A 142,960-nucleotide genomic window follows, 5' to 3' on the forward strand; every position below is an offset into this window, starting at 1 on the left:
TAGCTTAGTGGACTTTCTAAACTCTAGAAACTGGTCTCCTTAATTCCCAAACAGTGATGGTATCTGACATGAAACATTTGCCACTTGAAACTTCTCACCTTATCTTGGTGTTTGGGAAGACATGGAGCTTGAAAAAGTCTTACGAGATAGGTCAGGTACCAGACCCCACTGACAAAACCTGGTCTGAGACTTCCTCACCAGTTTAGTTTATTCAGTTTTTATGCTTCGTACACACAGAGATGGAGGTTTCTCCTTTGAACTGATGTCACCTCACTCACAGGTCGATCTGTCACGATTGTTTTCTTAAATCTTGGCACAGGCTTCAAACGTCATGTGTCAGATTTGGCTCGAAGGGATCATTTCGCAACTGAAACAAGTGATTCCCAAAAACAGTTACTGTTATTACTGTCTGAACTGTTTTTTTTTTTTTTCTATCACTGAGAAATTTCCCTAACAGGGTCAAACATTGGAGGGAACCATCTCACACCAACATTTCTCGGTTAGAGACGTGTTATCAGTCAGTATTTCGGCCTCTAAAAACGCTCTGGGCTCATGTGAGCGACGGCTGACGCTGTTTTCAGGAATGCAGTGGTTAGCTGAAGGGAACAGTGTGTATCAGCAGTGTGTATGAGCAGTGTGAGCCGCTGGTTAATGACGGGACAGAAACCGTGAAGTCACTCAGGGTGAGACATGGCGCCTGTTGTTTGGTTGCTCTGGTTGTTGGGTGTTGACTCCTGGCTTCATTCATCTCTGTTTGTTTTTGTTTTTCTCACAGACTGTTTTTTTTTTTAACGTGTGATTTGATCTGGTCTGCCTCTGACGCAGGCCCAGCAGGCTCTGTAACGTCTGTCTGAAGACTTGGATCTCTTATCTGAATACTTCCTTTATCCCGTCTGACTCTCATTGCTTAGTGCTCGGATCAGGAACATTTGCCAGAGGCGTCTTTGTTGTTCTCCCTCCTTTCGTTTTCTTCTTCACTTTCTGTTCCTGTTTTAGTCCAGGCTGCTGGACTTCACTCAGAGGGAAAAGTCCCTGTCTCACATTTTAAGGTTTTTCTTCCAGTAAGCAAAAAGTTTTCACTTTCTGTTCCCAGTGAGTCCGTGCAGAAGATGTCTGGGACAAATATTCATCTTTTTTAGAAACACTTAATTAGGTACAGATCTTCAACTGCTCGTTAAGGCACATTTCTAATCAGCCAATCACAGTGCAGCAGCTCAAAGTATTTAGCCATGTAGACATAAAGAAGACGAGGTGCTGACGTTCAAACTGAGCATCAGGATGGACAAGAAAGAGACTTAAGGGAGTCTGAAGAGAAACGTGTCTCATTGATGCCCGAGGAAGAGCATCTCTTCCAACCTTGAGGCAGACTGAAGACCACACCAGGTGACCCTCCTGTCAGCGTACAACAGGAAACTGAGGCTACAACCAGAACCGACCCATAGAGGAGAAACCATCGCCTGGTCTGATGAGTCTGGATTTCTGCTCCACATTCAGATGGTCGGCTCAGGTGTGAAAGCGTGGATCTGTCCTTTTTTAACGCCTCAGCCTGTTCATACTTTGACCAAAACCAGAACAGGTCCTCGAATCCCCGACCCGTACTGTCCCACTTCCTGGTCCCCTTCTGTTGGGGTGTCAGACTACACTGATCCAACCCCAGAAGGTGGAGCTAGAAACACTGCAGTCTGCTGATTGGTGGAAAGAATGGTCACTTCCTGTGATAAAGAACAACTCATAACCCTGCTATGTTTAAATCTCCAGTCCACTTCCTGTAGAGAACTTCCTGTTTGTTTGGAAAATGAAGAATCACCCAGGCAGCCATCCGTCCCATCAGCATCCAGCTTACACACCGCCAACCAGGATCAGGCTTTACTGATCCAACCCAGACCAAACTAGACTGATCCAAACCGGACCACTTGGTGGAAACAGGAAATGAGACCAAGACTAAAGACAGTTCTGAAAGGGGTCCAACCTCAGACTAGGTGGACTTAACGAAGTGACAGGACTGACCTCTGAAAACCTCCAACCTGTGGCTCCACCCAGCTCTCTGTTCATTATCACTCAGTGATCAATCAATCTCAATCTCACTTCCTGTCCCACCTGATCCGTTCTGTGCTGATTGATCCATCGTACTTTGGCATCAGACAAAACTTCCAAGTCCAGATCTTTTGGACCTGAATTGAAAGGAGAGCCAGAGACGTACCCAACGCAGACCTGGTGGAAGTGAGCCGTCATGCTCAGCTGCTTTGAGACCCCAAGCTTTGTTTGACGGCGATTAGCATCTAAATCTAAAAAGTTAGTGGAAAAAGTTCAGACGTGTTTAAGAAAAAGTTTCTTTAACTTTGGCAGGAAGTCGCTTTCTGGTTCTTTTTCTGGTTCTGGTGCTTAAAGAAGTGACCGGACTGTGTGGCTCAATAAGAAAACTGAGTTTAAGACACTAAATGTTTCTGCTACATGATGAACCAGTTTTCTCCTCAGCTGCTTTGTTTGAAGTTGGTTTGGTTTCAAAGATCAGTTTGACCGTCGATCACTAAACGTGTTGAATGTGTGTCATCAGGGGAGCGGTTAAACCTGAACAGCCTTAAAGGAAACAGGAAGTCGATCAGCTGCTGTGAACCAGACGAGCATGAAACTGTCTGAAACTCACAGGGACATCGGGCTTCATACCTCAGGGTCAGTGAAGGAAATCAGCTTTCAGCCCACGCTGTCCTCACATGATGCACCGTGACCGTTGGCGACCATCACCTGGAGTCAGGTGCAGACGGTTAAACCGTGATGGGCACAGAAAGAGAAAGTTTGAACCTGATCTGGCTGCCTCGTTAAGACTACAAACTCATCAAACGTGACCCAACTAGATTGTTTTATTAAAGCAATCAGACCTTTTATATCAGGCTGGGAAACTCTCGATTTATCCAGAATGCACCGTGGTTTTTGATGCAAACCTCCAGGGGAGAGTGGAGGTGAATGATTGACCCAAAGTGCCCGTGCTGGGGAGGACTCGTGATCTTAAGGCTGTTTATATCGATTCTTCCTGTTTGATGCAAAAACCTAAGATGGATTTTCCAGGTCCAAAGTAAAACAGCATGACAACAGGCCTTACATGAAGTCATGTGACTTCTTTTTGTCCTGGAGCCCAGCCTGAGATTTATCATCGGATAAAGAAAAAACCCTTTCAGGTTAAACATTGATCAGGAACTTTCCAGGACGTGTGTGTGAGTGTTTTATTTCTGACGTTTAGATTCACAAAAACCAAACACCAGAACATTAGACTCTCAGAAAGCTGCTCCCAGGTTTTCTTAGAGTCCGTTTTCTCAGTCTGTTCCCCCTCCCCGCCCCCCCGCGCCCCTCGCCGTCCCGGGCCGTGTGTGTGTGGCATGTGGTTTGGATTCCTGCCCAGGGTCTATTCACTGTGGGAGAACAAGGCCCCCCAGTGTGCTCTGTTTTCCACATTCCTGGGCCCTGACATCAGCCCGGCTGCAGGAAGGGGCTGTGTGCGGGAAGAGGCCCCCCTGACCCCGCAGTCTGGCTGGCGGACCCTGGTGGAGTGCGGGCCCCCGCCATCTCTGACAGCACAAGCCCCCGAAACAAAGCAATCAAAGGGATGCTTTACATACCACATGTTGTTTTCAGGCATAAATTAGACGGAGATGCTGGGCTTCGTTAAGATGGATTATCCCCCCCATGGACCGCCGTAGACCGCCATGGACCGCCATATGGAAATTTAGGTCACTCTCTGAATGTAAATATTTTCCTGTGACGACAACACGCCACCCACGACACGCCAGTTTCTGGTCCAGTTTGGTCCTGGACACAGTCTGACGCTGAATAAGCAGAAATTTGTTTGTAAGCAAGTGTTTGTCTATTTGTATGTTAAACTGTCCCGTTAAACTAAAACTTGAGCCACATTCACCTGAAAAGTCTGCAAAAGTTGTCTTATTTTAAGACATCAGGAGACAAAAATGACGCCTGATTTTTGGTAAAGAGTTAAAAAATCATTCATAAAATACATTTCTGTCAGTTAGGGGCAGTAAAGCCTTTTGTTTTTAACTTACAGCTTTTAATTTAATGTTTTATATGATTTCCTGTCATTCATGAATCTGTCTGAGACATTAGACGGAGTGGTGATCCTGCCGACAACGCCACCATCATAAAATGTCATATGTGGAATGCTACCCCAAAGTCAAATCATCAAGTTTCTCAGAGTCTTTTGGTGAATCTGAAGGTTTTGCATGAAGGACTTATCCACTAGAGGTTTTCAAACGCACGTTTTCCAGGAGAAGTCTGAAAGAAGTCCCCCTGTCTTTTTTTATTTTTATTTTTTTATTATTATCATTTTGTTGTATTTATTATTATTTTTTATTATTTTATTTTTTATTAAAAAAATAAATAAAATAAATAAACAAGTCCCCCTGTCTTTTTAAATTTTTATTTATTTTTATTATTATTTTATTGTTTTTATTATTATTTTTTATTATCTTTTTCTATTTTTTTGATTAAAAAAATAAATTAAAAAAATGAAGAAGTCCCCACGTCTTTTTAATTTTTTTAAATTTTTATTCTTTTGAATTTTTTTATTTTATTTTATTATATTTTTTATTATATATTTTTTACATATATAAAATAAAATAAAGAAATAAAACAAACAAAAAAAAAAAGAAGTCCCTCTGTCACAGGGAAATGAAAGAATGAAGCATGGACGGTTGAACCAGTGTTTTCATTTAGAAATTGACTAGTTAATGACACGTCTCAGTCTGCATCTCTCATTGTTTTTCCATCACAGGAAGTTCGAACAGGAACTCAAACTGGAGACTCTGACGCAGCTTAAAGCAGTGAAACAGACGTAATGATGATTTGATGTTTGTGTATTATGGCGTTGTGGGTAGGTGTCACCGCTTCAGAAACCAGCGTGTGACGTCACTGAGATAACCTCCATGTTTTACTCAGCCTGATGTTTCAAACAGACACACACGAAACACATGAAATCACAAATGAAGACAACAAATTTAGAAGTAAAGGTCCAATTTCACCTTTAACTGAACCAATCAGGTGTTAATGTAAAAACTTACTGATCAAACTCAAATTAGTCACAGGAATAGAAAATATGAAATATATAATATTTATATTTCCAAACTCGTGAGTCTCTGACACATTTAGAGCAGTAAAACAATCCCATTGACTCCAACAACTGACGATTATTTCGAGAAATGATTGATAACAGCGAGCCCTGAATCAGGCCAGGCTTCTGATCACTGAGGAACTTTTTTTTTGTCAATTTAGTAGAGAAGTCTTTAAACTTTAGGACCTAAATCTTGTAAATTTACAGCTTTTTTTCTTAAATTTTAACTATGCCTTCACACACTGAGACCATTTTTTCCATCCAAAACTGATGGACGTTAAAGAAATTCAATCCTACTTCATGTCAGTCCTGTTTTCTCGCTAATACTGAAACTTTTCACCATTCTGCTTTTTGGGGGGAACATGTTTTATTATTTTTTGTGTTTTTCACATCCACCATGGTCGTTTCCAGGATTGTTTGTCTTTTCAGAGACGCCACAGGCTACTCGCAACATCGTCAGCATCATTTAATCCAGTGGGCAGATTATCATTTCAGGATTTAGTGTGCATTTAGTGTATTTGCATGACATTTTTTTATGTGTGTGTTTGTATGCGCGTGTGTGTGTGTGTGTGTGTGGGGAATTACAAATCCAAAGAACACATCCAAGAATAACAGACTTGTGTGTGAAGGTCTTAGATCATCTTCTTCTACAACTTAACAAGATAATTTTTTAATAAATGTACGATGATGATAACCACGTTACTTCATATCACACTTTTTTCACCACAAATCTAAAAACTTTATTCCTGCAAAATTGAACTCAACTCTCAAAGTCTCTTTCCTATTATTCTCTAATATGGCCCTTATCCTCTGCCGTAGTTTTCTGCCTCACATTAAGTTGTTTTAAAGTCATCCTCAGGTTTTAGAGGTTCGGTATCCTGCGGGGTGAAACAGACAGTTTTAAAAAAACATGGACATCTACGGTGGCCTGGAGAGCTCACTGCACTGCAACTTAAAAAAAACAAACAAAAACAAAAAACATGCAAATGTTGAAAACATCCTCATCAATTTGACAACAGGTGCACAGCTTTTAAAAATGCACAGCAAAGACCACAACATTAGAAAAATGTGATGAAAATACACCATGACCAAACAGAAATGTCAGACTTGTTGATTTTCAGTCACAGCTCCATGACACAAACTCTGACAGATCATCCAATAAATCAATAACACACTTTTTACCTCGTTTTCCAACACAACTGGTGCAAAGAAAACCATAACAGAGCCAAAACAAGTGTGTCTGGACATGTGCATCACTTTTCAGTGTCCTCTGGAAACACTTCCCTTGTGTTGTGGTCTTTGCAGCGCGTTTGTCAGATTGATGAAGATGTTTTCTTCATTTGCTTGTGTGTTTTCTTAAGCTGCAGCGCTGTGAGCTCTCAGGGCCACCGTAGACATCTTTATGAAGTGACGTCTGTGCAGAATGAGGACGAGCAGAAGTCTGAAACTTCCCTCAGCTGTGGAAACAGATAGTTTCAGATAAAGTCCACAGCCTGCCCTCCCTCACCGATCATCCTTTGTGTTCAGACTTTCCCTAATAAGGAAGTCTCTGCGTGAGTTTCCGTTCAGTTTTTCCTCCAGTTCCTCTCTGTTCTGCTTTCAGGACCCATGGTGTTTGTGCTGAGGACAGGTTATTTGATTATCTGGAGCACAGAGCTGCTCAAACTGTGGGTCCTGGTCTAAATGTGAACGTGAGGCCCTCTCTGCTCGTTCAGGAGCAGTTTGGAGAAGTTTAACGTGAGCTTTCTCCTCCTGACTGGCTCTGCTCAGACCTAAAGCTCACGGCGTCCTGCAGCCTGCACTTTTTTTATCCTGAATGTTTTCCTGCTGCAGTCATCGGTCCAAGCATTCGAGCACATGGCCCAGCATTCCCCCCCAGACGCAGCTCGACTCGGGTTTCCCGTAAGCAAGAAGCGAAGGCCAAGTGTGTGTGTGTGTGTGTGTGTGTGTGTGTGTGTGTGTGTGTGTGTGGGAGGCCGAGTGGGCTGGTTCGAGAGGCGGGGGGAGGAGAGGGGTGAAGGCGTGGAAGCGTGGGAGGAGGAGACATCAAAGACCGGGGGAAATGGGATCCCCTGGTCCAGACAAAGCCGGCTGTGGGGCTCAGAGACAAAGGAAACGCGATCCACCACGTGACCGTGAACGCCACGCATGCCTCCCCGTCTGGCTCCATTCAGCTTTTCACTCATTCAGCTTCATCAGGCCCCAGCGCCACCACGGGACCCTGGACCAGACCGATCCCAGAGTCCCTGAGGGGTCCATGCAGGAAGACCCGTCTCTGTTAGTCCTGCTCTAAAGTAATTTCACCTGTTCGTGTTTTAAACCCACAGCTGTGACACATCAAACACTTCCCTCTGAGTCTGTTTAAACTCTTTGTTTGGCTCAAAACATCTCAAACCTGCCCGGCTGGAAAACATGTTTTCCCTGATGCGTGTTATCAATGAAAGCTGCGTCACGTGATCTCTGAGGACGAAAACCTGCTCCCAACAATCTATGAAACAGACAGGAGAAATCAATCCAGCTGAACAGATCTGTGGATTTGTTTTGGAGAGACCCTCCTGACTCTTCAGTGACTCAATGAGTTTGTTGACCTTTGACACACTCACACGCTCCGCTGACCAACAACAAACAGCTCCGTCAGCGCCGACCTGTGACCGGAGGAAGCAGCTGATTGAGACGCAGGACGCCAACTCAGTCAGTAAGGAGCCTCTCCTCATCCAGGCTGTCTTCACTGACCTCTGAAAATCTTTTGGCAAAACGTCTAAGTCCAGATCTTTTGGATCTGAATCAGAGGAGAGCCGGAGACGTACCTGACACAGACCTGGTGGAAGTGAGCCGTCATGTTCAGCTGCTTTGAGACCCCTCTTTTTGTTTGATGGGGATTAGCATCTCAGTCTCAAAAGTTAGTGCAAAAAAGTTCAGACATAGTTAAGAAAAAGTTTCTTTAACTTTGGCAGGAAGAAGAATTTTAGTGTCTTGCACAAAACCAGGACAGGTCCCAAATTACCAACCCGTACCGCTCCACTTTCTGGGACCCTTCTGTCATGCTTTTCTTCTTCGTTGGATTTATTAGCGGGTAAACTGTGTCACGTTGCTATGGCGTCACGCTATCATGTAGCTGATGCAGCTATCAGCATCCAGCTTACACGCCGCCTACCAAGAAGGACACGGTTTGGAAACACAAACAGGATCAGGCTTTACTGATCCAACCCGTACCAAACTGGACTGATCCAAACCGAACCACTTGGTGGAAACAGGGCCTGAAGTTTCAGCTGTTTTCATGATTCATCATGACATAAAAACCTTGTGTTTGTTGTGTTGCCGTGCTGACAGTGCCGTGATGAAGGATTTTCCAATTCCTTAAAATCACCCGAAGGAAACAGGGACCAAGGAGAGAGGAAGCATTTTTAGGGAGTTGAAGTCGAGGACACACTGCTCAGTCCTTTGACCTTTATTCAAAAAGTGACATCTTTGTTTCTGTTTTTTTTTAGTATCTTGACTTAAAATTCAGAATGCTGACATAAACTGATGTCTCTCCCTTTTTTTCTCTGATTTCTAAATTCAAAGTCTAAACTTTGTGAATCCTGAGATCAGAGTCTAAACCTTCCTAAAATCATCTTCCAGACCCTCCTCCTCCTCCTCCTCCTCCTCCTCTGTAAGAACATCTCCGTTACTAACAGGCCTCTGAACCTTTCACCGTCTTTAATCATAAAATAAACTCATGGTGTGTGTTGTGTTGCCATGGTAACAGCAGCATCACGTTGGATGATGTCTTCACACATCACTCTGACTCCTGAGTGATGCGGTCAGGTGAAGGTGAGCGTGGCAGAGACACGTTGGGGACACGGTTTGTCTCGACATGTCCTTCTCTCCACGATGTGTTTGATCCTCAGTGATGACCTACTTCCCTTCTCTAGGATCACACCTTTACCTGAGGGCCAGCTGAGTGTGTGTGTGTGTGTGTGTGTGTGTGTGTGTGTGTGTGTGTACAGGTGTTTGACTTATGTAAGGTGTTTTTCCATGAACCAGAGTCTGAGAGCTGTGGATTTAACAGTTGAGACAAAGACTGGATCAGAGAGTCCAAGGTTCAGGTTTTTCCCTGACTTCTACGACTTTCCCTCAGATGTTTCAGGTGTGTGAAGTTTCTTTGTTGAGGAGAAACAGAAATGTAAGCAGCCCGTGTTCCTGTTTATCAAGCCTTCTGCTTTCAAAGAATGGTGTAATAGCCCTTTAATCATGTTTGAACAGTACCTGTCAATCAGCTGTTCTCTTCCAGGGCGGCTCAACCTTTAAATATTCTATTTAATGACTATGATTGGTTAAATGTTGGATCTGAGAGCTTCCTGTGTGAGTCAGCAGAAACCCATTGGTCCACTGAGCCTCACCCTTCACCTGACAGTGACGCGGCTGCTCACCATGTTCCCAGGTGTGCCACAGGAAGTCCTCGTCTCGCTCTGATGCTGGCTGAGATAAGAGCTGAGTGTAAACTTCAAACCAGTTCATGTCGCCGCAGAAATGCAGGAACAATGTGAGAAATGTTTGAAGCAAACATCGAGAAACGTGACTGAGCTGGAGTGTTCTCCTTCCTGGATTACAGCGCCATGACTCTGCAGGCCGAGGACCACACCAGGAGTTTCTACGAGAACATCAGAGAGTCTCACTTTTATTTTACTGTTTAACATCCACTGTTTAGAATGAAATTACCAACAAAAACTGTTATTTTTAAGTGTTATTTATCAGGATCTGTGTTCAAACGATTTCTGTGATTAATTTTGTAGTGATGGTGGACACTGGAGCCTAACTGTCAGACAGAAAAAGGACAGAAGAAGAAGAAAGAGAAACAGGAGAGAGAAAGAGCATAGGCAAAAGGCTAAAACATGAGCTAAAGGCTAAAACATTAGCAGAAGGCTTAAACATGGGCTAAAGGCTAAAACACGACCTAAAGGCTAACTCAAGAGCTAAAAACTAAAACACGAGCTAAAGGTTAACACACAGACTAAAGGCTAAAACATAACCTTTACTAAAACACACACTAAAGGCTAAAACATGAGCTAAATGCAAAAACACAAGCTGAAGGCTAAAATATCAGCTTAAGGCTAAAACAAGAGCTAAAGGCTAAAACACAAGCTAAAGGCTAAAACACAAGCTAAAGGCTAAAACATGAGCTAAAGGCTAAAACATGAGCTAAAGGCTTAAACAAGAGCTAAAAGTGTACACACGATCTAAAGGCGAAAACATGAGATTAAGGCTAACACTCGAGGTAAAGGCTAACATACAAGCTAAATGCTTGAACGTGAGCAAAAGGCTAAAAACGAGCTAAAGGCTTAAACGTGAGCTAAAGGCTAAAAACGAGCTAAAGGCTAACACACAGGTTAATCTGTGTTTCGGGTTAAAAAGAAGCTCTCACAGCCGTCACCTTCGCTTCACGTCATCTCCCTCCTCCCCTCACTTCCTGTCCCCTCCTGCTGAAGTAATGTTTGGACTTGTCTATAAAAAGCTTCCGGTTGTGTAAACCGTGGTATCAGTCTTTATTGGGGTCATAACTGCACAGAGCTGAGCTCTCAGAAAGTCTCTGTAGATCTGAGTGAACTAGAATGAGTCTACGTGTGGGGCACAGCCAGGCTTATCTCTCTGAACACAGATAGGAACAGCTGTAAACACCAGGGGGTACTTCAGTTAGCCCGCTGCTACGTTTGAAAAATGCAACAACTTCATCTGCTGCTATCAGAGGAGTTTAATGACATAACCAGCCACCAGGGGGCAGAACACACCTGGACGTCATGTTTAACGGACTAACAGCCTTTTGAAAAGTTGAATCATGCTCTTAAGTTTCATCCTGACAAAGTCTGACAAAGTCTCTGAGGTGAAGCCGTCCTGGAAACGCTGAATCAAGCTAATCCTTGGATTCATGTCGGCACAGATTGGTTTTTCCATGATTCACACTCTTTGTTGATGCTTTGTTGGGATGAATCTGTTGCTTTGTAGCTGGAAAGACAGTACCGACTCTGGCCACAGGTGTCAGTGCAGTCAACGCCAAATGCAGGTTTATAAGTGGAGAAAAGGCTGAAAATATCTGCAGACTTTTATTTTTTGATACTTTTTAAATATTTTTCACTGCAGCTTAGAGAAAAACACGGTCCTCCTCCCTTGCAGCTCCTTCTCCTGTTTGTGTCTGAGCTGAGCAGTCCAAAGGCCTCTGACCTTTAGCTGCAGGCACACCTAACCTAATCTTATCCTCATGTTTGGCAATCAGGCTCAACCTTTGGCACATTTCGGTTCCACCTTAAATGAACAGTCTGATCCGTGCTGCAGGAATGCATGACAGCAGCACCACGCCCGCGGGCTGATCGCTCCTTTAAATCAGAACATTTTAATTTGAGTGAGCTGCAGACTTCCTCGCTCATGACTGTGCTGCAGGGAAACTCTCTCTGTGCTGGCAGACAGAAAGTAAAGACAGTCAGGACTCAGGACTCAGGGCTCAGGGCTCAGGCTCTGACAGGTCTGGACCAGCTTCAGGGCTACAGAGGCTCACTCAGAGCCCGGCCCAGGAATGTGTCTCATGTGGTCTGTTTGATGTGAACTCTGAGTCTGGATCTGGGCCAGATGACGAACGGGAACATCACAAACACAACGTGGAGGCAGTGGAGGACGGGGGTTGTGTTTCCTGTCAACAGAGGCTGATGTTCCCTCGCTGTAATCACACTGAACACGTTGAGCACGTACTACACACACACACACACACACACACTCACACACACACACACACACACACACACACACACACACACACACACACACACACACACACACACACACACACACACACACACACTCACACACACACACACACACAAAGGAGAGGCAGGGGGAATGGACTGCACTCGTCATCACACAAAGCCCTTTTGTCTGCTCTGGAAACATCTCGTTAGCTCCCCCTAGTGGCCACACAAAGTTGGAAATAACCTGTTTTCTGAAGAATTCCATCTACGTATTTCCTCATTTCAGTGAATGAGGAAATGACCCGGGCTCTCTGAGAGGAAACAGCACCTCAGCGGTGGGAGCAGAGGAACCAGGAAGAAACTGGATCGTTGAGGTGAAAACGAGAGGAGAGCGCGTCGTGGTGTATGTGAAAACAAAGGGAGAGCCCCAAAGACTTCCTGTGAAACTGGGAGAAAAACCCTCCACCTCCCCCAAAACTGAGAAACACTTTACATATTCTGCTTGAGTGATCCTCCAACATGTGTTTCATTATTTCTGGGCAGAAATCTGCGTCACGACATGCTCAGAAACGTCTCAGTGTTGATGTTAAAGGGCATCTGGTGACAACAGGAGGTGGAGAAATACAGATTTTACACTTCAATGAAAGGAAACATATGACTGTAGAGGGTTAAAGATGAGTTTTTCAAGCTAGTTTGACTAATTTAAATGTTTTTTTAGGAATCACAATCAGAATCAGAATCAGCTTTATTTGCCAAGTATTTCCAGAAAACAAGGACTTTGACTCCGGTTTAAGCTGCACTCTCTCAGTACAAATGTTGTGGAAAGAAAAACACTGAGAAACACTAAATATTTAAAAAGTAGAAAATAGAACTGAAGTAGTCAGGGAAATAATAATTATAATATTAAATGTATCATGTATCAGTCAATCTTATTATGAAGTTTTTAAACCAGGCTTTAAATATTTGTTGTAAAAATCCTCAGTTTTCAATGGGTGTGTATGTGGTTCCAGGAGTTTCTGTGGCCAGCCTCAAGTGGACACTTGAGGAACTGCAGTTTTCAGCTTTCGTGTCAGATTTGTTTTTCTCACAGCCAAAGATCACTGCTTGGTCAGAAAAACAACAAACATCCAGAGTTTAAAAAATGAACTTAAGTAGAAGTGTGATAAGCTGCACTTCCTCAAGTGTCCACTAGGAGGCTGGCTGCAAAGCAAGAAGTGAGACACACAAACTGTTTATAGTCTCTAAAGACTGGTAAACTTGCGTTTGCGATGCATCACTTCCTGCATTTCGGAAACGGTCGCTATGGATGCACAAGTGTTGAAAAATATTAAATCCATGTGTTTTCTCTCGTGCTGATTCAGCGCGTTTCATTTCCACACATCACGCTCTCAGAAACCATAACCATAACCATAACGTGGCCTTTGGTCTTGGTAATTTTCCAACTCTTTAGGAAGTAGATTTCTCTATAGCTCGTCTGTTTGGATTATATTAGAGCTTCTGTTTGGCGTTGATTACAGTGACACCTGTGGCCAGAATCAGTAGTGTTTCTCCAGGGTGAAGACTCAGTTTCCCATGAGCACCATCACCCACTAAAGATGTGAATCTTAAGCTGCGTTTCCACCAAGCAGTCCAGGTCGGTTCAGTACGGTTTGAGCCTGATCCACAGCAAACTGTGCCCTCTCGTGGTAGGCGGCGTGTAAGCCTGATGCTGAGAGCTGCATCTGTTAAACAATAGCGTGACGCCGTAGCAGCGTGACACAGTTTACCCCACTAATTAAACCAACGAAGAAGAAAAACGCGACACAGGAAACAAAGAGCAACGATGGAAGACATGCAGCATTTCAAGAGAAATACAGCCGCTGTCGGGGTAAGTGACGATTCTTTTAGACCAATCAACGGTCTGCATTGTTGTAGCTCCACCTTCAGAGGGCAGATCAGTTCAGCCTGGCACCCATACGTAAGGGTCCCAGAAAGTAGGTCTTGGTTTTTAGGAACTGTCCCGGGATAAGTCAGTGGAAACGCAACAAAACGCGTGCCGTACCAAGACGAACCGAACCAGTCTGCTTGGTGAAAACGCAGCTTTACAGGCAGAACTGATCTCATTTTCAACACTACTTTCCTTCATTTAAGACATTTTTCCCAGAATGCAAAGCAACAAGGTGAAGTATTTATCTGTAGTGGATGTTTTTAGGTTGTTTTTATGCATCACTTCCTGTCCTGCTCAGTCTGCCTGATGGTAAACTGTCGTGTCACAGCTCAGGCATCCAGCAAAATGAGTTCGGGCGTGTTTCTGCTGCAACTCGCCGGAGCAGGGACGGAGCCGGACCAAAACGTTAACTTATTGACTTGAATATAAACCTTCAGCTTTCTTCTGCTCTGACATCCACCATCACCACCATATCTTTGACCCCTGGTTGCCTCAGTCAGCTGAGGTATGTAAACAGTTTCATTCATTCAAAAGAAGAAGAAGCACGAGGAGATGACATGAGACTATTTTTTAGATAAAATCTGTTGTTGTTTTATTTTCTAAGATCCAGAGAGATGACTCAGACCTCTCCAGGAGCTCACGTCTCTTTGGCTCTTTAACTTTTGGTATAGAGACGTGTTTCTCACAGCCTGCAGAGCAGCAGGAAGTGTGTGTGTGTGCGTCACCTAAACTGACACTGTGTGTTTTCTCTGGGTTGCCACATGTGTCTGCGTTGGTTGCCAGACTGTGGCAACTCAGTGTTAAACCCACCACTCATGGCTAACGGGCAGAAAGTTTCAATTTCATCTAAAGAGCTGAAAGTTTATAAACGTGTCCCTGAAACACGTCGTGATGACTCGAGCTCGGGGTTTATTTTAGTCTCAAACCACTAAACTGGATCACACTTCCCCCCAACAAGCACCACCACAGCGTGTGTGTGTGTGTGTGTGGGGAGTCATTAACTAGAAACACCTACACACAGAGCGTATAAAAACCACACACACACACGTATGAACCCGTGCTCTGTAAGGGAGAATTTCCAGTGGCTGAATCTTTTGGAAATTTGATGAAACTGTTTTGGCCCAGGTCTGATCTGATGACTCACAGCTCTGTCAACTCAAACAGTGACAGGAAGTCGACCTTCAGGGGGAACGACGTCTTTCCCCGCTAAATCAGTTTGATCACATGACTCCTCTGAATCTCTGTGTTGTCCTCTCAGACCTCAGACTCTGTGTTTCTGCAGCTGATGCTCGTGGATTCATGTGAAGTGACGAAGGGTCGAGTGTGTTTTCCTCGGCGTGCAGACGTAAAGAAGCTGCAGACATGAAGAAGCTGCAGACGTGATGAAGCTGCAGACGTGAAGAAGCTGCAGACGTGAAGAAGCTGCAGACGTGAAGAAGCTGCAGACGTGAAGAAGCTGCAGACGTGAAGAAGCTGCAGACGTGAAGAAGCTGCAGACGTGAAGAAGCTGCAGACGTGAAGAAGCTGCAGACGTGACGAAGCTGCAGACGTGAAGAAGCTGCAGACGTGAAGAAGCTGCAGACGTGAAGAAGCTGCAGAGCGGAGCCGGGACACGCAGACGTGCAGATACAGAGGATGTTGACACACAGTTGCATCGAGCTTTAGAGGAAATGTAAGAGGGAAATTAAGAGTTTAAGAGGTCATCACCTCAGGAAACACGTGCAGGACATGAAAACATGTTGACCACTGATCAGTCAGTCTCCTAACACACGTGTTAACGTTAATCTGTCTGATTGATGCAGATCTCCTCCGCTCCTGCTCCGAGTTTCTCTGTAGGGATCGATAAAGTTTCTTTGACCTCAGGTTAGAGGAAGTTAATTACCGTCCTTTAAAGGTTTCAACCAATCAGAATCAAGCATCTCACACAGTCTGGAGACCAGTAAGAAAGCAGAGTGATCATCCTAAATATTGAAAATTAGGAAAGTCGTCTTTTCTTCAGGGTCATCAGTCAAACACCCTCATGGTGACTCTTTAAGGTCGTCTCTGCGCACTCCTCGGTGTCTGTGCGTTGACATTTGTGCAAGTCTTTGAGTTTTTGTTTGTTGTTATCATGAGCTTACATGCTGAGGTGTTTTTGTCTCAATCTCAAACTACGCCCCCTGTTGGGAATCATCTGGAACTGACGTTTTTTACCCCTTTCTTCTCCCAATGTTGCTATTTCATATCTATTACAAAGGGGGCGCTGCAATCAATAAAGTATTCTGATTCTGATTCTGATTCTGGTTGAGTCTGACCCAGGTTTGGACCAGCTGAGCCCAGACTCTAACCATATTTACGTTCAGACTTAAAACAAACTTTCTCTGCTCTTCTAAAAGTGTTGTTGACATATGGAGAAAAAAAAAGGGAATTGCAAAACATCACCAGACCAGCAGAGGGCGGTAATGCAACAACAGAGGCTTTTTATACCTGTGCTCGAGGTTTGTTTCACTGCAGGTGGATTTATTCACACTTGAAAGGAAATATGTGTGAGTGAAAAAGCTGTCGACGGTCAAAGCTGTTTCTTAAAGTCCAGAAACCCAAACAGAAGGACTCTGAGCGGGATGCTTCCTCCTCTAACAGATTCAGACCCTCGTTAAATCCTGATCTGAGGAGCAGATTATGACACATACGTATATCAAACTAAACCAGGATGACTTCCCCAGGACTTCTTCTGAAAGTGAACAGCCTGCCCTCCATCCAGGACTTGATCCGGTCCAGGACCAGGGAGCGAGCTGGTAGCTTCTCTGTAGACCCCTCACACCCTGGACACAAACTGTTGAAACTCTAGTTTTTCTATTTTTGTAAAATTCAGTGTTAATTCACAAATAACTGTTCAGTGAGAGTGCAGCTTAAACTGAAGTCATATTCCTTTTTTTCCTGAAGATAAAAAGGATCCTGATCCTGGTTCTGATTCTGGTTCTGGTTCTGCTGTAACCTGGATCTCCTCTGACACGTTCAGCTGAAGGTCTCCAGTTTACAGGGTCACTCTTTAAACTGGAACACCAGGAGCTGACAGAGACACATTCACACCATCAGGATCAGAGGAGACCACTGGTTAGGGGGTACTAAACCAAGACCTTCACAGCTGGGGGGTCAGCTGACTGTGGGCAGATTGCAGGCTCCGCCCTCCAAAGTTCCTGGATCTCCTTTGTGGGGTTATTTTCAGGGTTATTTACTCCTATAAACTAAATTTCTACCCTACTTCCTACAGTCGAAATGCAGCTTCTGTCTCTCAGTGACACATGGACCCTCAGAGCATCTGGAGCCACTTTCTTTCTCTCCTGATCTTACCTTTATTAGTTTCTATAATGAAACAAATACGTCAGAGAGAAAACAGGAAGCTGAGAGAAGGATGGTTATGATGAGGCTAAGAGGAGACAGAAGGGGAAAGGTGAAGTTCAGGGTCAGAGGAAATAAAACCTTCGACCAGGATTTTAGAGACTCTGAAAACTGAGGAACTAAAGAGGAAAGCTCTGTTTGAAGACTAAAAAAATGTTTGTGCACATTTCAGAAGATCACTCAGTCTCTGGGCTTAGAGTCCAAACCTGGAGGAGCAGCGCTCAGTTTGATCCTCTACATCTGTGAGAAAATCAGCTCTAATGAAACTCTGAGATCCTCTAAATCCAGACAGAAAACTCATTTTTCTACAACTGCTTTCATTAAAATATCTGATTAAATTACAGACCCACATTATAAAATCTGTTTTATTATATTTTAACTTTCTTTTTCTGTTGTTTAATGTTTTTTTTTGCTTGAACTTCAGTCTGTTTTCTGCTCCTCCTCACTGAAATGTGCTTTATAAATAATCTACGACCTGACTGACCAATCACCACTACTCCACCTGTCTGTCTCATGCAAATGCAGCAGATGCAGCAGATGCAGCAGGGGTGCAGCAGGTGCAGCAGGTGCAGCAGGTGCAGCAGGTGCAGCGCCTCCTGTCTGACTGTTGCTCTGACAGACCCAGAGGTAGAAAGTGTGTGAGAACCGTCGTGTTTCCCTCTCCGCTGCGTCTGTGTCCGTCTGAGCGCTGCAGGTTAAATCCAAAAAGAAAACACAGGAACACACCTGTGTTTTTATTTACTGCTGTTGGAGTCATGGAGATGAGAGCACAGAATGCAGTCAGACATCACACCAACAGGTATGAGAGGAATCTGCTTTCTCAGAGAGAGGTCACCTGAGCTGAACCAAACACCTCAGACTCTGTTTCTGTTTCTGTAAAACTGGTGAAAAGTTGATCCACCAGCCCAGACTCTGACCCTGCCCTGTGGAGGTTATTTATAAAGCATGATTTGTTCAAATGTCAGATTTATCCTCTCATAATGAGCTCAGTGTTGCTCTCAGCGCGTCCTGTTTTTCTCATGCAGCCCTCGGCTCGTTCCCAGCTCGCTGCCAAACACTGGAGGGCATTGTGCTGTCAACACAGGGTTGCCTGTTCGAGGGCAACGATTTCATAAGACCTGCAGAGCTGCTGTTTACAGCCTGGGCGTCTGTCTGCTGCCCCCTGGTGGACGGACAGAGGAGGAAACTGGCTCACTATGGGGGTCAAACAGTGAAACTGAGGAAATGACTTTAATAAAGGAAAACCATCTCTAAAGCGCTGAAAAATTACTTTTTTTTATTCACAGGTCGATCAGCTGGAGTTTATGAGACGTCATGAAAACTCAGAGCTGGAGATAATTTTCATAAATATCTTCAAATTAACAAACAAACCTGTCAGTAAAAAGAAGTCTGATGTTTACAGCGGGTCCCTCTACATGGAGGCCTGAAATGTGTCTACGGTAACACAGCATGGACAAATCAGTGACGGCCATATGCATTTTTTTTGGGAGAAATCTCTGAAGGAGATGAGGACATTATTTTGTTTTGGTAGATATGATGTTAAAAACTTGACGAGCAGAGGATAATGTTTATTGAGCTATTTGTCCTCAGAGGCCTTTAGCTACCTGTAGTGGAATGATCATCCTCTAGGGGGCAGAATACAATTTTATTTTTTTATTTTAACAGGTTTTTAAAGAAAATATTTACAGTGTTTTTGAGAGAGAGGTCTTTAAAAATCATGGATCAGATATGATATTTTAACACTATCAATAGAAGTTTCCATACATTTTTCACAAACACCCGTTATTTGTTTTTCTGATTTTTTTTTTTTCCTGATGGCAGAATCGACAACATTTAAATTTAATCAGGTCTGTTGATGTCTCTCCAACTTTGTGCTTTTTCTCCAACATTTTTTTCTGCAGACATTGGTCAGAAAATCAACATTTATCTTTAGTTTGAAATGTATTCTTCAGGGTGTATTGCTAACACAAACAATTTGGAGTCTAGTGTGATCTGTTTGGAAATACTAAATATTTTATTTCATTCTAAACTGCTTTGCTTCAAACAGATTAAATGATAAATGAGGAAGAGGAAATTATTTTCTTATGAACCAGAAAAATCTGAATTCAGCTGCTGGATTAATCAGAGGATTATATTAAAAACTGAGAAGGTTTATGATGTTAGAAAAAGATCTGTCACGATGGGAAAAAAACAAAAGGTGAGAACCCACAGTCAGATGTTAAAGAATTTATCAAACATAAACATAAAAAAAGAGAAGTCAAACCAAGTTAAGCTGTTGATGAAACACTTGAAATCTTCCAGTTTGTTTTTATTTTCAGTGGGAAGTTTATGTCAGGTCGATGGTCCCACCCTGAGCTAACGCTAACACTGAAGCTCCTCTTCATTCATCACAGCATCATTCAGAAAGTCTGAGTTAAACTAATCAAACAAATTTAAAACAACGATTCATCAGATTGAGTTGAGCTTATGAATTTATTTGTGACGGTTTCTCGATGAAAACTTGAAAAAAATATCAAGTATTTCATAGTTTTATTCAAATGTTACACTCTGCATCTAAACCCACCTGCTACTGTCCCAACACTCAGTCTGTTAGCTCTGTTAGCTCTGTTAGCTCTGTTAGCTCAGTAATTAGCACAGTGCAGCTACTCGTGCTAATCACTGAGTAAATATTTAGAAACAAATCTCCTTTAGTCTCATCTCTCCGCTCTGTTTTCATGATGTAACCTGTTTTTATTCAGAGTAACTAAAGTCAGAACTGGGTCAAACCCAGAACTGGTCCAACCAGATTCAGGACTGAAGGTCTGTGTCAGAGAACATGACGAGTGTTTTTCAGGTCAGCACTCACCGTCCCTTCTTCCCAAACTGGAGCAGGGAATTCTGGGTAAATGAGGAGGTTTGAGGGATGAATAACAGGAGTAAGGGCCTTTTTCAAACCGCCCCCTACACACTCTCCCTACCCACTAACCCTCCGTTTGCGCGTTCTCGCGGAGGGTCCGCCACATTAAAGGCCATCCCAAACTGATCCGCGGGGAGGGGTAGTGGGCTCTAAAACCCTCCAAAAGCGAGTCTGGTCTGCACAGACGCCGACTCGCTGAACACGTGCAGCGCTAAATTGTGTCCGGTGTCAGCCATGGAGGAAGCAACATACGAATGTAAGTTCCACGCACATGTGCCTGCACAAATACCGTAAAACTAACAGAAATATTTAATGAGTGCAGATGTTCACAACTTTAGATGTTCATGCCATTGATTAAGGCCTGCCTTGCATTTGTTCAGACAGTTTGTGTGTATTTGAGTGTCTAATATTTACTGGGACTTTCACAAAAACAAAAGAATTTATTCAAGTGAGAGTGAAACATAAAAAATTCTTCAATAAAAACATAAATGCAGTCAAAGAAGCGTGGGAGTAAGTGTGTTTTGTATTTTCTACGTTATATTTTCTTTTTTTTTTCTTTGTCTGTTTCCGCCTGAGATCGAGTGAAGTTTCTGTCCCAAAGCTGTATTTATACCCTACATCCTGATGAGGTGAACTTCATTCAGCTGCGAGTGTGACTCCGTGACGGAGTGCACTCCGTCGTGGAGGAGGAGTGTGTAGGGGGCGGTTTGAAAAAGGCCCTAAGAGTCATGAAGACATGATTTGACCTCATGGGCCTGTCACTGGATTTCTGGACATCCCAGCCACCAGGAGGCGCTATATACAAAAACCCTCTGTCATGATGATGATGTGTTCAGAAACCTGAGATAGGATTGGATAAGAGGTTTCAAAACCATAACAGAGTTCACTTCAGAGATGGTGGAAGGGTTACAGCACTTTGATGGGATCAGGATCAGGATCAGGATCAGGATCAGGATCAGGATCAGGATCAGAGGCAGACATTTTCAGAGTTTCTTCAGCAGTTTGGACAATTAATAATCAACGATTTCAGACATAAGTCAAACTTTCCAGTGCAGTATGAGGTAAGTTTTATTGGGTTGGTATTATTTAGGATTTAAAGGTTTTGTGTTCACTTTGAACAGAAACATCTGCTGAATGAAATTATAGAATTGCAGATTTGTGAAGGGTAATAAAGAAGTGGATAATATGGTAGAAAGAGAAACACAGATGGAAAGTTTTGAAGCTTCTTTGCTACACAGTCAGCTGGGATACTCAGACACTGTAAAAAGGGCAAAAATAGGAGTCAAAATGTACAGGTAGAGGAAAGAAAAAAGCAATCAATAGCTCAGAGCAAAAGAGAAATGTTAGTTTATTTATTTATTTATTTATTTGTTCTCATTTTTTATTTATTTATTTGTTCTTATTTGTATATTCTAATTTATTTATTTGTTCTTATTAATCTATTTTTATTTATTTATTTATTTATTCTTATTTATTTATTCTAATTTTTTATCTATTTAGTTATTTATTTACTTTTTTTTTTTTTTTTAAAGGGCTTTTTTTATCACCATGCTGAAATGGGGTTCTCCCTATTTTTAGCAGGCTGTTAGTCAGAAAACCAGTGAATTAAGATGATGTAAAAACCATCCCTTGACACACAGTAGATACAGATTTTATTTTATTTTAATTTTTAATTGATTGCTCTTCTGTGTGACTTTAAAACTGTTTTTGAATTATATATTAAATGTTATTTTATCTCATGTTAGCTGCTGTGTACCTGACTGTATTTTATTTATTTATTTATTTATTTATTTATTTATAATTCTGTGGTTAACAGTGTCTGTTTTCAAAGTGCTGAACAAACAAAGTTGGATTGGATGTTTTTCTATGATTTTTTATGTTATCAGTGCCAGAGCCGTCTCAACAACATGACGGGCTACGGGCAAATCAGCATTTTAGGGCCCCTTGCATGCTACCCTTTGTCAACAACCAAAAACATTAAATTGTTAAAAAAAAAAAAAAAAAAAAAACTTTTTTGTTGATCTGTGAGGCTCCTGAGCTGGTGGGGGCAGGCAGGCCCGAATAAGAGTCTGCTGAAACCAAAGAAGAAGAAGAGGAGCTGCTAAACATGGAGCTGCAGTCTGGTTTCTTCTTCCTGAGGACTGAGACTTTTCCTCTGCCTCAAACTTTGATCCCTTCTCTCCTCACCTGTAAGGAAACTCCTCTCCTCGTCCGTTCAGCGAGCGTGAACTTCCTGTTGGTCAAAGAAGCGACTCCAACATCAGACGGTCTGAGAGTGAACCTCTCTGCTCTGACCACTAGATGTCCTCCTCCTCCTCCTCCTCCTCCTCTCCTCCTCCTCTCTGTTTGAGCTGAATGACTGATGAGCAGATGAGTTCATGCCCCACTTCTCTCTGACCGCCTCCCCCTGCCTCCCCCTCCTCCCCCCTCCTCCCCTCAGCCAAAATAATAAAATGCTGACTTCTCAAAGTCTCCACATCAGTATGCCTGTCTCAGCATAGCAGCCCCAGGCCTGACACACAGATAGAGAGAGGGGGAGAGGGGGAGACAGAGACAGAGAGGGGGAGGGAGAAGGGAGGGGTGAGGAAAAAGAGGAACAACTTTCTCTGGTTTCCATCTGCAGGCTGTGCCTCCCACGCCGAGGGTTCAGCACTGCGCTCCTGTGAAGGTAGGTGTGAGCTGCCCGCCGCCGTCTCTGCTGGTCCCAGCGTGTGGGGAGGTGTGTGGGGGAGTCTGTGGGGAGGTCTGTGTGTGGGGGAGTCTGTGGGGTGATCCACGCTGTGATCTGTGTCTCTGGGTCCCCCTGTTTTTGTCAAACTGTTGCTCTGAAGCTCGCTGACTCTAACTGTACGTCGACGATGCACAGACTTCGCTCTGTGAGGCTAAAGCGTGAAGCTAAAGCGTGAAGCTGTCACTCAGACGCAGCGCTCTCTGCGGCATGTGGAGGGTTAATCCGTCCAATAACTGAGCATTGCTGCGCTGTCGATTCATCACAGAGGATTTGGAGACGTGTCCTCAGGGGACTACAGGAGTCCAGTGAGGACTCCTCTGTCTGCTCCTGGGTTAAACTGATGCAGATTAATCTCAGACACAGAGCAGAAAAGTTTTCTGTTCTCTGTTTATCGCTGTGCACCACCTGGAAAAACCACCTCCATCTCTAAAAACAGCTCCACCTGTCGCCTCTCTGAGTATTTGTGCAGCAGGGGTCTCCACAAACCGCCTCACCTGTTAGCAAACGTCCAAATCCTTAAAAACCCGCACGTACCAGTCGTTCTGCTCCGGGTCAGGCTCCAGGAGCAACCCAAGCCGAGCTGGATTCACACGGAGGAAGGATCTGACTCCAGGAGCTAAAATTAATCCAGGGCAGATCCTGGAATGTTGCACTGAGGCGGTGAGACGCAGGGACGGAGACCCGGGGACGCGACAAGTCTCCTGAGCTGTTGGTAGCAACTTAGGGCCAAAAGGATCCTCAGCTCTTCAGCTACTGATTCACAAATGTTCAAGGCTACGGTGGCCCTGAGGTGACAGAACACAAAAACAAAAACAAAAACAAAAAACACTGAAAAAAAAAGAAAACGCAGCTTCTGTCAAGTCATGTTTTCTTTATTTTCTCTTTGTTTTTGTTTGTTTTGTTTTCATGTTGTCTTATTTTTTGACATTTAATGTTTTTTTTCTGTTTGTTGAATTTGTCTTTTTATTTCTCCTGTTGTCTTTGTTTTTCTCTTTTTTGTCACTTTTCGTTGCTTTATTTTAATTTTTTTTGTGTTAAACTTTTTGTTGTTGTGTCGTCTTGTTTGTTTTCATGTTTTTATTTTTGTCGTTTTCTTCTTTGTTGTTGTTTGTGACTTGTTGTGTTCTCTTTTTTTCTTCTGTTGTGTCGTTTAGTTTGTCGTCAAGGTGTCTTATCTTTGTTTTTGTCTTTCCTTTCTTGTCAAATTCTTTTATTTTTGGTTATTGTGTTTTCTTTTTGTTGTTGTTTTCCTTCTCGGTTGTCTGTTCTCGTTTGTTGTGCCGTTATTTTTTTTTATCTCTTATTGCCATTTTTTTCTTTTCTGTTGTCATATTGTTTGCTTTTCGTTGTTGCGTTGTTGTTTATTTGTTGTTTCACTGTCTGTTTTCTTGTTTGTTTTCTTGTTCTCTGTTTTGTCTTTTTGTTATCATGTTGCCTTTTTGTTGTTGTGGAGTTTTTTCTCGTTTTTTTTTCTGTTGTTACGTTGTTTTTTTTGTTTTTTTTTGTCCAGTTTTTTCTCTCCCCTTGCCCACTCTCTCTTTTTGTTTGTTTTGGACCTCAGGGCCACCGTACAGCCCTGTCTGAAACAGAGCGTAATCAAACAGAGAGAAATAGCTTCAGTTTATTTTCTGCGCTGATAAAAACCGACTCCTGGCCCAGGAGCAGGCTGTAAATCATGCTGGAGCGTTTATGGGTGAATAACCTTTGTCACCCTGAAACTGAAACCTGTGTAATGGTGTTTGACTTGTAAAACACACACTCTCTGCTCGCTGCGTCTGACTTTAAAAACTGAACTCTGTCTCATGCAGTGAATCAGGATTTTATTGGACGAGTCTCTGAAGTAAAAGCTCCTGAATCAGCTCCGCTCGTCACATGACGTCTGTAATGAATCAGAGCGAAGAGAAGGACTGACGGTCTCTGAATACTCCACTGCACACACACACACACACACACACACACACACACACACACACACACACACACACACACACACACACTCACACACACACACACACACACACACACACACACACACACACACACACACACACACACACACACACACACTCACACACACACACACACACACACACGCCTGCAGCAGATGGTGGTGATCAGGGCGGTTGCAGCAGCTGTTTGGAGAATTTGCTCGGTGCTGTTTCTGGTGTGTGAGCTGTTTACATGCTGCTTCCCATTAACACCTGACAGCTCAGATTCAGTCACATTAAGGTTTAAACACACACACACACACACACACATACACACACACTGTGTTTGGAGCATGAGGTCAGAGGTCAGAGGTCAGCTCTGGACAAACGTGTGTCAGTCAGCAGTCAGTGGAGGTCGTGTTCAGAGTTTTTAATGGTTGTTTCCTCTCGGTCAGTTTCATGTTTGTGTTTATTCTGATCAACTCTCAGTCTGAGCTCAGAGGAAACCTGGGGTCTGAAGGGGGAGGTCATGACCTGTGGTAGAAACTGGAGTCTGACGACGTTTGCAGCAAACGCTGCTCTGCTGAATGACCTGGTATAATTTGTTGAAGTTTGAGAAAAAACTTTCAAAGATTAGTTTGATCTGAGTTATTGAAGATCTTTGATCTGTTTCCTGCTGATGAAGCTGATCACACAGGGGGATTAATGTCAGTGCTGCTTTGAGTTTGACGGGTTTCATTAAAGTATCTCGTGTCTATTTGAGTAGTTTTCTACCAATTTGACTACTACTACCAGGAAATAAACCACAGTTTAACTCTTGGCTAACACACTGAGCTGCTCTCTTTGGTGGCAGAGACACGCTGTTTGTGTTGTTTATTTTATTTATGTCTCTGCCCTTCAAACAGTCTGTGCCACTGCTACTGATACACAAATGTAGCAGTCTACGGTGGCCTTGAAGTGCAAAACATGATAAAAATAAAAATAACAAAAATAACAAAACAACAACTAAAAACAATATGCAAAATTAAATAAACTAATAAATTAATAAAACAAAGAAAAACAGATTTTTTTGATTTATGTTTTTTTTGGGTGTCACATTCTGTGTTTTGTTGTTATGCTACTTTTTGTTTGTTTGATGTTTTCTTCTTTGGTGAAATGTTTGGTCCATTAACCTCCGTTTAGAGCAGAGCTAGTTCAGTGTTTGGTTTGAGAGGTGAGCTGGAGTCAAAGACCGCGATGCTGGTCCTCTCCTGGTCCATGTTGGGCTGTAAAACCTCAGACCTGTTAGCTCCCGGTCTGGCTCGACTCGTTACGTCTGTTTGTTGTTGTAGATAAATATGATCTGTTTTGGACACAGTTTGTTTGATTTTGGAAGTTAATGTTTTTATGTAGGCTCCGTGCTCGACTTCCTGTTTTGCTCGATCTGCTTTTTGTGAATCGACACAGAGTAGAAACCTGATCTGATGCCTTGGAGGAACAGAGGTGTTTGTAGCACGTTTGGGCTGGTGTTGGGCTGAAATCACAGCACGGAGATAAGAGTGTTTGAGATTGAAATAAGTTTAGACAACAAAGGGTAACGTTGGAAACACCCAGAGTTTGGATCACCCAGGTTTCCAGATCTGTCTCCACTCCCTGATGAAACAGATCTGATGTGTTTCAGTTCAAGTCAACATGCGTTTACTGCGACCCAGCTCCAGCAGGTCAGAGTCCTCCAGATCAGATACTCAGGACTGATGTTTCTGGACGCCAGTTTGTGAAAAGCCTGAACAGAGGACAGGAAGTCAGCTCTGAAATGAGTTTGAGCCTGGAGTGATTCATAGTGTAGACGTTTTCTTTGGCTGTGCAGACGTAACGAGGAGTTAGCGATTTGTATCAATCAGTATCGTTTGATCAATGATCTGATATTCCCTGAAACTCCCTAAACTTCCTTTTCTGCAAGTTTTTTTCTGTTTTCCCTGATAAAAGCGTCTCTGTCCCTCCTCGCTCCAGCTCTGAGGACATTTATCTCAGCAGATCTCTAAATCAAAACCCTGAAGATGACAAATTCTGCTCTGACTTGTCAAGAAGAGTCACGTGTTGGAGAGTGTCTCTGGTTCCAGGTCCCAGCTGAAGAAACGTGACCGCTGAGCTGGGACCAGATCAAACCAGTGTCAGGGATCTGGTCTGGATCTCCTTCAGGTCTGGTCTGGATAAATAAAGATGGTCTCCTGTCAGATTCGTCCATGGAGCTCTCATAAAGCTCAGACTTTCAGCTCCTCTCAGGCTCTATCTGCAGGTGGCGGCGGCGGCCGAGGTGGAAAAAGAAACGCCTGCAGCCAGCTGGCGTTGGCAGGTGACCGCCGCCCCCTCCCCCTCCCCTCCCCCCATGTTGAGGACTGCAGGGGACAGATGCACATTCACAAACCTCCACCCTCTTTCCAGTGTGGCCGCAGCGCTCTCTGGCATGTGAAATGAGCCAAATTAGACGTCAAAACAAATCAAAACAGCGCGAGTCAGAGGGTCATTGTCTCCGGTCTGCCAGAGTCCAACGCCCAGCGCCATCATGGCCGCTCTGAACCAGCGCTGACAGCGACAACGCCGTCCTCTGCTCTGACTGAGCCCCGCTCTGAGCTCAAGTGTCAGGAAAAAGCCGAGAGTTTAACTCCACAATAAGCACGGCTCAAAGGCTTCGTGCCGCAAATCACATGATCCTCGTTTGGACCAGGCTGCGCTCGCTTCTTCAGGCAGAGACGAGAAAACACGGGAACACACGACGAGGATCTGAGCTGAGGGGAAACAGGAAGGGTTCAAAGATCAAACTGAAAACATGACTTTTTAGAGATTTTACACCAAAACCAACTTTGATCCAGATCAAACCCTGAGCAGAGCCTGAAGGGAAGCGTCCTGGAGGTCAAAGGTCACGCAGACTCCCCTCACAGAGACTGTCAGACACAGACTGGAGCTTTCCTCTGCACAGTCTGTAAATCTGACTCTCAGACCCTGAAGCTGCGGCTCATCCAGCTTCCTGACGGAGTAACACTCAGAGATAAACCGTGATCCTGTGCAGATTGATCCTCCACCCGCTTCTCTGAGCCGCCGCCTCCTTCCTGTCATCCTTTAAACCTCCTCCGTCTCCTCCTCCCAGCTGAGAGAGCCGCTGTTTGTGTCTTTGGCTTTACGCATTAGAGCCACGCGGCGTGGACGACGGCGAGCGGCCTGACAGGCGTCTTAGAGCTGGACTTAGAGTCTTAGAGTTAAACTTTTCTTCTAAAACCACTGAAACTCTCAGATTTTCTTTCTGTTTTCTTGAATCTGGGGTCAGGAAAAACCTGGATCTGTCAGAGGGTCTGGATGTTGGGTTAGGGTTAAAGAGAGGAAGCACTTCCTGTGGTCTGACCTTGGTTTCTGTTTCATTAAAGGGTGAACAGGCAGTCACGAGACGTGTGTGTATTCTCAGTGTGTGTGTGTCCTCGCTAACAGAGTGTAATCTGATCAGGGGTCAGTCCAAAACACTCGTACACCTTGAGAGGCTGTGGTCACACAGTGTGTGTGTGTGTGTGTGTGTGTGTGTGTGTGTGTGTGTGTGTGTGTGTGACTGGAGTACCAACAGGATCCTGGAGTGGAGTTAACTCTATGAGACGCTCACTTTGACTGAACATATGACGTTTAAAAACATCTCCAGGCCCCAGCGGCAGAGTCTGAGGGAGTCCACCAACAGGCCGATCCAGATCCAGACCAAACAGTCAGATAAAGAGACCTGATGAGTTTAACTGTGCTCACATTGCTGCGCTGATGCTGTCGTTGTCCTGGTTTGATCACCTCAGAGGAAGTGAGGAGACCTTTGTTCAGCTTTGTTAGTTTACATTTCCCCACGGTGCAGAGTGAGACTTTATGTTTCACTGATACTTGTGTCTTAGAGTTTGTTTTTATGTTTTTATGTGACTCTACATCTGTAAACTTATTCAGTTTATCTCAGCCCAGCTTTTACAGGAGGCTTCGAGCTAAGTGTGGTGTTTAGAGTCTGATAGTCTGCTGTACTGTTTACCTTTTCCTCTAAATCAGGTTAACCTGTTATTGATTGTGTGTATAATTTATTTCATTATTTTATTTTACTTTTTTTTAATATAATTTAATCTAAAATATTTTTTATTTTTATTTTTTAATTTAATTTTAAATATTTTTAAAATATTTTATTTTACAATTTAATTTTAAATATTTTTTAAATGTTTTATTTAATAATTTAATTTTGAACATTTTTTAATTTTTATTTTATGATTTGATTTTAAATATTTTTTAAATATTTTACTATATAATTTAATTTAAAATATTTTTCAAATCTTTTATTTTATAAGTTAATTTTAAATAATTTTTAAATATTTTATTTTATAATTTAATTTTAAATATTTTTTAAATGTTTTATTTAATAATTTAATTTTGAACATTTTTTAATTTTTATTTTATGATTTGATTTTAAATATTTTTTAAATATTTTACTTTATAATTAATTTAAAATATTTTTCAAATCTTTTATTTTATAAGTTAATTTTAAATAATTTTTAAATATTTTATTTTATAATTTAATTTAAGTATCCTATTTTACCTATTTTTTTGGATGTTTTAATTATTTTTATTTTAAAATTTTTCAAAAGTTTACAAGTGCATTAATTGTTACTACTATGCAGCAAGCTTTAAAATCTCAATTAAAAAAAATAAAAAATAAAAAATAAAAAATAAAAAAAAAACACAAACAGGATCAGGTTTTACTGATCCAACCCGACCAAACTGCACTGATCCGTACCGGACCACTTGGTGGAAAGGAGTCTATAGATCCCAGGTCTTCAGAGGGTGGTGGTCTGTCTGATGGAAACATCTAGTCTGTGTGATTTAAGGATTGTCTTGTTGAAAACTGGTTCAAACTGACTTCCTGTGCGTGGTCTTAGACAGTTTTAAAATTGGTTGGGATTGGAGCATCAGGACCTGGAAGTTGCTAACACTGTGGCTCTGTTTTAAAGTGTTTTTGCTAAAATCTGTCTGAAACCGTGTTTGTTTAGCAGCTGGGTCTGTTGACACAGGTCAATTCACGTCTGTCTCTGTGCGCCTGACGACCAACCTGAGGATTTCTACCTTTCTACCTGAATTTCACCTTAAAAAGGAAACAGCATCAGATCATTGAAAACCTGCTGTAACGTGACCTAGTGCTCCTGCAGCGTTCAGCGGGCTGTGTGTCTAGTAGTGTTTTCAGCGGGCCGTGTGTGTCATAGTGTTTTCAGCGGGCCGTGTGTCTCGTAGTGTTTTCAGCGGGCCGTGTGTGTCGTAGTGTTTTCAGCGGGCCGTGTGTGTCGTAGTGTTTTCAGCGGGCCGTGTGTGGCGTAGTGTTTTCAGCGGGCTGTGTGTGTCGTAGTGTTTTCAGCGGGCCGTGTGTGGCGTAGTGTTTTCAGCGGGCTGTGTGTGTCGTAGTGTTTTCAGCGGGCCGTGTGTGTCGTAGTGTTTTCAGCGGGCCGTGTGTCTCGTAGTGTTTTCAGCGGGCCGTGTGTGTCGTAGTGTTTTCAGCGGGCCGTGTGTGGCGTAGTGTTTTCAGCGGGCTGTGTGTGTCGTAGTGTTTTCAGCGGGCCGTGTGTGTCGTAGTGTTTTCAGCGGACTGTGTGTTTCATGGTGTTTGGAGAGTTTTCTTGTTTCTACCTCTGGTTAAAGCTGCAGTTACTGAAACCTCTCTGTGTCCCTCTGGACCGGACGCGGCGTTTGAAAGCGATCCCACGCCTGCTCTGAATCCCTCCTGTTGCCATCACAGACGTTAATGATGGCTGACACGCTGGGCGGCTGAATGAGACCACAATCTGTGACCTGAGCTCTCAGGGATTCTCTTTTCTGGCCAAGTTGGGATGAAATCTGGCCTGGAAATGAAAAACATTTGACCTGACGAACCTGATAGCTGCGTGACTCACCGCCTGACCCTGACTCTCTGCGCTGGGGTTTCTGTGTGAGCGTTGGGTCTGAGCAGATCGTCTGATAGTCTGAGGGCGTGTCCTGGTCTGTGTGAACGGGTGTCCGTCAGTGATAAAGGAGGAAGCGTGTCCTCCACCGTCTCCCCCTGCTCCTCCCTGCTCCTCCCTGCTCCTCTATTCTTAGCTGCTGCGCGGTGAGCTCAGGGTTTAGGGTTACACACACTCCTCTCTAACTCCTCGTTCTGCGTCTCTCCTCGCCCCGTCAGTGGGCGTCTGTGGGCGTCTGTGGGCGTCTGTGGGCGTCAGTGGGCGGCGATCACCTCTGAGGTGAAAAGGCAGCCTGCGTTAGCGTGGTGTTGAGCGTGTGACCTGGAGGATTGAGCGGCGTATCGACACGGACTCTGCTCTCCTCAGAACTGAGCTGCTTTATTGGAAACACGTCTATTATTATCAGAGCAGGTTACTGAAGCGCTGAGGCTCAGGGAGCTGATTGGCTGGGTGATGTCATCAAAGGTTTGGCGAGGATGGTGGCTGTAAAGACGCCCAGCAGGGGGTCCCCCTGTTCAAACGAGGACAAAGTGATTTATTGTTTTTATGAATTGTTTGATCCCTGGGGCTCACCGCTGTCCTGAGGGGGGGTGAAACGTCTCCTCTTCCTCTTTCTGTCTCTCTAACGTGGACTGGCCACTAGGGGCGCCAAACGCCCTTCATGACTGGAGACATAAGATAAAAAGGAAACAATTTCATTAAGTTTGAGACACATCCTTCACAGAAAATCACCATAATCACACCATGTTTTCATCTTTAGTCTGTCAACACATCGTCACCTAACCAGGTCAGCAGACAGGCGTCAATCAGCTCCTCCAGGACGACTGTTTCCTCACACTCAGACCTCCCTGTTGGAAAAGTTCACCGACTCACATTAGATCACTGAAAAAAACAGAAGTCTTCTCAAGTGTTTTTGTCTTATTCTGAGTAAAAAGTGTCTAATGATTAATGATGGGTAACAAATCAGGGACTTTTATAGGTAAATTGGAACCATTGAGTACCGATACCAATTGCCAGGTACCAGGCATCGGTACTGTATCGTTTGTGAATCGTTTGTCAAATGTGAAAGGTATCCATTCATTCATATTATACTCGATATGAGCCACATTCAGCTAGTCAGCCAGAAAAATGTCCTGTTTCAAGCTATTCAAAGACAAAATGAGGTCTGAATTACTGTAACAAAGAAAAAAAATCTGCCGATGGATCAAAAGAAAATAACTGGAAAATTTGCTTGAAACTAGAATAATGTCTAAATACAATAAACTGTTCTCTTCTTACATTGGCAGGGTTTTTTTTGCTTGTTACAGCAATTCAGAATTAATTTTTGTCTTTAAATAACTTGAAACGAGTTTTTCTTCTGGACTCATCAAGCAAATGTGGCTCAGATTTAGTCTAAAAAGACATTTTCTTCTGAAAATGAGACAGAAACTGCTGCACAAAGTTCAGCTGCTTCAAGACGAGACTCTAAAATGAAATGCTAACATGAACCGTTTCAGGTTAGCTCGGGATCTGATTGGACTTTGAGGAGCCGTAAGAAGTCATGTGACTCCCTGGTGGTTAAAAAGTGACGTCTGTCTTCACAAACAGAGCTGAGTGTCATCAGCGTGGCTCCTAAGTAGACAGGTAGCTTCAGTAGCTCGTCCTGAAAAAGTAGTGGTCCTGTAGGTGAACCTTGTGGTACGCCAAAGTCAGATCCACCTGCTTTTTATTAGCGGAGTCTGGTAGGTTTTCGAGAGTAAAACCTTTTTCTGGGTTTACGTCTTTCTGAGAACACAGATGAAGTAAGAACTTTAAAGGGAAAAGTTCCCCAGAAGTACCGTGAATCTTCAAAAAGCCAAATGTCCATGAAGCCACTTCCTGTCCCAGCTGGGTCAAAAAGATGTAAACAGACTTGGTGGCATGGTGATGTTGCTCCTTTCTGGCCCTTGTCTGAGGAAAACCAGCTCTGCTCTGTCGAGGCACCAGGTCTGACCGGTTTTCATTCAGATCTGCTCCGTGTGGTTCCGGCTGCTTCCCTGCTCCGGCAGGTCTGAGCTGGGCCCAGCATATAGTAAAACCGGTGGAGCTGTGACGCCTCAACTTACAGGAAGCAGCTCAGGCAGGACAGGAAGTGCTGATCACTGACCTTCAAAATAAAAGACAAACCAGATGTTTTTATCCTGACTGTAAAACCAAAGGACGTACCAAGCAGAGCCAGACCAGGTCCACAGGTTTTGGGGTTTTACAGCCCAGCATGGATGAAGGGAGGCTGGTCAATGGGGTGGGAACGTGGGTAAAACTGAACCCTCGCTGTGGTCAGACATGTTTTCACCTCCTCCTCTCCCTCCTCTCCCCCCTCTCCCCCACAGAGCCTCTCACCCCGGGTGTGCCGCGGTGTGTGTGAGTGAGTGTGTGTGTGTGTGAGCCGGAGCTTCAGGAGCCATGTCTGACCCCAGGGACATCGACGAGGACGCCATCCTCAAGGGCCTCAGTCCAGAGGAGCTGGACCAGCTGGAGTATGAGCTGCAGGAGATGGACCCAGAGGTACCGGACTATCTGCACCTGATGTGTGCCCCCTTTCTGATCTGAAACCACAACTCAGGAAAAACTCTGAAATAACTGATTCATTAAACTCAAAACAAACAAAGAAAAAGGCTGATACTTCAAGAGAAATACAGATACACTAAACACAAGAAAGAAAATTACAAAATACAGTTTTTCTGCTTTATTAAGGTAGTTGTTTTAAAGATGAGTTTGTTGTTTTTATTGCTTATGTTCCATATTTCAACTCATGAATCTAAAATTAAAGCATACCGTGTGTTTGTTCAGATTTTCCTGTTTTAAACACACACATCGCTCTTAAGTTATAACATTTTTTTTCTTAATATAATCAAATGTTGGAGACAGGAACAGATATCAGAGTGAGATCTGGTAAATAATAGATTGGTGGATTCATTAAAAATTGTTTTTATTTATTATTCCAGTAGCTTTATTCTGCAGTTTGAAGATAGGATCTGTGTTTGTTTTCTGTATATTCTCCCTGACTCTAACATCTTTAGTTATTTAGGTCAAAATAAGTGAACAACACCATATATGGAGTCATTTCCTGTTCAGAACATGTTTATTCATCAGCAGATGCAGATAGAGTTAGATCAGGGGTCTTCAACCTGTGGCTCTTTGATTCCTTTGCAGTGGCTCCTTGTAGCTTAAGAAAAAAATTATTGAAATAAATATTTTTTAGTTTTCATACAGAAGGTATTGATGATTAAAGACACTGACACTGAATAAAACCATGTGTTAACATTATGTTGAACTATATGTGCATCCCCTCTTGCAATACAGCTATCAAAATTTTGGGACTTTTGTTAAGTAAAGATTTTTTTTTAATTTTGCAAATTTTGATTTTTTTTTTTTTGTATTTATTTTTTAATTATTTTAATTTCTGCAGATTTTTGCAAATTACTTGTTTTTTTAGGAAAATCTTTGCAATTTTTTTTTATGTTTTATAATTTTTTATTATAATGTTTGAAATTACTTTTTTTGATTTTGCACATTTAAGACATTTTGACAACTTTTTGCACTTTTTCTTTTTTAAAACTTTTGCTAAATATTGAAATTCAACATTTTTGAAAATTTTGCAACTTATTGAAATTTCATAAATTTAGCAAATTTATGAAAGTTGTTAAATTACATTTTTTTTTTAATTTTCTAAATTATATTTGCAAATTTCTTAAAAAATAAAAAACTAAGACATCACATGTACAATTTTATTAAAACAAAAAGTTTGTTTGCTAGATGTTTTCCTATGTGTACAATTATATACAAGTTAGGGGTCCCGCTGAGTTTACATCATGAATTTGGTTTTAATCATTGAGAAATAAAAATTTTTTTTCATAAAAACCTTTGTATCATGCCTCTTTCCCAGAATGCCATGCTGCCAGCGGGCTTCCGGCAGCGTGACCAGACGAAGAAGAGCCCAACAGGCCCGTTTGACCGCGACGCCCTGCAGCAGCACCTGGAGAAGACGGCCATGGAGGACCCAGAGAGGGAGGACCTGGTGCCGTTCACCGGGGAGAAGAAAGGTGAGGAGCACACACACACACACACACAAACACACACACACACACACACACACACACACACACACACACACACACACACACACACACACACACACACACACACACAGTCCCCTGCAGAGCTCCTCCATGTTTCTGTGTTTCTGAGCTGACACCGTGAGAAAGTCTGTGAGAGGAGCAAACAGGAGGCGCTGAGTTTATTAGAGCTGCTCCTCAGAGCCCAGATAAGCTCGGGATTACTGCTGTTTTCAGAAACATGATCCAAACACAGCTCTGACACAAACACACACGTTTACACTTTGAAACACTCGGGCTGAAGGATCTCTGTGAGACGATGGAGAGAAAGGAAACGTCGTCTGTCTCATCTGTGATCCTCTGCTCTTTCTCCTTCTCCTCCTTCTTCTTCTTCTTCTTCTTCTTCTTCTTCTTCTTCTTCTTCTTCTTCTTCTTCTTCTCCTTCTTCTTCTTCTTCTTCTTCTTCTTCTTCTTTTTCTTCTTCTTCTTCTTCTTCTTCTTCTTCTTCTCCAGGAAAAACCTTTGTGCCAAAGAAACCAGCGGAGATCCCCGCACACGAGCAGGTGATCCTGGAGCCAGAGCTGGAGGAGGCTCTGAAGAACGCCACCGACGCAGAGATGTGTGACATCGCAGGTGAGACAGACGCTGTAACCACATGAAGCACTGATGGTAACAAACAAACAGACAAACAAACAAACATGCACTTCCTTTCTTTCTCCCTTCATTTCCTCCCCCTTCCTTCCTCCATCCCTCCTTCCTTCCTTTTCATTTATCCCCCTTCCTTTCCTTCCTTCCCCCTCTGTCCTACCTTCTCCCCCGACTTCCTACCTTCCTTTTTCATTTCTTCCTTCCTTTCATTATTTTTCTTTCCTTTCCTTTCTCTCCCTTGCTTTCCTTCTCTGTAATCCTACCTCCTTTCCTTCCTTTCTACCTTCCTTTTTTCCAACCTTCTTCCCCCTTCGTATCCTTTCCCTTCCCTTCCTACCTTCTGTCTTACCTTCCTCCCTTATCTTTCTTTTATCCCCTTCTTCCTTCCTACCTTCCTCTTTTCCTTTTTCCTTCCTTTTCCTTCTTTCCTTATTTCCTCTTCTTCCCTCGTTTCCTCCCTTGCTCCCTCTCTTGCTCTTGCCTCTGTTCTTCTGCTCTGTGTTTAGGTCAGATTAGTCTGAATCTGAAAACCAGTCCTGATCAAATCCAGATCCTGATCCTGCCATAAAACCATCCTGACACATTTCCCCCACAGCGCCCCCTAATGGAGAACATTGGTCAGAAGCAGAGTTTGATGATGTTCACGTCATGGACTCCCCCCTACACGCCTCTCTTTAAACTGTTGCTCCTGAGCTCCTCCTGGTCCTGGTGAACCAAACTGTAGCTGGTCTATGTATGAACCAGGACCTGTAGCTGGTTTTTGTGTGAACCAGGACCTGTAGCTGGTCTATGTATGAACCAGGACCTGTAGCTGGTCTATGTGTGAACCAGGACCTGTAGCTGGTCTATTGTTGAACCAGGACCTTCCTCTGGCCTGTTGTAAACAGATTTGGTATCCCCCCCCCCGCTGGCCCAGGTCCAGGTCCGGTTATTTCTGTGTTGCTGAGCGCGGGGAATCAGAGCCGCCCCACCAGTCTGTGCTCCCGTCTGTGAGCCCGAGACCCCCGAGCCCAGGAACAATGTGGGGCTAAGAGCGGGACCCGGGTCTGGATAATGGATCCATGTAGGTCAGAGCTGTTATGAGGACACACTGAGGTCACTCTGTGTTTGTCTCAGTGGCTGATGGGAAACGGCGTGGGGACAAACAGATGATGTCTTGGGAAGAGCAGCGTTTGTTTCTCACGGGGCAGGAAACACGCTCACCTGAGGTCTGGATCAGGATCTGCAGGGGGGGGGGGTCCAGACTGTACTCAGAGACAGAGGGGTCTGCTGGGTCGAGTTAAACAGTTTTTTTTATTGTATTTATATTTTTTGAATTTTAAGGATGTGGTTTTGCAGTTTCAGTGTTTGCAAAGATATCTATAAAAAATACAAAAATAATTTTGTTTATTATCTTATATTCATTTTTTATTTTATTACCACTTTAAGCAATTACTGTTTATTTTATTTTTTAAGTCATTAGTCAATTTATATTTTTGAAACTGGAGATATAAGGGTTATGTTGATGTAAAGTAAATTAAGAAACTCCAAAAAAATGTGAAAGTTAATGTAAACAGGAAGTCACGTTTTGTTGGTGTTGAATTTTAAACTGACTCGTCTTCAGGACCCGGTTAAAGTGGATCTGAGAGTCTCAGCGTGACCCCCTGTAAACCCGTCTCACTCCACCAGTCCAAACAGACGGGCATGCATCCGGAAAGGCCGAGCGGGGAGCGAGTTTGTGCGGCTCCCTCGGCCTGTCAGGGAGACCACCGCCGCTTTAACCCTGGACGGCGTCCAGCGGGGATTAAAGCTCAGTTAGCCTCTGTCACTCCTTTGTGAGGGGTTCTGGCCCGCGGGCTCAGAGGGGATGAATGGCTGGGCCGTCCCGCTCCACGGGCCCACAGAGGTGACAGCTCAACCAGTTCCCCTGGTGACTCCGCCCCCTCCTCCTCCTCCTGCAGCGCCGCAGTCAGAGTTTGGTGATCTGAGGGTCACTCTGAGCTGCAGGGCCACCGTAGGTTATTCTGAGAGCTGAATCCACAGCGAGGAGGTGTTTATGGTCGTAACGCCCCCTGAGCAGCCAGCTGTCCCCCTTCCCATCATGCCCCACACACCGGGTCAGCAGGCTGGGAGGTGGAGGGGGGAGGGGGGGTTACAGCAGTTGGTGTGTGACACAGTTTGGCAGGTTACAGCAGGTCTGCCCCCTTCTGGTGGAGCAGTGTAACTGCAGGGAGTAAACCCATAGAGAGAGGCTTCCCCCTCTCAAACCGTGAGTCCCTCTGACCCGCTCTGAGTCATATCAGCCACAGAGCGCCATCACATCCTCCACGCCACGTCCTCCGCGCCTCTGAACACCGTCAGATTACAGCCGCAGACGGCGTTTCCTGCTGCGTTTGGAAAACGTTTTCCTTATCTCATCGAGCAGAAACACACAGCAGAGCCAAACACCAGGCTGGGGGGGCAGGATCAGGATCAGGGTCTGGTCCAAATGAGAGAGTGTCTCTAAAAACACCCACACAGGTCTTAGCGTGTGGTTTAATCCAGCGTCACGCGTGTTTATCAGGTTTTCACTCAGACTGTTTGTGTCCCTGCAGCCATCCTGGGAATGTACACGCTGATGAGCAACAAGCAGTACTACGACGCCCTGGGCACCACGGGCACCATCGCCAACACCGAGGGCATCAACAGTACGTCTGACTTCCCATGATGCACTGCTTCCCCTGCTTTATACATGAAGCAAAGATGTTTTAGAGCTAATGGTTCAGTTAAAGCATGGATCCTTTACCCAAAACTTTCCTTATTCAGCGTTCCTCAGAGAAAGACGCCACCAACAGCATCTCACATGTTTTATCATTTATACTGACACATGACACGAAATGACTGACTGAAAGAGTGAGTCAAAGTGTTACAGAGGTAAAAACATCAAAACTTCAATATGTTTGTTTGCTTTTTATTACCCAGAGGTCAGAGCTGTCACATGTGCCAAAAATCCAATCAATCCACTTTATTTATAAAGCACATTTTACAAACAGAGCGTTACCAAAGTGCTGCACATCAAAATACGGTGGCCCTGAAGTGCAAAACACAACGGCAAATAAATTTAACTCAACAGCAAATAAACTAAACACAACGGCACAACGTTGTGTTTAGTTTATTTGCTGTTGTGTTTTGCACTTCAGGGCCACCGTATCAAAACATAATAATAAAAACAGTAAAACAGCTCCACCAGCTCTCATTAAGGTAATAACAACAAGTAACAGTAAACAAGAATACACTAAAACAGTCGTAGTAGATAAAATAATAAATACAAATAAAAAAGATAAAATCAGGAGAGCAACAATAAACTTAACACTATAAAACAACTAAAAGAAATAAAAGACACAGAGGAGCACACAACTCACGCAGACAAGGCCCTGTCCCCCTTACTTTTAAGTCTGGTCTTGGGCACCACGAGCTGGGACCGGCCCTCGGACCTCAAAGCGCGCTGGAGTACAGATTTGGAGAAGGTCCATAATGTACTGAGGGCCCAGGCCATTCAAAGCTTTAAAAACAAACAATAACATTTTAAAATGGAGTAAACAGAGTAAAGGGTGTTGCAGTCGTCCAAGCCACTTGAGATAAAAACGTGCAAGACTTGTTCAAAAAGATTAAAAGATAAAAATGGCTTTCAGTAAAAGACGAAGATGATAAAAACCTGATGTTAAAACGGCGTTGACCTGTTTGTGGAGTTTGAAATCACGGTCTATGGTGACGCCAAGGCTGGTGACTGTAGGACGCACATGTGTTTAGGGGTCCTAAGTCTAAGGCAGTACTGCCAAATACAGTGACTTCAGTCTTTCCGTCATTGAGCTTTAAAAAATGTTGAGATAACCAAGCCTTGACGTCACCCAGACAGTCAAGCAGGGGGCAGTTTTTATGGGACATAAATATGGCAATCGTCCGCATAAAAATGATATGCAGCACCATGTTTGATGAAAGTCTCCCTGAGTGGGAGGAGGTAGAGGGCAAACAGAAATGGCCCAAGGATTGAACCCTGGGGGACTCCACAGTGAAGGGGGGCAGAAGATGAGGAGGAGTCCCCCAGCCTCACTGAGAAGGACCTCCCACTCAGGTAAGACTCAGACCACCTTAAAGCAGTCTCCCTGACACCCACACAGCTTTCCAGACCAGATAAAAGAGTTGCACGGTCCACTGTGTCAAAAGCAGCAGTCAGGTCTAAACGCAGTAAAATGGCAGAGCTACCAGAATCAGCAACTAGAAACAGGTCATTAAAAACCTTTAAAAGTGCAGACTCAGTGCTATGAAACGCCCTGTAACCTGACTGAAACTGGTCAAAAATGCTACTAGCATCCAAAAAAGGTTGCATCTGGGCCAAAACACATTTCTCCAGAATCTTGGAAAGATTTAATAATTAATAATTTAGAAAAAGGCCTGTAGTTAGAGAAGTTTGAAGAGTCAAGGCCAGACTTTTTGATCAATGGCTCAACCACGGCTTTCTTTCAAAAGGAGGGGACCAAACCAAGAGCTAGGCTGCTGTTAGTTATCTCCCCAAACAGGTTTTGTCTAAAGAAACGATTTACCTCCAAACGTCATTTATCAAAACAGGAAGGTCAAAAAAAAGCCCCTGATACCTTTTCTAGACAGGTGACATGGTGATAGCTGCTGTTTGCTGTTTGGATTTATTTTACGATAAATTTGTTAAAGTACCTTAAACAAAAAAAAGAGAAGTGAACCAGGTGTTAGGAAACTTGATGTCTGAGGTCTTTGTGGTGACGCTGCGTCTCCTCCAGGTGTTGTGAAAGGAGACCCGTTCAAGATCTTCCCCGAGGAGCCGCCAAACGCCACCAACGTGGAGGAGACCCTGGAGAGGATCCACAACAACGACAGCAGCCTGACCGAGGTCAACCTCAACAACATCAAGGTGAGCCGAGGAGCCGGGGATGGAGACGTTAACGAAACAAGAGCTGGTTTAACGAGGTGTTTCTCTTCTGTCCGTCTGTGTGCCCGCGCTGCAGGACATTCCCATCCCAACACTGAAAGAGATCTTCGAGGCCATGAAGGGAAACTCTCACGTTGAGTCTCTGAGCATCGCTGCGACCCGGAGCAACGACCCCGTGGCTTACGTGAGTCCAACAAGAAGCGACGCTTTGAAATGTGAATTTCTGCAGCACCGTTTTCCTAATCCAGCAGACGGCTGGTTTTATGGCTAAGGATCATAATTCCACTCAAGTCGGTGGATTTCAGGGTTTTTTGGGGTGAAACTAAAGATTAAGAAGCTTTTTAAGCAACTTATCCTCCTCAGCTTGGCAAACTGTTGGCAATGATTGAGAGATTTTAGGTTTTCTGTGAGGTTTGGGATTGTTTTCTCTAAAGTCTGAGAGCAGGAGTTTAAGAAGCTGCGGTAATCTGTGTTATAAACGCCATGCACGGTTCAGGGCGTCCTCATTCATGGTTTCCTGTTTGTGTTTGTGCGTCAGGCGTGTGCTGAGATGCTGCAGGAGAACACCAGCTTGCAGAGTCTTAATATCGAGTCAAACTTCATCACCTCAGACGGCATGAAGGCCATCATCAAAGCTGTGGCCAAAAACGTCTCGCTGGTGGAGCTCAAGATCGATAACCAGGTCAGAAACCAACAAATCTACGGCTGTAGTCTCTGACATGTGGGTTTAACATTCGTTAACTAACGAGCCTCTCCTGGTCATTGTCGTCTTCTTCTTCTGTGACACAGAGGCAGAAGCTGGGAGACTCTGTGGAGATGGAGATCGCCTCCATGTTAGAGAACAACTCCAGCATCCTCAAATTTGGATACCACTTCACGCAGCAGGGTCCCCGCGCCAGAGCCGCCATGGCCATCACACGAAACAACGACATGAGTGAGAAACTAAAGTTTTCTGCTTTCAGGTCAACTTTTTAAAAAAAGGAAGGCCATTCAAGGTGTTCCTAAAGGTGCTTTTCAACCACAGGAAGCAGGGTCTAGATTTAGTTCCTGGGGATTAATTTACCCTCCACGGTAAACTGACCCCCCAGCTGTGAAGGTCTTGGTTTAGTTCTTCCTAACCAGTGGTCTTCTCTGATCCTGATGGTGTGAATGTGTCTCTGTTAGCTCCTGGTGTTCCAGTTTAAAGAGTGACCCTGTAAACTGGAGACCTTCAGCTGAACGTGTCAGAGGAGATCCAGGTTACAGCAGTTGTTCAGACACAGAGGAAGACCTGGGGAAAGATCCTGGTTTAGTTAAATATAAATGTCATTTAATAATGATCTAAAGCTGTTTAAGGAGGAAGCATCCGGCTCAGAGTCCTCCATCTACAAACTTTTTTTTTAAGGTGAAACACCGGTCTGTCAGATTTCTGACATCTTCATCCTTTAGATGATTCTTTGCTCTGTCAATAGCTCTTCTCTCCTTTTCATGAAGGACCAAAAATGGCAGTTGAAAAAAAACAAAAACAAAAAACAAACACACACACACACACACACACACACACACACACACACACATATATATATAAATATAAATATATATATATATATATATATATATATATATATATATATATATATATATATATATATATATATATATATATATATATATATATATATATACATACATAATTGTTAATAAATAAATTAGTAAATAGATCAATAAATACAAGTAAAAAATAAATACATAAATAAATACAAATATTAATTTGAAAATAGAATTTAATGTCAATAAATAGGGATATGAAAGTGAAAGTGCTCTGCTCTCACATTTATTCGATTTAATACTTAAATATTTATTTTTATGCAAACACAGCCGGCAAGAAACACAGTAGAAGAAGTTCTTCAAATGAGGAGGCGGTCCTGAGTGTGTCATGGGTTGAACTGTTTCCCTATGGGTTAATCCATAATTTTTTTTATTAAAACTTTAGATACATTGCTTTGTTTTTGCAATAAGTTGTATCAGAGATGCAGGTACTGAGAGTCATGTGGTGATTTCTTTTTACTCTGGCTGTTAAAAGTCACATTTAGTCCATCTCTGCACTCAGCTGTGGATCAACCAATAGGGAAACAGTTCAACCCAAGACACACTTAGGACCGCCCCCTCATTTGAATAACTTTTCCTTCTGTATTTAATGCTGGCAGTGTCTGCCAAAAAATAAATATAAACACAAAAATAAATAAATATGAGGGCAGAGCACTTTTATTTCCTTATTTCTTGATATCGAATTCATTTCCACATTTATGTTGTATTTAATTTTAGTTTTATTTATTTATTTATTAACGTATATTTATATATCTACATTTTTTTTTTTTACTTTTATTCATTTATTAACTTATGTATATATTTACATATATATTTTTGTTTTTATTTTCACTTTTATTTATTTTTAATTTCAGCATTTTTGGTCCTCCATACCTTTCAAGTGAACCCATAAATAATATAGATAACACAGGTAAGGATGCTCGCCCTCTGCTGGCCTGCTGTTGTGTTGCATTTACTGTTACACCCCCCCACATGTCACTTACTGATTGGTATAATGATCCGATCTGGTCTCTGGTGCTGGAAACAGTTAAACCCAAAGTTCCTGGACCTTCAGGTTGAAAAGCTCCTTTTATAAAACAGAGATTTTCAGGGTCAGTGAGTGAATCTCTGACCCTCATGTTTCTCTTCCTGCAGTTCGTCAGCAGAGACTAAGATGAGGCGGACAGGAAGTGAACAGATCATCCTACAGACGACCCGCCGTGGCCTCAGCTTTCTGACGGCGCTGCAGCAGAGTCGATGAATCAAACCCAGATGAAGCTGGATCTCTGTGCATGGTGCAACCCCCATTAACACCCACCTGCCTTCATTTCATTTCATTTCCACCTCCAGCTTTGTGTAGACTGCTGAATTATCATAAAGGCATGTATAGGTCACAAGCAACAATGTGAAGTGTCTTTTTTTATGCTTTTTAGTTTGTGCGTCACCAACCTCATCCCAAACCCAAACGTTAACCTTCCATCCATGAGGAAACTTTCTAATGTGGTGCTATCTGTGGGAGGAGACGACTGTAAATACTTTAAATAAAAAGATATATTCAAGTATTTTTTGGAAATGTTTGGCCGGTTTAATTCTGTCTTCACCTGTTCAGGTCAGAGGATCAGTGTTATCAGTTATCAGCAGAGGTCTCAGAGTGAGACGTGTGTCAGCTGCTCTGCTGCAAACCGCTCGGCTCTGACGAGGATTTTATTACAGACTCCATGTTCAGCACGGCCGTAATGAGCCCGGGCATTTAACGCGTATAGTTTGATAAATAATGAGCGTGTGGAGTCAGAGTGACACCCACAGCAGCTCCTCCTGATCAAACTTCATGTCCACAATCAGCAGCTTTAATCCCTGTGAGTCTCTCAGGATCCTCCACTTCACTCAGGCACCTGAGCTATTTTTAAAGCTCTGACGGGAAACTCAACCTGCTCCTCCGGGCTTGGGTTACCTTGTTCCAAATATAAGAAGCAACTTGAAGAGGGTTGGCAGAGTGAGCACGCTCAGATTTATGAGCAGAAACAGCTGCTAACCTCCCAGGACTCTGACAGCATAGCTGGGCGCACCGCTCGGTGCACTGCTCGATCTCCTGCTCAGTCTCCTGCTCGGCCTCCTGCTTGGCCTCCCGCTCGGCCTCCTGCTCGGTGCACTGCTCGGCCTCCTGCTCTGCCTCCTGCTCGGTGCACTGCTCGAACTCCTGCTCGGCCTCCTGCTCGGTGCACTGCTTGGCCTCCTGCTCGGCCTCCTGCTCGGCCTCCTGCTCGGTGCACTGCTCGACCTCCTGCTCGACCTCCTGCTCGGCCTCCTGCTCGGTGCACTGCTCGACCTCCTGCTCGGCCTCCTGCTCGGTCTCTTGTGTCTTCAGACCCTCAAATCCTCGACCCTCTAAAGGCTCAGACCCAGCTCCTGAGAGGCTCGGAGGTTTCTGATAGGCAACTATAATTAATGGCTGTTAGGGTCTTAAAGGTCTTTGTTTGACAAAACCTACTCTGACAGTTTCCTCTGTTCACCCTTTCAAAATAAAACACTGAGGTATTTTTGGATTCCTCTGCTGGATGACACAAGCTTCAGGCTGACGGAGTGAAAAACAGAAACACAACTTTCTCTCCAACAAAATGTGGAGAATACAACAACAACAATATCTGACTGAACAAAGTTAAATGTAAAAAGTAGAATTTCATCAGTGAGTGTAAATGAATAAACATGTAAATTAAAGTCCGCAGAGGGATAACGAAAAAAATAATATATTTAAACATCTTAACTTTTAAAGCTTCATGCAGAGACGACAGGACAGAGGACTCTGCAGGTTTGGTTCAGACCTGGTGCGTCAGGCCCAGTTAACCCAGTCCAAACTACACCCAGGTATATTTTGCTCAGGCCATAATCTGGGACAGAAAGTGGCCTGGGCAAAATTATACCCAGTGTTTGATTCAAGGAAAAAAGAAGAATACGTTAAATTGTTCTATTTAATTACAAGAACAAAAAGTTAATTATTATTTGTCTGGATCTGAAGATGACAAAACATGTTGCACAAAAGAACTTTAAACTGAAGACTTTAAGAGTTTAAGCACAGCTCAAGTTTTTTTTTTTGAAGAATAAATGTTCTTCTGAACTGAAAACTGCTCCACATGCATCTGAGTTTAACTTTAATTATAATGATCAGAAATCTCATCATGATGACCGACTGTTTTACGAGCTACAGTTTGGTCCGAGTTGGATCAGTACAGTCTGGTACCATTAACTGTAAAAATAATGGACGTCATCTTGCTCGGCTCAAAGTGAGGTCTCCACAATAACTGCTCCCCCTGGTGGCTGGCTGCAGTAGGTTAAAAAATCAGACTCTCCAGTTTTCTGCTGGAAATCCAAACAGCAAACTGCTACAATGGCAGCTTGAAAACTGTCCAATGATAAATGGCCGAGCCACACTGTCCACTCTATGTACAGTCTGTGTCTGGTCCGGTTTGGATCAGTCCAGTTTGGTCCGGGTTGGATCAGTACGGTCTGATCCTGTTTGTGTTTCCACAGCCGACTGTGTCCTTCTTGGTAAGCTACGTGTAAGCTGGATGCTGATAGCTGCATCAGCTACATGTTAGCGTGACGCCATAGCAACATGACACAGTTTACCCCGCTAATAAATCCAACGAAGAAGAAAAACATGACTCAGTAAACAAAGATCAGCGATGAAGACATCCATCAGTTCGTCTTCTCTGTGATTGTCATGTGTCTCTTTGTTACAAAGAACAATCAAGCAGGAAGTGATCATTCTTTCCACCAATCAGCAGGCTGCAGTGTTTCTAGCTCCACCTTCTGGGGTTGGATCAGTTTAGTCTGACACCAACAGAAGGGAACCAGGAAGTGGGACGGTACGGGTCGGTGATTTGAGGACCTGTCCTGGTTTTAGTGCCGTACTGAGACGGACTGGACTGAACCACTTGGTGGAAACGGGGCTTTATCCTGGGGGGAGTGAAGTGACCCAGGCTAGATTATACCCAGGGGTGTAATCTATCCTGGGTCACTTTGACCCCAGGTGTAATCTGGACTGGGGGCTTCTTTGGGCCTGATCCATCAGACTCCTGAACTTTCAGCCCACATCCCTCCAGAAAAAGGAAAACAAACAAACAAAAAACAACCCCAGCTACTTTATTTATCCGCTCTTTATAAAATGAGTCTACCTGTGTGTACAGTCTGCTGTTTCCTACATTAATCTGCCTCCACTGGTACCGTCGTTATCCTAGATTAACCAGCTCAGGGGTCTTCAGCCAAGAAATGTAAAAAACAGGTCAAACATTTTCTGTTTGCATCATTTTTTTTTCTAAATAAAATGTAGCCTCTATTTCTGTTGATGTTTTGATGATTGAGGATGAAACATGAAAACACCCCAAGATAATTTAGCCTCGCAGGAAAATCTGACTCTTCAACATAAACCAGATAATAAACAAACAATAAAACAGAGGGGGTCACTTTAAGGAGGTAACATTTAGTTGTTATAGTTCAGATTATTTTATTTCAAGGTGTATTATTGATGTTATTTATCATTTTTGAGAACAAAAGCTTTGCAAACCAGAGGATAGTTCTTGTTTTTTTTTGGTGAAATTTGTGTTTGAATGGTGGGATATTTGTCCACATTTATTCTCTTTCTAGTTTTTCTTCATTTCATTCTTTCCACCTTTTATTTCTGCACACTTCTTTTTGATTTCTCTCTGTTTTTTTTTAGGTTTAAAATCATTTTATTTTAATTCTTCTGGAGCTCTTCTCTTGTTGTTGCTCCGTCCATGAACCTGGAGCTGTGCAGATGGTGTTTCCCATATTTCACTCGCTCCGTCTTTTTTCCCAGAACTTTCCCTCTGCAGTGATCTCTCCGTATCAAAGGTCATCAGAAAATATGTTGGATACTTTTACAAGTGTTGACGCGTCGACCTGCCAGGTCTCCACAACAACTGGCCCGGCTCGGCCATGCTAAGAGCCTCTCCGTGTGGCGCTGGCACTCCAGGCTCTGAAGTCATGAAGTGAGCGTGCGTTGGACTCATATTAGCGGTGTCATCAGAAACTAACCCATGATAATTCCCCGCGCCCCCACCCGCTGACCTGACGGTGTTATCCAATTTATACCAAGAGCAGCGCTGCATGAGCACGCAGAGAGGAATGCTAACCAGTGGCCTCGCTACCAAAATTAGCGCCCGGACGAGCTAACTGCTGCTGATCTGCAGGGACGCAGGCCGAGGATTAGTCCCCTCAGGGCGGCCAGGGAACTCATCTCCAGGGTTAAAATAGACGGAGGAAGGTGGAGACAGGCGCACTCTCCATCTGTAGATTAAAGATTTCTCAGCTGAGGGGTCAGAGGGTCAGACCTCTGTCAGACTTTTCTTTAACGCTGATGTTTGTGAGGACACGTGTCAGGAAGCTCAGAGAAGAGGAAACATTTTCACCACAGACTGAAAATAAAATGTTGATAAAATTTTCCAAACTAAGGCTCAAAGGCTTTATTTTCATATGTCTTCATTTATTTAGCTGCAAAGTCAGATAATCTTGGAGCATCATCCTGTTTTTGTTTCTGTTACAGACTTTTGAAGACCATCATCAGGAGGCGGAGCCATGCCCTTATATGGTTATCAGAAAGTGTTGTTACCTTCAAAAATCACCAGCTGTGAAAAACTCACCCTCTGTGTGATGATACAGAAACTCGAGGTGAAGGTTTTGTTTGTTTTTAACCAGGCTGTAAACATGTTTCACCTGTTTGAATCAGTGTGTGGTTTCTGCAGCCTGCCTCTAGTGGACACTCCAGGAACTGCAGTTTCTAACACTTCCAGATGTGCTCCGTATTCAGAGACTGGAGGTTACCACTGGATAACTACGTCTGCTGGTCTTTCTTTTAACAGCTGCTTCAACATGAACCAGCTTCAGTACGACATCATCGCTTAAAGCCAGCACAAAACGTGACAGGAGCAGAAAAAGGTGATCATGCAGACTGCACTGCCCCCATGGGTTATGGTGAAGAACTGCAGACACATCCACAGACAAGGTGTGTCACAGTGTTTGGGTCAGTGTGAGGAGCATAAACCAGACTTTATCTTATGAAATGTTATTATGGCTAATGTGATAGGTGAACAAAGACATTAACGACCAGAGAAGTAGAGAAATGGAAATTTATCTTTAAAAAAAATTACAAAACATCTTTTCAGCATCAGACGCTGAGTTTGCTGGGCTCTGGTGGTCAGTACGTCCCTTTCAGCTCTCTCCAGTGTCCTATCCCCTCTGAATGAAGCTATAAAAGCCCAAAAAGTGATAAAAAATGTGAGTTTATTGAATCGACAGAAGAATAAAAAGCTGTATCTGAAGCTGAGAGGTGAATAACTCTGAGAATCTCTCGTTTCAAAGCTTCAGAGGAGTCAGGAGCTCCAGGACGTTCAATCAGAGGTTCATGGATCCAGTATTTCAGCACCTGATTGTTCCACTTTGTAAAAGTCCTTTCAGTGATCTATAGGAGGAGGAGAGGGCAGCGAAGGAGGCTCCTCCTCATCCGAATCAAACTCCACGTTCTCATCTTTCACCCACCGGCCGCTGCGGTCCTGCAGCCACCCGTCACTGAGGAGATAAAGCAACATAAACGTGTTAAAGATCTACAGAAATCTGAGGAGAGAAATGTTCAGGCCCTGCTCCTTCAGCTCCGTACCTTTTCAGCCTGAGGTAGTGCTCCAGCTCCTTCCTCCTCTCCGCCGTCATTGGTTGGTCCTCCTGTTGCACCGCAGCCGGAGCAGATCTGGACTCTTTGTCCTGACTCGACTCTTCGTTGGCTGCAAAAGATGAAACATGCAAACGTTCAGACACAATCACACCTGATTCTCCTTCCAGCTAAAACTGAATCTAAAGATGTTAAATGGGAGATTTTACCTGTTGTGTTCTCACTAGAACTTTTAGATTTGCTGCAGTTTTGTTCTTCTTCTTCAAGCGCTGAAACGTTTCTTTTTTGTTCTGTGCCTGTCTGCGCTCCTTTTGTGCTAAAACAACAGACTGAAAATGTTAATCTCCTTTTTTTATGCATGAATAAAGTGATAATGTGTGTTGTGCATGTCACCTGGTTTTCCTGTGGCAGCTGTTGTACGGCGCAGTCTTCAGTAAGGCGTGATGCGTCAGCCTCCGTGTCTGTGCCAGTAAAGGGGCCGAGGAGGACGGTTCCTGTTCCCACACAAAGGACAGAAAGTTTGAACTGGTCAGAGTCACATGGTGGTCACAAGGAGGCAAAACAAGACTGTCAACAGATGACAACAACATGTACCAACAATAAAAACGACTGTTCTGCTCATGTTGTTTCTCCAATCGTGAGTCATGAATCAGGCTGACTGTGATCGCTTGTTCCAGGAATCCAGGACAAGATTTCTGTTTAGCTACGAGGGATGTGGAAAAATTTGCAAAGGTAGTCTAGTCTAGTTAAACATTTCAGCCCACCCACCTGTCCTTTGTCTTCACTCTGTACGTAGGTTTCATGTTGTCTTTTTGTTATTTCGTTCTTTAACCGTGCTTTCTTCCCATAGAATGATTTTAATCCTGCAAAAACACCAGAAAGAAAAACAGTTTTAAATCAAAATTCATTTGGGACATTCATGTGAAGTTGGAGTAAGAATGACAGTTTTAACCACAAGATCATTGTAATACACAGGTGATTACTGGAAAACATTATGATCTAACTGTATCCCTGCAGCAAGTCAGGATGACAGTATATATGTTGCATTTTAAAAAGCTTGTTAGCATTTTGACTTTACTTGATTTATAATGAATTTAGTCTGTATAACAATACTTTTAACTGCAGAAATTAAAATTATTTGGTGGACTTGCTTAAATAAACTCTTAAATAGGTATTTTAATAAAAATAATAATACACTGCTCAAAAAAATTAAGGGAACACTAAGATAGCACATCCTAGATCTGAATGAATGAAATATTCTTATTAAATACTTCGTTCTTTACACATTTGAATGTGCTGACAACAATCTCACACAAAAATTATCAAAGGAAATCAAACGTGTTAACCCATGGAGGTCTGGATTTGGAGTCACACTCAAAGTTAAAGTGGAAAAACACACTACAGGCTGATCCAGCTTTGATGTAATGTCAGAAGGCTCAGGAACTGAAGTGAGAACTGAGAAGATGTCTGTGGTCACCACCTGCAGAAACACTCCTTTATGGGAGGTGTCTTGCTAATTGCCTATAACTTCCACCTGTTGTCTAATAGTGTTGCTCTCTAAGTGGACAGTTTGATTTCACAGTGTGATTGACTTAGAGTTACACTGTGTTGTTTAAGTGTTCCCTTTATTGTTTTGAGCAGTGTGATAGTAATAATAATAATAGAAACAGGCTCCAAGCTGGTTTACTTTCCAACACAGACCAAATGATGACGTGACCTCACCTTCCAGGTGTCGCTTCCCCTTCCTGTGAACTGTCAGCATGTCAACGGTATCAAACACGGGACGATAGGAGCAGACGAGGCAAGTGTATCTACAATAACAGTCAACATGTTTGATTTAATTAAATCATGGTTTAAACCATGTGCTACACGTTGAATTACTCTGACAGACTCCAGTCACACAAAGTTTACTCCACCTTCCATGCTTCATCAGAGCTGCTTCATCCTCCGGTATAAAGTTTGACAATAGATCCGCCACACGCCGTTTCTGAAACACAAAACATTCACATTTTGTCCCATTTTTAACTTTTATTATGAATACCTATCACTGGAGGCAGTGTGTGGCTTACAGCTAACAGGATGCTAACCACAACAACACGTAAAACCTCAGATAAAGTCTCTTTTAGAGGAGTTAAAGAAGACAGTTTTACCTTCAGGATGTTTAACTGGCTCCTGTCGTCGCCTTCCCTTTTGAAAGACATTATTATTGCGCTTTAAAATCTCAAAACAGAGGTCAAATCAGTGGATTGCGTTAGCTTCCACACAGCACTGGTATCATACAGTTAGCTATGCTGCGTTCACAGCCATGTGAAGGACAGGAAGTATGAGATCTGAATGTTTTTTTATTACGGTTCAGATATGATTTTATTTCACTTATAGACTAATCACTGAAACAGTATCTTGTTTCTTTTATTTTAACTCCCCTCCTCTATTACCAAACACGCTAGGAAAATGTATTGCTTTTGTTTGCATTTTCTTAGTTTTCGCATGTTCAATTTAAAAATGAAACGTCTTTTTAAATAATAAATAAAATAGAAAAAACACTGAAAATGTCGGAGATCGGTCGCTGAATAAAATGTTACTAAACAGAAATAAACAAATTAGGATATGAGCCTTGGTTTCGGTACCCTTCACATCATAAACTATGGTCAGATTTTAAGAATCCGATTGTTTTGAACGCAGCGCGAGTGACGAATCACGAGACTGTGGCCCAATCCCAAACCGCCCCCTACACACTCTCCCTACACACTAACCCTCCGTTTGCGCGTTCTCGCGGAGGGTCCGCCACATTAAGGGCCGTCCCAAACCATGTAGTGCGGAGGGGGAGTGAACTGTTCAGCCCTTAAACAGCGAGCCTGCATCGATCCACACTTTGACAGGAAGTGCAACAGCGAAATTGTGGGGGGAACAACAAAAGTGCCACATGTGTAAAATATGTTCCCCACACCTCTATCACACTAGCAGAAACTCACAAGAAGCGTGGTTTAGAAAGATTAAACGAAACAAGCAAATCTTACTCTATGCTGACGTTTGATTTGATCATGAAGCCCTGGCACCTAAAATGTGAGCAGTTTGCAGTATTAATTCATTTGTTCAATTGGAAATGTCAGATGGTGATAGCATTGAAAGACGTGATCACTTCAAATTGTTAAAAGTAGGCTAAAGTATCGCTCCTCTGTCATTGTAACGGCTTCTGACTTTATGGTTGTAAAGAGGAAGAAAAAACGAGACGGATGGTGCGGCTCCAAACAGGGAATGGTTCTCATTTCACACACACAGTAGGCATGGGAGCAGGTATCTGCCCTATCCCAATGAAATCCACGTTTCACTGTTATCTCTGTGTCAATCTAAGCGTATTTTGGAAACATACAGCTCTTATCAACCCTAAACAGCAATATAGCGACTCGCAATCTGTGCCTCAGCGTAACATCCGTACACGGGGAGCGTCTTTCTATTTCCATGGCGACGAGGTTTTCCGTGTTCCGGTGAAGTGAAGAGGGCCTCCCATTCCTGCCGGTAATATGTATACCCTCCCCCTTCAATTAAAGTGCCCTCCACAGCCGGGAGTGTGACTTCATTTGAAGTGACACTCGGTAGCGAAGGGGTAGTGTGTAGGGGGTGGTTTGGGATTGAGCCTATCTCTGCTGCATTCAGTGTTCATCCGGTGCTCGAAATTCTGCATTAACGGAAGTTGTTCACAGGATTTTTTTTATTTAATAAAGAAATAAAGGGACAAACATAAGGTAATGCTCTTTTTCTATGCAAGTAATGAAGTAAATTTATAGGTAAAATAATAGGAATCACAAATTATCCAAAAGATGCGTGCAATTTGTGAGTCAACAAGCACATTTTGACTAAAAGTGTAAAATTCTTCCTTATTCTGACACGTGTTTGAAAAATACAAAGATGATTGCTTTAACGGTCAGAAACGCAATTTTTAAAAAACTTTTACGGGCGTTTTTCAGACTTAGGACAGCACTTCCCGGTTTGGGAACTTATTTTTCCGATTTTTGTGACCTCACCTGAACATGGAGCTCTTCCGCACGGCAGCCATGGCAACATATGGCAGCAGACCGTGGAGAAAGTAAGACATGACAACATTTCCTACTTTCTCAGCTACTTTTCAGGTGTTTGTAGAATATTTAAGGCAGGATAAACCTCTTAACATGTAGGTTTCTCTGTAAACTGTAGGTTTTGACGGGTTATATCGAGTGTACAGGGCCGTAGTGTCACACTCGTAGATAAGAATGAACGTCAACATTAATTAGCTAAGTTGCAGGCTAACTAAGCTGCTAGCTTGATGCTTTGAGGTAAATGTAGGTTGGGTGAGGTTTTTTAAATGATATAATCACAGTTAAAGTTTGACAGTGGCTGTAACTCAGTCACACTAACGACAACAGCTGCTCCGACCGGTCACAGCCATGTCCGGGGAACAGCCAGCTCTCCCGGCCGGGGGAGCCGGTGGCCTCCTCCGCGGTAGTCGGACGAGATCTTACGGTAGTCTGGTTCGCTCTCCGCTGTCTCCGGTCCGAGAGAGACGCATTGAACACAAGATCCAGCCCGGAGAAACCCTGCAAGGCTTGGCCCTGAAATATGGAGTGACTGTAAGTATTTCTTAATACTGAAACTTTTGAAGTCAGCTTTAATCTTTAACTGATCCTGAGGCCGTTCAGTTTAAGCCGATAATGGAAATAGGCTTACATCATGTTGTAATTGCACTCTCCACTAATTAATTCAAGGTTTTGCAACATAATTTAAACTTACCCCATTTTTTCTCTATCATTATTCTTACTTAATTCATAGTCTTTATTCCTGCACAGCTGTAAAACTATTCATCACACTTTTTTGTGCATAATTAGATAAGTACTGGTTCTATTTTCCTGTTTTTTTTTTCACTTCATCTAAGCCCCACATACTTTCAGTCAGAGTGCAGTATGGAGGAGGAAAGCTAAGATGATTTAAGGGCCCATAAGTGACTGGGGCCCTGAATGTTATTGGAGGATTTGCTGTAGCACTGGCCTTTTAACGTGCAGTCTGTCAGCTGATTTTGGTCATTCTACCTGAAACAGCAGAATGACCTCCACCTGTCTGACAGTTTTAAAATCAGCCATCGTCAGATTAGTGCCAAACTGAAATTTGAATAAATGAAGGAGATCTGGGAAGAGGCTGAGGTCATTCGCTCAGAGAGAAAAACTGGAGATCAGGAAGTGAGGCCAGTGGACGGTAAACCAGGACCAAGGTGCCTACATCCTTGAAACTGTCAGACAAAAGGAGACGTGGTCATGTTGCTTCAGGTAGGACGACCAAACATCTATAAACCAGCTAATAGAGAAGTCACAACAATCTCTGACAACTGCATGTCAAGGTAAAAAACAAACCTCACTGGTTTAGTTATGAGAGGTATTTTAACAAATGACCAAATGAACCTTTTTGGGATGTCGAGGTGTTGCTCAGTAGCTCAGTCATGTTAGTGTCTGTAGTTCAGGCTGTCACTGATCTTAAAGTAACCCTGCCCTGACTTTAGCTTCATGTGATGAAGCACTGACGTGTTGGCCTCTCTTCCAGATGGAGCAAATCAAAAGAGCAAACAGACTCTACACCAACGACTCCATCTTCCTGAAGAAGTCTCTGTCCATCCCCGTGCTGTCCGACCTGCAGCACTGCAGCAACGGGGAGGACGCCGTTTCTAACGGACACTCAGGGAGCTCCAGTGGAGAGAAGCCGGACGACGGCAGAGAAACCAGGTCTGACCTCACTCCTGTGGATTTTCTGAAACGGCTGGACGGCTTGATAAATCAATCCAAGCAGGCTGCTGTGAAAGGATGTGAGGAAGCAGAGAAAAGGTATGTGTGTGTGGGTTTCTGTCTCCCTTCAGCGTAAATTGATTTTATTCCATCGTTCATGTGAGACGATCAGTGAAATCTCAGTGTGATAAACAGATATTTCTAGCCTCAGCAGCAGCAGCTGTAGCTGTTTGTGCTCTGATGAATGCAGGCTGATTGTTACGCTCCGTTCCACTCCTCAGACCCAACACGTCATCTCGTCTGTTCACTCCTCACAGGGTCTCTGCGTTAGAGGCAGCCTGCAGCAGCAGCAGGACATCAGACAGGCGAGCGCTGACCAGATCCCAGAGCGCCGCTTCCTCCTTCACCACGCAGCAACAGCAGCAGCAGCAGGCGGCCGCAGCACACGCAGCTCTACCTGCAACCATCACCAGACTCACCCAGAAACTCAGAGACAGAGAAGACGAGATCTTCCAGCTGTGATCGTTGGCGTGTGGTCTCTGCAGGCCCAGGCGTGAATAATGGAGCGACACGCTTCCTCCTGCTGCTGCACGGACTCAGACGCCTTTCCCACTGCCATTTGATGAAGACTGAAAACTGAAGTCTGAAAGTTACCATGAATTTTGCACATGTGAAGCCTTTTTATTTATTATCTGAGACACACGGTGGAAGGTGAAACTCGTAGGAGTGTTTCACGTCTCCTCACACGCAGGAACTAGGAGTGAAATGTTAGAAATGTGCCGTCACATGTGGGGTTTGTCATATGACTCCATAAACAGTCAACTTAACACGTGGTCTGTGTGTAGTGCTACCTCACAGCCAAGGTTTTAGCTTTAGCCACGACGCGCGGCGTTGACGAGCGCTGAGCTCGTTTCTGATAGGTTCAAACTGTGATGTAGCCAAAGATCTAAAACAGAGACTCTGAGTTTCTTTTAGGATTTATTTTGATGGAAATCTTTTTATTTGTAGCCATAGACATATTTTATTATTCCTTTAAAGCTTTTATAAATTTAAAGTTAATATAAAGAAGTGTTTGCTGCCATGTTGAGTCGTCTGAGCCCTCGTAAAGGGAACTCAGTCACACTGGAAACGATGAGCTGCCTCTAACTTATTGGTATTTATAGTCTGACTGCTGTAACAGTCTCACATGTTAGCAGAGCTCATGGCTGTAGATGCTGAATTACAGAATCTGATCTGCACAGATGTGTCTGTTTGAGTTTGTTTATTGATTGTTTTATGATTTTTGAAGTTGCTGAAAACAACACACCAAAGAAAAAAACCTGTAACAGATTTTATCCACTGACGGAAAAGTTAATCTCTTCAGCCTGACTTTATTCAGTGATCGGTGAGTCATTTAAAGCTCAATGACTGGTTAGGAGTTCTGGGATTTCAATCCCCAAAGTTACGTGAAATGGTTTGTTTCACATGTCTGACTCATAAACTGAGTAATCGTCCTGCGTTGGTTCCCACAGTGGAGGTCAGGACCTCCTTGGTTTATATTATTGTATAGCTACAAACTAAATGAGGTGTTAAATCTTATCTTAAAACATGCTAAGCTAAGAATTGTATCAGTAGCAGCAGATTAACTTTTTGATACGTACACACAGAGAGTCTGAATGTCTTCTGATCAGAGAGAAAAAGCCTCTCTTAAGTCGTTCATACCTGTCTGTTTTTGGTCTGTTTTGGGGTTTGCTGACTGAAAAGTTGGGGAGCTGCTGCAATGACTGAATACTTTTGAACATTAAAACTGGGGATGCCAGATATATCGGTATCAGCTGATATTTACCCATTAGCTGCCGGCATTTTCAAAAACAGACAAAACAAACTTTTTTGATCACGTTCATCCTGGGCGCTCCATCCTTTGATCCTCTCCATGGTCGTCTTTTCTCATGATCACTCCGCTCTTTCTCTCTGAACTACCTCGACACATCATCAAAGGTTTTTTTTTTTTTTTAGCCAATATCAGATATCGATAAGTATCGGCTATCAGCCATAACAACAATATTGATATTGACATTGGTCAAAATGTTCATATCGGTGCATCCCTAATTAAAACAGTTCAGCTAAATGTGAATCATAGTGTGAAAGGTTCATCGGTGCGTCATCTGGGTACAGGGAAATCCTGAATTCAGTTTCTTTCAGCCAACATCTTTCAAGGGACACAGAGTCAGTTCAACTTCCTTTTTGTTTTCATTCTGTCTGTGGGGGATTGATAATGGTCTAAAAATGCAAAAACACTGCAGCATCAAACATAAAAATTCCCAGTTGTCAGAATCAAACACTCGTTCATCAAGTCTCACATCTATAGATTTGTATTTAGCATGAGCTCTTCTGGAGTTATGGTGTGACTGTTTATAAGAAACCCTCTTTGGCTATTACCCATTCAATCTGGAAGTGCGTTTTTCTAATCATTTTGCAATGACCATTTTAAAGTCTATAATCTGATCTCAGGATTGATATTCATCAGTATGAACAGCACTCGGATTTATCTTTGTTTCAGGTTTTACAGAGATTATGGCTTGTCTCCAAGTTACAGGTATTTCTCCTCCTTTAAAACATTTTGAGAACAGCGGTATCTCTCAGAAGGTTTATACCATACCACCATGTTTCTCTTTCTTTCTTTCTTTCTTTCTTTCTTTCTTTCTTTCTTTCTTTCTTTCTTTCTTTCTTTCTTTCTTTCTTTCTTTCTTTCTTTTTTCTTCCTTCCTATCTTTCCTTCCTTCTTCCTCTTTCCTTTTCTTTCTTTCTTTCTTTTCCACTTCCGTCTCCAAAACTCACTAAACTTTTCCCTAAATTCAGTCATGGCAAATTATTTATGAATCCATTGAGTCATTGTGCACACCTGCCCCATAGCGCCCCCTAATGACTGAAAACTCAGCCCCTTCACCTACATGCAAGGATTGTTTTGTGTATAACTATCAAACCAAGACCTGAAAAACATCTATTGCGACCATGTTTAAAACCAAACAGGAAGTTTGGAAATTTGGGCTAAACGTCAGATTTTGAGGATCAGTGAGGTTCGTGTTTTGACGAATTCGTCCATCAGTTTGTTCTGATCATCGTACTGGAGTGTTGTAGTTATTTTAGGTTACAACACACATTTCAGGAGTGTGTGTTCATTTTTTAAAACTAGACCTTTGGACGTGTTTTATCCTTGAAGGAAAAAGGTTTTTAGCTCTGTGGCGCCCTCTGCCACACTAACTTTGTTCCTCCTCCTTTGGGTTCGTTTCTTTCTTTGCTGTATTTAATCTGTAAAGACATGTTGGTCTAAAAACTCAGAGTCACTGCTCACTCCTCTTTATTTTTATCTTCCTCTTCACTCCTCAGTACATACATCACATTGAGCTGCTCATACACGTCCCTGACCACAGGGGGGCAGTGCTGCACCGCAGTAGTTCACGTCTGTTTGTTCTCTGCAGTCGGCCTCTCCTCCCAACATCAGTAGTTGTGAATGAAACATTTCATGGTCTCAGATATTAAACACCAGGGGACATGTCTTACTCTTTACACCAGCTGATAGAAGATTAATCTGCTCAAGTTCAAGTTCAGTTTCTGTGAAATGTAAAAATCTCAACGACACAGTAGATATTTATATGTTTCACCTTTAGACAAACAAACTCCAGGAATGACTCAGCCACTGGTTCCCTGAGAGCGTGGGGTTAATACTGCTCTCAGAGCCGGTCCCAGGCTGCCGGGCCGCAGCAGGAAGGACCAAACTGTCCAAAGGTTCTGGGTCTGAAGTGGGTCTGCCCGCGGGTCTCCCAGTGTCTGACCGACGCCTCAGCCTGCGTCATATTGTCCCGTCCTCCACCAGTTTGTTGAGTCCTTTGCAGATCTTGGTGAGGTGGGGTCTGAAGGAGCTGCTGGGCTCGTACAGCTTGGTCAGGAGCTCGGGGTCGGAGTAATGGTTGAAGACGTGGTTGATGCGGCCGTGGGATTTGGGGGTGAGGTGGGTGGAGACCAGCTTCAGGAGGAGGTCTCTGCACTCGGTGAGGAGGTCTGACATGACCGCTTTGTCAAAGGTGAAGTCCACCTGGAGGAGACACAGGAGCAGAGCGTTAATCCTGAGACTGGATGCACCCAGAGGGATTAGATTAAGATCCTTTACCAGATGAAATTATGACTCTTTACCAGATTAGATTATGACTCTTTACCAGATTAGATTATGACTCTTTACCAGATTATCTGCACAGCCTGATGTTTCCACCTGACTTCAGCTCTTCTCTGGTACTTTTCTCAGAAATGCCCATTTTAAAATAAAATAAAACCAAGTTTAGGATGAAAAAACTCAAGTTATTAATACGACAGAGTTTCTGTTCAGTGTTTGAGAAGGGTCCAAAGTCCAGGAACAAGTTTTTGTAAAGAGATCTACTGGTTTAGACTTGTGGCCTTCATCAGGGTCATGTGTCCCTTTTTGACCCTTTGCAGACGTCTTTTTGCTCTGGATGGGCGCCTTTCACATCTGAAACCATACGGTATCGATGCCTGGTTCCTGGCAGTTGGTACCGGTACTCAATGGAACCAGCTCTTGGTACTTTTATTTTTTTATGTGGTGATAAAAAAATATTTTGTTTAATAATAAAATCTTTTTTTTTTTAATTCATCATATCTTCATTAAATAGTCTTGTAATGCTGTGTTCATGTCCAGCATGTAAACTATCCTTTTCCTTCTTCTGTTTTCACCGTTTCAAAACCTTCTGCTTGTGGAGAAAGAGGAGAGTGAAGTCATCTGAAGGGATGTCTGAGCTGATGATATGATGTAACTTCCTGTGGTTACCTTACCCCACTTTAAACCAACTCCACCGTCCTCTCTACACAAACGTCAGCTCGTCTGAGGTTTTCTTTTTGTCTTGCCTGATTTCAGAGTGTCTCCCTCTCATGGATCATTCTGGAAGTTGTAAAATGATGATTTGTGCTTTTGCAGCGTTCACGCTAGGGATGGGAATTGATTAGATTTCGTTAATACCAATGCCCTTATTGATCTGATTGTTTATGGATTCCCTCATCAGTTCCTGTTGTGAATTTTCTTGGTACAAAAAGTATCTTTACAGGTTTTCTGTGTCAACAACATTTAATTGAGTTTATCCTGTAAGTGAATAAAATGTAACTGGTCCCTGAGTCTGGATATTTCTGGGCTTAATTAAACAGAAACAGGTCAAAATTTCACACCATGTGACGTTGATGAACTGTGTTGTAATACTTTAATAATTCAAGTAGGCCATCTAGTGTCTCAAAGTGGTTATAGCAATGGTTTAAGTTGTTTGGAACCTTTCCGTCAGCCATTAGCCTTCCATTAGCCTGTTAGCTTTTAGCATTTGAAATTCTCAGTATTTTTTACAAAGAGTTGATGTGATGTGTTTCTGTGATTAAAGTTGAAATTCTATTCTGAAGCTGAAGTTATACTGATGTATGCTAACTGCTAGCGTATCTATACAGTTTCCCATATACGTTAGCATCAATCTTTGTTATTTAGTTATTTAGGTAAATAAGGTGATTTATACCATGTTGAATGTACTGAATATGAATCTCCTGAGAGAGAGTGATGAACATTTCTTTATGAAGTCAGTTCTTCAGGAAAACTTCAAGCTGAAAATCCTGAACCAGAGTTTTCTTGGGAAACGTTAGCTAACTGCTAAGCTAAGCTAGCTGCAGCAGACTAGTCGACGTAAGGCCCGGTGGCTCCGGCACAATGTAAAGAATTAATAAGGGAATTGTTAAGCACAAAGGCTAACGATATCCATGGATTGAAACATTTCTTATTGATTCTCAACAGGAAGTGGTTTTTGATTCCCAGCCCTAGTTCACGCTGGAGCAGGAAACTCGAAAAACACAGATGAATTTAACAGCTCTAGAGATTATTTCTTATAAAATTATAGAATAATCCTGAAAGTGTTGAGTCTCTCAGTTTGAGACGAGCAGGTTGTAAAGCGCACTCTTGTCCGAACACGCTGACCGTACCTCGTAGAAGCTGATGGCCGTCATGGCCCCAAAGTGCAGCTTCTTCTTGAAGTCGGTGGCCACGCCCAGCTCCTCCGTGTTGAAACGGTTGTTCTTGAACAGCAGTCCGATCTTGACGGCGATCTTGATGAGGTTTTTGATGACCTTCTGGGCCTCGCTCTTGTTGCCCGTGAACTCTTTGGAGACGCGGTACAGCTCGTCCAGGATCTCGCTGGTGGTGTCGTCGATGAACATCTGGACGGAGCCTTTGCTGGCCATGCTGCTGAGGATCTTCTTCTGCGCCCTCATGGCCATGTCCTTGGAGCTGAACTCCATGGTCGCCTGAGGACAGGAAACACAAAGATTAAAACTCAGTGTTTGGGTTTTAACACTTCAGGAGTTGAACATAAAGCAGATCATTTTAATTAGTTTAGTTTTTCCTGATTCGTCTGAGCAGCACTTTGATTTCCCATAAAATGTTTCTCCTCCGTTGGGAACCCTTCCACGTCTCTGGACATGTTTCAGCTGCTTTTTTTTCTGATTACAAATTAAATCCAAAAACCCAAACCATAAAAAGATAACCAGTTTTAACACCTCCATGAAAATAAAGCAGCCTACGCAGATTCAGATTTTGATTGGTTTTACAGCGACTCAGCGGCTCAGCCTGTTCGCTCCCCGGCTGTGTCCCTGATTAAAATAAAAAAAGCTGAAAGTGAGACGACTTCTCCTGCTCCGAAAGTTACAGATCCATCAGCACAAAGTGACAGAGAAAGGATCATTTCACAGCCAGCTTCATATCTGCAGATCTTTTGCAGATCTTTTGCAGCTCTGGTTGTGTATGTGGAGGGTAAACACCGTGTCAAAGAGCCAGATCTGTGTTTTCATGTTCACGTCTCCTCTCCAGATTCCCCACGTCCTCTGGGGGATTTCCTCCATGCTCCAGTCGTGACTTTGACTTTCTAACCTCAGAAATCCCGACTCATATTCCCACACGTCTTAAACCCTCTGCAGTCACTTCATCCTCGAGGATTCAGCTCCAGCGTTTCCTGCTCTACGTTCATGTTCCTGCATAAATCCTGAAAACTGAAAATCTGCGTTTGTCAAACATGAGCTCCTGTGTTTGTTTTTGTGTCTGACAAACATGTTCGGTGACAAAAGGGAAAAGTACCATGGAGGAAACCCCGCAGAGGCTTTTAACTCTTCCTCTGAGAGCTGGACCACACCTAGCATCCATCACAAAGACCCCGTGGGAGGTTATCAGCCGGCGTACAGAGCACCGTGACATAATCCAGCCTTTATCCTCAGCACGCTCTGAGATAATTCCTCCTCTGATTCAGAGCTCCTCCAACGTACACAGACGGATCTGGATCCAGTTTATCAGAGGACGACTAAATTTAGATTTAATTTCACTGATGTTCTTGGAGTAATGCTTTAAACAGAGCAAACAAGATGAGATTAAAACAACAAAGATGTGAAGGATCAGATTAAGACGTCAGCTTCTTATTTACATCTCCCTCCAAACAAAGAGGACGCCACGTCTCTATCAGGGATTTAACTCTGATCCACAGCGTTAGAGGGAGTTAGAGAGCGTCGTTAGCTCTCAGACGGCTGTTTAATCACCTTTTACTTTCTGTCTCAGTTTAACTAACCACTCAGTGATCAGCTCATCTACAGCTGAAAGTTCATTTAGCAGGAAACCTCGGCTGACCAGATCCTCTATTAATATACCTGAGACGCCATCACTCACTTCAGCAGCTGATGTCTGATGCAACAGTCTTAGTGATGTTTGGATGTGAAAACATGAATTTAATCATATTTCTGACTGTGAAACTGATTATTTCTAAATATTACTACATTTTGTTTTAGGTTTAAAAATCAAATTAAAAGCATCAACTTCTCCAAGTTTCTGTTACTGGGTTGTCGTAACCATAGACTGTTTATAGAGTGGACAGCGTGGCTCCACCGTTCATCATTGTACGGTTTTGAAGCCAAGTCTAATCACTTCCTGACTCTACCTCCTGACATATTTTACAATCCCTGAAAAAAATACACGAGAACGTCAGCTGTCACTCATCGTTAGTTACGTAAAACCTCTTTTTTAACCTCGTATAACTAGTGAAAACAAAACTTTTCAGAACAAAGAGGACTTGGATACAAGACAGCCAAATGATATCTTCAAATCACCACAACAATCAGACGTGAGAAACATTTCTACCAGGTGGATTAATTTTTAAAGTTTGACCACAGCCCATCTGGAATGACTGGGGAGGCAGATTTTTAACCTATACTGCAGCCAGCCACCAGGGGGAGCAGTTTTTGTGGAGACCTCACTTCAAGCCGAGCAAAATGACGTCCATTTTTTCTGTGTCAGAGAGCAGAGACCTCCTGCTGTGATAAGACACCAATAAATGATCCAAACACAGACAGAAACACCCAAAACTAGTCGACTTAAGTCCACATGCTGCTGTGTTTCCTGAGTTAATCTGATACTGTCGGGATCCTGGTTTAGTCTCCTCCGTGAAAAACAGATCAAACATCTTCTGTTTGCATGATTTCATATTTAATCTAACCCCTGGTTTTCTGTATTTCCTGCAGTAATGGAGGAAATGAGTAGTTGTAAATAGTTTTTAATTTTAAGTCGTTTTTAAAGTCAGGTCACTTCAGGATCCACTGGATGAAACATTGACCCCAGACCAGGGCTGTGTCCTCATCCAGCCGTTAGCGATGGAAACAGACTGTTTGTACTGATGATAAGGAAAAAAAAGGATTAGCATGAGACCGGGTAACGCCCTAACAGACCCCACCTTTACCACACCTGTTATCCTGTTTTAAAGATGGTGGACGACACGCTCATTCATTACTGTTTAAGACGAAATATGTGAAAAAAACCCCAGACATTTAGTGATCGAATAAATCCTTTGGAAATTTATGACGATGTGTAGTTAAACGGCGAATTCAGATTCAGGAGACATTTCTCATGTGTATTGCTGTTGAAGTGTGGTAGGCACGCCCGGTTTGAACTTGTCTGACTCGGGTTTTCCAGGAAGTTCCCTGAACAGACGATGGTTTGCACTGACCACGCGCCCATGATGCTTATAGTTAACTGGACATTTTTGCTAGTTTTGCATGCCGCTAACGCTACAATCAATCAATCTTTATTTGTATAGCGCCAAATCATAACAAACGCTATCTCAAGACACTTTACAGAAACAATTACAGGTCTAGATCTGTAAATGTTAAAACGTTATTATCAGAAACCCAACATCAAGACAAGATAAGGAGTCTGATCTTATCTTAATCCACCATGAGTACAGGACTTTGCAGCATTTAGCAAGTTACAATGGAGAGGAACAACTTCCCTTTAACAGGCAGAAACCTCGGACAGAACCAGACTCATGTTAGACAGACATCTGAGGAGACTGTGTTGGGGTTAGTAACAGGACGTCCATACAGGCCCTGTGTTCACCCCTTTACTGCAATTCCTGTCTTGAATATGAAGCCTGTGCAGCACTGTTTTAAACTGCAGTTCTTTGAGTGTCCACTAGAGGCTGGCTGCAAAAACACCAGAAACCACATACACACCCATTCAAAAAGGTAGATCTTTACAGCAGAAATAAACACGTCTACAGCCTGGTTCAGAAAACACCTGAGGTCTGATTGGCTCATCTTACCGTCATCATCCTCTGAGCTTTTGTCCAGTAAGACCTAATGAGTACAATAACTAAAATTGGTCATGTACAGGAAGTTTGACTATCTGTGAGTTCTCTATTAGTTATTTGTAGTTAAAAACATTGTTTATGTTTCTCTAAAACAGGTGAAATGTTGTGATATTACCAAAAGATGATGTGGGCAGTGTCTCCACATGTGGCCAACAGGGTAAAGATTTTAAATATGAAGCATCATGGATCTGAGGGGCAGAAAAATAATGTCCACATATGTAAACACAGGGTCTGAAAAGGTTGTGCAGTCTTTGTGATGTCACCCATTTGTTTCTGATACAGAGTTTTGAAGCCTATTGTTGGCTGTGGTCATGTTGGAAATGCTGAGGTCAACCCAGCTTAGGATGAGGTGAAGAGGCGGGTCTTTAGCGTCTCTGCAGACAGCTGCAGGGTGTCCACCTGTAAGTCAAATCAGCTGTTTTCTGAACCAGGGTGTAAACTTCTTTATATCTGCTGTAAAGGTCATCTTTTAAATTGATAAACATGTGGTTTCTTTAGTTTCTGCAGACAGCCTCAAGTGGACGCTGAAGGAACTGCAGTTTGTAACACTTCAGTATGAGCGTCATATCTTCAGACTGAGGGCTGCTGCTTGATTGGCAAACGAACAAACTCAAACCAACAAAAACAGATTTCTCTGAATGATAAAAGTGGAGTAACCCAGGAACAGAGAAGTTTGGTTTTAGCTGAACCACACGTCAGGGAGTCAGAAAGCTTCTTACTCCTGTAATAAAACGCACATCTGGCCTGTGTGGACAAGCATGTGCAGGGAGCAGGACGGCTGCATAGCTGAGACAGGTCCGTGCCTGCTGTCTGCAGATCCTATCAGCGGGGGGAGCAGGCAGCGAGCTCCCTGGAGTCCTGGAGTCCTGGAGTCCTGGAGTCCTGGAGTCCTCCTTCAGGGAGAGCTCCTCATGAAACACGGCGCACACGGTGTGAGCTGTCAGATAACACGCGGCCTGGTGTCTGGTTAACGCTCTCTGGTCTGGAGCTGTCGGTGCAGCTGTATGACTGATGACACTCCACGTTCGCTCATAAATAACAAAGACATTCAGCTGCGTTAACGTCCAAACTATGCAAATATGCAACGCTCACTGCGTCTCTTCCTCTCCCTGGTGTGCAGCGCCGACCCTGCTGCAACATCAGCGCCGAGCAAACCGTCACTTTTATTGGATATCTCCCTGGGATCCGCTTTCACATGCACGACCATTCGTTTTGAGCAAGTGTCAGATTTCTAATAGCTTGCTTTGTTAGGAAAGCTTTGAGCTCCCTGTGGGGAATTAAAGAACATTCATTAGATTAATTTCCCTTAACGGTGATAATGGAAGTGGAGCAGCATGATAGCTATTTCAGATTCATGCTTCAATCTCATTTATTTGCTAAAAAGACCACGGGGATTTGAGGGACATGCATCGTGTGCTGTCGTCAGCCAGAGCTCCACGGTGGGAGATGTAACTCAGCTGGAGCCTGCTCCCTGCTTGGCTCCTCTTTGCATCTAAATGGTTGATTTTCTGCTCATCCATCAGGAGGTTAGTGCTGCTGGGAGAGCGCTGAAACATACCAGAGTTTTACAGCACGCTGACACTGAAACTCTCTGCTCTAATGGATGTTTTTCAGTTGGTCACCTTGAGGATGCTCTCAGTGTTTACATCAGTTTTCTGGGTTGAAGAGGGTTTGGAGAGTCAGCTGGTTGTTTACACGCAGCAGGGAGTGACTTCCTAACATGTTTAAGTGTTTACTCCCTGGAGGAGAAGCACCTGTTTACAGTTAGCATGAAGGCTAACGGAGCAGAGGGGGCGCTGACACTTTGAGAGTTTGCCTTCAGAGGAGCTGTACCTGAGAGGCCTGAGGAATCTGCCGCTGGGATGGACAGAGCTCTGATTGGTGGAGCCATGCGTGCAGGCTGCAGAGGTAAATATTTAGCATTCCTCAGACGGCTCCAGCAGTGTCTGCGTGCATGTAGGGACCTGAATACGTGGATGAGCATTTTTGTGAGTGAAAGCAGCTTCCGGTTGTTTTCCTGAGCTCAGACCTGGACCCTGAGCAGGTCTGGTGTCTCCTGAGGTCTAGATCTCATCATTTAGAGGAGCCAGTAGCTTCTACTGACATATTCAGTGATTTCTCAGACCTCCCTGTCCCATCGTCACAGACTGATGACATCACAGCTCACCTGTCCCTCAGGTGTCTCTGATCCAGATGATCAGTGGTCAGTTTTCTGTAGTGTGACGTGCTGCGTGAACATCATCAAACTCTGCTTCAGACCAAAGAACATGTTCTCCATCAGGGGGCGCTGTGGGGGAAACATGTCAGGATGGTTTTATGGCAGCATCAGGATCTGGATTTGATCAGGATTGATATTTATCTACCCCTTCCCCTTGGTCCTCTGTTTTGACGACGGGGTGAAAACACGCCGCTAAGAAACGAGACGCCAATCGTCCCGCTACATCATCCCCCCTGGTCTTTCTGTGTCTGTCGTGGTCAGAGCGACTGTTTCTTCTTCCAAAGCGAACACATTTTTACAAAGTGATGATAAACTGACGTCAGATCAGGGCGACACACTCACAGCAAACAGACTTCACTACCAGGGACTGCGCTACATGAGAGATGAGACAGCTAAGCTATGAGAAGCTAACGTTAAGCTAACCTTACAGTATCCAGAAGCTTTAATTTGTAGCTTGTCATGTGACAGACTCCCCATGATCTGGATATTTTTTTCAGATATTCAATCCTTTGTTCCTCCACGCTAATATCAGCCATGTTTTGAACTGTTGTATTTTGAAATTGCTCGTTATAACGATCTAGCTAACGCTGCTACAGAGGGATTATTTGTTTATCAACAATGGCGTTTGCGCACGCAACTTGGGTGCAGAAGCACGGCAGAGTATGATGGTTTGTCAACTGATGTGGAGGAGTTAACCACCAAAAAACACATTTTTAACTTTATGTCATCAGTTTGACGGACGGTAAACAGCTCCCAGGTTTGTGAAACAGCAGTGAGTGGACAGAAGAGATCAGCAAGTGGACAGATATTAGATATTGACCAGTAGATGCTCATGACTGCTTTATCAGACTGTGACAGACCAGGACGTAAACATCGTTTCATGATATTCTCTAATTTTATTTGGTCATAAAATCTGTTTCTGTTAATCCTAATTTATAGGTTGACTCATTATTTACTGTCTATACTGAGTCCAACCTCAGCCCCAAACCAACTTTTTCACTAAATAGGCAAAGTCAGATCTGTATTTTCAGTATCAGCAGTTATTGTTGCCTGTTTTCAGTCAAACCTGTTAACTGAGGTTGGATAAAGACGGCACATTTAATTACACACACGCAGATGTTGCTGGTGTTTCGGTGTAAAGTGTGACCCTGTTAACTGGTGCGTGATGTTTATGTTTATTCTCAAAGAAATGTGTGTATTTATTTATATAAATATGTAAGAATTGAACTATGAACACTATATGTGTTGTAGTAATTTTGCTTAGCTCATATTAAGCATATATATCTATTTATTTCTAATATCTAAGTGTCTTCCAATAATCATATTTACCTCATACTGATTGTCTGATATAGAGAGTATATATCTGGGAATACGAAACTGTATATTTCGAGCTTCATATATATATATTTGTTTATATGCTTGTGTAGATGTATATATGTGTACATAGATGTAACTGAAAATTATATATTTAGGTATATATAAAGTATGTCCAGCTCACACTGAATGTATGACATTGTCGTTGTGTACATATATATGCATAAGTCTAGTTTCATATATTTATATATAAATATTTATATATGCTTATATAGATGTATGTATGTGTATATAGATGGAAACTGAACAAATCTATTTAGTTACTCATATTGAAGGTAATATATTGTTTCTGTGTACATTCAAACGAGATATATATATATATATATATATATATATATATATATATATATATATATATATATATATATATATATATATATATATATTTATATATGTTTTTTTTACTTTTAAGAGATAAGGGTAGGTGATATAAGCTCTGCTTCAGCCGACACCTTTTAGGTCAGTCCCTGTTTTGATGGTACCTTGTTTTCTGTTTGCTTTGCTTTTGTATTTGTTTTTCCTTCTGTATTTATTTTTCTATTGTCAAATTGACCGAAATAAAAATCAATCAATCAATCAATCAAAACTCTTGGCCGTTAATCACGTCGGCTGAAAGTCACCAGTTAGCATGGTCGCTATTAACGCTGAAACACCGGTTGCGCTGTAGCGATCAAAACTTGACAGAAGTTGCCTCTTTTGTGTAGTATTGTTTTTGACAGCTGTCCACAGAACAACTGAACATTTTGATGCTGCTAACAGGTTGAATTTAGGGTTTAAAAAACACTAACGCTAAGTGCATCTTCTGCGGTCAGAGCGTGAACATCTTTATGATAACGTAGACTGATGATCCCTCTATAGCGACAGCTAACGTCAGAGCGGCGACACATTCACAGACTTCACTACAACAAACTGCATTTCATAAAGGGTTAGACAGATATGCTCCATTCAGGAGCTACATGAGCTAACATTGCTGAAGCTACATAGATTAGCTTCTGGATACTGTAACGTTAGCTTAACACGTCAGCTGGAAGAGTTGTTGAGTTTCTGCAGAAAGTTCAGAGTTTTGTATTTATAAAAGTAGCTAACGCTCAGTCCAGCTGGAGTTTGATGTCTCTGGTTACACTTTGGTTTGTTGGCAGAAAACAGGGGGCAGGACTTTTATTTATTATCTGCCTGCAGCTTTTGATGAGACTGAACAATGAGAACACACGAGAGGAGAGGGCAGAAAGCTTTCCTTTGTTCACAGCTCGTTCTGAGCTGAAGGGCAGTGAAACTGACCTGTCGGACTCTCGGACTAAAGAGGACTGCATGCTAAAAGTGAAGCTGCAGGTTGTTTTTTAATGACCCTCAGAAGGAGCTGTACGAGCAGCGAGTGCCAGGATGGAGCGTCACTTCCGCTGCCTGCTTCACACCACGGGCATCAAGGCCTGAGACGAGCAGATCTTGGTGTAAACGTCTTCATCGGTGTGTGATGCTGTCTGAAAGTCCTCCAGTTCACACACCAGGTGTGCTAAGTGCCGTGTAACATTTCTTTTAAAGTCACAGACAGAAGCGTGTTTTGCAATCCTCTAAAAGCCCGTATTGCAGTTTCTCTTTCAACATTTCACAACTCATCTGAATGTCGTTGCTCAACTCCTCCAGCCCCGCTTCGCTGCCTCAAAAGGGAAGCGAAACACGCAGCAGTTGGCCGAGCGGCAGGGAGTCAGCAGCAGGGCCTGCAGCTCGCAGCGTCTGTCCCCCTGTGAGTGACACGGCGCTCCTGCAGTCTGCCTCGTCCTGACTGAACAGGCTTCAAATCAAAGTAGGCCAGTGGAGGAGGGAAAGTCCACTGCCTCCAGATTGAGTTGAGCAACTCCCAGCGTGTGCAAACAGAGGAGTGAGCTCCACATCTGTGCATGTCACCGTACGTGTTCCAGCATGACCCAGAGCACACGCGTGTGTGAGGGGGGGAAGTGAGGAGCAGTCACCACCCTCAGTGTTTCTCTATTAATACTCTTAAATATTCCAGGAAGGAGAAAAGCAGAAACCAGCCACAGATACACACAGAGGAGTGTTTTTATCTGATCACAGCAGAAAGTCTTACCTGTGTGTGTGTGTCCCCTCCCTCCTGGTCTCTGTCAGATCAGTGTGTGTGTGTCTCTGTCTCAGGTTGACAGCTCGGCCGCTGGATTCACTGAGGTCCCTTCATGTCCCGCAGAGAGAAAACAGCCCTCCTGCTGCGCCGCTGTCACTGCTACCACCCTGTCTTAAGATAATGTTGAGTTGTACTTCCTTGAGGAACTGAATTGTTATGACACACCCCTCAGCTGTGTGTGTGTGTGAGTGTGTGTGTGTGTGTGTGCTCTGTCTTGTGTTTCCCTCTGAAACTCAAACCCTCTGCTCTGTGCTCTGTGCTGATCACACCTCGCCGCCCTGCCTCAGTCTGTGCGTCTCACTCTGTGCGTCTCAGTCTGTGCGTCTCTTCCTGCTGCGGCTGCTGACGTTGTGCCTCTGCTTGTCCTGACAAGTGAAAAGCCCAGAAAGAATTCAGCGGTGATCCAGTGATGCAGCTGGGTGAAAGGGAGTGGCTTAACCCCTCTTTTTGTCTTCACCTTGGCTGGAATGTGGCTCCTGTCAGAGCCGCAGAGCGCCGTGTCCCTCCCCGTGTGTGTCCCTCCCCGTGTGTGTGTGTCTCTTGTTCGAGGTAAAACCACAACAATGAGTAGAAAACAGAGAGTCACAGCTCAACACGTGCTCTGACACCAAACACCAGCTCATGCACCGAGCAGGGAGACCCACTGTCAGCGTCAGTGCTTCAGAGTTTTTACCTCCAGTCTGAGGTTTCAGGTCAGCTTCTCAGCGGGGATGGGGTCTGAGGTCCACGTGTGCCCAGGATTTTACTGGAGCAGCTGTGAGACATGTGCAGGAGTGATAAATACAGCAGCTACCTCTCTGGCATCAGCCCATTCAGGAGGACTCCTCTGGCATGTTTGATCAGCCCCTGGGTAACAGCAGTCTCTTTGTTTGGCTCATCTTCTGCTCTTGAGAAACACTTTACACTGACGTACCTTCTCCAAACACGGCACCCCAGATCAGAGCTTCTTTAAAGACTTTTAAAGTTAAACGGAAGAGGTTCTGTCAAAGTAAAGGCCTAAAAAGAATGAAGAAGTATTGTCGAGATGAGGGGTCTTTAACCTGCTGCTCTTTGACTGCTCTGCAGTGGCTCCTTGTAGCTTTAAAAATATAATTGAAAAAAAAAAAAGGTTTTCTTACAGGGGGTATTCATGATAAAAGACACTGACACTGAATAAAATCACGTTAAGATTTTGTTAACTTTGTATGCATCACATCTGTCCATAAAACATTAAAATTTTGGGGTGCTTTTTGTACAAATAATTTTTGAACTTGTTGCAATTATTTGGAATTTAAATTTTTGACTTTATTTCCAAAACCAAAATTATTTTTTATTTCATTGTATTATTATAACACTTTTTTTTTTTTTTTTGGAATTTTTAGAAATTTCAAAATCTTTTGAATTAATGCAATTTTTCAAATTATTTTAATTCCATTTAAAAAAATCTTTTAATTTTATTTTTTTTTACATTTTTAAAAACTTTAGCAAATTTGTGAAATAACATTTTTTGAAATTTTATTTTGTAGATTTATGATTTTTTTTTGCCAGTTTTTTAGAATTTCAACTTTTGACTTTATTTCCAAACAAAACTTCTTCTTCTTTTTTTTTTTTTTTGCAATTTTTAGAAATTTCAAAATCTTTGAATTTATGCAATTTTTTTTCAAATAATTTAATTCCATTTTTTAAAATCTTTAAAAAAAAAACATTTTCAAAAACTTTAGCTAATTTGTAAAATAACAATTTTTGAATTTTTTTTTTGTAAATTTATGATTTTTTTTGCCAATTTTTGAAATTTCATTTTTTTTTTACTTTTACACAATTTATTTATTTTTTCTTAAAAAATGCATTAAAAAAACTTTTTAAGGTTTTGCAACTTAAAGAATTTTTCTTAAATTTTTACAAATTAAATATGTTACATTTTCTTTCAGTTGAATATTTGCAGTTTTATTAAAAATTTAAAAACTTGGACATCACATGAACCGTTTTATAAACACACACATAAAACTTCTGGCTTAGATTATAATACACTAGATTCTTACTTTGTAAAGGATTTTATAAACTTTTTTAGTCTTCGTCGTGAAGATAAAGTATATTTTGTGTCTCCTGAGGAAGTAAAGGTTGCAGACCTCCGGTCTGGGTCGTTGCTGTAGACGGTCTAACAGGAGTCTGGTTCTGCTGGAGGTTTCTGCCTGATAAAGGACGTTTGTTCTTAATGCAGTAACCGTCTTATCCAGTGTGTGATCTTACTTTAATCCTCCACACATACAGAGATGTGACTGATCATGGTTAGTGTGACATGAATTAGCGCTGAGCCTCTGTAATAATTAACTGTGCTACAGCAGAGACTTAGAGAGTGGCAGCTCTCTGTAATCACAGCAGCGGCTCATAAAGCTGAAGGTCAGTGTCTCTGATGAAAGGAGCTTTGTTTGAGCTGCTGGCTGTAAAAGTCTTTAGAGACCAGTTTTTAAATCAGTGAGGAGTAAATACAGAGGAGATGATGAGCGTGATGCAGCCTGCTGCTGTTTGGTGGGAACATGGAGAGGTCTGTGCGTCTGCGGCGTCTGAATCCAGCGATTCATCAGGAACCAGGAAGTGTCTCTGCCTCTCAGGACGTTTGTTTATCTGTAGCTTTATCTGAATGGTAACCAGCTGTGCTGACAGGCTGCTGGCCCACGCTCAGGCCGCTCAGCAGAGAGAGAAAAGACCCGTCCAATGAGCTCGCTCAGACCGTGATTGCTGTCAGATGTCGGGGTCAAAGGTGGCGCTGAGCCCAGCTGGACTGAGAGGAGCGCCCGATGGGACCCCCGACCACCAGAGCGCGGTCCACGCAGAAACACACCTGCCTCTTTGTTGTGCCACCTACTCCGGCCCTTCTGCAAGAAATTAAGTGGAGTAAAGTCACGGTAAACTTTGCAACACAGAACGAGGTCTGTTACCATAGCAACAGACAGGAAGTAGTGCTTAAGCGGTTTCCTGATGGCTTCCTCTTTATCGTGTAATGACATCTCACAAAGAAACATCGGCAGGGAGCTCTCAGCTGAATATCTGCCTCTGTGTGTGTGTGTGTGTGTGTGTGTGTGTGTGTGTGTGTGTGTGTGTGTGTGTGTGTGTGTGTGTGTGTGTGTGTGTGCAGCCACTCGTCCTGGAATGATCTGACCTGCTGCTGTACACAGCTGACACACACTCCTCGTTTTGGTGATGAGACAATACGATCAGGTTAATTACTGCTCTTATCTTTCATTATGAGATCACACACACACTCACACACACTCACACACACTCACATGAGAGCAGTGTGTTATCAGCAGATGACTCAGACAGGAATAACTGACCTCATAACCGCTGAGGTTGGAAAATTGCTCCTGAAGATTTGGGGCTGAAATGGACGGAGGTTTAGGAGCTGAGGCGCCTTCGCCGGATGATGATGATGATGATGATGATGATGATGATGATGATAGACGGCGAGCTCGGATGGAGGTGAACAGATGCTGGTCGGGGGGAGGCCTCAGATTTAATCTGATGGGTCTGCAGCGAACAGGGATTCACTCTCCCCTCTCGGCGTGATCGAATATAAAAGCTGTGTGTCGTTTGTTTTCTGGACGTGAAGAGCTGCAGGGAGACGCTTCGTTACCAGGAAACTTTGTTTGGGTTCAGAAACGGCCTCAGATTGACTCAGAGACCCAGGACGGCTGACTCCATTCACTCCAATGGGGATATTAACTTAAAAAACAGTGACTCACCTCTTGTGTTTCTGATGTAGTTTTTATTCTTATAACCTTTTCCTCAATCTCCACTTGTCTTGTGATTTCTTCAACTTTTAGTCTCAAGTGATGTTGATGCATATTCTGCCGTCAAGCAGACCTCGTCTATTTTCTGCATCTATTTTTTTGGATCAGACCAAATTTTGTGCTGCGTGAAAAGAAAAGGTTAACGGCTGAAATACACTGAATGCCTCTGCACTGTAACTGTGATATTATATTATATATATATATATTTTTTTTTTCTTTAGAGAGTCTAATCACTTCCTGACTCTACCTCCAGACATATTTTACAATCCCTGAAAAAAATACACGAGAACGTCATCGTTAAACGTGACGTAAAACCTCGTTTTTAACCTCGTATAACTAATAAAAACAAAACTATTCAGAAAAAAGAGGACTTGGATACAAGGCAGCCAAATGATATCTTCAAATCAACACAACAATCAGACGTGAGAAACATTTCTACCAGGTGTATTAATTTTTTAAAGTTTGACCACAGCCCATCTGGAATGACTGGGGAGATGGATTTTTTAACCTATACTGCAGCCAGCCACCAGGGGGAGCAGTTTTTGTGGAGACCTCACTTCGAGCCGAGCAAGATAACGTCCAATTAGTATTTTTTTACAGTCTATGGTCTGAACCTACCCCTGTGACCGGCTTGAAGAAGTGTCAGGAGTTTGTGTAGGTCGTGTTGGTCTAAAGTCTGATTTAGCCGTCGCTGCTTAGCTTCACTTCCCCTGAAGAATGAAGACACAGTAGTAGTAGTAGTACCCACGTCTGCCCAGACAATTCCTCGTCCAGACATGTCTTCTTTGTTGTTGTTGTTGTTGTCTCTCCACACAGAACGGCACAAATTGCCGAGGTGGCGCGTTGGTTTTTGGTGATGGTAACAGGTGATATTAACCAGCCTGGTGTTTCTGAGGCAGGTCGCTTTTTAACTGATCTAAATATTATTCAAAGTGGATGGAGTGCGCCAGACAAATTTGACAACTTGCAACTCGACTTAACTTCAGGGTAAAAAAGTTGAGACTAGACTTGGAAATCAGTTTTTCCTCCAGCTGTAGCTTCTTTTAGTCCACTCTGTTATTCTGTATGAAGGAGGAGAAAGGACCCTATGCCAGAAAAACTAATGCACATGGTCAGGCTCTATAGGCAGCTAAATTAGTGCCTGATGATAAATGACATATTAAATATAATTAAACCTCTCCATTATAACATTAAATATCTGGTTTAATCCACGCAGAGCTGCAGACTGATCTGATGGGATTTCTGACTTTTACTTTAAGAAGATAAAGTTTCTCTCTGCAAGATCTAAACCTGAGATAAAACCACTGACTACACTCTACTTGACTTGACTTCCCCACAACAAAAAAATTTGAGTCTTGGACCAAATGACTTGATACTCGCTCAGAACAAACTTTGTTAACCTTATTTCTCTGGACTGACGGTTGATTTGATTTCATCCTGTTTTTATCAACCTATGATCGATCGTATTTCTGTCGTATCCTGTTTTTATCCTTGATTCCTTGTTTTCATGTTGCTTTCCTTCTAAGTACTGAGATCTGTGACACAATGATTTGATATTTGATATTGAAGTAGGACCCCTAAAACTGTTGTTACCCCTGAAAAGCTTCTGACTCACAGTGTCCGACGTCTCAGACGATCCTCTCACCTTTCCATGGAGGTAAAAAACCGTCTCATTTCTTCATGAACTTTTGCTTCAGCAGAGCTTTTCTTTCAAGGTCAGCCACGAGGCTCATAATGAAGCTAAATAACGTCTTCCTGGGGAATTATAGAGAAACCAGCACCCCATGAAATGAACATTTTTAATAGTAAGCGATCAGAGAGGAAGTGGCCCGGGCCACGGGGAAACTGAGAAGAGGGAAACTGAGGCCAGAGACGTTTGAAACCACCAACCACTTTGACAAGGTCAGGAGTCAGAAACTGAGCGGAGGAGCGTTGGAGTGTCTGTACATGAAGTTTTATATAAATACACACCATCGTACAGTGGACAGAGACAGAGAAACAGACTCTGTGAAAACTACTCTAAAGTTACAGCTCAACATCATCAGACACAAACTGATCACAGAGACAAAGCGTCCACAAACAGCTGCTCCTGCTGGGACGTGTTGTTGGATCAGTGAAATAAAACATCAGGGGCTGAAATCAGGCGACTCATGGTGTGTGTGTGTGTGTGTGTGTGTGTGTGTGTGTGTGTCTGTGTGTGTGTGTGTGTGTGTGTGTGTGTGTGTGTGTGTGTGTGTGTGTGTGTGTGTGTCTGTGTGTGTGTGTGTGTGTGTGTGTGTGTGTGTGTCTGTGTGTGTGTGTGTGTCTGTGTGTGTGTGTGTGTGTGTGTGTGTGTGTGTGTGTGTGTGTGTGTGTGTGTGTGTGTGTCTGTGTGTGTGTGTGTGTGTGTGTGTGTGTGTGTGTGTGTGTGTGTGTGTGTGTGTGTGTGTGTGCTACAGGAGTTAAACTTTGAAGTTGTGTCTTTCTCTGAGCGTTTGTCAGAGGATGTACTACTTCCTCTTTTCAAACGCTGACATCAGGAAGGCGTGTTGTGAAACCTGACGCCTGCTCGCTGATCTACCGGGGAAGAGACTCAGAGATAAGTGACGGCGCTGTGTGTGAATCTTCTGATGTGTGGAAACATGAAGCGATGAGGAGCTGCTGCTTTAAACTCACAGAAACTCTGTTAGAAATGTTAGAAATGTTGGATCAGCCCCTGTCTCCCCTGATTTCCCCTCAGTGACTGTGTTTCAGAGTCGCCCTGTACCCTCACACGCCGACCATCTGCTCACAGGATGGCGCAGGCGGCGCTGCGCATGGGCAGGTTGGCGGGCAGCTTGACGTACTGCTGCCTGAAGCTGTTCCTCTTGCTGCTGAGGAAAGGACCCGGGTTCTCCAGCCCGTCGTCGGGGTTGGGGGACTCTGACAGGAAGTTCCCCTGGGGCACCTCCAGCCGCGCCCCCTTGTTGTTCTTAGTCTTTTTGGCCTTCTCCTTCTCCGGGGGCTCGGCTGAGGCGGAGAGGAGCTCGCTGGCGGCCTCTGGTGGGGGAAGGGCGTCCAGAGGGAGCTCGTTGGGGCTGGGTTTCCCTTCGGCTTGCTCGTCGTTGCCGGGGATGTGGAGGTTGGAGGCCATGCGCTTGGCGTTGGGGCTTGTGGAGCTGGCAGGTGGATATTAGCAGAGGTTATAAACAGTTATTAATGAAACAGAATCAGCATTTACAACCTTCATCATTACAAACACAGCGTTTAGCTCCATCTGTTCAGACGGGTTAGCCTTCTTTAAACGCTGAATTTTCTCAGAGACAGAGCCAGCGGTGTTTTGGAGCAAAGTGTGACCGTGCTAACTGGAGACTTTCAGCTGAAGGTGTCAATAATTGACAGGTTACAGCCTCCATTTAAAAGGGTCACACTTTACGCCGAAACACCACGGCGTCTGTGTCTGAGGGTTATTAAATGGTCGAATGGGAGGAAAAAAAAAATCAATGTGTTGAATTATCAGGATTTTTTCTTTAAACATTTTTGTGATTTTTTTTTTTTTTGTGATTTTTTTTTTAAATTTGAATCCTTTATTTTAATCTTTTTTTATATGCTGGGTTGAAAAAAAGAGTTTTCAGATCCCTGAAAAAATCCACAAAACTGACTCAAATGTGTTTTTTTTTCTTTTTTTGGGGAGAATATGGCTCCTGGTATAGTCTGTAGACATCATCATTATCATCATCATCATCATCATCATTCATCTTTTTCACTTGGTGTGGTGTTAAAAAGCGAACTGAAACTCAAAAAATCAGAAATACTGAATAATTGCGATTTCAATTGAACCGAACCCCAAAAAATAAACGTAAAAGAATCGAATCAGGAGAAACGCGTAGTCAGATTAACTGATCAAACTCTGAATCCAGTTTAGTTTGGAGCTGAGGTTTGGACCAAAAATGACACTGAGGACTTAGCATGGAGAGAAATGATCAGAGGAAAATTAAAGAAACAGATTTTCACAGTAGGGCTGGGAATGGAAACCCGCTTCCTGTTGAGAATCAATAAGAAATGTTTCAATCCATTGATATCGTTAGCCTTTGAGCTTAACGATTCCCTTATCAATTCTTTACATTGTGTCAGAGCTGCTGGGCCTTACATCGACTAGTCTGCTGCAGCTAGCTTAGCTTAGCAGTTAGCTAACGTTTCCCAAGAAAACTCTGATTCAGGATTTTCAGCTTGAAGTTTTCCTGAAGAACTGACTTCATAAAGAAATGTTCATCACTCTCTCTCAGGAGATTCATATTCAGTACATTCAACATGGTATAAATCACCTTATTTACCAAAATAACAAAAAGCACAAGCTTGATGCTAACGTACATAGGAAACTGCATTGATATGCTAGCAGTTAAATCATATCACATCAACTCTTAATATAAAAGATTAAAATACTGAGAATTTCAAATGCTAAAAGCTAACAGGCTAATGAAAGGCTAATGGCTGACTTCATAACTACGGAAAGGTTCCAAACAACTTAAACCGTTGCTATAACCACTTTGAGACACTAGATGGCCTACTTGAATTATTAATATATAACAACACAGAACACCAACGTCACATTGTGTGAAATTTTGACCTGTTTCTGTTTAATTATGCCCAGAAATATCCAGACTCAGGGACCAGTTACATTTTATTCACTTACAGGATAAACTCAATTAAATGTTGTTGACACAGAAAACCTGTAAAGATACTTTTTGTACCAAGAAAATTCACAACAGGAATTGATAAGGGAATCGATAAAGAATCAGATTGATAAGGGCATCAGTATTGACAAAATCTGATCAATTCCCATCCCTCATTAACAGTCAAACTACGGTTTATTGTCAAAGTATTAACTCTGATGATGATCAGTCCTTAAACACTGGATCCTTATCATCCTGACAGATCTGGAGCAGGTCTCTGTCTGGACGTGGTTTTCTGGATCCTTCATCATGACCCAGGTCTCAGACTGGGCGGTCTGTGTGCTGGTCTTTACTTTGCCTGTTGCAAAATGTTAATAACACAAATAACTCCCTGCGGTCTTATAAGTGTGTTGTGTCATTTCCTGTTTCCTTCTCCCTGTCTACGGCACGGTTTGGTCGTTAGCTCTCAGCCATCTTTGTAGTTTTCTCTTTAACGGACTTTCCCTCTTTTCTAACTCACCATCCGATAAATGACAGGAGTCAAACATCCTCAGGCCTCAGACCTTAAACTAGAGGTTATGAAGCTTGAGACACAGAGATAAACTGAGTCTGGATGATAAGCAGCTGCTCCTGTCCTCCTCTTTAACACTTCAATAATCCGACCAGCGCTCAGTCTACGCTCACATCGCCTCCTCTAAAGTTTGCTCTCTGTGTAAACTCTCCTTTTGTTCAGCCGATCATGCAAACTGCTGGTTTTTTGCACGTTGTGCTCAGAGTAAGAGTTTGTCTCAGCTTTTATCCGTGATCACGCAGCAGAAAATAAAACATTTCACATTTGGCCCGAGGAGTGATGGCTGTGAAAACACTGGTCTCAGATATGATTGGGTTTATCCTGCCTGAAGCTGTCCCAGCGCCGCAGATAAATCCTCAACATCCAAGTCGTGTATTTCACAATCATATTTTCCCCAAACGAGTAAATAGATCAGAGGATCATCTCGCTGAATGAACTCTGAGTCTCAGGGCTTTATGTTCTGTATCACTGTAAAAAGATTTTACTCCTCGTCTAACTTCACGACGCTCCAGGGTTTCTCTCCGTATCTGAGCCAAAGTTTTGTTTTGGTGGTCAGCGTGAGTCTCCCAGACAAACTAAAGTCTGCAGCTGCAGGGGGCAGTGAGCGCAGCAGTGAGCGCAGCAGTGAGCGCAGCGGCGACCGGCTCAGCGGGGGGCACACAGAGTCCACGCCGAGTACAGAAGAAAAGCCGTCTCTGCTTTCTGGCTGCTCGCCTTTTGTCGACTCACCCATTAGAGCTCTTGTCCTCCGAGTCTTTCTGCTCGCTGCTGTAGCGCAGCTCTGCCGGGGTCTTGAACGATAGATCTTTCTTCCCTTTCAGCCAGTATGTTTTCATGTAGCCTTTGCCCTGAGAGATGGAGGAGGAAGAGGAGTTGGTCATGAAGACGCATTAAGAAAAGAGCGTTTTAATGAAATCTGTTTGTACAGAGAGATGTTGGTTAGTAGGAGATGACAGGGTGAGACTGCTCACTCTGTGAAGGGTTAGAAATAAAAGAAAGAAAAACTGCTGATGACAGCGCGCTCTGTTTATCCAGACGCTCCTCAACCACCGAGGAGGCATGTCAAGAGTTAATGAGGCGTGTCGCTCAAATAATCCAGCAGGTGTCTCCTCTGATGCTCCCTACAGGAAGGAAACTTCACCGAGGAGTCAGGCGCAGAGAGGGGAGAAGTAAACCCTGCCCACAGGACACGCCAATCCACGCCACGCCGCTCCACGCCAGGTTCAACTCATGCAGTGTGCTGGTAGGTTCCTTTTTTTTGGTTTGTTAGTTATTGCAAGATAGAGAATAATAATATCTGGAAATTCAGATTCAGTTGATTTCCTTCATAGAGGAACCTGTGCCCAGGTGTCAGATGTTGTTGTTCAGTGTAGCAGCAGATGCTCCTCTTTTTAGACCATGTCAGTAAACCCTACCAATTGTTGCACCCAATGCAACACCACAGTATTGGGTTTATTTCCAGCACCTCATTGGTAGGAACCTTCTGTATGACGATGTCTGACCACCACAGTAGGCCACGCCATGCCGCATGACCCAGCCTCATGCAGCTGAGTTTAAGTAATGCTCTTTATGAATGGTAACCTTCACTGAGGTGGCAGTGCTGCCAAACAGAGGAACATGTTGAGAAGTTTGACCTCGCCATGCCATGAAATGCCATGAAATGCCATGAAATGCCATGAAACGTCGTGCATGTTTAGGCTAAAATGGTCTGTACCTATTTGTTATGATGGCTATAATGTGGTCTGAATGCTTTGGTCCTTTTCCCCCAGTATGGTGGAAACCACAAAGCTGCATATGGTATGCTGTCAATTCCTCAGCAACACCTACCGTTTCTCAGTGGCACATGCCAATCTCTAAATGATAGCTGCCGGTTGCAATAACAGTTGCAAATTGCTTATTAACTCTTTTCAAATTACTCAGTGACACCTGCCAGTCACTTAGTGACACCTGCCAGTCACCCAGTGACACCTGTCGATCACTTTATGGGGTTTGTACAGTGACACCTGTTGATTGCTTATTTACACCTGCCATTTACTCTGTGACACCTGCCAACGGCTAAATGACACCTGCCAGTTGCTCAGTGACACCTGCGGATTGCTCACTTACACCTGCCACTGGCTTAATGACACCTGCCACTGGCTTAATGACACCTGCCACTGGCTTAATGACACCTGCCAATCGCTCAATGACACCTGCCAGTCACTCAGTGACACCTGCCAGTCACTCAGTGACACCTGCCAGTCACTCAATGACACCTGCCAGTCACTCAATGACACCTGCCAGTCACTCAATGACACCCGCCATTCACTCAATGACACCTGCCAGTCACTCAATGACACCCGCCATTCACTCAATGACACCTGCCAGTCACTCAATGACACCTGCCAGTCACTCAGTGACACCTGCCAGTCACTCAGTGACACCTGCCAGTCACTCAATGACACCTGCCAGTCACTCAATGACACCTGCCAGTCACTCAATGACACCCGCCATTCACTCAATGACACCTGCCAGTCACTCAATGACACCCGCCATTCACTCAATGACACCTGCCAGTCACTCAATGACACCTGCCAGTGGCTAAATGATTCCTGCCAGTTACTCAATGACACCTGCCAATCGCTCAATGACACCTGCCAGTCTCTCAATGACACCTGCCAATCGCTCAATGACACCTGCCAGTCTCTCAATGACACCTGTCAATTGCTCAATGACACCTGCCAGTCACTCAATGACACCTGCCAGTGGCTAAATGATTCCTGCCATTCACTCAGTGACACCTGCCAGTCTCTCAATGACACCTGTCAATTGCTCAATGACACCTGCCAGTCACTCAATGACACCTGCCAATGGCTTTATGAGTCCTGCCAGTCACTCAATTACACCTGCCAGTCACTCAATGACACATGCCAGTGGCTAAATGATTCCTGCCATTCACTCAGTGACACCTGCCAGTCACTCAATGACACCTGCCAATTGCACAGCGACACCTGCCAGTCACTCAATGACACCTGCCAATTGCACAGTGACACCTCTCCATCACTCTATGTAACCTGCCACTTCATCAGTGACACACTGTTTGATTGGCAGGTGTCACTGACAGTTTGGCATGTGTTACATCTACATTCATGTTTGTTTCACTGAGCATCGATCACCTGCCACTCCTTATTCATGGATGCTCAACAGAGAGGTCTGCAGATGCCACTTACCTTGACAAAGATCTTGCCCCTCTCCTCGATGATGTACGGCTCGTGCTCCAGGTGGTCTTTGGTGGTCTGACTGATGTGTATCTGCATGCCCTGCTCAGACAGACAAACACACACAAAACAGCTGCTAAAGCCAAAACTGAGCCTCAGCGCTGCGTGTTTTCAGTCCTCAGAGGTCAGTGAGGTCAGTGGAGACATCAGGTCACTGATGAGACTCTGTTCACGGTTATAACTCCATGATAAAATAACTCAGCCTGAAAACTCCTTTCCTTTCAATTTCCCTCTCATCATGGAGCAGATTTCCCACAAAAACACAACATTAAATTTTATTACTGAAGAAATGAGGAGCAAATGAAGTGATTAGTCTGTTATATTCACTGAGAGCAGCACGCGCATTAGACAGGAAATGACTCTGTCCTCTGGTTTCCTGAACATGATGAAGTGAAATCAGGAGGAAGACTCCTGCTGGAGTTATTCAGCGCGGTGAAACACGACTGATGTGCTTCTGAGTGTGTGTGTTTGTGTAGTCACCACTCCATTGCTCTCCATCCGCGAAGCCGTGTTCACCGTGTCGCCAAAGAGACAGTAACGGGGCATCTTCAGCCCCACCACTCCGGCCACCACCATACCTGAGTGGATACCTGAGACAGGAAGGAGGAGGAGCTCCGTGATTGGTTCATATTTACATTACTGTCACAGTCATTCACTGTGCTTCCATCATGATTTATGACAATCCACAATACATCCCACAATGCATTGCATTCAGTGTAATTTACTACCATACTTCCCTAAAGACGCTCTGTACCCTCATGTTTTTTTTTTTTGTTTTTTTTTTTGTTTTTGTATTGTATTGTATTGTTTTTGCATGAATGGTTTTAACTTTCCACTTTTTAACAACCTGCTCAGGGACTACAGATGAAAATTAGCTTATGGCTAACTCTGGCATATTTACACTATCAATGTAAAAAGAAGTGTTGATTAATATGTGTTGTCCCTGATAAACAAACAAACAAACAAACAAACAAACAAATAAATAGATAAATAATTTATCAATAAGACGGTCTAAGTTCAGAGCTGAATGGTGAAATAAAACAGAAAAACCCTGTGAGTCCTGAAAAAGCCATTTCCTCTGCCTGCACTGATTTCCTCACAGATTAAAAATTAACAAATTATATTATAACATTTTTATTTTTAGATTTGTAACCTTATACAACCTAAACATTTTTGCAATTTAGACAAGTTGCTACTAAAATCTAAATAAATCATTATCATAATAATAATAATAATAATAATAATAATAATTATTATTATTATTATTATTATTTATTCTTCTGTCAAGGCTAAGTTATTAAATCAGAATCAGGTTTTATTACAAAGTACATTTGCATATACAAGGAATTTGTCTTGGTGTGTTGGGGCTAACAATTATCAAGAAAAAAAAAAAAAAAATGCGGTTAAGATATAAATTATACAAATACAGAAAAACATACAAATAAATAATGAAATTAAAATAGATACATAAATTAATAAAGAGATAAATTTATAAATAAATAGATAAATAAATAAATACATATATAAATAAATAAATTGATAAATAAATAAATAAATGTAAAAATGAATCAAATAAAATAGAATTAAAATTAGATTAAATTAATTCAAAATAAAATCTTTAAAAAAATCTGTTTTGCAGAAATTTCTTTCCAATCTACATCAGAAAATGAACTTACATTAAAAAAGTGCTTCTTCTAAAATTTTACAGTTAAATATTGTTAATCCCTCAGATCATGTTTCATTGCTTCTTTTCTCTCACGGATCCAAACTTTGTTTTCAGGATTTATTTCCCTGGTGGTCTTTATTGATCTGCTTTCATCTCGACCCTGACTCATTAAAAAAGCTTTAATTATAACTGAGGAGGTTTGTTCAGAAGCACTGAAGACTGAACTGTTAATTTTGAGCAAAGTTTGTTTCCCCTTCAATCAAAGAGCTCACACTCTTCACTCTGTGACTTTCAGCGGGCACAGACTTTAAAATCAGCTGATTGGTTCATGACTTCCTGCTGAGGAGCTCTGAGCTGACGGTTACCATGGTGACGAGTTAATTAATGACTGATTATGACTTTATATGCTGATAAGAGCCGTCGTTTACAGAAACTGACCCACTCTGACACTCACCCACTCTGACACCCACCCACTCTTACACCCACTCTGACTCTCACCCACTCTGACACTCACCCACTCTGACACCCACCCACTCTGACACTCACCCACTCTGACACCCACCCACTCTGACACTCACCCACTCTGACACCCACCCACTCTGACACTCACCCACTCTGACACCCACCCACTCTGACACTCACCCACTCTGACACCCACCCACTCTGACACTCACCCACTCTGACACTCACCCACTCTGACACTCACCCACTCTGACACCCACCCACGCTGACACCCACCCACTCTGACACTCACCCACTCTGACACCCCCCCCACTCTGACACCCACCCACTCTGACACTCACCCACTCTGATCTGGATGTTGTCCCCCGTGGACGGGTCTTTGAGGTGGTCGATGGAGCTCAGCATGTCCAGAGCCATGTCACAGATGTGGTGGGCGTGGAAGGTGGTCTTGTTGGGGACGCCGGCCACCACCATGTAGGCGTCTCTGATGGTCTCCACCTGGGGCGGAGGGGAGGGGTGGAGGTGAGAACAGGAATGAAACGTACCGTGGCGTTCTCGCCGTCCTCGCCGTCCTCGGCGTCACACACTGACCTTGTAGACGTTGTGCTTCTCGCTGAGCGTGTCGAAGACGATGTAGATCTCGTTGAGCATGTCCACCACCTGCATGGGCGTGATGTGGATGCAGATCTCGTTGAACTTGACCACGTCGCTGAACAGGATGGTGACGTCAGGGAACACCTGGAGGACGGGACACCTGGATCAGTCCTTCAGGTGTGTGGCTGCTCGCCGTACGGCCGTGGATTCATAAAACCATCCCCTTAAAGTTTGACTTTTTATCACACGATAACGATCATAGCTTCGTAACATCTGTTTGGACTCCTTTTTTTATTCCTGTTACACTTTGTTTTCTTCATGTTTGATCTTTTAAAGGTCCCAGTTTGGATTTATTAATAACAACAGATTAACTGACTGATTTAACTTTCTGTCTCAAATTTGGATTTTCTGTCTCAGTTTTTGGACAAACTTTCTCATGATTTCATGTTTTTAAACCGTCGGTAAAACTGAATTTCCCAATGTTTGGACTGTTTTTCACACATTTGCTGCTATGATATAATCAAATAACTTCAACTCTGAATTTTGGTTTTAAGGCATATCTTGGCATCCAGACCTTTTATCTCAATGTTGACTCTTTTTTTTTTTAAACTTTTATGTGTCTTTTTATCCAATATTACATTTTTTTCTCTTTTACTTTCTCTTTTATTTGAGCTTTTTTCAGCTCAAAATTGAGAGTTTTGCCCATAATTTAGACTTTAAGATCAAAATGTATAATTTTAGCTGAAAATTTAGCCTTTTAAAGGAATACCACAAAATTTTTCAGCTTAAAATAAAATAAATTTAGCCCATAATTTAGACTGTTTATGCCATAATTTAGCCCCCTTGGCCTAAAGCGTCCATTTTTTTTTTCTTTTAAAATCAAAACTTTTAATTGATCCTCCATCTATTGGAATTTTACTGTCACAACAGCTCACAGTCAAGGTAAACATTTGCAATAATAAATTAAATATTAATAAGAATACGAAATAAGAAATTTAGAGAAATAAAGAAAAGTAGACGATATTACTATTTACAGAAGAAGTTGTTTAAACTATTTATCTCATAATTGAGACTTGATAGCTCAAACTTTTGACTATTTACTGAGGGTGTAACAGAAAGTCAACTCTTGACATGAATTAGATCCAGAGCTCTGGATCAGAAACGCTCATGATGTGACACAACTTTTCAGAATATTGCAAAGTTTTAAATCTAAAAAAAAAAAAAAAAGAAAAAGAAAAACATCAGCTTTTTCCTCTTTTTTTATTCTAATTTTGATCAAATGTAACCAAGGCTACATAAAGTGTGACATTAAGATGGATGTTGGATGAAGTTATGGTCTCCTAACGAGCAGCAGCGTCCTGTGTCCTGTGTGTGAAGTGAAGCGCTGATCCAGACTGATGCGTCTTCGTCTGAATCCTGTAAAAACTGTGAGTGATTCAGAGCTGTTGTATGAATTTCAGTCCCACATGACCAGAGCCAGACTGAGGGAGCTGATGAGGGAGTCCCTGCACTCACACACTAAAGTCCAGACCTTTTAATTTTTCCTAACATAATTTTACCTCAAGCATCTTTGAATTTATTTCTGTGCTTTTTTATGTTGCTTAATTTCGTTCCTCCCCCATGAATTTACCTCAACGTTTTTGGCATTTAGCTTCAATGAGCGACTTTTATGCTCCTTATAAGGACTTTTTCTTGTAATTGTGATTTGTTTGTCACATTATGTTGAGTCTTTGCCTCATTATGAGAGCTTTGTGTCCATAACTATGAAGTTTCATCTTGTAATCATATTTTTTCACTCAATTTGTGACTTTTATTTTGATAACTTTCCTCAACTTTTTAATGTGTCTTTTCATCATTTTAAAGTTTTGACCCTTTTATTTTTCAAACTGCAGTAATTTTCTGTCAATCTGTAACTAAAGAGTCAACAAAAGTAAAAAGTAAAGGATGATGGAGCAACTTTTCAAGAGTTTTCAAAAAAAAAAAAAAAAAGGCTCATTTTAGCATGTAGCCACCATAGCTAGCAGTTTTGTTAAGATGTGTCACATGATACAACAGGAAATGAGTCTGTTGGGTTTAGATCCAGGCTGAATGAGGAGTCTCTGAGCTGACCTCTGACTCTCAGCTGCACAGGGAGCAGTCAGCAGGACTTTAAAAGCTTAAAATCATCTTTTTGTGTTTATTTCCACCTCCCTGCCTGGTGGTTTTAAGCGTTTGGTACCTGACACGTCTCCAGCGCCGTGATGCCCTTCCTGAGGCGGTCGGCCACAGCTTTGGGGATCATGGCGTACAGCAGAGAGTCTCCTCTCTTCTTCTCCTCGTCCAGCTTCTTGATGATTTCCTGCAGCTGAGCGTATTTCTGTTGCTCCTGGAGGATCAGAGGAGTCTACAGTTACAGTCTCACCTCTGTCAAAGCCCAAAATCCCTCTTTGCTTCCTCTAATCCTCTTAATCCACATCTCTGCGGCGTGACCAGAGTGGATTGAATGGGTGAAACCTGTGAAACCTGTACGCAGAGGAGCTTCCACCTGAGCTCACCTGGCTGAGGGAGCCTCTGAGTGTCTGCTCATACCTGACGTCTGTTCAGGGTCACTCAGGTTTATAAACTGTGTGTTTTCAGAGACGCTACGATCCAGCCTCCTCAGGGCTCTTCCTCACCTGATCCAGGGCCAGCTGCAGCTCGGCCGACTGCTGCGTCCCGGCCAGGATCAGCTCTCTGCTGGAGTCGTGCAGGTTCAGGTCGTTCACGTACACTCCCATCTTTATCATGTCCTCCACCGTCTCTATACTGCAGGAAAAACAGGACGAGGACACTGAGACAGGGACGGGAATTCATTCAGTGAATCAGCTGAAATATTCGGCCTGACTGAGGGCAGAGGGACGTTAGTTAATGAGACAAACCAGAGCTCAATAACAGGACGACAGAGACACAGACTCATTTATCCTGCCAGGGGAATGAAGTCAAAATAATAAAGTTTTCAGCTTCAGTTTCACTTCTTTTCACACTATGAGGCAGTTTTTAATTCCTGTAATTCTCCCAGCTGTGTCTCTGAATCGACCTGACGGTGATGGAGCCTGAGATCTGAACGTGTTTCAGCGTCCAGCGAAGAAACGAGAGGACACACACTCCCTGAAACAGGTGAGGTGTTAAAATCAGCTCAAACAGCTGATCAGAAACAGATCCAGCTCCTGACGTAACAATCAGATAATCAGAAATCAGAGCTCTGGGAAACTTGTGGTTAGTGATCCTCTTTTCTTGGAGTTTTAAAAATGAAGATGATTTTATCACCTCATCTTCACTAACATCATTTTTACACCATCATTCTCAGGACTTTGACTTTATCTTATTTCATTTTATTTTATATATTTCTATAACTGACTTTTCACAATTTGATATCGTGAATCAAACAACTTTGACTTTAAATCTCCTAAATATTATTTCTATATTATTATTTTGCTCAAAATTATGTTTTTAAAGCACAGGATTTAGACATTTTATCTCTTAATTGACTTTGTGAGAATGATCAAGATTTTTTTTTAACATTTCAGATGATTTTTCTTGGGATTTTCTTATTTATTTTATTTTCTATAGGGAATAGATTTGATTTTGGTTTTGAAATTTATTTATTTTGCTCATTAAGGTTGTAAGCTCATGACTTATTTTTTTAAAACTCATAATTATGTTTTTTTTTACTACCAGTTTAGACCTTAATCTCAAAATTCAGATTTTTTCTGCCCACACTTGCATTTTTTATTCTTCTGATTTTTCAGATATTTTCCTCAGAGTTTGGACTTTTTTTGCTCATATTTGATATTTTTTATCTGATTATTGGGACTTTAAATTCAAAATGTAGACATCTCAGCTCGTACACATGGCTTTTATTCTCTCTTTGTTGGTGACTATTCCTGATAATTTTGACTTTCTACCTCATATTTGTGGCTTATTTATCTCATTATTGTAACTACTAACACCTATATTTTTTGCGTTGTTTTTTCTTCATTAATTTCACATTGATTTTCTTAGTAATTGTCATAAATATTTGACTGCAACTGTATTTTAGTTCCTGGAACTAATCCTCCTGAACTGGATGGTTCCTGTTGTTTGTCTAAGTCTCCACCACAGCTGGGAGAAGTGGGGAGATCGTGTTACTTAGGCCAGTGTCGTACAGAGAGATGACAAAAAACAACAACTGCACTACACCTCCAGACCAGTAGAGGGCTGTAAGACAACAACAAAGGATGTTCAGACACTGCAGTAAGGACACAACCCACACTTTCCAGTCAAAGCTGTTGTCACACCATGAGATCATGACACGTGTGTATATAAGGATATATACTTATATATTTATATAAATAAATTTATATAAATACATTTATATATTTATATCTATTAAACCCGAGCTGAAAAAGTCTCCTTACATGGGCGTGCCCAGGAAGATGAGCGAGTCCCACTGGGGGACGTACTTCATCTGACCCTTCAGGTGCAGAGGCTTCTTCGGAGGCTCCCGCATGTCCTCAAAGATGGTCTCACTGCACTTTCCTGAGAAACAGAGGACACAGAGGACACAGAGGACACAGAGGAGACAGAGGACACAGAGGAGACAGAGGACACAGAGGACAGGTCCAGTCCATCAGGGCAGCTGGACACAGCTGGACAGAAAACTGATTACAGACAAAGCTCTGTTAGCTAACACTGACCCGTGACGGTCTGAAAGGCCAGCAGCTCGATGTCCTCCCCTCCAGAGTTTGCCGAGCTGTTGTACTGAGTCAGAGCGCTGCTGTACTCCTGGTCTGTGCCCTTCATCTCCTCCACGGCCTTTTGCTCTGACACAGACAGAGACAGAGACAGAGACAGAGAGAGTTAACAGAGTCAGCTGTGAGACATCGATCAGTCTCTGTGTGTGGTTTCCTGCAGGGCGCTGCTCTGTCAGCGTCTCTCCATCAGCACCTCCTGAGGTCTCAGACTCTCGTCCGTCTCAGCTTTGAGTACGCTGCCGGTCTAAACGTGTCTTTAAATGAGGAATCATATCTGGACTTTCTCCCTGGTTTAAAATTCACCACCACCTGAAGAGGCCATGAATATTTCACACCGCTCCGCCCGGACGCTGTAACCTTGGCGGTAGATGAGGGATGACCATGTGGACCCGTCCTGATCCGGTCCACTCTAAATGAACCTTTCTGATCCATAATGCAAACCCAGGGATGAATTAATGATTGGAGGAAAAGCTCTCTACCTGCTTCTTCTTCTCTCTTTGCCTTCTCGCTCTCCTCCTTCTCCTCCGGCTCCTCCTTGCTCAGCTTGGGGATGTTGACCTTCTGCTTGCTCTCCACCACGGCTTTGGACAGCAGCTCAAAGACGTTGTTGAGGTGGGTGTAGATCTGCGGTTGGAGGTGGTGGGGTTGTTAAAAGGTCAGGTTTAGCGTCAGAAAGCTGTGAGGAACCTTCCAGACTCACGTTGTCCCAGCTGAACTCCAGCATTGGCCGCACCAGCGTGAACTCCTCGTTGACCTTCTTCCCCTGGAGGTCGGAGAAAACCTCCTTCAGGCCGTCTCCGATGCGGTACATGGTCATGTCCCGGCGGAAGATGACGCTGAAGGGGAACATGTCGAAGAAGATCCCTCGCTTCATGGGCAGCTTCTCGTAGCTGGGCGCCGTCTTCTGCTGAGGCATGCGGTGTTTGAAGGCGGCGTTGTCAAAGTTCATCTTGTAAACCTGGACGAGCGGGGACCAAACTCATAGGTCAGAAACTCAGAGGTCAGAAACTTCAGGTCACAGAGAAACTTCAGGTCACAGAGAAACTTCAGGTCACAGAGAAACACCAGGTCACAGAGAAACACCAGGTCACAGAGAAACACCAGGTCACAGAGAAACTTCAGGTCACAGAGAAACTTCAGGTCACAGAGAAACTTCAGGTCACAGAGAAACTTCAGGTCACAGAGAAACTTCAGGTCACAGAGAAACTTCAGGTCACAGAGAAACTTCAGGTCACAGAGAAACTTCAGGTCACAGAGAAACACCAGGTCACAGAGAAACACCAGGTCACAGAGAAACACCAGGTCACAGAGAAACTTCAGGTCACAGAGAAACTTCAGGTCACAGAGAAACTTCAGGTCACAGAGAAACTTCAGGTCACAGAGAAACACCAGGTCACAGAGAAACACCAGGTCACAGAGAAACTTCAGGTCACAGAGAAACTTCAGGTCACAGAGAAACTTCAGGTCACAGAGAAACTTCAGGTCACAGAGAAACACCAGGTCACAGAGAAACACCAGGTCACAGAGAAACACCAGGTCACAGAGAAACTTCAGGTCACAGAGAAACTTCAGGTCACAGAGAAACACCAGGTCACAGAGAAACTTCAGGTCACAGAGAAGCTGGTGTGGATGCTAAAAGCAGCTGTGGATTGAGTCATCTGTTATCAGAATTAGAAACACTTCATTCATCCCAGGGAGAGTTTTTATTCTTTGCTGCCATGGTGGCCTTGTTTCTTTCCTGGCTCAGGAGATGTCATCTCTTTTTGTTTTTCATGTTTAAAGTTAAAGGAGGGTTTGTAGGAAACACACAAAAAGCATTGACCTAAATTAATCTGGGAGACTGTTTCAGGACTGAAAGTTCAAAACAAACACTGAAAAGTTCAGTGGTTGAAACCCAGAGAGTGGATTGTTCATTAAGGCCTGAGCCGCCACCTGCAGCTGTGGTGAAGCCCCTCTTTAAACCTTAGTGCCTATCATTATTCTGTCCATCCCCCTCTTTAACCGCAACGTTTGCACCTTTCAAGTCAAAACGAAACACACCACAAAATTCAGTCATGGCGGAAAATATAAGATTCCAGTGTTTTTGTGCTGGTACCTGCTCCAGAGCGCCCCCTAGCTGAGAGAAACACAGCCCCTCCAGCTACTTTCAGCTACAGGTTGAAGTTTCAGGAGCATAACCATCATACTTAGACCTATTCAGAAGTCTCTGACCAAAGCGAAATCTCAACAGGAAGTTCAGAAGTTTCAGCTAAGTGTTGGATTGTGGTGATTTATACATTTCTTATTTCAACAAACTAGTTTATTATTATTATTTTTTTCCTTTTAATTAAAATAGGGGAGACTTGTTAGAGCCTGAAATGTAACAATGACCCAAAATATGATTTAAAGAAAAATGTAATGAAGCCTGAAATATAAAGCAAGGAAAGCAAAGTTTATTTGCTCTACAAAGATACAAATTAACACAAGATATATAAAGAAAATAGTAAAAAATAAAGCAATTTAAGTGGTTGATAATGTGACAAAATTGCAGAGACTGAAATGTGATGAAAAAATTAAATAATAAATAAATAAATAAATAAATGAACAAATTAATAATAAAGAACCATTAAAAAGAGATTTAAGTGGTTGATAATGTGACAAAAGTGCTGAGCCTGAAGTGTATCGAAAATTTTGAATAAAAATAAATTAATAAATAAAAGCTAAAATGTAACAAGTTGTTACATTTGAAGCAAAAATTTATATAGTTTTGGATTTTATGACATTTTCTTTTTGACATTTTGTGTCAGTTATTGCATTTCAGGTTTTAATTATTTTTTCTAAATTAAGATTTTATTTATTTATCTAATAACAAAATTAAATTGAATATTCTTTTATTGATCCCCTTGGGAGTTTTTTTGTTTTCACAGCAGCTCACAAAAAAGTGCAATAACGCAAAAAAAAAAAAAAAAAAGAATAATGACCATAAGAAAATGAAATTAGAAATTTAAAGAATATAGAAAAATATTACTATTTTTAAATTTATATAGTTATATAGGAGCATTTACATTTGGGGTTTTATTACTCTTCTTTCAAATTAAATTTAGGGTTTGATTACTTTTTTTCCGATTAAATTTTGGCTCAGTTATTAAATTTGGGGTTTTATTAATATATTTTTTTAATTAGATTTAGGGTTTAATAACTATTTTGATTATCAAATTTTGGGTCAGTTATTAAATTTGCGGTTTTATTAATATTATTTTTAATTATTAAATTTTGGGTTTTATTACTTTTGTTTGTATTACTTTTTGGGTCACTGTTACATTTCAGGTCTTTGTCATGTTCTGGGCTCTAACGGGCCCTGGAGACTTCATGTCCCCTGAAGGAGGCCCAGAGTCTGACACTCTGTAAACCTCGCTCTGTCCCTGAACAAAGACCTGTTTTCAGACAGTGACAGTGATGCTAGCAGAGGACAGGAGGTAACAGAGGTATGAAGCTGTGTTTTCAGGTTTTAGTTAAATGATGTTATACACACACGCTTCAGTCTGACCATGGTAACCATGGTAACCAGAACGCTGTGAATTCTGTCTCCATCGTCCTCTGTTCCTGTTTTATACTCTGCTTTTGTCGGGCTCCTGCTCCTCTTACCTGGATCCAGTGACCCTGTCTGTTGGAGCGTAAACAAACCTGTTCACAGCGTCTCGTCAGGAGCTGATCGTTTTTATGCTGATGGAGCAAACACAGGGTGAAGCATTACGCCCTGTTACGTACCACGTAGGTCATCTTCTCGGTCTCCTCTTTGGACAGGATCTCCACTTCGATGTCTGTGTTGTAAAACTGCCGTCCCACCTGAGAGAGCTGGCCTGCAGGAGTCGATTACACACACTGGTCATGGCTGTGTCCAGGTCAGATTCAGCTTATTGCACGGGATTGGCTCGAAATTGGATTTTGTGAGCTTAATTTCAGAGTAAACTGGAGAGCGGAGCGCAGTTTCACTTTGAATCAGTGACTGTGTCAGGGTGGATGAAGCTCGTCCCATTGTGCAGAAACTTCAGAGGATTATTTTACTCTGAACACGGCCGACAGCGTCTGTACACACAGACACAGCTGCAGAGACAGAGAGGACGGCCTGCTCTGAAAACATCACACCTGAGGGAGTTCAGGTCTGATTTTAGTAAAACTGTCTGATCAGACTTCATGTGAGCCTCATCCACCTCTGACCAGGCCAGGAAACGTCTGATTCAAACATGTTAGAGAGGAAAATGACACATGAAGAGCAAACCACCAAACGCTGCAGAAGATATTCATGGATGGACTTTGAACGAACCCACAGACACACCTGTGACATCCCCCCTTTACCTGCGACCCCCCTCACCTTTGACAAACTGGGTGAAGCCTTTGCGGGTGCTGCGGTAGTGCAGCGTCAGGCTGGTCTCACACTCCTCCTCTACGCAGAAGCTGGGCGGCTGCACTTTGGGGAAGGAGAAGCGGAAATACTCGTGCAGGTTGTCCAGCTCGTTGATGAAGTCACGGACGTTTCGACCCAACACCTGGAGAGACAGGTGAAGGTTTAACAGCAGGAACGATTTAAAGAGGCAGAGTCTGATGGTGTCAGCTGGAGACGTTTGATCCGTACCTTTAGGATGCGCTCGTACCCGTAGTTCCCGATCCTCTTCACCATGTAGACCCCGAAGGCGTACATCAGCTCATCGTGAGTCTTTCCCAGGACCTCTCCTGCCGCCTTGGCCAGCCGCAGGATCAGGTTATCACTGCAGGAGGAAGGGACCATGTGGGTCAGGGGAGTCCAAACCTTTTCCAAACAGGGTCAGGTCTGACTCTGTCACTCAATCAATGCACCTATGTTCTTAAAATGTATCAGGACCTGGATGAGTTTTACCAATAGACTAAATAATGGACGTCATTTGGTTTAGACTGATGTGAGGTCTCCTCAAGAACTGCTCCCCCCGGTGGCTGGCTGCAGTATAGGTCAAAAACTCTGTCTCCCAGTTCAGATGGGCTGTGATCACACTTTAAAAAATAAAACCTTGTAGAAATGTTCCTCTCATCATATGCTGTGGGATTATGAAGATATAATTGGGCTGCGCTGTGTTCCAGACCTCTTTTTTTTCTGGAAATTTGTTTTTATCAGTTATTCAAGGTTAAAAACAGGGTTTGACCTCACATTTGTTTTTGTGTTCAAAAAATTGTGACTGCAATATCTTCATTTTTTTAAATTTTGGAAATATTTTAAAATTGTCACAAACATCAGAAACGAGACAAAATTGCCTAATATATGAAATTTTAATAAGTTGCAAAATGTTTCAAAAAATTTAAAATTTTGAAAAATTTGCAAATTTTCCAAAATATAAATAAGTTCTAGTTTAAAAAATATGCAGATTTTTTTTTGTTAAAAAATGTAATTTCAATATTATAACAATAAAGGAGAATTTCAAAAAATCTTGAAATTTGCAACAATTTCAAAAAAATGTGGAATGTTTTTTGCTTACTTTGGGGAAAATAAAAGTAAAATTAATTAAAAAAAAGCAAAGATTTCTACAAAATTTGGCAGTTTTTTGGTTTTTTTTGATCGAAAGCTCTATTAGAAGATTTGATGCCTTTTTGGTGTTAGAAAATGTTAATGTTTGATTGCCTTATTTATGAAAGTTCAATAAGTTGCAAAATTGTTCAAAAATTTTAAATTTTGAAAAATTTGCAAATTTCCCAAAATACGTGATGAAAAAAATTTAAAACTGTAGAACTTTGAGAAAATTTTCCAAAAAAAAAGAAAAATTATTAATTCAAAAACCAGCATTTTTTTGAAAAAGGAAATAAATTTAAATAATTTGGATTTCTTTTTTCCAGAAATTAAAAAAAAAGCACAACATTTGCAAAAAATTTAAAGAAACATGCTTAATCTACAAAAAAAAAGTTTTGTTTTTTTTTAACTTTGAATAAAAAAATAGAATTTAAAAAAATATCATTTTTTTTACCCAGTATGTGCTAAATTCATTTAAAAAATTGAAATCTTTATTGCAAGATTTGATGCATATTTGGCTTGACAAAACGCCAACTTGTTTGATTTAGTGTAAGTCTTTTTTTTTTTTTTCATCAATACCCTCTGTAAGAAAAATAGAAATTCTTCCTTTAAATAATGTTTTTTTTTAAGCTATAAGGAGCCACTGCAAATTGTCAAAGGGCCACATGAGGCTCCAGAACCACAGGTTGAACACCCTTGGATTAGAGTTTAGAAAGAATAAAACTTTTGTTTGGTCACCCGGCTCCCCTCAGTTTCTTCACTGCGCAGACTCTGGCTGTGCGACGGTGGCGCCTGTGACGGGTTTTTTGGCTTCAAACCCGTACAGAGGTAAAAGAAGAACGCTGTCTGTGGTTTTTTAGATCTGCAGGTCTTGTGGTGACATCATGGACTTCACCTTTTCTTTATTTCTGAGTTGACAAAAACACGACTCAACGACCTTTTGGACACACGAGACATCTCTCTTCAAACCATGGGCTGATGGCGGTCGTTAACCAGAAGGTGGCGTACCAAGCTGCCTGTCCACTGCTGGTCCCATGACTGAAGCCACTGAAGCGACTGAAGCCTGCTTCTCTGAGCTTTTTCACCAAACAGCCATAATTAACCTGTTATTCAAAGAAAACTGACCTTTGAGGGCTTCCGTAGAGATAAAGTCTGAGCTAAACAACGGGAGCGTGTGATGCATCTTCTGACCTAATCCTGGATTATTCATGGATAAAAGCTTCTGTTAAAAACGAGCCTCTCTCTCGAGGACACATTAATGGAAATGATGATCTGGCCCGGCCAACGCTTAGTCTCGTTTGGCAGGCGGCGGCGGCGGTGGTGGCGGTGGCGGTGGGTGCAAATTAAATTCCCTGGAGTCTCTAAATAATTCAAACATTAATCAAACAAACAAGAGTTACAACTTTATGGAGAAACTTTTGTGTCAGCTTGTAAAGTGCACGCTCATGGTGAACTACAGAGAGATTAGTCAGCAGTTACACTTCGCTCTAACGGGCTCTGGCTCCTAAACGGACGGCGAGCATTAACCTAATGAATCTGGCTCCTCGTCTTCTTCTCCTGCTGCTTCCTTCTCTAAAGTTTGAGCTCAGCGTTCTCACTTTGTGCCTCTTAAAGCTCGAATAAACACACGTTATCTACTGAAACAAGCACCCACTTGTACATCTGGTGCCTGACGAACTTGAGGTGTGGGATCTCCGCCCGGTTCTCGATCAGCCTCCACACATCCTCCCCGTAGGATTCGTTGATGTAGTCGTTCACCGCTTCCAAGTAGAGGCCGTACATCTTCAGAGGGCTCAGACCTCCTGACTGACGCCTGCGTTAACTGAAAAACTGAGCAGAGACAAACACTTTGCTTCAGCGTGAAGAGTTAAAGCAGCAAAGGAAAGCTCTGACGTCACCTGTGATTTTACCTTCTTCACACACAACCTCATGAAACCTCAGGCAGCCTGCGCAGACACCAGCCTCGTCTGGAAGATGAGCAGAAGGAGAGTTACTGTCCCAGAGAGAGAAACGTCAGGATGTGCACCAGGAGCAGCTGATGGAGCAGCTGATGGAGCAGAGACGGTGGTGCACAGCCCTCACCTGCAGCCCTCTCTGTAACCCTGACCTCGGACTGATCCCTGCTGCTCCTCAGCTCCTGGGCTCCCTGCTGAGAGCCTCCACCTGCAGCTGACATGTGGCTCTGCCCTGACACTTGTCTGTCAGGTCAATGGGCTGACGGAGCCAAAATAGCAGCAGCAGCGAGGCGTGTTTGTGGCAGGTGGTGGAGAAAAGAGGGGAAAGGAAACGGGCTGTGAGTGGCGAAGACTTTGGTTTGGCGTTTGTTTGCGTGGCGATGAGTCTGTGGGCGGCTGAGACTGAACACCCGTCCTTAAAATACACAGACTTCACTTTCTGCGCTCGTAGCAAACAGTGTGAGGCTCATTATCCTAAATTAGCCTCCACTCTTCCTGCAACAACTCATTAGCACTCGCAGGTTTCTTGGCTAATTACCTGAAATTAGCATAATCACGCTCAGGTGCTCATCGGACTGACGGGCATTGTGTGGAGATTGGCGTGTGGAAAGGTTTCTCATTGTTTGTTTCTGTGTGAAATGAAGCTGAAGGAGAGCTTTCAACGCCTCGAGGCCTGCTGGTAGGGCTGACGGCGCCGTCTGTCCGTCAGGAACCGAGCAAAATGGATGTTTTGACGCTCGCTGAGGCGTCTGTTTGGGCCTGAAGGGAGCGCTTCTTAATTTGTCGTCATAAAACACGTTAGATCTAATAAAAATAAGAAGCTAACGCCGTGGACAGATCTGGAGGCTTCACAGAGAGGGCACAGGAACAGAGCATGCAACACTTTTCTCTGGGTGTCCACCAGGGGGCACTGTGAGTGCACCTTTGATTTGCTGTGTTTAATGCTCCCTCTGAGCTGAGGAGGAGAAATGTGCAGCTGTGGCCTTTACACCAGCTCTAACAGGAGGTCGGCGTTTGTTATTTAATGACAGATACAGAGCTGTGCTGAATGTCAGAGGGAGATTAAATAAAAACAGACTTTAGACTTTTTAAACATTCATAAAAAACCTGCACATGCTCAGATCCTTTCAGACTCTGTGTTTGGAGACTTGGTGGCTCTGCTTGTTCAGCAGTTTAACACTTTATTTTCACCTATTTTTAACTTTATTGACATTATTTCATACTAACTCATCGGCTCAGGTAAAAACAGTTTCACCTTAAGGAGCATTTGGCAGGTTAAACTTTTTTAACTAACACTTAAAATAAATAATAATATCACTAGAGGTAGGGTCTGCAGGACTTTCCCCCTGTGCTGGTTCTGACCATGTTTGAATTTACTGCAGATGGATTTGTTGACACTTTAAAGGAAAGGAGAGCTGGTGATGAAGCGGTAATTTAAAAAAAGTCAGAAAAAGCTTCAACTGGAGAATCGACCCGTGTTTCAGCTCCATGAATGACCAAACACTTCCTCACAGAAGCTTTAAAGCTTCCTAAGAAATAAAATGTCATCTTTTACAGGAATAATCCTGCTGAGCAATCTCCTACAGGCCTCTATACCCGTGTGTCAGTGTCTGCGTCTGCCTCAAACCCTCCCCTCAGCCTGGATGTTGATATTTTGGTTGTGTTGAGATGTTTCTGGGTGAAGAGCAAGCGTGGTTACCTCAGCCAATCACAGAGTGCTCAGTAGGCAAATGACTTTGCATGTTGATTAGCGAGTGGAGGAAGCTAATCAGAGCAGCTACGTTAGCAGATGTAGCACGCAGAAAGAAAAACATCCAAAGTGAAACAAAACTCCACACGGAGCTTTTTCCAAAATAAGTGTGAAGCTTGGCCCAACTTCACTCGCTTTTAGGACCTTGGAGAGCGACGTGAGTTAGCTTTCTGCTAACCAGGTGTGTGTCAGATACCCGTGATTAGCTTGTGCTGACATGCCAAGTCAGGTGCACGTAGAAACACAATGCTACATGTAGTTGCTAGTGAGCGTGTTTACATAGCCGCAATCAGAAGCAGTAGGTGTGTGCTGCCGCTGGCACTGATCCAAGGAGGAGGAGCTTAGTTTGAATGCTGTGTTTACTGACAGGCAATGAAAACTACCTTTAAAGAATATTTAATGCAGCCTAGATGGGTGCTAATATGTAAAGCATTCATGTGGTAATGTCACATTTTGGAGACGAATCATGTGATTGGGTTACCCGGCCTCAGCATAGACTTCCTTCAGGAGGGTCTAGTCCACATCTGAACTGAATCCTGTGTTAGTCTGAGACACTCATGGATACGTCCAGTCAATCATAATCCTCTTCATTAGCATCAAATAACTGATTAATGCTAGTTTTCTCTGGAAAACTGAGCGTAGGGATAGGTACTGTTATCTGTTTCTATTGTTCAGCTGGAGGAGGCTGGGTTTATGGTTTATACTGCAGCCTGCCAGCAGGGGGAGCTCTGGATATTTTGGCTCCACTCCACTCAAACACAATGAGCTTCCAGCTGCACAAACAGAAACACAAAGAGGATCCTTCTCTCCACCATTACTCCCTGTTGTCCACCGTTCTCCTGCAGACCTGGACATCGTCTCTGAGCTCGTTTGGTTTCCAGATTTTCTTTTTCTCAGAGTGATCCTGACCTCAGGGGCTGCTTGAACTTTCCCACATATTTCCCCTTATTGCAAATCCAAAGTGAGCAAATCCTGACCTGAGAGGTGAGGAGGCACACACCTGTCATGTCAGGGTCTAATTAAGTAAAGCACATCCAGCCCCGGGGATTTCTCCGTCCTCACACTCGCACCGCGCCGCCGGGGAGCCGACGGAGCCGACAGCCTGTAACACAACCTCTGTGTGTGATAATGAGCCGCGCTCTGTTCCCTTTCTTCTCGGGCTTTTTGGCTCCTTTTCCTCCCGTTTCCTCCCTCCCCGTCTCTCCAGCGTGCCTCCTATTTGCCAGGTGCTGCTGTCTGTCTCTAATGGCCTCCAGTGCCACCGAGCCACACGTTGGCCCCGGGAGGTCGGCCGCTGCCTCTCAGCCAGGGAACAGAGGGAGATAACAATGTGCTGATGGTGCCAACCACAACTCGGCACAGATGCCGCGGGTGCTTTCATTAAAGACGACATGACTCATCTTCTTCAGGCTCAGCCAATATTACACCCTGCTCTGCCCTCCTCCCCACACAGAGACGAGCTGCTGCTCAGCCTCCATTCATGGCATTTTTCATGTGCTAACAGGAGCCAGAGAACACCTCCCTCCTATTGTTAGACCAGATCAACACACACACACTCACACACACACACACTCACACACACTCACACACACTCCTCCTGCACATGAAGGTGGCGTGCCTCTCTCCCACTCATGTGTCCTGTCTGTGCCGGCTCGTTATCTGCTGCAGTGGTTATCAGGCTCAGGCAGAGCAGCACAGCCATGATCCAATCTCTGGGGAGTGAGGGGGTCGGGGGGTCGGGGGGTCGGGGGGTCGGGGGGTCGGGGGGTCGGGGAGGAAAGGATGCAGACACCGACACTTTCACCACACCAGCTGATATCTTTATATCATTTATTTAACTCAGCCTCTGTTACACCAGGAGTTTTCTGACTGCGACACTTTTCCTCAGCAGGAAGTCCTGACCAGAACACCTGAAGAACAAACTGTTAGAGACGAACAAAGCAAACAATGAATCAGCAGATTTCTGTGAGAAGAGCTGTGCAGCAACCCTCGCTCAGCTCGTTGCTTTTTCTTTAATTCAAACTTTTTCTTTCATAAGAGCCATTTTTCCTCAGCTCAGTGGATCTAAGTCATTCTGATAAATCTACTTCATCCTCACAATAAGGACTATAAAGCGTATTAAGATTCTATGTGTAGGTAAAATCTAGGAAACAATTACTCAACAAATCTAAAAAGAGTTTTTTTTTAATTTATTACACTGTACTTGTGATGTTTTAGTTTATATTTTAATTAATTTGCAAAAAATTCACAATTTTTTTTTTTAAATTTGCAAAAAAAATCTTTGATTTTGAGTTTTAAAACATTTGCAAAAAATTTCAAACAAATGTAATTAAAAAACAAAAAAACAAAAATGAAAATATAAACAATCTGCAAAGAACTCCAAACTGTTAAATTCAAAAGATTTTTAAACGTGAAAATAAGCAAAAATTTGAATCTTATATATTTGCTAAAAAATAAAAGAAATTATATTTAAATTACTTAAATAATTAAAAAATGCAGACATTTCAGTTTTTAATTTGAAAAAAAAAAAAAAGATTTTTTATATTCACAACTAAAATAATTAAATTTAAGAAATTTCCAAAATCCAAAATTGTGACTTTTAAAACATTCCCCAAAAATTCAAACAAATGTAATTTTTAAAAATTTCAAAAGTAAAAAAACAAAGTCTGCAAAGAAATCTAAACTGTCAAAATCAAAGATCTGCAAATATCTACTTCTCAACCAGAGGAAACTGTGGTGGAACAAAAAAAAACAACAACCATGAGAACCGTGTAGTTCCTGGGAATGTTAGACTGGGAACTAAAAGTTCCTGGGACTTTATGAGATAATCCCATTTATCTTACAAATACAAAATTTAAAGCACATAAAGACAGTTTGACAGCATGTATGTGAATGAGCTGGAAAGAAATGTGGAATAATCAGAGTCAAATTTCACCTCAGGAAGAGAAATAAATAAATGTTTACACTCAGAAATCAAACACACTATCTTGAATCTGGAGCTGCTGCACAGAGCGCCCCCTGCTGTCTGTGCTTTTGTTTGACGTTGTGAAGAAAGAAACAGCTCTAAAGAAAGAAGAGACTCAGAAAAACCTCAATATTCATCATTTAGATTAAATTACTAATAAACCATGCCACGCAACGAGATTCAACCGTCATCTCTGCTTGTTTACATACAGGTAGTAGAGCTTTACAGCAGCAGGAAGTTACAGTTATTAGAGCCACAGATCTGTCAGGCCCACAGCAGAGAAAATATCACAAACACAGACAGAGCTCATCTCCAGTATGAATCTGTAAGAAGATTTAATAAAAACAAACTCAGAGGATAAATCAAACTCAGACTGAGCCACCAAAACAAACTGAATCTACCCAAACTCTGTGTGCGTTTGGAGGTGGACACAGGGAGGAAGGTTTGCTGTAATGGAGGTTTAATGGAGTTAAAGGCTCAGGAAAGGTTTGGTGTTTGGAGGAAAGATGTGATTGTGTTGGAGGATAAAGAGCTAACCCTTCAGCTCTCTCCACCATGATTCAGCCATCAGCACCGAGCACTAACAGGAACATTTGGGCTGATTCAGACTCTGCAGAGTTACTGGGTGACAAACCGGCGCCATAAACTGCTCTCATTGTTTACAACCAGCAGCCCCTGCGGATGAAAACCCCTAAATCCCCTCGGTGTGTCTGCACAGGAGCTGCAGGGATGAATGGGGACGTGGCAGAATGGAAATCTCCGCCTCGGTGGAGGAGCTGTAGCGGCTCTGACCTCCTGGTTGAATACTTAATGGGAGTCTATCTGTGTGCGAGCGCTGCTATCAGCGAGTCCCTGGTCTCTGCTGCATGAAGAATGTGCCGTTTGTCTCCAGCACAATCCCATGATACCTCTCTCTTATTGGTTTTACTGTAGACACAGCAGGAGCCGGCTGCAGCGCTGCAGCGGCTGAATGCTAATAATGGGGGGGCATCTTACTGTGGGTTTAAGCAGGAACCCAGGGCCCTCGCTGGCTGTATTTATAGCTCCTCTGTCAGTCCTCCCTCCCTCCCTCCCTCCCTCCCTCCTTCCCTGCTTCCTTCACTTCACCTGTCAGCATCCATATCTCTCCCCGCCATCCTTTACTTCACCTGCAACTTTTCTCTTTCCCTACCGCTCTCAATCTGCTGTAACGCCGCCTCCAGCGTTATTAAACGCAGCGTTTTCAGGATAACTGTCCAGATCATCGCTGCGCTTTGTCACATGCTGAGCAGCTGTGTCCTCACTCCTCGTCTCAGCCGGCGCAGAGCTTTAATTTAATCCCCCTCAAACGCTGAAACAGGACAATATGTATGGAGTAGTGAGAGTGCCAAATTACAAAAATAAATCTATAAAAGAATAAATGTATAAAATAATAAAAAAATAAAAAAATAAATTATATAAGAATCTATGAAATAATAAATAAAAAATGAATTAATAAATAATTCATATAAGAATCCACAAAATAAAAGGCTAATAAAAACAGAAGTATAAAGAAAAAATAAATAAATAAATAGAAAAGTGCTTCATAAATAAATAAATAAATAAGTAAATTAATATTTCTCTGTGCATATTTCCTTTGCTTTTAAAGTGACATTATAATGTGATTAAAATACTTTATTTATTCGTGTTTATATTTATACTTTTATTAGCCTTTTCTTTTAAAGGGTTTATTCTTTGATTAATATCACTTTATATAGCTACTTTTTCTTCTTTCTTTCTTTCTTTCTTTCTTTCTTTCTTTCTTTCTTTCTTTCTTTCTACATATTTTTGTTAAGCACTCTTCTATTTATTTTTTGATTTGTCTTTATATTAAAACTTTTATTAGCATTTTCTTTTAAGGATCCTTATATAATTTATTTATTAATTTATTTTTTATTGTTTTATAGACCCTTTTATAATTTTTATATTAATTCAGTTTTTAATTCTTTTATAGATTCTTATATATTTTTTTATTAACTTTTTTTTATTCTTTTATAGATTTTTATATGTTTTTTTAAATAATTTTTTCTTTATTCCTTAATAGATTCTTATATAATTTATTTATTAATTCATTTATTTATTTTCTTCTTTTATAGATTTATTTTTGTAATTTGGCACTCTCACTGCTCCATAAATATGTGGATCTTCTTTTCTGACTCTGTTTGTGTTTCAGTGAAGCTAGTAGCACGGGACCACAGCTGGAGAGATCTGGAAAAGCAGAGTGAGGATGTTTCACTCTGAGAAATGTTGAACAAATGCAAATCTGCAGAAGAGAGGAGGAGTCTGGTTTGTTTGAGCAGGAGTAAAATATGTTCTTCATCGGCCAAAAGATGTTCAACGAGCTTTGTTTTCGTCTAACGTCCTGAAAACCTGGAAACAGTTTATGTGTTATATGTGTGGCATGTTTCATACTTCCTCTCACAGATCGGTGAAAATATTACATCATTTTTTATTTTTATTTTTTTAGCTGCACTTTTTTGCTTCTTCTCCTGCTCAGAGGTTTCTACCTCAGTTGGCGTTGCCTATGTAACATTACCGTCTTCCTCAGTTTCTAACCTCCAGTTTGTTTCATTCAAAAACATCCTGTCAGTAGAAAAAATAATAATAATCAAAACATTTGGGTCACCATCACTAAAATATATTTCTTTTGTGCAAAAATATAAACAATACCTTAAAATCTTTGTGTGTAAATGAATAAAGCCGCAGTGAACAGTGAATCACTGATTCCTGCAAAAGGAGCTGTGCAGCATCCCTCGCTCAGCTCGTTACTTTTTTCTCCGACTGAGAAAAAAAAAATTATCTAGTTCAGCATTCTGCAATCTTTTTTTTCATGAGAGCCATTTTTCCTCAGCTCACGTGGATCCAAGTCTTTCTAGAGCCGCAAAATCTACTTCATCTCCACAGTTAGGATTATAGAGTGTATTAAACTCTATATGTAGGTAAAATCAAGGAAATAATTACTAAACAAATCTAAATGAAAAAGTTTATTTTTAATTTATTAAACTGTACATGTGATGTTTTAGTTTAAATTTTTCATTAATTTGCAAATATTTCACAAAAAAACTGAAATTTAATAAATTTGCAAAGAAAATCTAAAATATTTAGCTTCAAACATTTGCAAAAAATTCAAAGAAATGTAATTTGAAAAAATGTTAAAAAATGAAAATATAAAAAATCTGCTAAGAATTCCAAACTGTTTCATTAAAAAGAAAATTTAAATTTGATTTATTTGCTAACAATTAAAAAAGTGATATTTAAAAAAATGCAAACATTTCAGTTTCAATCTAAAAAAATTAAAGGTTTAAAAAAAATGATTTTTTTTATTCATGACAAAAAATGAAATGTAAGAAATATGCAAAAATTTCAGACAATTTTGAAAAAAAATTGAGAATTTTCAAAAAATTGGATAAATTAACAAGAAAAGTTGAAATAACTCTTAAATTTGATAACATTTCTTGATTATATTGATTATTTCATCACTTAAGTGGGCATCACGTTTGCTAGTGTCTCGCTAAATATCTAAATATAAAAACAAAAATTCTTAATTTAAATGTTATTTTTTTTAAAGCAACAAGGAGCCACTGAAAGGAGTCAAAGGGCCACATGAGGGTCCAGAGCCACAGGTTGAACACCCCTGATCTAGTGTATGGAGAATTAGTCAGATGTGGTTAAAAAATTAAATTTTCTTGCAGAATCTGCAAAAACAGCAACCTGCAAATATCCACTTCCCAACCGAAGGAAATTGATTTGATGAAATAAATCCTAATCACAAATTTTGTCTTGGCTTAGAAAAAGACATTGTGATTTCTTGACAAATTGAAAAATCCTTCCTGGAAGTGATTGAAAGTGAATAATAAACCACACGTTTGTCATGTCTGAGCACGTGCAGAGCGTGGGAACCAGGGACTCTGTTATTTCTGCCTCTGATTTCTTTCCTCGCCGTGGCAGAGGATAATGGAGCTAATAGCACCTGACCACAGAGCTGCTAACACGCTCTCCCCGTCTCTCCACGGCCTCCGAGCTGCGGTGGATGTAGAGGATGGAGATGCAGAGCACTTGGAGGAGTAAAAATAGTGTCAGATCTAACAAAGGCAGTTCTGCAGCCAGAGACGGAGCCGGGCAGGGAGGGGGCGTGCACGCTGTGGGGAAAGAAAAGGATATTCAGGCTCTGCAGTCTGCATATAAATATTCCATTAACTTCAGCGGCTCCATAACGCCACGGCAGCGCGCTTATGCATTCAGAGCCTGGAATCTGAAATGAAATTATGGCGGAGGTGGAGAGCGAGGAGTGGTGGTGAAATGGCCGTTTCCTTTCTTCCAATTTTCTCCTCTCCCCTCTTTCGCCCTTCGCCTTATCACGCCTGACACTAATCCAATTCCAGCTCCGCTTGTGACAGCTCTAACCTGGTTTCTGTGTACAGGTTCCAGCACCTCTCTCTCACACACACACACACACACACACACACACACACACACACACACACACACACACACACACACACACACACACACACACACACACACACACACACACACACACACACCCAAACACCAACACAAGTGATGCATGCATTCTTTAAAAGGTCACATACAGTATACGGATAAATCCCCACTGCACACACCCACAGGCTCTCATACACTCAGTCTGCATAGTGCAGCACACACACACACACACACACACACACACACACACACACACACACACACACACACACACACACAATCAAACAGTCCAGTCACACCAACAATCTGTGCGTCTGCAGCGAACACATCGACCTACAGAAACGGTGAAAGGTGCAGTGAGACCGCGGCGTGTTCAAAGGTCAGGGCGGAGCCTCCGTGCTCGCATTCCCTGAATTTAACTGATGGTGTCGAACAAACTGTGATAAATCCAGCTCAACATATAGATACACACTCAGGGTCTGTGGGGGACTGACAGTCTGTGGATCCCTGGCCTCAGTTACCTGTCAGACCAGAACCACAGGATCAGGATCACACTTTGGTTAAACCCAATCCACAACTGTTGATCTTACCCTGATCCTCTTAATCTAACCACAACTTCAAATCTAACCCTATCCTAAAACCTGTTCCCAATCCACAACTTTTGCTCTAATCCTAAAACTAGGAATTGTAGATTTGGGACTGGGTTTAGGATTAGAGTAAGATTGTGAATTCACCATCGAGCCCTAATCCTAAACCCAGTCCCAAATCTACAATTTTAAATCCAACTCTAATTTTGAAACTAGTCCCTAACCCTCAACTTTAAACCCAGGATCCTAAACCTAACCCCTGCGGCTTTTCTTCACCTTAACCAAGAACCATGAAACCTCTAATTCTAACTCCTGTCTCCAATCCTAAGATGAACCCTAATCCTGGATCCTAGCCCCTATACCCTGGTGTAACCCTTAGCCCTAACTCCCTTCACCTAAACCATGTCTCTATCCTAGTCCCAAAGTCTAGCATTTACCCACTTCTGGACCCCTTAAAGTGACACCCTACAGCAGTGTTTTTGTGCAGCAGAAGCCCAGAGCGCTCACACCAAACACCCCCTCCCTGCTCCTCTGCAGGTTTCCTCTGCACTCAGACGGGGCCATGTTTTACTTGACCAAAAACACAAATAAACGGACTCCCACTGAAAAACTCTGATATCGGTCTGCATTCACGCTTTATTTAGAGAATTTTCAGCGCGTTACTTTCACACAAAAACACCGCTAAATAAGGCTCTAGTTCTCATTGTGTCTCTTGGTCCTGGCAGACTACCTGTGTTTGTTTATATCTGGCACGCCACGCGCGGACTGATACACTAAGCGGCGAGCGCCTCATAGCCAGCTGTGGCTCCGTGGTAGCGCCGTTTTACGACACGATGAGGAGAAATTCAGACATGTTAAAGTTTCAGAGATGCTGTCAGTTGAAAAATCAGTTTGTCATGAAGCATCTGCACTTTGTTGGTGCAGTACACATCCCTGCCAGAGGGGGGAGACAGAGTTTTCCCAGTGCAGTAATAGATGCACTGATGTGGGGTTAATTTCCACTCTTCATCGTCTCACTTTGGACCCCACGGCTGCCTGTTTACTGATGACAATGAAGAATCAAAGATATAGTTTTCAGCTGTGACAGTTTGTCTGTGTCTCGACCAATGAGGGTTTGAACTCAGACTCACAGGAACTCATGTACTGACACGTTTTACACGTTTTAAGCTGTATGATGGAGCATTTCAGGGAATAATCTTTCTTTGCTGATCCTCTCCATTGTTTCCTCTGACCCTAACAAAGACAGGCTTGTTCTTAGATCAAAACAAAGTGAAGCTGAGTATCTCCATGTCGGAGCACTAACACAACATTTCCCCTCAGTCTGGAGGAAACTGGTTCCTGCAGCCAGCGGCTCCAAGTTTGAGCAGCAGCCCTGAATAAAAAGTAGCAGGGAGAGTTTTTCCCTCCCTCCCTCCCAACCGAAGCGTTATCTAAATGTTATTTGTGGAGCACGTGGAGGCAGTGAGCAGATGCTGCAGCTCTGTGTTGATTTCACACCTTTGTCGTGTTATTAGCAGGCTGCAGACGTCTCATCGCCGCGGCGGGTAAACCAAGGACACGAGGGTAGTTACGTAAGAGATGAATGAATTGTAATAAGGCCTATCAGTTCTTTACTCATCTGTTGCTTTTATCAGCTTCCTGTCAGTGGGACTCGGCATTAACTGGCATTTTAAACGTAATTTACTGATCTGCCATCTGCCCACACTGATTGTTATGGTCCAAACAGCCCACACTGGACTCAGAGACACCAACAGCAGATCACTCTGCCCAGGCTGGAGCTACTCCGCCAGGATTTCATGAGAGAATCAGGATGTAGGAGCACGGTGTATACATCAGTCAGGACTAATGTTTGGAGGATAGCAAGAAAAATATGAAATAGGAAATAAACTCACAGCCATCGATAAGCTGAGCTACAGTCAGAGAAGTATTTATCCTCTCCTACTGCGACTGTAGCTGAATTTACACAAAAACAAGACTAATTAATTAATAAATAAATGTATTTATAGTTTATTCATTCATTATAAAATATAATTATGATCTTAATAATAATAATAATAATAATCATAATAATAATAATAATAATTATTATTATTATTATCATTATTATTATAATATTTATTTTCAATAATAATTATAATAATGATAACTATAATTATCATTATTATAATAATGATAATTATTATTAGTATTATTAGTATTATAATTAAAAAAAATTAAAAATAATTAAATACTATTATAATTATTTTCATTAGTTTCATTATTGCTTTTATAATTATTATTATCATTATTATTATAGTCATTATTATTATTATTAATAGGAAAACCTTGTGTTTATTTTTTAAAGTGGGCTTTAAAATTTTAGCTTACATAATTCATGACAGGAGAGCAGGCAGGTCCATGCAATGAGTAGAAACCTGCAAAACCAACTTATAAAAATAACAAAAACATTGATAATATTAATAATAATAATAATAACAATAATAATAATAATAATAATAATAATAATAATAATAATAATAATAATAATAATAATAATAATAATAATAATGATTTTATTATGTAACTAATAATTATAATAAAAGTAATAATAATAATAATAATAATAATTAATAATAATGATAATAATAATATTTTTAATGTAATCAAATTTTTCTTTAATTTTTATTATTGTCTCTGTCTAATAAATTTCCCCTAATTTTTTTTTTTTTAAATATTTTTTATATTTTAACTTTTTCTGTGTTATATTTCACATAGTGTAAAGCTTGTAATTCAGTATTATTCGTATTGACAGTCTCACATTATTTCACTGTTGACATGATGGTGAAAAATTAAAGACATAGCAGAAGTGTGTCAAATGAAAATATGAACGACCCAAGAATGCTTCCCTGATGAATACCAAACAAGGTTAAAACACGATCATCAACTCCTCAGTCTCCTTCAAATGCCTGCATACTGCCCCCTAGAGGGCTGTGACCAAACTGTGTGTACAGTCTGAGAAACTCACATTCATGCTCATGCTCCCTTCAACACACCAGTAAACATCCCATTCCCCAGTCTCATTCCCCTGTTTCCACTGGGAATCCTCCTTCAGCTGGCCCCCTCCCACACACACACACACACACACACACACACACACACACACTCTGAGTGTGTTTCAGCACGGTCGGCTGGTGATGTTTAAATGAGAGGCAAGGTCACGCAGTCTTTGTCAGGACGCTCCGCAGAGAACACACACGGAAAAACAAATGATGGTGAAACTAAAAGCCTGCGTGGCCCTCCACACAAAGCGCTGTAATTGCATCAGAAAGAGGTAATTTAAAACAGGGTCGTGGCCAGGCTGTGGTGGGCCAGATTATGTACGTGTGTGTGTGTGTGTGTGTGTGTTGTTTTGTTGCAGTCTCAAACGGTGAAGCGGTTCAGTGGGGTTACTCTGTCGTAAATCATTCCCCCAACGAGCCGCGGTCTCTGCCATCAGGGCTGAGGGATTGTTTACACTGAAATAATGGATGAACTTCACTCTCACGTTCAACCACATTCCTCACAAACTGTCATCCAGCGCTGCCGGGAACCTGAGAGTCCCTCCTGCAGCCTCCATGATAGTGGTAATGAAATGCTTTGTGGGTAATAATGGGCTCAGTTTGCTCTGGTATTATTTCATAAACTCCATCAGAAAACTCTCTGAGCATCCAGACCGTAAGTGTTTACATGATGGGTGGAAAAATTCCTCAACAGACGCTTTTGTTAACGCTTTCAGGCTTTAGATATACAGTTACAGTTTTTCCTTCACTGAATCATTCAGATTACAACAGAAAGAGTTTTTAAAGGAGACTTTCTTCACCTTAAATCACTTTATATCAGTGAGTTTTTATCCTGTAGACAGTTTTTACAGCTACCAGCTCTTAAAGCTACAACACAACCTCTGACATGTGACTCGCCTCAGTAACACGTACCATCAGGAGGCTTTCTTTGGCTACGACAGGAAACAGGAAATTGTCATAACAGCCTTACTAAAAGTCTCCAGTTAGCACATCTGCTCTGATTCATCATTTATGTTCAATTACTTTGACTCCCTACTCATGACTATGTTTTTTTTATCACATTATTATTTTTCTTTTTCTTTCTCTGTTAACATCCGACACGTTTTTCTGTCAGTGACTGAAGTAAAGTCTGTCTCTGCTCTGAAACCAGACAGTAGAGCAGTCTGTGAATTAGAGATCCTGTTTACATTAAATGTTATGTATCAGTGTTTTCCACCTTTAGTTCCTGGAACTACTCTTCCAGAGCGACATGGTTCCTGTGGCCCATTTTTGTCTGTGTTTCTACTTAATCGTTAAGTCCAGATAGATCATGGGATTCAGCCCGGTGACATGTGGAGAGAAAAAAAAACAACTGCACTACACCACCAGGCCAGTAGGGGGCAACAGGACACCAACAAAGTAGTTCCAGCAAAAAGACACCATAGAAGAAGAAGTCGAACCAGCATGGATCACACTGCAGGAGGATTTAATGATTCAACAGCTGTGTCTCAGTTCAGGGGCTGCAGCCTACAGAGGCTGGATTTAAAGACTGATTACGTCACAGCGGTGCGTCAGAGGCTGTCCCAATACGGAGGCTCCTCCAAATGGGGCCGACTAATCCGTCCTCTGTTTCAGGGGCCGCTAAGGACCGGTTTGGTGAATCCTTCATAGCCTCACATATCCCAAGATTCATTGCGCATGAACGCTGAACATGATAAATACGTCCGAAGTCCAGAAGGAGTCCTGATTTATCCAGATATGAAGGATTTCTGGCAACAACTTTGTGATTATGTTTCTAAAACATCAAAGAATATTTAGTTTTTCTGTATGGAAATAAGTTGTTTGGGCTCTTTTCAAGTAACATACTGAGGAAAAACAGTTCTTTATAAATATTCTCATTATTATATAAAAATGAGTTCATAAATGTAAATTCTTAAAAAACTTACTTGCTTGATTTTTTTAATTATTATTTTTTTAAGGGAATTCAAAAAAGACATTAAATCATTTCAGCAGCTTTTATTTTATACTTTTTTTATTTATCATCCCCCAGCACTTCATCAAATGTTGAAAATGGACGTTGTTGCCTTACTCTCATGTAGATAGTGGTTCTATATTCTATCAATAAAGATAATAATATTAATACTACTACTACTACTAATAATAATAATAATTTGAAAATAATAATAATAATAATAATAATAATAATAATAATAATAATAATAATAATAATAATAATAATAATAATAATAATGATAAAAAATAATAAAAATGATAATAATAACACAAAGTAAAAAAAACAGTAAAAATAATCCTGTTTTAAATGTGAGGTTTTGGTTTATGTGTGTTTAAAAGTAATGTAAGTCTGACAGGTGAGGGTGGCGCTGTGTGACGTTGAGGGGGACAAACAGGAAATGCTTCGTAGACCAGACCGTCTCAGTTCAGTTCGGCCTTTGCGGTCTACACAGACTATGAAGGCTGGATCCTCTGAAGGTCACAGCTTACGGAGGCTGCAGACCCTGGATTGAGACACAGCCAACGTGTTAAAAGAGACAAGTGCAGGAACTAAACCTAGAACCAGCTCCTGCAGCATGGAGATCCTCAAAAAGTACCCTTCAGGGTTTCGACCCTGATGTGGTCAGACCCTCTGAGTTCCAACATGACCCGGTCAGAGGATCTGACGGCTCACTTCCTCTCTGGGTGTGTACGCAGCTGATGAAGTCTGTCTTGTTTCTGTTGTCTGAACAAATCTGGAGCAATTCCAAATCAGACATTTAGATCCCAAAGTCTGTGAAAACAGGCCCCAGGTTTAGAGATACTGGACTTCTACTTTGAGTCATGGATGGTGGATTAGATCAGAGAGCAGCTCATCACGCTCTCAGAAAACAGCTGATTAGACTCTGATAAGCTCAAATATGTGAAATCAGCCTCAGGAGTTAGATTTGGAGGTTTTGTGTAGGGTTTTAAAACGATGAGAGCACCTCTGCTGTTACCTGCTGTTATTAACATGTATCTGCCTCCACCTGTGGATTATACAGATTAATGGAGGCTCTCACGCTCAGAGCAGAAGGAGGATTGTTAGAAATGAAGTCACACGGCGTCTGGGCGACAGAAGTGAGCTGAGCGTCTCAGAGGAGAGTGACACATCCTGGCAGCCGTCAGCCTGAGAGCAAGACGGGTCATCTGGCAGCCGGTGGCTCCCTGCAGCACCCTCTGGCATGACAAGCTGGTTACACACCCCCTGCTGGGCAAAGTGGCGTACTGCGCCTGTCCAACAGCTCTTAAAGTGGTCTGAGTCTGAGCCCCTCAGACACAGCAGAGCGGGATGGACTGGGTCCATAATCCTGGGTCTGTCTGAAGACTCTCCTGGAACAGCTGATGAAAAGTGTGAGCCTGATTGGCTGCGTCCCTCTGCTGGGGGACGTCCTTTTTATCCGCCATGACTCTGGGGTCAACATCTGCTGCAGATGCCGGCTGGCACCGCGCTGTCGTTCAGGAGGTTTGAGGGCGAATGAGGTGAAGATGGAGGGAAACTGCACGCTCTCTGTGCGTCTGTCAGAAACGCTCTCTAACTGAAGTCGAGCGTCTAAAACAAACCTCCACCTGCAGCTGGTCTCCATGGAGACGTGATGTGTTTGGCTGTTTGAAACGGGTTTAATCCAAGAGTTTGGCTCTGATTATGCAAACTAATGCTCACAGTTTACCACAGAACAGGAGATGTGATCTGGTCCAGACCCAGAATGTCAGACAGCATGTTCTGCCCTTGTAATGTGTGTGTTTGTTTGCCTGCCAGTGGAGATAAGGAGCTGCTGTGTGTTCGATGTAACGCTGCGAGGCTCTGATTGGACGCTGCGAGGCCCGGCCCTGCCAAGCGATCCGGGCCGAGCAGAACTCTCCACGCGGGGGGTAAATGATAGCAGACTGCTGGTCTCACACAGTACATTTGACTCATTAAAGAGGAGCCTGCCACGGAGCCAACACGCTCATCTGTGCTCGGGCTGGGTGGAAAACAGGCGGGAAGTGATAGATGAGGAGCAGGCGGCGCAGCGTGCAGCGTGCGAGGAGAAATATGTTCATTTATTTGGGAATAAAAGGAAAGAAGCTTCTTTTATTTGGACTAAATCACAGAATTCAATCAACCAAATATCTGTCCAACAGCGCGCAGAGTTCCTCTGCAGAGACGCCAGTGTTTATCTCCCCCTCGCTGATACGGAGATGATAAGTCTGTGATTCTCCCAGCTGGAAAAAATAAATCTGGAAACAGATGGAAAAATGATCCTTATTTATAAGTGGAGGGAGGGGGCGCTGGAGCACACAGCTGTACTTGTTACTGTACTTTATTGGATGTCGTCTTCAACTGTTTTGAATGGGTGTGTATGTAGTTTCTGATCTTTCTGCAACCAGCCCCAAGTGGAGGCTTGAGGAACTGCAGTTTGTGGCACTATGCTTCATATTTCTGAGGGTCACAGCCTGAACGTCCTACATGCTTCATTTGATTACTACATTCAATTCTTTCACGGTTGTTGGGATGCTGAAGCAATTTTTACCTGGGATTCTTTGATTTTTCCAATTTTTGTGATTTTGAGTTTGCTTTATTAACACCAGACCATGTGGAAAGTTGAATAATGATGATGATGATGATGATGTCTACAGACTGAATCAGGAGCCATGTTTCCCCAAAAAGGCACATCACATGGGAGTCAGTTTTTAGGATTTTTTCAGGAGACCTGAAATCTCAACTTTTTTTCCAACACAAATTTTAAACAAAGACTTTCAATGAAGTACTTAAAAATAAATAAATAATAATAATAAAATAAATAAATAAATAAATAAATAAATAAATAAATAAATAAAATTCTAAATAAATAAATTAATAATAATAATTAAATAAATAAATTAATTAATAAAAATAGAATAAAAATAAATACAGAAATAAATTCAGAAATAAATACAGAAATAAATAAATAAATAAATAAATACATATTAATAAAATTAAATTATAAATTAATAAATAAAATTAAAAAACAACTAACTAACTAACTAACTAACTAAATAAATAAATAAATAAATAAATAAATAAATAAATAGATAAAAATGAACAAAAAGTCCTGATACTATTAAACATTGATGTTTTCTCCTACCCATAAGAGCTAGCTTGGAGGAAGGTGGTTTAGCCTAACTTTAAAGCCCCGTTTCCACCAACTGGTCCGGTTTGGATCAGTCCAGTTTGGTCCGGTTTGGGTCAGTAAAGCCTGATCCTGTTTGTGTTTCCACATCCAACCGAGTCCTTCTTGGTAGGCGGCGTGTAAACTTGATGCTGATAGCATGACGCCATAGCAGCATGGCACAGTGTACCCAGCTAATAAATCCAACGAAGAAAAAAAATGTGAAAAATGTGACATCACCTTTTTCCAAACATACAGGAAGTTCTCTTCAGGAAGTGGACAGGAGGATTTAACATGTCAGGGTTATGTGTTGTTTTTTTATCACCGCTGTCACACAGGAAGTGGCCATTCTTTCCACCAATCAGCAGACGGCAGAGTTTCTAGCTCCACCTTCTGGGGTTGGATCAGTTTAGTCTGACACCAACAGAAGGGAACCAGGAAGTGCTTGTCTTGTCTTGCTTGTCTTTCCAGATTTGTTGGAGTAGTTTCTTCCAAAGGGCAGAGTTAGCTGCTCTGCTCTGTCTACAGGTTTTATGCTAAGCTAGGCTAAACACACGGCCATTAGCAGGTATGTACCTCTGATAAAAACAGAAGAAAGAGTTTCAGAGCTGATACCTGAACTTAAAGACGTGCTGTTCTGCAGTTTCCTCCATGAAACGGTTCAGGTCCCGGTGTTTCCTCTCAGTGATTTGCATGCTAATGAGTTTTTCTGTGGAGGGAAAGGCAGCGCAGACACAGGGGGCATGAAAGCGCTGATCAGTGTGTTTTCTCTGTGTGTTAAACATGAGAGAGTATGACTCATGCTTCCCACTGCCTGCTTCTCCACATCCAAGTGTTTTTCTGCGTCTTTCCATCTCCTCTGTTCTCCTCTGTTCTCCTCCGTATCTCTGTAGAGTCTCTGTAACGTCTCTGTAGTGTCTCTGTAGCGTCTCTCTGCCCCTCGCTGTGATTATGTGTCTCACTAACAGTGGTTACAGAAATAGTCAGATCTTTTATCTGAGTGGAAGAACCAAACACCACAATATTTATAAAATGTTGTTTCTCCAGCCCGGCTGGCTCTCAGGGTGTTTTCTCTTCAGCTACAGAGAGAAAACAGACACGCTGGTCACAGGAAGTCCTCCTTCAGGTTTTACTCATGAAACAGCAGCGTCAGATGTTTGGAGCCAAAGCAGGAAAAAAAGAAAATGTTTTTAATGCAGTGTCCTTCATTGACAAACAAACACAACAACTCAGGTTATCAGTTTACTGTTTCCTCTCAGTCAGTCCCTCCTCATCGGTCAGTCTCTCCTTCACACAGAGCAGGAGTCTCAGTCTCAGAGTGTCAGTGTTTGTTAGAGTTACTGCTGGTCTCTGATAAAAAGTCCATGTTTAAAAGATGATTGAAGCTAAATCATCATCAGATCCCTGCTACAAGGTTTCAAAAGATGAGAGCTCTGAGTTAATAAACAATCAAACAAACCAACATTTCTGTTACTAGAGGCCTGAAAGCAGGCCGTCATGCCCATAGCCTGACTTGGCACTGGTCCCCTGGACACGTCACATTTCCTGTATTTGCATTTCCTGCATCAGATGGCGTCTCTTAGACACAGCGCGAGGTTTGTCAGTGCTTTGGTCTGGATCAGGGGTCTGCAAACCTTTAACATCTTACCTCAGCTCCACTGGATCAGAGTCATTTCAGAGCTACACACTGTGCTCTCCTCACAAAAAAGACAGACAGTGTATAAAGTTCTAAACACAGTCAAAATCTAGTAATGAAATATCAAATTGGGATTTTTTTTTGAATTTATAAAATTGTGCGTGATGTTTTAGATTATTTTTTGAAAAATTGCAAAAAACTCACATTTTAAAATTTTGCAAAAATATTTTATAAAATAATACATATTTATAACAAAAATAAAAAAATAAAATATATCAAAAATATACAAATATCACAAAAATTACTGCAATGTCAAAACTTTACAAAAAAAATAAAACAAAAAAAAAATATTTTTTTTGTAATTGGAAAAAATAGCAATTTAAAATGGAAATGATAAAACACCTTTTAAACACTAATGTCAAAAATTACAAAAAAAAAAAAAACATACAAACAAACGAACAAAAAAAAACATGAAACTTAAAAGACCTAATTTTTTTTGAATGAAATGTCAAAAATATCCACAAACAGTGTATAAAGTTCTAAAATAGTAAAAATCTAGTAAAAAAAAAAAAATCTAATCGGGATTTTTTTTACATTTATAAAATTGTGCATGATGTCTTGGATTATTTTTTAAAACATTGCAAATAACTCACAACATTTTAAGATTTTACAAAAATATATATTCTTTTAATTATACATATTTTTAATTTTTTTTTTTTAAAACAATTAAAATTCCACAAAATTGCTTAATATCAAAACTTCCCCAAAAAATAAAAAAGAAAAAATAAGAAAAAATATTTTTTTTTACAAATTAAAATAAAAATATTTTTTTGAAAAAATATAGAAAATCTATTTTAAACAAAAATGTCAAAAATTACAAAAATATTTCAAATTCAAAAAATTGCATGAAACTTAAAATTAGAAAAATTTGCAAAAGACACATTTAAAAAAAAAAAAGCAGATATAAAAAATATTCAAATAGTTTTCTTGGTACAAAATTTAATAGATGAAGCAATTTTTTTTGTATATTCCGAATATTTTTTTCTTGGTAAACGTTTAATACTTTATATTTTCAATAAATATTTACTCCAGTAATATCATCCACTCATTTTTTTGCCTCTTACTGAAAACACCAGTCGTGTCCCACAAAAGGGCATGAAGGTTATTATTTAACACTGGTACTGGATCTGTGTCATCAATACCCAAAGCCCAGGTATCAGTATTAGAACCAGGAAATCATCCCTAAATATAATCCCTAAATATAATCCCTAAATATAATCCCTAATCTGCCTCTCTGTACCTAGAGGACATGGACTGAGTTAAAACAGATGAACCCTTTAAGAGAACTGGCCTCGACACTTGGACTGTCCCTGAACTGTACCGGGCCTCTGGTTGTGGACCATCTGGAGCTCTGTAGACTCTGAGTCTGACTCTGAGTCTGAGTCTGAGTCTGATCCAGCGTTTTGGGCTGTGGAGTTTGATGAAAGCGTTTCTTTAAGGCATAAACTTGCTGACGGGTAGAGAGAGTTCAGTCGTTACAGCAGAGGCTACAAAAGCAGATGAGCCATAAAGTGTGTAAGAGGCCGTCCCTGGGGAGCTGCAGAGTACGACTTCATCTGTTTATTCATGAGCAGCAGTAAACAAAGCCGCTCCTTTACTGCAGCTACAGCTCTTTATGCCCGCCTCGTCTGTGCACGCCGCGTCCTGCATCAACAGGCGTCAACAGGCGGCCCCGGGTCCAGATTCCTGTAAACCCTGAGCCGAGCAGCGAGGACACACGGGCCCATTGTTTCCTGGAAACTGCACGGAGAGATAAACACGAATATATCAGGAGAGGTGGTCGTAATGAGGATGCTGTGATGGTGTGAGGAAGCACGATTTTTCCTCTTCCACCGCCGCCAGATGCTCCCAGCGCCAAAGACATCCCTCCATCCCTCCACCCTCCACCCCTCCACCCCTCCATCCCTCCATCCATCGCCAGCTCCACAACCATCTGCGCGTTAGCTTGGCAGCCTCTCCCTCCAGTCATTTACATTCCTGCGCGGCGCTCATTCCTTCCTCCTCGAGGCCTCCAGGGAACGTGTCACGGTGCTGGAGTCCATGGCGTCCCGTGAGGACGTCTGCAAAATGAACGCCACAGTTTGTGATTCCTAAACCCCGCCCTGGGCGCTCTGTATTCTGTTAACATGTTAAAGCCAATCACAGGCCTGAGAGGCTGCGGCGAGGGAAGCGCCCTCTGACGCCTCAGCTGACGGCGGCGGGACACTTTACGAGGTCAGCAGCTCTATCTCTCCTCTTCACCCTGACTCCACGCCGCCCGGGGCAGAGTCGACCGCTCCTCCTCGTCTTTCTGCGGCTGTGATTACGTTTTCAGAGATCGACTCTTTCCAATCTGGGCCCCGAGAAACTGTGTCTGTAGAAAAAAGCATTTTCTTCATTTCATTTTTTTCTCATCTCTGCAGAAATTGAGGTACAGTTAGACAATCTTGGCGGCGGCGAGAGCGCGAGTGCAACACGAGAGAAGAATTCAGTCAGAAAAACAACAGATGGCGAGGCGAGTGGAGCAGGAGGAGGCACGGCAGATTGTTTTTTTTTTTCAGAGAGGTAATAAAGGAAATATGATACCACCTGATCACACGCTCTCCTCCTCCTCCTCCTCCTCTCAGCTCCTCATTGTGCCGCTCCTCATCGTGCCGCACCTCCTGCCATGCTTCATTGTCTTAATTAGCTCTGTTTCAAATTGTTGGAGTGGGTTTTATTGCCAATCAGATCGCCGCCGAGCCCCGGAGGTCCCTGTTCAATATTTGATCTGCAGCTGTGTGGAAACATCGCAGAGATCCCCGTCCTCTCATTCACAGCCCTGCAGCTCAGAGCACAGGCATCACATCCCCGTCCAAATAACCATGATGACATTTACATGACTAATTGATGCTGCGCCACCTTCGCCGCTTATTACAAAAACACACACGTGAGGGGGGGGGGCAGATAATCCAGCCTGACGTGCAGATTAAAATCACACAGACACAGAACAGAGCGAGGGTCTATGAGGAGGCTCAGACGCCATCTTTGAATCAGAAACACCAGGATGTGACTCTTAGTGGAACGGTTAACATGTTTATTATTACACGTGTGATTAAGCTGACGTCTGTTTGGCTGTTTTTGGTCACATGTTCATCAAAAAAAGAATATATATTCATATTTAACCCCAAGGGGTGTTACAGGCACACAGAGCCTCCAGTAAATGATGTAAACAGCTGTAGACAGACGAACAGACACAGGTGCAACACGTTAGCACTGAGGGCGGCAGCTTGACAGGAAGTGAAAGAGACAAAATAAAAAAGTTATCAAAATAAAACAGGAAACACAGAAATCATTTTGCACCTTGACAGATACTGACACAAGGCCACGTCTGACGAGAAATGCTGATCAAACACAGAAACAAGAAACAAAACAGCAGATCAGAGCTGCACATAAAATTTAGGCTTCGCCTTAAAATGCTAAAACAGTTTATCCAGAAAATAAAACTCAAAATAAAAAACACCAATGGCTTAAATACTACAAAAAAAAAAAAAAGAAAAAAAAGAAAAAAAATCTAAAAATACCAAAAAAAGGAAAATTATATTCGTCTCTTTTTTGTCATCTTTGTATTTGCAGTGGATCATCACTTTGTATGGTTCATTTGTTGGTCATGTACACCAAACTTTTTGTGTCTTCAGTGATATTTTTACTACTTTTCTCCTGTGTTTGTCTGGAGATCCTACATGTAACCATGGCTGCATTGTTTACATGTGAAATCAGCTGTTAGCAGCCTGTAGCATGTCAATGCTAACTGGTGCTAGGCCGGATGTTTCCCACAAGGTGAGGAGAAGGAGGTGAGGACGACGTGCTGGTTCTCAGGTGTGAGCTAAGAAGTGACGACATGGACCTGTCCTTCCATCCATCGTTGTTGGGAACGTAAGATCTATCTCCAATAAGATGGACGAGCTAGCTGTGCTAACCCAGCGGCAGAGGGAATACCAGAGGGCAGAGTAGCATCTTTTGGAGCTTTTTGCATATTTTATACACTTTCTTAGTTTTGTTTTTCTTGGTTCCTGCTGTGACTCCTGAATTTTCCCTTGGGGATAAATGAAGTATTTTCTATTCTATTCTATTCTATTCTATTCTATTCCTCAACTTAAGTTACTTCATGTTATGTTATGTTCACATAAGTCAGCAGAGGGGTACCACAGGGATCAGTCCTTGGACCACTTCTGTTTCCTCTACATTAATGACCCACAAGCTAAACTTCTGTCAGTTTCATTTTTACGCCGATGACGTTATTTTATCCTTTGGAGTGAACCTTCATTCAGACTGATTTTAACTCCATCAAACTCTGGTCAGTCTCCAACGTCTGCTGAGCCTCTCTCCTCTCCTGAGGAAACTCTGAACTCGGTCAGATGTTTGAAGGTGGCTCAGCATCAGTGTTGGCTCCCTCAGACCCTGACCTGGTTTCCTTTAGAGGAAGAAGGTCCTGACTAACAGGTAGAGGTAGAGAAATGATCCTACAGACTTCAGTTTGCTCAGGTTTGGACTTTATACTAATGTTTACTGGAACCAGTGGCTGAAGGCTGAAGACCCTCTCTGGTGTGCGTTTGCAGCTGTGGATGTGTTAAAGTGTGTTTTTGTATTTCTCTGAGTATCGTTGAGTTTAGCTGCAGTGATGCAGAGCACCTGGGGATGGATCTGAACAGAGAGGAGCAGTAAACTCCTGATTCCTCTGCCCCGTTTGGTTGTGATGATATGAAAAGTGGATTTTAATGAAAACGATTGGAAACAAATGAGAAACATTCAGAGCTGAGCAGCCTCCACTGACTCCATCCCCATCGAGCTGAAGCGTGAATCTGTAAAAGCAGGAGCTCTGACGTGTGAATGAAGTTTGCACGCTCAGCGAACGCTCAGCGAACACTCAGCAAACGCTCAGCAAACGCTCTCTGACAGAATATTAAAGCCGGAGCGTCTTCCTGTTTGACAGCAGAGTGTGACGCCACAGTTACTGAATCACTCTGTGAGCGCTGCAGAGCCTGTTGTTGATGTTTCTGGCACTTAATTAGAGAAGTTAGCGTAGCCTCCAACATGGAGCTGATGTCTTTACCTGCAGAAAGCTGCCTAACGCTGTAATCAATTATTCCTCTGGCGCTCTGACGCGAGCTCACCGGGTGCTGCGCTGCACCGCCGAGCGCTCACATCTGTTTCTGAATCTGCAGCAGCATGCACACATCCACGCCTCCTCCTCTCCTGCAGCGCCCTGACCTGGATGTTCAGACTTGTAACCATATTGATTCCCATGTAAACAGGAAGTGGCTTCTGTTTTCACCTTAACTGAAGCATCAATACATCAATGCTGTCCTCACCCACAAACTGACGTCATGTGTCGATGTAAAGACACAAACAGGCCTGCACAGGTTTCATCTCTGAGCTGGATCTTTGATCTGTTTGGTCAGAAACAACGTGTGGTTTCACGTCTGAGCCGTTCAATAACCACAGGATGCAGTATGATAGAATAGACACAAGTAATCTTTGTTCAGGTGTAAATAATGAACATTTAACAGTTTGTGTTGAAATGGGGCAGACAGCTTCTAGAGAGACCTCCAAAAACCTGCAAAAGGCCCGAGATCCACTTTAGAGGTGTATTTGTCTGGAGATCCTACATGTAACCATGGCTGCATTGTTTACATGTGACATCAGGTGTTAGCAGCCTGTAGCATGTCAATGCTAACTGGTGCTAGGCCAGATGTTTCCCACAAGGTGAGGAGAAGGAGGTGAGGACGACGTGCTGGTTCTCAGGTGTGAGCTAAGAAGTGACGACATGGACCTGTCCTTCCATCCATCGTTATTGGGAACGTAGAGGGATTATTTGTTTGTCAACAACGCCAGATGCACGCGCAACTTCGGAGTATAATAGTTTGTCAACTGGAGTTGACCACCAAAAAAAAACGCATTTTAAACTTAATATCAGCACTTATAGTGATGGTAAACGACTCCCAGGTTTGTGAAACAGCAGTGAGTGGACAGATATCAGGTGGAGTCACGGCTGAAAGTCACCCATTAACAGGATTTACCATTGCTATACTATTTACTCCAAAACACCAGTTGCTCTGTAACTGTTAAAACTTGATAAATGTTGTCTCTGTTGTATCGAATCATTTCTAAAAACTGAGCACAGAACAACGTACGTTTTGATGCTGATAACATGCTGAATTTAGTGTTTAAAAACCTCTAACTCGTCTGAATAAATGGAGCCAAATGCTGCTTCTGGGGTCAAGACGCGTGCGCATCCCTCTATAGTCTTCAAGCTAAAGGCCCAGACCGGCGCCCTCTACTGGAGGCAGCAAATATCAAACTTCATATCCCTACAGGATACAGATGAGGGAAACATTTCTACAGGTGATTTTATTTCCTGAAGTTTGACCACAGCCCATCTGGAACAACTGAGAGACAGATTTTTTTAACCTATACTGCAGGCAGCCACTAGGGGGAGCAGTTTTTGTGTTGACCCGAGCAAGATGACATCTTTTTTTTTCAGTCTATAGTTGACAGGAGTCATGTCTTTAGGGGATGACTGAGCTCATGTGAATTTGATTTCCCAGAGCCCCCCGCCCCAGGATCCCAAGGGGACACTTTAGTGTTTTAACGTATTTAATTAGCACAGGGATTAATGGGTTTACCTCAGTGGATTCTTGAGAATCTGCAGTGTTTTGCACCATGTTTCATTTTGCATCCTCAGAGTCAGCTGATTGGCTGCGATCAGCGTCCACTCCACTTCCTGGTATTAAGGTGACATCATCAGCCTGAGAAAGCGCAGCGCTCAGGTTTGGAGCCGAGGTGTCTGAGCTAGAAAGATCTAATTGTTGAACAGGATGCAGAACCTGGAGTCTGTTTCCTGTTTGAGGATCAGGGTTTTCTACAGGAACCTGCCGTTCTTAAAGCAAACCTGCTCACAGATCGAGCTGGCGTCTAAAGCATCAGATGAATGACTCTGAGTGGGCGGAGCCGCCGTGCAGAAAGCTCCCTCCTGCCTCTCGCCCTTTGGCAAAGAGTCAAAAGGTCAAAAAGTTCCTGCCTCCTCAGAACAAAGGATCACAAAGCAGAGACAGAGCTTCTGGTTTGAGGAGATTTGTAAAGTAAATGCAGAGTTGAACGCCAGCTGTTAAATCCAGGCCCTCCGAGAAGGACCACGTTGACCCAGACAGTCCTGCAGGTGCCCCCATCCTCCCTCAGCTTTGATGCTGTGGTTAATAAAAGATGGTGGTCAGCCAGTCCTCCTCCTGCTCGGGGCGGCCTCCGAGGCCTCCTGTTACACCGAGGCCTCGCCAAGGCTGTTTCAGACCGCACAGAGCGGGAACCAGCTTCCCTGCCCACGGCTACGCGCTGAGCTTTCCTGTTTTTCAGAGCGAGTCGGAGGTTCATACAGTCACCAGGAGACGAGGAGGAGGTGGAGGAGGAGGAGGAGGAGGAGGAGGAGGAGAGGAGGAAATCAGCGGTTAATTTCCATGTGAGGAGAAAATAACCAGGCAGAATGTCTTTATGTAATCTTCTCTGTCTGAGTCTGCATCCACACTTTATGAGGCTGTAAACAGCACGAGCATGTTTCATCAGCGACAGGGGGCTGAGTGTGTGTGTGTGTGTGTGTGTGTGTGTGTGTGTGTGTGTGTGTGTGTGTGTGTGTGTGTGTGTGTGTGTGTGTGTGTGTGTGTGTGTGTGTGTGTGTGTGTGTGAGGAGAGCGCTGTTGTAGCTCTACAATATTAAAACGTGAATAATGCATATGATCCAGCGTCTCTGTGTGAAGAAGCTCGCTCCTTTAAAAAGCTGTGAAATGAACCAGAGGAGCAGCAGGATGCTGGGAGCGTGATCAAACTGTTCATCTTAACAAACGCATCATGTTAAATGATAATAATTAAAAACTCCTGCACAAACTGCACATGTGCAAATCCAGAGATGATGCAAAAGCACAAAAACAAACTGCAGAGGAGAAGCTGTGTGCACGACCTGACAGTGGAGACGAGCAGGAACCCTGACAAGAAACTGAAAAACATTTTATTTTCTAAGTCAGCTGGATGTTACAATGTGGTTTCAGTCAGTATGTTCACATGTAGCTTCAGAAATCAGACTATGAGCTTAGTCAGATTGAGGCCTGGCTATGAAGATGCATGTACACAGCTCAGTCAGACTGAGAACGGACTGAGCATAGTTTGATTAAGACACCTTGATGACGGGATTGCATCTATGCTTGTAGACTGATTATCAGTAGTTATGGAAACCGATGTTTGGGGCTGATATTCATTTGCAGTAAAGTGAAAATATTGGCGTCTAAATGTGGGATAATACGAACTCTAACACTTAACTTAGCTTGAAGCCTTTGAGCATATGATTGTTTAACAGCTCCAGGCTCAGCAGCTGGATTAGAAAGTGAAATGAAAACTTAAAAAAAATAAATATCTTCTAAAGTTTTCTACAGGAAGTCAAATTTAATTTTTCATCAGCCACCAGGTTAAAAAACAGGCTGATGACGATATATCTTAACATGCTAAGCTAGCTTATCAAAAAGGGCACAGCGCCACCTATTGTTAAGGAGTGAGATGTTTTCAGACAGAAGTCTGATTCTCTTTTCTGCATGTTTACACAGACCGGACTAGACTAGACCCCCGCTGTGACCTTAAGCTGGATCTATGACCTCAGTCAGACGCTGTAAACGCACTGAGGTACTTCCTGTCCTGCTCGATCTGCTCTGTGGAAACTGACGAATCGCTGCTCCAGTATCTGTAAAACAGGTGTTTCTGTGGGCACTGTAGACGTGTTCATCATGTTTTCACCAGCCAAGAGGACACATTAGCATGCAGGACAGTTTGGAAAACTTTTAGCTCTAGATTGAGGACTTTAGCGCCTGTTTCAGATCCCAAGGGGACACTAGTGCACGTTTTGGCTCTGAAGTGGGCACTTTAGCAGCCCACAGATCCAGGATGTGGTGTGATCTGGCTGTTGGTCTGATGATTAATATCTGTGCCTGACTGAATAAACCAGACAGCGGGAACAGGTCGAGGCTTTCAGAAAGAGTCCAGAGTCAGACAGTGACGGGTTATATGGGAACAACACTTCCTGTTCAGAGCCATTAAATCAGGAAACAGATGTTGTGTCACATGTTCACCATCCTCCAGTGATGAAATGAAACGAACAGATTCTCAGTGACAGCTCTGATCAGTACTCTGCATAAAAACACTTTATCACCACGCAGCATCCTGCTCAAACATCTGGGCCACACCTGAACCTGACGGCTGCGTCTCTTTATCCTATACTCCTCAGAGAAGGCACTAAGAGGAGGTGCTGAGAGGAGGTGCTGGGAGGAGCCAGGTTGCACTCAGTCCACTTTAGAAAAGAATAAACAGCAGCTTATTTCTCCTCCTACCAGGAAACAGATTGATCTGTGTTCTCATCTTTGATTGGATGCTCTACCTCCCTGCCCTCTGCCAGGTGAACTACCTGTTTAAGGAGAGGACGGTCTGAGAGAGGAGAGGAGAGGACAGACTGAGAGAGGAGAGGACGGTCTGAGAGATGAGAGGACATTCTGAGAGAGGAGAGGACATTCTGAGAGAGGAGAGGACAGTCTGAGAGAGGAGAGGAGAGGACGGTCTGAGAGAGGAGAGGAGAGGACGGTCTGAGAGATGAGAGGACATTCTGAGAGAGGAGAGGACATTCTGAGAGAGGAGAGGACAGTCTGAGAGAGGAGAGGACATTCTGAGAGAGGAGAGGACAGTCTGAGAGAGGAGAGGAGAGGACGGTCTGAGAGAGGAGAGGAGAGGACGGTCTGAGAGAGGAGAGGAGAGGACGGTCTGAGGGAGGAGAGGAGAGGACGGTCTGAGAGAGGAGAGGACAGTCTGAGAGAGGAGAGGACAGTCTGAGAGAGGAGAGGAGAGGAGGGTCTGAGAGAGGAGAGGAGAGGACGGTCTGAGAGAGGAGAGGAGAGGACGGTCTGAGAGAGGAGAGGAGAGGACGGTCTGAGGGAGGAGAGGAGAGGACGGTCTGAGAGAGGAGAGGACAGTCTGAGAAAGGAGAGGACAGTCTGAGAGAGGAGAGGAGAGGACGGTCTGAGAGAGGAGAGGAGAGGACGGTCTGAGAGAGGAGAGGAGAGGACGGTCTGAGAGAGGAGAGGAGAGGACAGTCTGAGAGAGGAGAGGACAGTCTGAGAGAGGAGAGGAGAGGACGGTCTGAGAGAGGAGAGGAGAGGACGGTCTGAGGGAGGAGAGGAGAGGACGGTCTGAGAGAGGAGAGGAGAGGACGGTCTGAGAGAGGAGAGGAGAGGACGGTCTGAGAGAGGAGAGGACGGTCTGAGAGAGGAGAGGAGAGGACGGTCTGAGAGAGGAGAGGACGGTCTGAGAGAGGAGAGGAGAGGACAGTCTGAGAGAGGAGAGGACGGTCTGAGAGAGGAGAGGAGAGGACAGTCTGAGAGAGGAGAGGACAGTCTGAGAGAGGAGAGGAGAGGACGGTCTGAGAGAGGAGAGGACAGTCTGAGAGAGGAGAGGAGAGGACGGTCTGAGAGAGGAGAGGAGAGGACGGTCTGAGAGAGGAGAGGAGAGGACGGTCTGAGGGAGGAGAGGAGAGGACGGTCTGAGAGAGGAGAGGAGAGGACGGTCTGAGAGAGGAGAGGAGAGGACGGTCTGAGAGAGGAGAGGACGGTCTGAGAGAGGAGAGGAGAGGACGGTCTGAGAGAGGAGAGGACGGTCTGAGAGAGGAGAGGAGAGGACAGTCTGAGAGAGGAGAGGACGGTCTGAGAGAGGAGAGGAGAGGACAGTCTGAGAGAGGAGAGGACAGTCTGAGAGAGGAGAGGAGAGGACGGTCTGAGAGAGGAGAGGAGAGGACGGTCTGAGAGAGGAGAGGACAGTCTGAGAGAGGAGAGGAGAGGACATTCTGAGAGAGGAGAGGAGAGGACGGTCTGAGAGAGGAGAGGAGAGGACGGTCTGAGAGAGGAGAGGAGAGGACGGTCTGAGAGAGGAGAGGAGAGGACGGTCTGAGAGAGGAGAGGACGGTCTGAGAGAGGAGAGGAGAGGACGGTCTGAGAGAGGAGAGGAGAGGACGGTCTGAGAGAGGAGAGGAGAGGACGGTCTGAGAGAGGAGAGGAGAGGACGGTCTGAGAGAGGAGAGGACGGTCTGAGAGAGGAGAGGAGAGGACGGTCTGAGAGAGGAGAGGACGGTCTGAGAGAGGAGAGGACAGTCTGAGAGAGGAGAGGACGGTCTGAGAGAGGAGAGGACGGTCTGAGAGAGGAGAGGACGGTCTGAGAGAGGAGAGGAGAGGACGGTCTGAGAGAGGAGAGGACGGTCTGAGAGAGGAGAGGACGGTCTGAGGGGGGAGAGGACAGTCGGACAGCGAGCTAGGAGCAGGGGTTTCCTGTGGAGGTGATGATGTCGTTGGTATTTGATGGAGTTTGATGGAGCTAACCTTTACAGTTTCCTCTGCTGCTCACTCCCTGTGACCTTTTCAGTTTAGGAGGAGTGACTCCTTCCTCCAGGAGCTAACCTGTCCTGGAGCTGCTGACTGAAGGAGTCCAGGGGAGCTGGACAAGAAGGAGGCGCAGACTGCCTCCTGCTGGGTTTATCAGCTCATCAGCAGCTGATACTATACCATCAATCTTAAAGTCCAAAGTGATCCTGAATTAGTTTCTTCCTGATTGGCTTTCACAGCGTCTGAGTCTCCATGGCAACACCACACCAGCTGATGACGTTTATCAGTTTTTCTCTGCTGGAAACGATTTCTGTGATTAATTTAGTAGTGATGGTGGACACTGGAGCCTAACTGTCAGACAGAAAAAGGACAGAAGAGCAGAAGAAAGAGAAACAGGAGAGAGATGGAGCATGAGCTAAAGGCTAACACAGGAGCTAAAGGCTAACACATGAGCTAAAGGCTAAAATACCAGCCAAAGGCTAAAACATAAGTTTCAAGCTATAACACAAGCTAAAAGCTGACAAACAGGCTAAATGCTAAAACACATGATAACTGCTAAAACACAAGCTGAAGGCTAGCACAAAAGCTAAAGACGAAAAAAAGGAGCTAAAGGCTAAAACAGGAGTTAAAGGCTAACACAACAGCTAAAGGCTAAAACATGAGCGTTGCACGTTACAGACACGTCTCAAAGCACCGGGCTGTGAGTAAAGATAAATATAGCAGCTGCTAAGCTACGCTACAAACTGACAAAGTTAGCTTGTTGTCCGGTTTCAAAGCATAGCTCTACCTAACTGGTGATAAATACCTTACCTCGTGGAGCTGGATCTGGGAAAAAGGTTTTCATGACTAAAGAAAAGTGGAGTTAAAAAGAAGATCTGATCTCATTTCCAAAACAAACACAGGCCTTGTTCAGAGTCACGTCTTCACCAGTGTGTGTGAGACTCCAGGCCTGAAGGTGGCGCTGTTTCCTCTTCAAACAGATCCTCCTCCTCTCTCAGTCAGCTGGTAACGATCGTCCCTCTGGGTCCAGCCTGAGCTGCTCCGTGTAACGAGCTGTGGCGTCTCTTGGCTGGACTCAGACAGCTGAATGGATTTAACTCTGAGGGGAAATAAAAAGCACCAACGCTGAAGTTTGAACAGATCTCTTTAACGGATCATTCCCGTCCAACCCTCGCAGTCCTTCCAGCGTTTCTTTAGCAAACTGAGCAACCACAGAGCCACAGGTGCTCTCCTGTCACTTCCAATTAGACGCCGGCTCTCCTGATGCAGAGCTCGCTTAGCAAGTGTCAGGACATCATTAGCCACGGGTCAAACTGCGTTATGCTCACTCTGCCCGATCGTTACGGCCAGACAGACCGGCTTTCCACAGCGCACGGAGCAGAGGCGTCAGAGGAAGGTAAACAAGACTTCACCCAAACACCCAGAACATCCTGGAGGATTTTCCCCGCTCAGGGATCTGCTACGAGCTGTCCTGCTCTGAGTCCACGTCTGATGGCCCACCAAGCCTCAGGGCCCGGGTCCTGCTTCAGCAGCTGTTCAGCTCAGTCACAGGTTAACCTGCCTCCTGATGGAGCTCACAGGTTAAATTTTTAGTGTAAACTGTAGTTTTTCCCACAGCTTCAGGGGCTCTGAGCTGAGCTGCCGTCCTGTTGATTCAGTTTAAAGTGAAGCAGTGAAACAGATAATGTGTTTTGGGAAGTGTCACACACCTGAAATAACGTATTATAATTTAAAAGCAGCGACAGGTCACTGAATTAATTCCCATCCATCCCTCTGCTGAAAGCGTGCAGCGCGTTGCCTTCCGGCTCTTTCCATTAACCTTCAGCTCTGTTTAAAACACACCGTTAATGATGAATCCACTCAGAGCAGCGCCTCATAATAAATCTATTAGCGCCCTGTGCTGCATGTTTCTGCGAGCACGCCCCGAGCTGAGCAGGTTTTCATCTCAGCCGTAAACAGCTGACGACCTGTTTGCTCAGAGAGCGCGTGGAGAGCTGCAGGGCTGAGGAAGAGGCGTGTCCTCGCCGTGTGGAGGGGAAATAAGAACCAGCTCAGACGGAGCAGGATGGGACGTCCCTCCTCGGCTCGTCTGCCCAGGAGACATCAACTGAGCCAGACGCAGCGGGACGTTTGAGATGGATTAAAGCTCCCACAGTTTGAGGCTAACAGCCTGTGGCAGGGCCAGCTGATCAGACGGACCAGATCAATGACACAAACACATCCCAGCGGTCTGCGGCGTGACCGGACGCCGTGCAGAGAATGAAATAAAATCATTACCCAGAGCTCCTGCAGCGCTTTCACACCCGTTTGTCACCTGAGCCTCACACGGCGTTGGGAGCAGCGCTCATTGACCTGTTTAGGGGAGATGGATATTCTTAGTGGAGGAGTTTCTAAAAATGAAAACAAGGCAGTTACATGAAAATCTGACTCAGCTGCTGCTTGAATCTGGTTTAACTTTCACACTTTCCAAGAAATACACACTCTCTGCTTCGGCTGCAAAAATGAGCCACACGAGCTGTGATCCCACATTCAAAACAAGCTCATATCAGGCCAAGGCGCCGCCCTGGTGTTCTGTCTTCTTCTTCTTCTTTTCTTTAGTTTTCTATGTCTTTAATTTTTACAGCTCATCTCTTGTTCCTGTGTGTCAGTAAATCCTACGTGTAACCATGTCTGCATTGCTTCCACATGAGATTTCAGCTGTTAGCAGTCTGTAACATGTTGATGCTAACTGGTGCTAGGCCCAATGTTCTCTGTGAGCTGAGGAAAAAGAGGTGAGGACGATGTGCTGGTGCTGCTCTGTGAGCTAAGAGGTGACAACATTGTCCATCGTTATTGGGAACGTAAGATCTATCTCCGATAAGATGGACGAGCAGAGTAGCATCATGCTATTCATAGACATGGCTAGCAGAGCTAACACCAGATGCAAACGCCACAATTTAGGATTTCACCTGATGTAAGAGGACAGGATACAGGAGACAGAGACTGAACAGACTGGTGAAGAAGTCCAGCTCAGTCCTGGACCCTGTGGAGGTGGAGGCTGATGGAGGTTTAAAGACAAGCTGTGATCTCTGATGGACATTCTTTGTTTTTGTTGTTTTCTTGATGACACTATTGTATTGTTTTTATTTATTTTTTATATAGGTATATTCTTGGAATTTCGCACCAAACACTAAACCTAGATCAGGGGTCTGCAACCTTTACTTTCAAAAGAGCTGTTTAACCTCAGCTCACCTGGATTAAAGTCATTCACGAGCCACGAAATCTACTTTATCTTTAGAATAAAAACAAAGAAGTGTAAAATCATGTGAAAATTATCTAAACAAGAAGCTTTTGCGTTTGTAAAATTGTACATAGAATTTCTTAGTTTTTATTTTTAATAAATTTGCAAATTTAAGAAAAAAAAAACAAAAATTTACAAAATTAAAACATGAAGTTAAAAGATGTGCAAAATTTTAATATTTCAAAAAAATTGCTAAAATGTCATACATTTGCAAAAATAACCTATAAACAATGCAATTTCAAAATGTTGCTAAATTTCCAAAAATTGCAAAGAAGGGGATCTGTATTAAAAAAAAATCTAAAATTTGCTAAATCTTTACAAAATGTGGAAATTTATTTTCTGAATTTGCAGAAATGTCAAAAAAAATGACATTAAAATAAAATTCCCAAAATCTCAAAAATTGTAAAACAAAACAAAACAAAAAACCCCCGCAAAAAATCAAAAGCTTCATTTCAAGATGTGATGTATTTTTATACAACATCTTATATCAAGATTTAACTTAGTGTCTGTGTAGTTATCATTAATACCCTCTGTAAGAAAAACATGAAAACCCTTTTATTTTAATAACATTTTTAAGGCTGCCAGGAGCCACTGCAAAGGAATGAAAGAGCCACATGAGGCTCCAGAGCCACAGGTTGACTATATTCTATTCTATTCTGTTCTATTCTATTCTATTCTATTCTGTTCTATTCCATTCTTGTTTCTGGGACAGAGTTTTACAGCTTATCATTGTCAGGGCCCTCCTAGAAAAGCTAAATTGAACCTCGCTTTGTTCTAGTTATGCGCCACAAGGAGGCGGAGCTTAAGCCTCTTTACGCTGCGAGTCAGCTACGCCCCCATGTGGACAAAATGGGCAATTTTAAGAACTTATGAGGTTTCTCTATACACTTGTTTTCGCTGCTAAGATCGACTTTTTTGGCGAGGTGTGTGCGGCCTCTAGTGGAAAATGTGGGCACTGCAGGTGTTGAACACTTCTGGTCAGAGCGCCAGGCATGCCGCCTCTTTAAATTACCGTAACTCTTCAAAAATTTGGGCTGATGAGAAAACTCAAACTGCTCCTTAAAGAAAAACTAAGCTTTAAAGTGATATTCAGGTTATTACGGTAGTTTAAAGGAATCCATGTGAATTCCATTACCGTAACTCTGTGAATCTTTGGGCAAGAGAAAAAAAATTCAACAGCTCCTGAAAGAAGAGCGGATGAGCTTCATGATTTTTTTTTACTTTTTTAAGGCTAAAATAACAAAAACAGTCCAGTCTGTTTGATTAGAGGATGATGAAGAGTTTACTGAAACAGATCATCTCTGGTGCTGTGGCAAAGAGACGATCTGAGCCTTTTACTGACGTGTTAGACCCTCAAACTAAAGGCTCAGGGTCCCAGCGTTAGGCGTGTTTCTGATCTTCAGAAGCTAAACTCTGACTGTAATCACTTTCTGTGGATTTATGCTTCCTTTATTCTATTTTCAGCCTGGGATCCTCTGAACATACATCTCCAGGCTGCGGGGCTTTGTTTGGGAATAATCAACATCTGAGCTGTTTGTTTGAGCAGCGCTCTGCCTCCAACTCTCCCCAAAGTTTTCCTTTTTCATCTCCAGCCCCACTTCAACAACACATCACTCTGTGCTTCAGCCCGGTCCCCGTTTGATTTCCCGGGAGACGCTCAGCGCCTCTCTTACTGATGTGAACACAATTACTTCAAGATTAATGTCAAGAAAACAAAGACGTGATCACAGCGCTCAGCACAGATGTTATCAGACGTCAGCCTGGAGTCGGCGGCTCACGTTCGGTGGCCTCGTGCCTCTGCAGCTCGGGGTGGGCTCTGTTTCCAAATGTTCGTCGTCTGATTGAAGCATCAGCCTGTTGGTTTCCTGACTCTCAGTGAACACCGAGCGCTGGTTTGGAGACGCATACAGAGTGGTGTTAGATCAGAAAAAAGTCTCCACCCGCTCCCCTGAAGGCCACGGAGGAATAACTGTGGTTTCACCAGAACAACAAAGGGCCGGAGGTGATGCTGTGTCCGTGTCACAGAGTAAGACAGCGAGAAAATAAATCCAATATGTCCAGGGAAAGGTCAGCAAACAGCGCGGGTGATTTTTCATTTTGCAGCGTTTCATTTTTTAGCCTGGCAGCTTGAATGCAAACACCTTCTGGGACCAGTTTCTCTCACTTTAAGATGGCTTTCTCAGCCCAGGTCTCAGACAGATTTTAGCTTTTGATTAGTTTCATTACAGGAGGAAAAAAAACGACTTTCAGACATTTCAAAGCTGAGAGCGCCGCTGTAATCCATCACTGTGAGGCATTTCTTACTCTGACTTAACCCAGGTATTTATTATCAAGAGCAGAGCGAGGCGCTGCTGAAATGCTGCGGTTTAAGAGGTTCAACACCGGCAGAGTGATCCGGCAAAGCAGCAGCACCAACGAAGAAGAAGAAGATCAGTTTTACTGGAGGAGCAGAAGTTATTTAAGGAATAAACGGAGCTGAGGTTAAACAAACCTCCATCTGTACGGCTGCTCTGACTAATGAGATCAACTGTGAATAAAACTCAGCAGCTGTTTCTGCTCCTGCAGTTTGATTATATTACTCAAAATTAAACTCTGAAAATGAAAGAAAAACATCATTTCTCTCACATAACTGAGGCAAAGAGCAAAGGGTTGAAGTGTTTCTATTTTCACAGTCTAACTGCTGTTTGTCACACCTGGACGTCAGCTGAAAGGTAAAAAAATAAGGCAGAAACTAAAGTTTTTTCACCCTCAACAACGACAGGGAGAAGAATGACACTTTAACTCCTCATGTGGGGAAAAATTAATTCATCCAGGATGACTTCCCCAGGTCTTCCTCTGTGTCTGAACAGCTGCTGTAACCTGGATCTCCTCTGACACGTTCAGCTGAAGGTCTCCAGTTTACAGGGTCACTCTTTAAACCTGAACACCAGGAGCTGACAGAGACACATTCACACCATCAGGCTCAGAGACCATTGTTGGCTATGGCTGCCTGTTGCAGCAGCTCTCTCTTCTTTGTCCGTTTCTTGTAATTTTTTGTCTCTTTTTCGTCATCTTTGTATTTGCAGTGGATCATCACTTTGTGTGGCTCATTGTTGGTCATGGACACCAAACTTTTTGTGGCTTCAGTGATATTTTTACTACTTTTTCTCCTGTGTTTGTCTGGAGATCCTACATGTAACCATGGCTGCATTGTTTACATGTGAACTCAGCTGTTAGTAGCCTGTAGCACGTCAATGCTAACTGGTGCTAGGCCAGATGTTTCCCACAAGGTGAGGAGAAGGAGGTGAGGACGACGTGCTGGTTCTCAGGTGTGAGCTAAGAAGTGACGACATGGACCTGTCCTTCCATCCATCGTTATTGGGAACGTAAGATCTATCTCCAATAAGATGGACGAGCTAGCTGTGCTAACCCAGCAACAGAGGGAATACCAGAGGGCAGAGTAGCATCATGCTATTCACAGACATGGCTAACAGAGCTAACAGCAGACACCAAGGCCACATGTGAAGAGCTTCACCTGCTGTGAGCAGACAGGATCCAGGAGACAGAGACTGAACAGACTGCTGAAGAAGCTCAGTCCTGGACCCTGTGGAGGTGGAGGCTGGCTGACTGGACAATGATGGACAAGCTGTCAGCATCTATTTTCTTATGGAGCTTTTTACACTTTCTAAACACTTTCTTACTTTGGTTTTCTTGATTGCTGCTGTGACTTCAATTTTGTTGTACTTGTTACAATGACAACAGTTTAAGGATGAAACACAAAATTATTGTTGCTTTCAGCCTCTCGTTTACGTGGAAACAGCGTTTTAGTCGACCTATACCAAAAACTTTTGAAAACAGCCTCCAGAGTGGGATATTTTCTGAAACATTACCGTTGCCATGGTGATCTCCCGTGTTGAGCTTGTGCTGCTCAATCTGCTGAATCTGTGACTGTCTTTAACTAAATGAGCATCTGTTGCTCCACTTCTGCTCTCAGCATTCACCAACACACCAGATGATCAACTCTACTTCAGAGGAGATCTACCAAAAGCTGCTTCTGGATAAGACAGTTATAGCGCCACCTACAGGCCTGGCATGACCTGACACGCCAGATGAACAGTTTCATATATCCGCCATGGAAATATTTCACTAGTCCATCTGCGAAGCAGGTCCTCAGATTTGTTTTCAGAGGCGGGACCTTCAAAAAAATTTAGCAGCTGGTGATTGGACGACCATTCTGATTGACACACCCACCATGGACCAATCCACATCAAGCCACTGTATGATGTAGCTTATGTGCACTGCTGATGCTGCACTTCTGCTGCTCTCTTCTCTGATTGGCTGGTTAGAATTTAGCCGTATAACATTGTTGGTCAATGGAGTCTGGAAAGAGGGATCTGCATGATTTCAGAAACTGGATCAGGCAGGTCCATCTGCTGTGCGAGGTTAGATCAGACATGCTCACTACAGCGTTTCTACTCCCTCAGGGTTTCCGTGTAAACACTGATTTTTTTCACTGTGTTTTTTGCATTTTGGGGTAAAAAGTTGTCGTGTAAACGGGGCCTAAACCGAGTCCGTCACAGCTGGGGGGTCAGCTTGCTGTGGACAGAGTGAAGGAGGGGGTAAAAACACTGCAGCTGCTCCACCAATCAGAAGCCTTTAGCTCGTAGGCCCCAGATCTGGATCTAGACCCCTGCCCCTCCAGCTGAAGAGGAAGACAGTTGTGAAGCATCCCCCCTAAATCTGGACCCAGCAGCTCTGTGCTGAGGTTAACGGCTCAGCATGATGGACTGTAGCTTCCACGGCGAAGGCGAAGGCGAAGGCGAAGGCGAGGTGGTATTTATGTGGAAGTCAGCGCCGTAATGATGGCGGTCCAACCCATTGTTGTTGCAGCAGTAGACAGTAAGCTGAAGAGGCGCTCTTATCTTATCTCCACGACAACAGCCGACAAGGTCAGCGGGGCTAACCGGCGTTCATCCGTCAGCGGAGCCGTAAACTCAGACTGAGGAGGTGAAAGTCAAAGCGAGGAGCAGTCAGCAGCCGAGGGTTTACAGAGACGGATGGCGAGCTTAAGGATGGACCTGAGGAAGTCAAACACATGTAGGGGGCGGAGTTAGCAGCTGCAGGCCGTGCTCAGACAGGAGGACGGGATGCTGATTGACCTGATGCTTTGCTCTTTAAACTCTGGATGTTTGGAGTCTGCACAGAGAAATGAGTCTGCTGCCTCTTTCCAAGTCAACTCAAACTTTTACAACCCGTCAGCGTGTCTCCAAAATGAATCCTGCTGTGCTCTGATTTAAGTTTAACTTCTGAATATTCACAGCGGGGCCGTCTGCAGCATTCATCTCCAGAAAACACGACCGGTGACAAAACATATGAGGAAACCAGAGGGGTAAAAGTCAAATGTGTGTGAGAAGAGGAAGCAGCGAGCTCTTCATTAGAGCGAGGTGGACAGCTCGCCCTGATCAATAACACGCAGAGGCAGCTGAAGGTTGTTCAGGCACATCCGTCCGTCAGCGCCGGCGACGGGACCTTTAAACTTTTCTATTTCAGGAATCCTCCATCTCTGCTTCATATAACCAGCTCCATCTCCTCCCGCCGTCTTTATCACCTCCGCCCAGGCGTCTCAAGGAGCCAGGAAGAAGAGACGCCATTTTTTCTTATCCTCATTAGGTGCTCGCAAAGCGCCGGCTCTTCTCCTCGCGGCCATCCTGCCTGCCTTTGTCTCTAAATCTGCCTCCAGGCCAGGCAGCGGGCGCCGTGATGGAGCTGCTGCCGTGCAGAGCGCCATCCTCCTCCCTGATACCGCTGCTCTGAAAAAGGTATTTCACAGGAGGGAAGGACGGGAATGTGTTTTATTTTTTTTTTTAGCTCAGACATCCCGCGGCTTTGTCCTCACAGCCTCAGCCAACTTCATTTCAGCACCAGTGGCTGCTCATCAGGCAGAGACGGCGTCGTTACAAAGCTCGTTTTAGCATCAGGAAGAGTCCAAAGCTGCAGTGTCAGAGTTTCTGAAAGCATCGAAGTTTAGAGCAGAGACACGAGCAGAGATTTTAACTCCTTCACTTCGTTTCATACGCTCATACTCTACGCTCTGACATCTCCACCTGGAGCTGTGGTTACTCAGCTGATGAGAGTTTTAATGGATTCATCTGATCCTCTGTCAGAGTCTGGATAAAGCTGCAGCAGTTATATCTGTTACAGAGTAAAAACTCCCTCCTCTCATGGAGGTGGAGGCAGAGAGAGATGGAGAGCTCAGTGATGCTCTCTGCGGTGATAATGGGTCTGCAGCGTGAGAGGAACAGAGGACACGATGGGAACATTTACTGACTGTAAAACTGGCTCTGTGCAGCAGGTTCTGCTACTTTCAGAGCCTCAAATAGAGAAATCCTCCCCTCATGGGTCTGCAGCTCCATTCATCCAACACAGAGTCTGGATCAGACTCACAGACCAGGACCTGGACTCTGTTTGTTTCTCCTGTTATGCAGGTGAAATGAATCCTTGAAGTCTCTGTGAGGACTTTCCTTTGAGCAGTGACTGCAGTGACACCTGTGGCTGTGGGGTAAAACTCCATTTCCCATGAGCACTATCACCCACTGTGGTAAAAACATAACTCAGGCTAAGGCGTGCATTTGTTTTGAGCAGATCTTCACTACATTTCCCAGGATGCAAAGCGTACATAGAGTTATTGTTTGAAAAGTAACAACAGTCAAACTTAATGAACTCAGTTTGTGGTTTAACGTAGCGTCAGGTGAGCAGACTATCTGTGTAGTGTTCCTCTCAGCCCGTGGTCTTTGACCAGGAACAGTCCAGACACAGCTCTGGTCTGGTTCTGCAGGGTTCATGTGGACTGTGTGCTCTCTCCTCCTCCACCTGCTCTGTCCTCAGTCTGGTCTTTGCAGGACCAGCAGACTGTTGGAGTCAGGAGATCCAGGAGTTCCCTCAGACCACCCTGAGGATGATCCTCTCCTTCACACTGGGCTGTAAAACCTTTGACCTGTTGACTCTTGGTCTGGTCTTGTCCTAGCGCCACCTAGAGCACCCCAAACCTTCATCATGTAATAACGCTGCACTTTGTAATAAAATTCTTGAATGCAGTATTTATCAAACTTTGCCACATGATGTCATAAGTTCTTACATATTGCATTAGTTATTACAAAATGTAATGTAATAAGTAATAACTTATTAAATATTTTGGCAAAGTTTAATATAAACTGCATTCAAGAATTTTACAACAAAATGCAGCGTTATTACATGATGGAGCAAAAAAATTATCGCATCATTTCATAATGTGGCCTTACAGCCCGTGTTTTAATCTTTAGCCCGTGTTTTTAACCTTAAGCCTGTGTTTTAGCTCGTGCTTCATCACTCTCCTGTTTGGCTTTCTCCCACTCTGACCTCCTTTTTCTTTTTGAAGAGTTTTTTTTTCTCTTTTTTCCAAAAGAATGAGAGATTTCACGTCTCACTGCTAAACATGATTGGCTTCAGGTCATCAAAAGTGTCTTCTTTTTATTAGATTACTCAAACTTTTATATATGTTTTGTAGAAAAATTGGCTTAAAAATAAATAAATAAATAAATAAATAAATAAATAAATACATAAATAAATAAATAAATAAATGAATTGGTAAATAAATAAAAATGTGGGTAACTTTGTCTGATCTCATTAATAACAGCTCTTACCCTGACTCTGTCAAACAGACGCCTCTACCACCCAGCTGGTGTTTAAAACAGTCTTCATACTCCGTCACCCTGAGGTGGAGACTGGCGTCCTATCAGAGGTCAGAGTTCCCGGTGCTGTTGTTGCTGAGTGACAGCGCTCAGATCACCGTGTGTTTCCTCTGATGGTGTTTTCATGCCAGCGTCCGACCCGAGGAATAAATCTTTGGGACGTTTCATTGATCGATGGAGGAGCGGTGTGTCGCGGTGCGATTAGGTGTGTTCGTCACATCAGACACAGGCTGTTTCCTCTCTGACGCCTCATGTTGTGTCGAGTGGCGTCAATATTGTAGATGAGTGCATGGAGATAAACTCTGAGTGTGTGTGTGTGTGTGTGTGTGTGTGTGTGTGTGTGTCTTTTCCATTACAGCCCATGGTGTGGATGGTTCCCATCCATCAGTTCAAAGAGCAGAATAACCAAGAGTGACATTCAATTATGGTATGCTAATTTGTGTTTTTATTTATTTATTTGGCTCCCACCATTCATTTACTTAATTAACAATTTTGGACGTGAGCTATCACAAGCAGATTGCAATATTCCCTCCAATAACAGGCCGTAATGAAATATATTATTAGCAATAAACTTAATGGAACAAGTGAAGTGAGACTCCTCATCACTGCAGGATGGATGGCGAATTAAGGATAATGAAGGCAGCGAGCGGCGAGGAGAACAGCGCCTGTTAGAGTGTGTTCAAGGTTTCCATGAAGGAGGACGCGTGTTGTGATCCAGGCGTGTTGTGATCCAGGCGTGTTGTGATCCAGGCGTGTTGTCTCTCGTCCTGATGGGTTGGAGCGCTCTCACTGTCCAGCCGTCTCTGCTCGGTCAGAGGAAAACCTTTCACCCTCGTGTTGTCGCTGCAAATTGGAGCTTGTACTCAATGAAAACGTAATTAGAGCGCTAACAGAGAGGGTGGCTGCTCTGACGGTCACGGCTGCACTCGAGATGCTGGAGCGTGGTGATAAATGTCCAGCTGGACTCGGCGGCGTCTGGCGCTCACCTTTACCGCCTGAGTTCTGGTTGGATTGTTTTTCTGAGACGCAGAGGCGGCAGTAAGTCAGGTCTCCAGTAGGTTTAAGTCATAACCTTCAAATGTAAATCTACAGTCTGCCTGAGAAACAGGTTATCAGTAGCTCCGTGTGTGAATGATCAGATTTAAAGCTAAAAAAGGTAATTTAACGTGGTGGATTGGCCCACATGTCACGTAGACGTTGTTGTTTTCTATCTCTTTGTTTCATTGTGTCAAACCTGTTCAGACCTAAATCAGAGTGTTGGTGGAGCAGAGTATAGAGCAGAGAGTAACCCTGTACACCAGGATGAAAGCTAACAGCAGACCGTCCTCGTATCATCCTGGATTCCCATCAGGCGCGTGCTGCTCTCTCTGGGTCCTGAACACAGTGACTCAGACCAGGTTTCCTGAACCGGCCATGACTTGAAGTGGTATCAGAAGCTTAATCCGTCTTCCCGGGCCTCAGAGTTCACGCAGTGGCGGTCTAATTGGACGGAGAGAGACGGAGCAGCGGTGGATCTGCTGACCTCAGAGACCGAGCTGGACGTACTGTAAGAGGGACCGGCTTTGATGTGAGGATGATAAGGTCTGAAACCCACTGAAGTCCAGTCAAAGCCTGTGGGCAAGTCTCCAGTTCTGTATTTGGAGCAGAGGCAGCGACCGTACGAGGGGAAAGAGGAGTGGAGGAGTTCAAAGCAGCGTGTGTTTAAGTCGACATCAGAAAATGTCAGAACAAAGACGAGAGAAACAAAAAGCTCTGAAGGAAACTGCTGCTCTACGAGAGGACATGAAACACTCAGTTTACCTCAAACTGAGCAGGAAATAAAACATTACTGATCGTTTACAGTATTCAGTCTCTGGAGTTTCTCCTGAGTAGCTCCAAAATAAGCTGCTGTTAGCTTTTCATTCATCAGGACGTCCTGTCAGACGTTAGGAGGTGAAGGTCTTTAGTTCAGAGTCAGATTAACTCCAGGCTGGATGACAAGTCTGTCAAAGTTGAGTCAAAGTTGGGTTACTTGTTTTGTACATACTGTATCTGGGTCATGACGTGTAAGAAAAGGTGGTTTTTTCGAGGCGGTCTTCTGTTAATCTTTGAGGCAGTGGTGGTTTGTTGTGCTGAGTAACTGTGATATGCAGACAGGGTGTCCACATGGTCTTAAAAAGTATTAAAAAGTCTTAATGGTAGTGTCATGAGGTATTAAGTTTTATTGGTATCCAAGCTTTGACTACAAACGTATCCATGAACATTTATTTTATCCTGACACCTCAGACAGTTTCATATAGCTATCCTCCAAGGAAATAGTCCCTCTTGTTCGAAATGTTTTCAGGGTCTGAACCTTCAAAAATAACCTCACCTGGTGATTGGACGATCATTCTGCTCGTCACACTCATCACAGACCAGCGTGAGGATCTAGAAAAAGCTTTAGCATCTCAAAATATTTCTCTCTAGATCATAAGAGTTTCTCAAGCCTCCTGAGAAAATGTCTCAGACTTTTGACGACCTGGGATCTTTGAGAAAGCTTCCCCTGATCTCAGTTGTTTTGGAACAAATTTTCTTTGTTAATTCACCTTTTTACTGGATACAACACAATGAGATAAGGTATTTATCAATACAGTTAAATAGCGCTGTTGTTTGAGACGTGACAACAAACTAAGCTGTAATTTTATGAGGCGCAGGCTAAACGTAGCGCTAGCAGCCCAACATATCCGTAGGCTAATGTGACAAACTCAGTTTGTACCGTAGTTTAGTAGCCGTCCGTATGTAACACTGATAGAAAGAAAATAACACAATCTCAGGCACATGTCCTACAGTTTGACAATGATGAAATAAATTCTTTCTTTTTTTTCTGTGAGTTGGTCTTAAATAACTGCTGTTACTTTTTGTGGGAATGGGAATGTCAGGTAATCTGCCTTTAGTTTCATTTATTTTTTCAAGCTGTATTTCTTCTTGGTTGCACCTGAGATCGGTTGCTGACAACAGCTTTAAGTCGGGATAGGGTTTTAAGATTTTTGGAAAGGTTTTTGAAAAGTTTAAAAGAGGTAGTGAATTTAACCTCAGGATGTGCAGACAGTGCTCTCTTGGTTGTTTTCAGTTTAATAACGATAGTGTTGTATGATTAAAACTATCTTTGTTGCTTTGAATCTAACCTGGTGTTCCACAAGGTTCAATCCTGGGTCCTCTACTTTCCTACATTTACACAAATCAACACACCATCATCATCACATGAACGAGTCATAGGATAACTGTGCAAACGACACACATCTTTATCAGCTCATCAGAACAAATAACCTGTGAGATCTCACTCTTTGCAGACTAAAAGTATCATGTTACACAATTATACAATACAATTAAAACCAGATATATTCAGATTTAAAGGTCTTTGAGTTGTTCCAGGTGTCTGTCAGCTCCAATTTAACATGTGGCATCCCGCAAGGTTTGATCCTAGTCCCCCTTTCTTTTTAATTAACATCAACACAGTGGGCCTCATCACTGATATTCTTACTCTGCGCATAAGTTCAATGTTTACACAAAATCACTTTTGGCTTCCTGACACCTGCATCGTGATACTTTTAGTTTGTAAAACTCAGTATTAAATTAAAGCTTCCATGTTGTAAGTATGATACGGGTGGATATTTGTCAATTTCATGATTGTTAAACAGATGTAGTCAATTCACAGATTTATTATTGAATTCTATTAAAGTCTTTTTTTATTGTATAGAAAGTAGTTTAAATGTCAGGCATTCAGTTAAAGAGTCCGTGTTTACGTTTTCTGAGAGAGCTGGTTGTTGGTTGTTGAGTGTACCCATGGTCTGAGGGAGTTTATTTCTGTTCACAGAGTAAGAACAAATTCGAGTAAGCAAATATTGATAAACCACAGATTTGTGCGTACGCATTACGATCATTATGATCTGATTAGATCCCATCTTTTTAGTTTTTAGTTACAACTGATAGGATCTCACCTTTTTAGCAGTTAAACAGCATCTTTTTAAAACCTGAAAACACCTTGAGTTATTCTTAAATATCTGTCACCTCTAACCCAACGTGGTGTCCCACAG

At 42.9% G+C, this 142,960-nt stretch overlaps 5 protein-coding genes across 8 annotated transcripts; 2 read left to right on the forward strand and 3 right to left on the reverse strand.

Moving 5' to 3' along the window:
* The first annotated feature begins 3,822 nt into the window (after positions 1-3,822).
* tmod4 (tropomodulin 4 (muscle)) lies at positions 3,823-43,361 on the forward strand. 3 transcript variants are annotated; one of them, XM_074684312.1, is made up of 11 exons: positions 3,823-3,840; positions 22,654-22,698; positions 33,007-33,181; positions 34,563-34,719; positions 35,245-35,364; positions 37,953-38,045; positions 40,149-40,279; positions 40,374-40,481; positions 40,836-40,979; positions 41,087-41,231; positions 43,019-43,361. In XM_074684312.1, exons 3-11 carry the CDS (start codon positions 33,080-33,082, stop codon positions 43,039-43,041), a joined length of 1,023 nt encoding a protein of 340 aa, XP_074540413.1. In that variant the 5' UTR covers positions 3,823-3,840; positions 22,654-22,698; positions 33,007-33,079; the 3' UTR covers positions 43,042-43,361. The 3 variants fall into 3 exon arrangements, with proteins under 3 accessions (XP_074540413.1, XP_074540414.1, XP_074540412.1); XM_074684311.1 differs by lacking the exon at positions 3,823-3,840 and adding an exon at positions 20,981-21,091; XM_074684313.1 differs by lacking the exons at positions 3,823-3,840; positions 22,654-22,698 and adding an exon at positions 20,967-21,091.
* Positions 43,362-47,457: 4,096 nt separating this feature from the next.
* Positions 47,458-50,851, reverse strand: scnm1 (sodium channel modifier 1). Its single transcript, XM_074684315.1, has 8 exons — positions 50,693-50,851; positions 50,459-50,529; positions 50,265-50,353; positions 49,311-49,405; positions 48,936-49,036; positions 48,752-48,858; positions 48,534-48,654; positions 47,458-48,445 (listed from the first exon to the last, which is right to left on the reverse strand). Exons 1-8 carry the CDS (start codon positions 50,741-50,743, stop codon positions 48,331-48,333), a joined length of 750 nt encoding a protein of 249 aa, XP_074540416.1. The 5' UTR covers positions 50,744-50,851; the 3' UTR covers positions 47,458-48,330.
* Positions 50,852-52,567: 1,716 nt separating this feature from the next.
* Positions 52,568-55,580, forward strand: lysmd1 (LysM, putative peptidoglycan-binding, domain containing 1). Its single transcript, XM_074682674.1, has 4 exons — positions 52,568-52,626; positions 52,943-53,146; positions 54,108-54,385; positions 54,604-55,580. The coding sequence occupies exons 2-4, from the start codon at positions 52,964-52,966 to the stop codon at positions 54,806-54,808; spliced, it is 666 nt and encodes a 221-aa protein (XP_074538775.1). The 5' UTR covers positions 52,568-52,626; positions 52,943-52,963; the 3' UTR covers positions 54,809-55,580.
* A 1,710-nt stretch (positions 55,581-57,290) lies between these two features.
* tnfaip8l2b (tumor necrosis factor, alpha-induced protein 8-like 2b) lies at positions 57,291-69,973 on the reverse strand. The gene is made up of 3 exons (XM_074683844.1): positions 69,657-69,973; positions 60,284-60,604; positions 57,291-58,358 (listed from the first exon to the last, which is right to left on the reverse strand). Exons 2-3 carry the CDS (start codon positions 60,596-60,598, stop codon positions 58,116-58,118), a joined length of 558 nt encoding a protein of 185 aa, XP_074539945.1. The 5' UTR covers positions 60,599-60,604; positions 69,657-69,973; the 3' UTR covers positions 57,291-58,115.
* Positions 69,974-75,807: 5,834 nt separating this feature from the next.
* Positions 75,808-97,079, reverse strand: LOC141800292 (soluble guanylate cyclase 88E-like). Of its 2 annotated transcripts, XM_074682723.1 has the most exons (18): positions 97,001-97,079; positions 96,829-96,885; positions 96,573-96,748; positions 94,019-94,151; positions 93,758-93,932; positions 93,154-93,245; positions 90,107-90,364; positions 89,886-90,030; positions 89,350-89,475; positions 89,071-89,191; positions 87,310-87,439; positions 86,874-87,020; positions 84,653-84,799; positions 84,403-84,559; positions 82,414-82,523; positions 81,886-81,975; positions 79,406-79,524; positions 75,808-76,611 (listed from the first exon to the last, which is right to left on the reverse strand). In XM_074682723.1, the coding sequence occupies exons 3-18, from the start codon at positions 96,698-96,700 to the stop codon at positions 76,242-76,244; spliced, it is 2,448 nt and encodes an 815-aa protein (XP_074538824.1). In that variant the 5' UTR covers positions 96,701-96,748; positions 96,829-96,885; positions 97,001-97,079; the 3' UTR covers positions 75,808-76,241. The 2 variants fall into 2 exon arrangements, with proteins under 2 accessions (XP_074538824.1, XP_074538823.1); XM_074682722.1 differs by having other exon boundaries at positions 96,829-97,040.
* Between the last annotated feature and the right edge of the window lie 45,881 nt (positions 97,080-142,960).

This window comes from Halichoeres trimaculatus, unplaced genomic scaffold, assembly GCF_033239565.1.
Source record: "Halichoeres trimaculatus isolate MK-OKI-2021-1 unplaced genomic scaffold, fHalTri1.1 fHalTri1_scaffold_12, whole genome shotgun sequence".
NCBI classification, from domain to species: domain Eukaryota; kingdom Metazoa; phylum Chordata; class Actinopteri; order Labriformes; family Labridae; genus Halichoeres; species Halichoeres trimaculatus.

Excerpts from the sequence above, each read along its gene's own strand:
- tnfaip8l2b (XM_074683844.1), bottom strand. The coding sequence starts at position 60,598 with ATGGAGTTCAGCTCCAAGGACATGGCCATGAGGGCGCAGAAGAAGATC. Across the intron at positions 58,359-60,283 it reads CGGCCATCAGCTTCTACGAG|GTGGACTTCACCTTTGACAA; the intron begins GTACGGTCAGCG and ends TGTCTCCTCCAG.
- scnm1 (XM_074684315.1), bottom strand. The coding sequence starts at position 50,743 with ATGTCTTTCAAAAGGGAAGGCGACGACAGGAGCCAGTTAAACATCCTG. Across the intron at positions 50,354-50,458 it reads GCTCTGATGAAGCATGGAAG|ATACACTTGCCTCGTCTGCT; the intron begins GTGGAGTAAACT and ends CTGTTATTGTAG. Across the intron at positions 48,446-48,533 it reads CACTACCTCAGGCTGAAAAG|TGACGGGTGGCTGCAGGACC; the intron begins GTACGGAGCTGA and ends TTATCTCCTCAG.
- lysmd1 (XM_074682674.1), top strand. The coding sequence starts at position 52,964 with ATGTCCGGGGAACAGCCAGCTCTCCCGGCCGGGGGAGCCGGTGGCCTC. Across the intron at positions 53,147-54,107 it reads CCCTGAAATATGGAGTGACT|ATGGAGCAAATCAAAAGAGC; the intron begins GTAAGTATTTCT and ends CCTCTCTTCCAG. Across the intron at positions 54,386-54,603 it reads TGTGAGGAAGCAGAGAAAAG|GGTCTCTGCGTTAGAGGCAG; the intron begins GTATGTGTGTGT and ends CACTCCTCACAG.
- LOC141800292 (XM_074682723.1), bottom strand. The coding sequence starts at position 96,700 with ATGTACGGCCTCTACTTGGAAGCGGTGAACGACTACATCAACGAATCC. Across the intron at positions 84,800-86,873 it reads CGGCGCTGGAGACGTGTCAG|GTGTTCCCTGACGTCACCAT; the intron begins GTACCAAACGCT and ends CCCGTCCTCCAG. Across the intron at positions 84,560-84,652 it reads AGAAGCACAACGTCTACAAG|GTGGAGACCATCAGAGACGC; the intron begins GTCAGTGTGTGA and ends CCTCCGCCCCAG.
- tmod4 (XM_074684312.1), top strand. The coding sequence starts at position 33,080 with ATGTCTGACCCCAGGGACATCGACGAGGACGCCATCCTCAAGGGCCTC. Across the intron at positions 33,182-34,562 it reads TGCAGGAGATGGACCCAGAG|AATGCCATGCTGCCAGCGGG; the intron begins GTACCGGACTAT and ends CCTCTTTCCCAG. Across the intron at positions 41,232-43,018 it reads CACACGAAACAACGACATGA|TTCGTCAGCAGAGACTAAGA; the intron begins GTGAGAAACTAA and ends CTCTTCCTGCAG.